General features: G+C 31.8%; 3 protein-coding genes across 3 annotated transcripts in view; 1 reads left to right on the top strand and 2 right to left on the bottom strand.

The window, feature by feature from the left end:
- Positions 1 to 46627: 46627 nt before the first annotated feature.
- On the bottom strand, positions 46628 to 47158 carry LOC119601938 (protein ALP1-like). Its single transcript, XM_037953206.1, has 2 exons — positions 47073 to 47158; positions 46628 to 47031 (listed from the first exon to the last, which is right to left on the bottom strand). The coding sequence occupies exons 1-2, from the start codon at positions 47156 to 47158 to the stop codon at positions 46638 to 46640; spliced, it is 480 nt and encodes a 159-aa protein (XP_037809134.1). The 3' UTR covers positions 46628 to 46637.
- A 276-nt stretch (positions 47159 to 47434) lies between these two features.
- Positions 47435 to 119056, bottom strand: LOC119601935. Its single transcript, XM_037953202.1, has 2 exons — positions 118563 to 119056; positions 47435 to 47633 (listed from the first exon to the last, which is right to left on the bottom strand). The coding sequence occupies exons 1-2, from the start codon at positions 119054 to 119056 to the stop codon at positions 47435 to 47437; spliced, it is 693 nt and encodes a 230-aa protein (XP_037809130.1).
- Positions 119057 to 142902: 23846 nt separating this feature from the next.
- LOC119601933 (nicalin) overlaps positions 142903 to 144179 on the top strand; it is a 72606-nt gene continuing 71329 nt past the window's right edge. Inside the window, exon 1 of the mRNA XM_037953200.1 lies at positions 142903 to 143316. The gene's annotated coding sequence lies outside the window, so the exon portion shown is untranslated. The remainder of the gene's footprint in view (positions 143317 to 144179) is intronic.

Below are 144179 nucleotides of genomic sequence, written 5' to 3' on the forward strand. Positions count from 1 at the left end.
ACACATACAATTTTTACCATTAATATAAATGTAATTTTTGCTGTAAAAACAATTATCCATTTCTTTAAATTATTTTTTTGTTCATGAAAAAATGTTTTATTAAAAAACTGGATATTTTTCTTTGTATATTTCAAGTAAAATTTGGTACTGTGTCTGCAAATAAATTCAAATATGATTTTTTTTCATCCATATTTCATTTACCTTGCGGCAAAAAATGTGATGTTGTCTCACCAAAAACTAAATAAAAATGAATTTATGCTTCTTCTTCTTCAAGGTATGCTACATCTGCTTCAACTTCAGTTGAAAATCAAAAGTGTTTTGATTTTCATCAAACCAGTGCGTGTGAGTTTTTTTTTCACTAACACAATCAAACAAAATCCTGTGTGTGTAAATTTGTTTGATCATTGCCATCACCCTTTAGAAGCAGCAAAGGTAGACAACAACAACAAAAACAACAACGTAATCGTAACACATATAAAAATCAAACATCAAAATCAAAAAAAAGAGTAAACTACAGTGAGTTAGGTATAGAAGGTTTGTGTCTCCGATGTGGTCGTAACAATCACTTATCGACAGAGTGCACAATAAACAAAAAAAATCTAAAATGCAAATCATGTGGCAAGACAGGTCATGTCAAACAAGTATGTATCAAAAGTAAAATAAAATAGAACAAATTAAACAAAAACAACAACTCATATAACAATACATCAAATTCAATTGAAACGTATACAAGTGATGAAGATTATTTTGGCGTTAACCAAGTCGTTGATATTTACAATAAGAACGTTATTTCATCAGTAGATGCACAAAAATTTTTTATTAAAGTGAAAGTAGAATACAAGGATCAAAAATTCGAAGTTGATTCTGGTGCAGGTTTCACTTTGTTGCCGGAGACAGATTTAAAAAAATTAAATATAAAAGCAAAAATCAACAAAACAAATATTGACATTTGCAAATTAATCTTGCAGACATTGATCAACACGAGCGTGAACAAGAAAATAACCATCAAGAAAATTCAATAACACAAATTTAGCAACAATTCTCTGAAATTTTTTAGGGTGCATTCCTGAACCTATAAAAAGAATCGACGAAATTTTCAACAGTTTAAAAAACTCAAAGTACTTCTGTAGGTTGGACGTGTATAAAGCATATTTACATGTAATGGTTGACGATGAATGTAAACAAATACAAACCATTTCAACCTACCTCATGAATCGTTTGTCCTTCGGAATAAAAACTGCTCCAAGTGATTTTAACCGAATTTTAGACCAAATTTTGCAAGGGTTAGAAGGTAAAATTTCATATTTTGATGACATTGTAGTCCATGGGGAAACCATGAATCAGTGCGAAAAAAGACTTATTAAATGCCTGGAGAGGTTAAATAAGTATCAAATACATCTAAACAAAAAGAAGTGCGAATATTTTAAAAATCAAATCAAGTACCTTGGATACGTGGTAAGTCACAACAAAATTTCTAAATGCCCGGAAAAAGTACAAGCGATTATGGACCTACCAAAACCACAAAACGTAGATGACACAAGAAGGTTTCTTGGTGTGGTTACCTATTATGCTAAGTTTATTCCACATGTATCAACTCCTACATTTCCGTTACGCCAGCTGTTAGAGAAAAACGAAAAATTTGTATGGACTGTCAAGTGTGATGAATCGTTCAATAGGTTGAAAAAAGACAGACAGAGTACAAGTACCTTATGATGAAAAATTGCCTGTAACACTTGCTTGCGATGCCAGCCCAACCGGCATAGCAGCGGTATTGTCTCTCGAGATAAATGGAGAAGAACGCCCAGTAGCATTTATTTCGCGTTCGTTAACGAAAGCGGAACAAAACTATAGCCAGCTCGATAGAGAAGCTCTAGCCATTATTTTTGCTGTGGATAAGTTTTTTATGTATCTTCATGGTAGAGAATTTACCCTTATAACTGATAATCGCCAACTTTCAAGAATTTTTCATCAAAATTCAAAAACACCTGCAGTGACATCTGCAAGGCTTCTTCGGTATGCATCATTTCTTCAAGGTTTCAACTACAAAATAAAACACCGTAGAGCTGAAGACAACACCAACGATGATTGCTTATCTAGAGCACCAATTAAGCTAAAAACTAATTTTGAACATTTCCTAAATGAAGAAGTACGCATCATTCAAGAACAAAAAATCAATGAAATTTCTACATTTGCTATCACTGCTACGAACATTGCCAAAGAAACAGAATGTGATTTCGAATTGTCAAAATTAAAGCAAGATTTAGTAAATGGTGAAAACAACGATGCTGAATATTCACTTCAAGACCACGTTATATTCAAAGGTGTAGTGATTCCGTTACAATTACGGGACGAAATTTTGAAAGAACTACATCACACACACGTCGGTATTGTAAAGATGAAGCAATTAGCCAGGAAGTAGATTCTGACATTGAGCGTTTAGTTAGATGTGCCAAGATAAAAAAAAAACACCAAAAGTAGTTACACACCATTGGGAGCAGCCAAATGAAAATTTTCAACGGGTCCATATTGACTATGCCGGACCATTTCAAAACCACCATTTTTTGATACTGGTAGATGCAAAATCGAAATGGCCAGAAATTCGTATAACAAAAGATTTCCCAACGACCGAAAAAACTATTTCAATGCTACAAGATATTTTTACCACCCATACCTTCCTCAAACTATTGCCTCAGACAATGCTACCATTTTTCAAAGTTCTATGTTTAGAAATTTTTGCTTCGATAATGGAATTATACAAATGCAACAACAGCTTAGCTGAGCGTTACGTCCAGATACTTATCAGAATTAAAGGCGATTTAAGATGTCAAATTACCCTTAAATGTTAAAGTGCAACAAATTCTTTTTCGATATAGAGCAACCCCGCTAGCAAATGGAGAAAGTCCATCAAAACTATATCTGAATCGTGAATTAAGATTCAAATTAGATGCAATACGTCCAGTAAAGCAAGCAAAATCAATAATAGTAACTCCACTTGTTCGTCAAATTAGTGTGGGAGAGAGGGTACAGTTGCGATGGTATGATAAAGGTAAACCAACTTGGAAATTTGGGACCATAAAAGCCAAGTTTGGTCGTCTGCATTATCGAGTGAAGCTAGACAATGGGTACGAGATAAATCGTCGTATAAACCAGTTATACAAATCCAACCTAATCAAACCGAAAAAAGCAGTATTGTTTGCTGAAACTCCAGTGCAACAAAAAGCTAGAACTGAAGAAGTTCAAATTGAATCTACAGCTACTGGTCCAACAAATGAGCAAAATCCGGAACAGTATACTCAACCACAACGTTTAGAAGCACAAGAAGGATTAAGTCGATCCAATCGAACTAGAGGACCTCCAGCCCGTTATGAGGACTATGTTCCCCATTAAGTGTGGGAGAGTGTAATGTCATTATTGAGAACATGGCAATCCTTTCGATATTTGACATTTCATTGTATCAGCTTCTTTAATACATTTTCATACTTATTCATTCCTTCTTCTTAATTTTGTAAGCTCACATGTAAAACTTTGCCATTCCTTTTTCTTTTTGTAAAATGAAATAATTAGTCGTGTTTTCATAATAAAATAAATATATTGAATTTAAATAGTGTTAGAAAACAAAAGAGCAGCGTGTATTATTTCAACATATATAAAAAATATAATCATATGACAAAGAATTAAGAAACAAACAAATTAATTATTAATAATAAAAACAATTGTAAAATAATTTTGAAAAGAGTTGTACCGCCAAAATTTAAACCCTAACTCAAAATGCCAAAATATTAATAATGGAAGTTCATCAAAACCAAGAAAAACATTCTTTACCAAAGTCAGGTGAAGAATGTTTTGCCATAAAAATAATAGACCAATTTAAAAAATAGAAACGTGATCCCCAATCTCTAAAAAGTTGAAAGTTCAAGAACATGAGAGCCTGTTAGTCAAACGCAACCTTAGCTATACAAGATAATAGGAATGACTACCCAACATAGAAAACAAAGTCACAGAAAATGAAATATCTAAAACCAAGTTGCACATTCAAATATTGTAATCAGAAGTAAGTAGAACAACAATTGTAAAATACGACAAGAAATCAAGATAAAGAAATATTTGCAAGAAAAATAAACTTACTTCTTTCACCAATTCAATGACAACACACTATCCGCAAATTAAATACCAAAGTTGAATGTCTAAGGGCCAATCTTTTGGTGAAAGATTAGCGATTAAATTAAAATTAATCCTCGAAAGTTGTTTTTGAGTACTCAATTAGTGAATTTTGTTTGCAAGTTTAAGCGCCCAATGGAGGTGGTTTATTTTATTTTCTGTTTGAGTTGGCCAAGCTGTGTGGCACACAGTGTATGCTTATATGCCAGGGCTGTATTCATAGTAGATATTGTAGTGTTTCTTAGTAGTATGTAGCATTAAATCAGCTGTTTTGTATATAAATAGCAGGGAAATCAATGAAAATATTTTTGTTTCTGCTTAGCGGTATTTTTTAATGAGAAAAGTTAAATTTGAATGTGTGGTTCGAGTAGGAACTTGACGAGTTCTTTATATATATCAGGATCCTTGGATTTAAGAAGGTCGTGGATATTGCGGAATTTCTTAAAGAAGTCAAAATGACCTCTTATATTGTCATGAAGTACACATTTGAAAATGCAATGATTATCATCATGTATTGTATTACAGGTCGTGCATAAATTTGATGTTTCCTATCTTATAAAGGTAATGTTTGTTATATGTCGACTTTGTGAGGATTCTATATATAATTTTTATTTCGCGCGGTTGAAGACTAGAATTCTTGAACCAGTGATTCTTCGGCAAGTTTGGGAAGAGCTCTAAAAAGTCCGCGTCTTTCTCGCGAGCTAATGACATGTATTCCTCGTTCCATTGGGTTGATAATATGTTGTAAACCTTACAATAGGCATCCTTTATAGAGAAATTGGTTGTAATTTCGTCACCAGCGATCGCGGCTAGTTTCGCCCTCTTATCTGCCAGTTCATTTAGTGGTAATCCCACATGAGCAGGAGTCCATATTATATCCACTAGAGATGTCAGCGAGTATTGAATTTTTTTAATAATGTTTGGAACAAGGTAGTTATGAGAGGTATTTTGCTTCATAAGTAAACAAGCTATCTGTAAAGATGGCTGCATTGGAGAAGCCATTTAATATAATGTGGTCAACGGCCTTGTCCAAGGCGTGAAGTTCTCTGAAAGGGATGATATGTTGCCGGGGATTCTAAAAAGAAGATTGTTCCCACACGAGATGTTACAGACAGCGCAATCAGTGCTATCTGCATTAATTGAGGCATCCGTTGCAATAATTATAAATCCTTGATTTTGGTATTGTTCTATCCTTTCTCGATAAAGAGCTCTCATAACATTGCCAGGAGTGATGCTTTTCGGCTGAGACAGCACATTTGTAATGATAAAGAGTTTATCTGAGGGCATTATTGAGAAGTCGGTGGGAGTGTTGTCAACAGTGTTGCCAGAACTCCCTCAGAATAAAGTGCCAAATGACGGTCAAAAAAGTGCAAATTCGTTGAAAAAAGTGCTAAATTCAAATCAAGTTTTTAAAAGTCCATTAAGCCATGTTTACCCGTCTGTGCGGCTGGCTATCCAGGTGTAATGTACAGGTCGCAATTTTTCACATAATTCAACGAAAATGCAAAAAACTATTTCAAATTGGTTCATGATTTGACCTTGCCTATATCAATATTCCTTTACAAAATCAATAAGGGGTAATTTAAAAACATGACCCTCCCCGATTTCGATTCTTCATGTAAATACGGAATTTAAAGTTCTCCAAAATTTTCAAATTCGTTACGGTCCAGATTTTATCGATGTTTAAAGTTCATATTTTTTTTGGATTTTTTTTCAACAAGCATTAAATTTTACATCGTATACTTTCTGAACTGTTAATCCGATTTTAATCGTTTTAGTTCCCAATTAAAGCCTATGTCTTGTAGCTTGATAATATTCAAGATATTTAAAAATTTAATGTTTTATTGGATCATGAACCCAAAAAAGTTTAAGAATTTGAAACAAAAATTAAATTGTTTATGAACTATATTATTAAAATGACGAATATGAGGCCAAAGTGCCGATTTTCGTTTATTTAAATAATAATAAGAATAATAAAATAACATTATTCTGGTTGATCCTGCCAGTAGTTATATGCTTGTCTCAAAGATTAAGCCATGCATGTCTAAGTACACACGAATTAAAAGTGAAACCGCAAAAGGCTCATTATATCAGTTATGGTTCCTTAGATCGTTAACAGTTACTTGGATAACTGTGGTAATTCTGAAATTTGTATGGAAATGATGTGGATTATTTTACTAAAAGTTGATTTACTTGATCCCCCATTGTTTCATTCTGAAATTTTTATATTTTATTGAAAACACTATAAGCAATCTTATGTGAAGGAATAAAGAAAATGTAAGGTACACTTTTTGAGATATCCTTGATTAACCCTTAAGTGGATATCAGTGCCTGGCCAGACATTTTTTGGATTTAATTAAATTTTTTATATTAATAGAATTGAGATATCTTCTTGAAATTTTATGAATTCCTCATTAGTTATGTTTTGTACAGAAGAATGTAAAAAAAATTAAAATTTTTGTATTGTGGGCGTGGTTATCGCCCCTAATAAAATTTTGTTCATATTCATACCTCCAAGGCCTGGTCAGAACTAGTAATGTTTTAAATGGATATAAGTGCAATCAAAACTAAATATTTACTATTTATACAACAGTAAATGAAATCAAAACAAAATCTATGAAAATAAGAGTACAGAAAAATTCTTGGACAACATTTTATTTTTAGTGTGTAAAAAATAACAAAAGAATAATAGTCATTTTATTTTCTGTTTCAACAATTCATCAAATAGCTGCTTGTGCAAAAATTTACAAGTACTTATAGTAATTGTAATGAATAACAATGTCGATATCGTTATGGAAACTATTTCAAGATCTGATGCCTAATTTTTGAAAAAAATTTGCTGAAGGCATTGCAAAATTCGTGAAAGCTTTCGATGATAGAAAGCTTTCATGTTGAAAATATGTACAAGCGAAAACGACAAAGAAAATAAAAACGATCAAACGTTTTTTTATACGTCCAACAATAATGATTTATTTTATGGAAAAGATGGAATAGAGTGGTCCATGTCTCTTCCATATACCAGACGATTGTTCATAAGATATTGAGAGGTATAGGAGGATGTTGTTCTATTAGAATATTCAGCCTAAACAAATTATAATAAATGAGCATACAGCAGAATTATTGAAAACTACAAACATGCCTATTTACATATGTATGTATGTATATATATATGTATTTCGAATAATGTTATTGAAGAGATTTCAGCTTTTATTACGATTTATACGTTTTGGTGATTGCCGCACTGGACCTTTTCGATCTCAAACCGACAAAGCTGATAAAATCTTAAACCAAATTATAAGCCATATGAAAATATTACCGTTGACGAACAACTTTTTCGGTTTAGAGGAAGAACGAAGTTTACTCAATATATTCCTTCAATTTATAATTTATTTTGCATCTTTTACAGGAACCAATTGGACTTTTATGTCAATTGGCTCTGAGTACTTGAAAAGCAAATCAAAGTGCAAAATTTATAAAGAAACGGAAATACAAATCGTAAAAAGTTTACCTCCAGCAAAATGCATATACATTTGTTTAGAATGTGGTCAACAATAAATTACATAATATTTCAATGCATAATATTACAAATTTTATCGAAATTTTATGTTTTTTATGTATTTAATGTATTTAATGTATTTATGTATTTAATGTATTTTATTTTATTTATTTATGTATTTAAATTTTAAATAGTTAAAACTATGAAATCAGTAAAAAAAAATTATTTAAAAATTTACCAAATTAATTAATATTCACAACATAAAATAAGTTTGTGTAACCAAAAAAACATAAATTCAGTTATTTTAAATTTTAAAATAAAATAACCAAAAAAACATAAATTCAATTATTTGAAATTTTAAAATAACTGAATTTTTTGTTTTTTTGGTTACACAAACTTATTTTATGTTGTGAATATTAATAAATTTGGTTAATTTTTAAATAATTTAATTTTTTTTATTGATTTCATAGTTTTAACTATAAAATTCCATACAAAATACAAGGGGTCCCAGCCAGGCCCAAGAGTTTCGTTGTGCCACTACTGTTTGGTATCCTCTTAAGGGTTAAAGGACGTTGTTTGATGTCATCATCCTTACGTTAAAACTGAAATATTTTAAATAAAATCTTTTCAAACTGCAAGACATAAGTTTTAATTAGGAACTAAAGCGATAAATATTTTAGAAAATATACGATGTCAAATTTAATGCTTGTTGAAAAAAATCTTAAAAAATTTGAACTTTGAACCTTGATAAAATCTAAACCGTAATGAATTTGAAATCGCAAAGGGTAAGGTACAAAACCTGTTCGAAAATTTGTTTAATGCCCCTAAGAATAAGTATATACATATGTACATATATGTATTTAAATAACTAATAACACTAGGTAACAACGATTTTGTTTAGGATATAAAACCTATATGGTTTTCTTTATTTAGGACGTCTAAGACCAGAAAAAGTATGTATTTGAAAAATCTAGAACGTCAAATCTTTTAATTATTTAGTTTTAGTTTTTTATATAAACAATTTTATGGGTCTTATTCACAACACTTTAGCAAAGGTATTATTGCAAAAATATTGAAATTTCAGTTGAAATAATCTTAAATCTCGGTGAATAGATGTCAGGTTTATTACTCATACTCCCAAGAGCTTTTAGGAAACAATATAAATGTTAATATGACAAATGAATTATGAGGGTTACATTCAAATACGCAAGTTTGTAATTTCTCCTCTATATAAATCCTCTTTCAGAAAATAAATTTATTCTCAATAAATTATTAAAACATTTTAGTATTATGATACATTCGAAAAAATTATTTGTTTTAAAACATCCTTCTTAGAGCTCGGTCCGTGATCCAAACCATTAAGATCGTATTCCGAAAATAAAACCGATACACGATATAAAGTTTGAGCATAAATCTAATAAATGAGCAAATCTTGGTAAAACGTGTTGTGTTGGTGCGTATGTAATATTCGGCATTCCTGAACTTTTACCTGTTTTTACATGTTCATACATTTTTATTTTATTGTATATTTTAAATTTTAATGATTTTTTTTTTTTCAAAAAAAATGTTTTTGGAAGATATTAGCCGTTTTAGCATGTAGTTACTACATTTTTAACAAAACAACGCTCTTTTAGCTTATTTTTTCAAATATTTGTTACCATTATTGCATAATAATATTTAAAATAATTCACTTCTTAGTTTAATTTATAGTGTAAATTATAAATTACAATAAACATATACAAAAAGTTTTCGTGAGAATTTCTTAAAATTTCACATCTCAAAACTAAATTTTTGCAGTTCTCTAGAGAAATTAAACTTTAAAGTTCTTTAATTATAAAAAAATGCAAAATAGAAGAAAAAATGCCAAAAATGCACTTTTAATGCTAAAAATTTCTAGCAACAGACGAAAAAGTGTTAAAAAGCATCTATCACTTTTTTCTAAAAAATAAGTGCAGCCGACGAAAAAAAAGTGCTAGAATTGCACTTTAAATGCCGTTGTCGCAACACTGGTTGTCAAATATGTTTTGAAATGTACGATAGATTGTGCCAAGGCTGGATCTTTCTGATGGGTTGCCAACAATATGACGATATAAGGTGGAGTTGAACATCTTTAACTGTAGTAGCTCTCTGAAGGCCAAATATTGGCTTCTGTATTTGGGAGGTAGGATTAGAGAAAGAGCGTAGATTTTGAAAACATGAGATGAAGGGATTAAACCGAGACACCTGCGAAGCAAATGATTTTGAAATGTAACAATTTTATTATCCAGGTATTTTGGTGTATGAGCCATTGATGCACGTACATATTCCGTTTTCGAGAAGTCAACAGATTTAGTGATGTTGATAGCAATATCAGGGCGTAGACTACCTTTAACTGGAGTGAGCATTTTGACAGCTCTAGCCGCAAAGGATGACTCCGACATTACTTTATCAAAGTGATCCCTCATAGAGAGACTGTTCTTGATGACTCGACCCAGAAATTTTAAACATTTTACATTTCTGATGAATGTGTTATTTAAGAGAACTTCCACTTTCATGCGGGCACCCTTGGCAACATACATTGCAACAGTCTTTTCGGTATTGAGTTCACGATTCAAATCAGGGAGTTCAAAGACGTTAACTTTCGTTGAAGATTGTCAACTGCAGTTTTAAAATTCTTGTTGATAGGCATAAGGACAAAATCGTCAGCAAACTGTATCAGATGGGTGTTTTCGTCAGTGATATTATGAAGATTAGCCGTTTATAAATTGAACAAAATTGGGCTCAAACAACTTCCCTGAGGGAGTCCATTAAAAATTTCAATTTCACTTTTGCCAAGTGTGAGTCTTCGGAGTTTTAAGAACTCGAGTATCCAGAAAATCCAATGAGTGGGACATGATAGACTTTCAAGGATTGAGATAAGTTTTGTTAAGTTGACACAATCATAAGCTCTAGATAAGTCAAGTGAGACAAGAGTTACCTTGAGATTATTGTCTTTTGCTATAGTAGTCATTTATGCAGAATGATGTCTTCTATATGCATAGGATCCTTAGGGTAGAATATTCCTTTCATCTATGAATTTTGTCAGCCTCTCCTTTATCATTAGGTTTATTAGCTTGACATTTACGGATATCTGAGCTATCGGTCTGTAACTAGTCAATAAATTAGGGTCTTTGCCTCTCTTGAAGATCGGTACAATTCGTATTGAACGCCAGCTATCTCGTACCTTACGTTGTAACCACTGTGCATTCATTTCCGTTAGAAGTGACTGGGCAGATTCTGGGCCAAGTTTCCTGATCATCGAATAGGTAACGCCATCAGTGCCGGCGGCAGATTTCTTGATTTTGGCCTTGAGGATTTGTGAAAATTCGTCTAAAGTAAAAGGGTCATCAGGGGAAGACAGTGGGGGGAGTCTTAGTGAGGATGTAGAGTTGTCCACAACTTGCTCTTTTATGTGCTGTAGAAAAGGGTAATCAAAATCATTATTCCATTTGGAGCATTGGGACTGGAATCCCGATAACTTACACGCTGTGACAAAATTTAATAATTGTTTTGACTTTGGTAATTGGTTAAGCTCGCCGATTTTGTTATCAAAAGATCTCTTTTTAGATCTCTTTTTTTTAACTCCTAATTGAAAGTTACTTTATAGCAGTGTAGAGAATGTAAGCATTTTCCGGGTTTTTGTTGAAATTGAACGACTTTTGAGCGGCAGTTTTTGGTATAGTTTTTCAATTTGTTTGTCCCACCATCCTTTGGGAATTACCCTTTATCTTATATGTTGAGTCTTGTAAGATCTTTTTGACAGATTTATCGATCGAAATCTGGGGCTAGGCTAACTTCGGCAAAATGATTTAAAACTTTAATTTTTGATAAGAAGATTGTATCCCGTATAGAAGCTTCGTCATTTTCGATATGAATTGGAAAATGGTGGCTACCTCCAATTGTAGTATGTAAAACGTGCCAACAAGTATTCAGGTGTACGAGTACGAAAGGTCTAAGACGGAGCCATGACATTGAGGGTCAGTCAAAGATCTCTTAAAGGAGATATTCCCATCATTAATGCAATTGAAACAAGACGCTTCCATGATAGCCTGAAGAGCTCTACCTCGGCTACAGTTCAAAACGTCACCATAGGCAATATATTGAAATCACCGCATAACAGGATATTTCTCCTAGATTCCAGAAAATCTACTAAATTTTGTAGTTCACATCTAAAGTTGCCAATTCTTTCATTGGGAGGGAAGTACACTGAAACTATGGTAAGGTTTTTAGTTTCGTAAATCAATATTTCGGAACTTGATTGAAAAGGTACCTTTTTCACTTTAATTGACTTTTTAAAGATGCATGCAACTCCACCGTAGTTGTCAGAGCGATATTTGGTAAATACATTGTAGTTAATTAGATTACAAGAATTTTTTTGATTTTGAGTATTGAATTTTTCACTAAGTACACAGGTGTCGATATCAAACCTGTTTAGATAGTGTTCCAAATAGTTTTTATTTAGAGAGAGACTTTGGATATTGTATGGCAAAAACCTTACCATTTATGAAGTAGAAGTATAAATTTGGGAGTAATTGACATTTTCCAGGTATGTGTATACATTGTTGGTTTTATGAAACAATTTGAGTTTTGATAGAAGACGGAAAAAAATTGAGTGTATTTATATTTTGGAATGAAAAAAGATATGGAGAGATAAATTTAGGCATTTTGATTGGTTGATGAGTGAAGTGATGTTTCTTGTGATTTTGACGAATTTTGACTTTTAAAGTTGGATAGAACTAGTTTTAAATTACTCATTTCAGGGAGCATAGATAACACCTGAGATATAAAATTAGAAATGAATTTCTCAACTTCGGATGTTTTGAAGTACTTGGGATGACTGAATACTGAACCGGACGGAGTTATTGTAGTGGGCTGTAGCGCAGTAAAGTGTGGTTTAGGCCGTAACTCAACAACTTTACTATACTTGATGTATTTATTTCCTCATCACAATTTCGGACATTATCCTCATTCTTCTTCCTCAAACTTGGGAATTGCGTATTGTACTCACCATCAGATAAGATCCCATAATAATTTGTGTTGAGAGAGTAGTTCTGAACGACCTACTTCCTCGACAAATTTGAGATAGCCATTATCTCCCTGATATCCTTCTCCCTCTTCCACGATGCACACTTCCTTACATCAGTGGATACGTGATCCTTAACATTGTAATTGATGCACTTTATCTCATCACAAAATGGGGAACAGCTCAATGTCTTCAGACACGAGTCGCATCCAAAGTTTTCACATACTGAATTCTCACAGAGTAGTTTCTTGCCGCAGTTCAAGCATCCTTTCCTGGATCTACATCGCACGAAAATATGGCCCAGGCGTCCACAATTCTTGCACTGACGTAAGGGGGGTATGTAGATTTCCGCGTTAACTATCGTATTGAACATTTTCAAAACTGGGAAAAGCCACAGAACCAAAGCCCACTTTAATAGCGGATGAAGGAGACTGCTTACCAGAGTCGTCAAATCGTTTGTACCTGTAAACAGATATAACATCGAACCCATTGTTATCCTAGATTTCCTCCCTGATCTCCCCTTCAGAAAAAGAGGAAGGAACATTCTTGATAATAACATACCTTTGTATGAATTTATCAGGTAAAATAGCACAAAGGCCAATCCCTTCAAGTTTCTCGTTAAGGGTAAAGTTGTTTGCATCTTCTTCATTATTAAAAGTAAGACGAAAGGTATTGTAACCTACCTCCTTGATGACAACCTTCAATGAAAGATCGATTTTTCTTAACCTTTCATGTAGAAAGAGTTCTTCTACATGAAAGAGTTCTTCTACATGAAACTCTTTCTGGAGTTTGATAATTTTTCGTCTGATTGTATCAGAACATTCAAAGGACCAGTATGGTTGGCTGGATACCAATTTATAATATCAGCAGTTTTGTCATTAGCATTTGTGGTTTTTGGTGAGTGTTCGGCATGGTCAGATTCAGCTGCTTGTGATTGTTGAGAGCTACTATTATCCGAAGAATAGTTGGTTGTGTCATAAACAATGCAAGCATCGCAATCATTATTTTTCAACTGTTTATTTTCACTGTTTTTTTTGATGTCCTCCAGCGGACGCTTTGCACCGCCCGGAGGGCGTTCTTGATCATCCATTTGAAAACCCTTATCAGCCAAGAGAACACATAATAAGGCAATTCAAAAATTTTAAAGGCCACTGACTTAAAAGTGTCACTTTTTTCAAATTTATAAAATAAATAAATTTTTTTAATAACACAGTATAATAGAGTCACTGTCTGAAATTCAATAAGAGGGTTTCCTTTTTTTATTTATTATATATGTAATTTTCCATTTGTTAGGCACAATTTATACAATAAAGAGATGATCAAAGAAGAAACCACAAAATGAAAAAATGCAGAAACCGTTACTTTTGATGTAAGTAAGGCAATAACAAATATACAAGATCAAAAACCTGCGCACAGAGCGTTTACAATCCGATTTCAAGAGTTGAGTTGAGAGTGGAGGTGGTTTAAACTTGAGCAAATAATTAAATAGTGTAAACAGCTGATGCAAAAAAATACAATTTTTATATTAAAAAACAGTTAGTAATTAGAATAAATTATGGAGACTTCAAAATAAATTTTTTTTATTTTAAATTTAAGTTTTCGTTAATTTTCATATTAAATTTACAATTGTCTTCTTCTTTTTTATAAAACATGCATTGTTTTGATAACAAACAGTGACGTTTTCTGTTGTTTTGTATGGAAACACTGCGAAGTTAAATCTTGTATTCAAAAACATCAAATGGGATTAACATCAGATTAAATTTATTTTTAGATTAAATAATCTGATTATTAATTAGCATATGATTGCAAACTCAGAAACCCGCTCTAAGACTAACAATTCAATCAGTCACAAATATGTCAAATAAAACACCATGACAACTCATCAACTCTTCTAAGAATATACGACCATAACACAAGCAAATAACCTATAAAACCCACGATGCAAGAGAAGAAAATGAGTGACATATAAAAAAACACAAAAATATTGAAAACAAAGAATGATTTCAAATTAAATACCAATGATTACATAACACAGTGAGACAAAATAAACGAAAATTGAAATACCTGGGAAGTGATAATATTTTTCTGAAAGGTGGGTCCGAGTAGAACAAGAATATGTTTTTGAAATTTGCCAAACACCTTCAAAATCTTGAGTTACTGATAAAAACCCGGTTTTTCGTACCTTTAGGCACTTATAAGTCAGTAACTTAGTTAAATCTGGACCGATTTTTAGTTTCTCCACGGATTTAGAAAGCAGAAGCTGAGGCCTTTATAATGACAAGTTTGGAGATGTTTTTTGAAAGTATTTTATGTAGGATCCGTACTATTTATTAATTGATTAGAAACCCCTGTCTATTTATGAGAAAAACGCAACTTGACAATGTTATTGATCTTTTTCTTAATATATATATATATATATACTAGCTATACCCACTGTGCTTTGCTACCCTAAAATCAATGTATACAAAAAAACACTTCACTATTTTGAAGATTCTAAATGTAATAGTTTTCGGATATACAGTTTTACATTTTGGGGATGTCACGCAAATTATTGCAAGTTCGCCAATTTTTCCAAATGTAAATTTTGATTTTAATGTAAGCTATGAAAAAATTAAATAATATAATAGTTTCCCACATGTATATGTATTTAATTCATATGAAAGATCCCAAGTTCCCATTGATAATTCGCCCATTTTTCTCGAAATGTTTACATAAATGTCGAAGTTTTTCATGTAAAATTTTCTAGTTCTTATATTTTTTCAGATATATGAACTTTTTATTTAATTCATATGAGAGGTTCCAATTTGAAAGTCCGCCAATATATTACCCACATGTTCATATTGACTTCAAAGGATTTTTGCTCTTTTAATTGTTCCCCAAACATACGATTTCTTCTACTTATTTCATATGGGAGGTTCCAACACCCCTAATGATAGTCCGCCCATTTTTCCCAAAATGTTCAAAAAATGTTAAATTTCATCGTGCAAAATTTGGGGATTTTAGGTCTATTAGGTCTCAGACAAACGACAACGCCAATTTATTTACATGTATGTTAAAGTTGTTCTTGCAAAATTTGAGGATTTTAGCTCTAATAATTTTTCAAATATACGAATTTTTCTATTTAATTCATATGGGGGCTTCAAGCCCCCCCCCCAGATAAAAGTCCGCTTTTTTTCCTCCAAAATGTTGAGATGAATATTTAAGTTCTTCGTGCAAAATTTGAAGGATTTAGTTCCATTACTTTCCCAGATAAACGAATTTTTTTTATTTAATTTATATGGGAGGTGCCACGCCCCCTAATGCTAGTCCGCCTACTTTTGGTCCTCAATCATATTGACACTAAAGTGGCTCCGGAAAAATTGTACGACTGTAACTGTTATATCATCTCAAATATACGGATTTAATATTTTCTTAATATTTTTGTATATTTTATTCATATGGGAGGAGGAACGCCCCCCATTGGTAGTCCGGCAATTTATTACACAAAATGTTTACATGGATGCTAAAGTTCTTCGTGCAAAATTTGAAGGTTCTAACTCTAATAGTTTCCCAGATAAGAGAATTTTTGTAGTTAATTCATATGGGGGGTGCCACGCCCCCTACTGCTAGTACGCCTGCTTTTTCCTTAAATAAGGAGGACTCTATCTGTTATATTTTCGCAGATATACTGACAAACAAAGAAACCAACAAACACACATTGCCAAGTTCCCTATTGAAAATCCGCCCGTTATACTCTACCACCATCAGTGGTGATAGAGGGTATATATAAGTTTGTCATTCCGTGTGTAACACCAAGAAATATTCATCTGAGACCCAACAAAGTATATATATTCTGGATCCTTATGAAATTCTGAGTCGACTTAACTACGCTCACGTTAAAACGAAGCAATGAAAATTAACGAAATTCAGCAAAAATATTAATTATTATCCGGTACAGTTTGGTATTGAAAATGAGCAAAATCGGTTCACATAGGGAAAAGTTGTAAATCAAAATTTAAAACAACTCCGAAAAAAATAAGCATTTTTTATATATTTTGATGTAATTTTCTCGAAAACTATTCAAGATAAATTCATGAAAGTTATCATACATTCGTTTCTACACAGTATCTCGATTCCTGCTGAAAATTGCCAGAATCGGCCCATAATTTCATATACCTCCCATACAAAAGTACATATTCCCGGAAAATGAGTTTTTTGTTAATAACTTCCGTCAGAATGCTGATATCTTCACAAAATTTTACAACTTAAAATCCTATGTCAATAGAATTCATTTCTGGATGGGTCCATAATTGGACATAGCTCCCATATAAAATTTGGAATAAGTATTGCTCATATGTACAGAAATATTACTATGAATTTTTTTTTTTTCTGATCGGTCCATAATTGGTCATAGCTCCCATACAAGGACCCCTCCCGAAAATCACTTAAACGCGAATAACTCATTACTAAATTAAGATATACATATAAAATTTGGAATAAGTATTGCTCATATGCACAGAAATATTACTATGAAATTTTTTTCCGATCGGTCCATAATTGGTCATAGCTCCCATACAAGGATCCTTCCCGAAAATCACTCAAACGCACATAACTCATTACTAAATTAAGATATCCATATAAAATTTGGTACAAGTATTGCTCATATGCACAGAAATATTACTGTGGAAGTTTATTTTCGATCGGTCCATAATTGGTCATAGCTCCCATACAAGGTCCCTTCCCGAAAATCACTTAAACAAGTGTTGCTCACATATACAGAAATATTACTATGAAATTTTTTCCGATCAGTCCATAATTGGTCATAGCTCCCATACAAGGCCCCCTCCCGAAAATCACTTAAACGCACATAACTCATTACTAAATTAAAATATCCATATGAAGTTTGGTACAAGTATTGCTCTCACATACAGAAATATTACTGTGAAATTTTTTCCGATCGGTCTATAATTGATCATAGCTCCCATACAAGGTCCCTTCCCGAAAATCACTTAAACGCACATAACTCATTGCTTAATTAAGATATCTATGTTTTTTCCGATCGGTCTATCTTTGGTCATTGCTCCCATGCAAGGTTCTCTCCCGAAAATCACTTAAACGCACATAACTCATTACAAAATATTGATATCCATACATTTAGCACAAATATTGCTCTTATATACATAAATTTTAAAATTTTGTCTTTATATACATAATTGGTCATAGCTCCCATACAAGGTCCTTTTACGAAAATCTCTTAAACACTCATTACCAAATAAAGCTTTTGATACAAAATTAGTTTGCTATACAAAAATTCTATTTCAAGATTTTTTCACATCGGTCCATAACATGGGTACGGTCGGTCATATGCAAGGTTCCCTTCAGAAAATCACTTGAACACACACTACTTATTACTAAATTACGATATAGATACAAAATTTGATTGAAATATAGCTTTTATGTACAGAAATTTAGCTTAAAGATTTTTTTACGATCGGTCTATAATTGCTCATATCACCCATACTAGGTCCTGCCCTAAAAGCACTTTAACCGTATTTAACTAGTTGCATTATCAATCTGTGTAGAACAAAATTATATATATGTATTTTGAAAATCCTTAAATCTTTCACACACATGCATACATGCACATTATTAAATATCGTTAAAGCATATTTTAGGGCGCTATAAAAATATAAAAGAAAATATAATGTTCACTAAATTTTGGAATTGTAACAGATTTAAGCTATTTCAATCTTGGGGTTTTTCTATTTAAGACATGAGAAAACTTATTTCTACAAATATTTGATCAATTAAAAAAGTATTCATATAAAAGTAGCTGGTGGAGGGTATTTAAGATTCGGCTCAGCCTAAGCACCCTTGTTATGTTAAAAGTTATTTAATTCAAATATTTAATAATTTTTTTATTATTTAATAAATGACATACAATAATATAATATATTTTTTTATTTTAATCTATCAACAGATGTTCTACCGAAGGGCTTCCAATAGATCTTCAGTAGGCCACCTTCAAACATCCCTACTTTGGAATGTATTTTATCATTCCTACTTTAGGCTTACTTTTATCATCCCTTCTTTAGAGTGCCTTTTACCATCCCTACTATTGATACAAAATTTGGCACAAATATTAGTTTGCTATACAAAAATTCTATTTCAAGATCGCACAGTGGGGCAGAATGGAAATTTTTTGGAAATAAATCTGGCATTTCTAAACGGCTGATCCGATCGGGATAAAATTTGGCGTGAGCGTAGCCAAGGAGTATTCGAGTTTAAGTTTTGAAGATGAACCATGCAGATGCCCCAGGGACGGCGCTGTGGCGGCTCAAAGTAGGGTACCTACGACATGTAAAATTTTTAAACTCGTGCCATTTTTTTGGTTTTCACCCAAATACAAAGATTTTTATATTTTGTGAAAGCGCTCGACGAGATCTTGAAAAAACATGCTTGGACATACTACTTATCTCTTATAATATCCGAGTTATAGGCATTTAAAAATTTAGTGATACAAAATTTACCATACCTTGGTCCGCCTTTTTTTGAATACCGGGCGTAATTTTGGACCAAATGGACTCAATTTTTTCTTGTTAGTTAGACAACAAAATTTCCAATAATATACAAAAAATTTCAGATCAATATCGTTTACAGATCCAAAAATATACGTTTTTTAATTTAAAAATTCAAAAATTTTTAGATTTTTGGCGTTTTTTTGCCAAAAATGTGTCTTAACTCTTTTATTAATAAAATAAAATTTTTATTAAGAACATATAATAATTTTATAGTTTTCTAAAAGGTATCTTTACGCAGAAGGCTTTGGCGTAAAAAACTTGTCCTATTTTTTGAAAATGTTGCCACTGCGTCCTTCCGAATATGACCTATTTTTTATCAAAACTTCAACTTTGGGCGACATGTTCTAAAATCCCAAAGCTGGGATCAGAAAACTGAAAGCAGTTTTGGAAACCTCAATATGTTTTCTATTTACTCCAAAAGTATTTTCCCAGCCCTGAAAGAAATGTGGACCCTATGGGCAAAAAAGTAAAAAATCCCATTTTTGGGATTTTCATTCCTATTTTTGGGAATTGCGGGATGCCCTTTGACCTTTTCAATTTTTTTTTTGCATATTCTTATTTGAAATGTCAAATTTAACAAGCGTTGAAAATTTCATTGAGTTTTGTTCATAAATAAAGATTTTGTCATATATTACATATTTGTTTAATTTCTAAAACTATGATTTATATCAAAATTTTAATAGGATCGCAGATAGCTACAACAATTTAGTCCATATTTATCCCTTAATATCATTTTTTAGTTAGATATGGAAATTCTCGACCCTTTACAAAAAATTTCAAGCCAATACTCAATTACATTCAAAAATTTGTTCATTTAAACCTGTGTCCTTTAATTTCATCTTTTTCATATTTTAGTATTAAGTATGACAGCACATATTTAAATCTTATATTTACCTATTTTTCTATTTGTTATAATTGAAAGGTCCTATTATGCTTAAATTTTCAAAAATTTATAACTATTTTTTACCTAAATTTTTTCGACAGATCATTTCGTTCTGTTTCGTTTATGATCATGTAGGTAAAAATATACAGGTAATGATAATTTCGATTCATTCACTAATAAGAAATATCAATGACTGAATTACAGGTTATAGTAATATAGTCCTAAATGTTAATAGGTAGACAATTCGTAATTTTTTACTTTGGAATACCTGTATCGGAAATGACAAGAATTGGTATATAAGTAAACTTCTCAGATTTTAAGTACCATATTTAATAAATCTACAATGAAGATTACATTAAAGTACGAAGAGTTGTGTTCCGTTTTATGGAGTATATCTTCAAAAGGTCCAGAAAGAATTGAAGACATTTCAAATTATATAAAAACTACATATAGTAGAAAAGAAGACAAAACAGGCATATCAAAAATTGAAAACTTTTTAAAACTTTTTGATGTAAAAAGTAAGTCTGCGGATGGAAATCAAAAGAAATTTCGATTAAAATTTTGTAGTTGGATGGAAACTACTACGGAAATCTCAACTTACAACACATCAATAGGAGCGCCTTGCAAGTCATACGAAGACTTATGTTCAAGGTACAAAAAAAGAGGGTCACACAAAAACTTTTTTCAATCTCAAATGAGGAAATTGCTGATACATTTAACGAAATGCTGAAAAAGGAAAACCAACATATGGATGTCGTACATATTGCAACTATTCTTCCTAATGCATCACCAAAACGACTTAAGCGAATTGTGGAAAGTATACCAACTCCAACATCATAATCAAATTTTACTGAAGAGGAAGCAATAGCGCTTATGTTGGAACTGGGTCTCAGTCGAAATAAGTACCAAATATTAAGAAAAGCTCTGCATGAAAAAGGACACAATATATTACCATCATACAAGGCGATCCAGGAAAAAAAAAACAAACTATCCTACTAAATCAACAAAAAATAATGAAGAATTGAAAGAACTGAGAGCTGCGGAAAAAGGCAGAATCCAAGAAGAATTTAAAGTTCAGATGGGATTAAACATCGACAAACCACTTTCAATTTGCGGTAGTACAAATGACGGTAATACGTCGAGAAGGTTTTTTCGTGATTTTGAAATTACTTCAAAAATAACTGGAATCGACAAGGAGTTGCTTCGAAGAGTTAAAACTATTTTAATGGCACTGAATAGTAAACATAAAATTAATGAAAATCGATTTGGGGAATACACATCTGAAATTTCTAAATTACTTGTATCTCTGTATCCATAGAGGGAACTAACACCAACAGTACACAAAGTATTGTGTCATGGTCAAATAATAATTGAATCGAATATTCTTCCACTTGGAGAGTTAACAGAAGAAGCCCAGGAAGCGAGGAATCGAGATTTTAAGCATGTTCAACTATTCAGCTCAAGAAAATGCTCCAGGCAATCACAGAATGAAGATATTTTTAATAGTTTACTTCTATCTTCTGATCCTGTTCTTTCAACTATGCGAAAAAGATGGATTTGTTATGAAACTCTATCATCTCAAAACAAGGAAGATTTAAAGGACTTATATTACCTTCTGGATATGTATACCGATATGACAGATTATTTTATAGAAAATAAGTAGTGTTAGGAATTAACTATATAAGTAGGTTGTAAGAATTAATTGTATTATGTTTAAGATAAACAGTTCAGATAAAAAAAGCTATTATACTAACTGATGATATTGTATTAAATTGTGTTTTATATTTCGGTGGGCGGGAAAGGTAATTTGTGTGGGGTGATTTAGGTGTTGTTGTGCGTGGCTCATAATAAAATTATAATTTTTTTTATTTAATATACAATATTATAATAAAATAATTAACTAAATAATTTTTAAAAATTGTCCAAATATTTTATTCAACACCAAATGTATGTTCTGTCATACTTAATACTAAAATATGAAAAAGATGAAATTAAAGGACACAGGTTTAAATGAACATATTTTTGAATGTAATTGAGTATTGGCTTGAAATTTTTTGTAAAGGGTCGAGAATTTCCATATCTAACTAAAAAATTATATTAAGGGATAAATATGGACTAAATTGTTGTAGCTATCTGCGATCCTATTAAAATTTTGATATAAATCATAGTTTTAGAAATTAAACAAATATGTAATATATGACAAAATCTTTATTTATGAACAAAACTCAATGAAATTTTCAACGCTTGTTAAATTTGTCATTACAAATAAGAATATACAAAAAAAAGGTCAAAGGGCATCCCGCAATTCCCAAAAATAGGAATGAAAATCCCAAAAATGGGATTTTTTATTTTTTTGCCCATAGGGTCCACATTTCTTTCAGGGCTGGGAAAATACTTTTGGAGTAAATAGAAAACATATTGAGGTTTCCAAAACTGCTTTCAGTTTTCTGATCCCAGCTTTGGGATTTTAGAACATGTCGCCCAAAGTTGAAGTTTTGATAAAAAATAGGTCATATTCGGAAGGACGCAGTGGCAACATTTTCAAAAAATAGGACTAGTTTTTTACGCCAAAGCGTTCTGCGTAAAGATACCTTTTAGAAAACTATAAAATTGTTATATGTTCTTAATAAAAATTTTATTTTATTAATAAAAGAGTTAAGACACATTTTTGGCAAAAAAACGCCAAAAATCTAAAAATTTTTGAATTTTTAAATTAAAAAACGTATATTTTTGGATCTGTAAACGATATTGATCTGAAATTTTTTGTATATTATTGGAAATTTTGTTGTCTAACTAACAAGAAAAAATTGAGTCCATTTGGTCCAAAATTACGCCCGGTATTCAAAAAAAGGCGGACCAAGGTATGGTAAATTTTGTATCACTAAATTTTTAAATGCCTATAACTCGGATATTATAAGAGATAAGTAGTATGTCCAAGCATGTTTTTTCAAGATCTCGTCGAGCGCTTTCACAAAATATAAAAATCTTTGTATTTGGGTGAAAACCAAAAAAATGGCACGAGTTTAAAAATTTTACATGTCGTAGGTACCCTACTTTGAGCCGCCACAGCGCCGTCCCTGGGGCATCTGCAGGGTTCATCTTCAAAACTTAAACTCGAATACTCCTTGGCTACGCTCACGCCAATTTTATCCCGATCGGATCAGCCGTTTAGAAATGCCAGATTTATTTCCAAAAAATTTCCATTCTGCCCCACTGTGTATTGGTCCTAGCAAAAATTGTCCAAAGGAGTTCAGATAGCTATTTCGTCATTCTTTCCATTTTTTTATACCCACCATCAAAAAAGACCCAGAAAAGTATATATATTCTGAGTCCTTATTAAATTCTAAGACGATCTAACCATGTCCGTCCGGCTGTCTGTTGAAAGAACGATAGAGTCCGAACGGAATGAGCTAGAGGGTAAATTTTCCATAAATGTTCTCTATAGATAAGGCTTGTTTGGTATTGAAAATGGGCAATATCCGTCCTCGTTTTCGGATAGCCCCCATACAAGTGCAACCCCGAAAAACAGCTTTAACGGGCATATCTGTTCTAAAAGTACGAGTATAGCGATGAAATTCGACATAAATAAGTCTCATATGATCCAAAATCTCCCTACCAAATTTTATGAGGATCGGTTCATAATTGCCCCTACCCCCCATATAAGGTCCCCTTCGGAAAACCACTATAACGCTCATTGCTGGCTTAAAAATATGAATATAGCGATGAAATTCAACACAAATAAGTTTCATGTGAGTCAAAATCTCTCTACCAAATTTTATACAGATCGGTCCATAATTGACCGTACCCCCCATATTAGGTCCCCTTCAAAACATAACTTTAACGCTCATTACTGTCTTAAAAATACTAGTATAGCAATGAAATTTGACATAATTAAATCTCTGATGAGTCAAAACCTCTATACCAAATTTTAAGTGGATCGGTCCATAATTGATCTTACCCCCACATAAGGTCCCCTTCAAAAAACGACCTTAACGCTCATTACTTTTTAAAAATACGAGTAAAGCAATGAAATTTGACATAAGTAAGTCTCTTACGAGCAAAATCCTCTCTACCAAATTTTATGAGAATCGGTCCATAATTGACACCAATCCCCCAATTAAGTTCCATCTCAGAAAACGACTAGAATTTTAAGAGGATCCAAATTTTACCATAAGCAAATTTACAGGAAATCAAAACATTAAAAAATTATTGAATACTAGCTGCGCGTACCCGGCTATCTGTAATGACTATACTTTTTTTAATATATGTCAAAAGTTAGCTTATAACGATAAAATAGTTATTATTTTTTCTGCATTTAGTTTAATACTGAAAGTCAGTTTCTGGACCTTAAAAATTTACAAATTAAAAATGAGCTTTAATTAGAAAATTTTGACTAATGTAGAAACATTTAGGAAGCTTTTTTGAGAAATAATACTTAAATCAGCATTCTCAATCACTGGTAGGGAACTAAGGACACTTTCAAATTAGTCGTTTTATTTTTCCAATGTTCAGTAGATTTAAAGAACTGTTCAGTTTAAATTCGGTCACACTGTACTTTGAATTGTAGTGCCCCTGGTGTATAGAGGCAAAAGGCTTTGGGGCATTTTATTAACTACAAAAATACGTACTATTAACCGTACAAAATTTCAAGCGATTTTCTTTCTATTTGAAAAAGTACATGCAATTGAAGAAACTCTGAAACGATTATGAAAAATTCTGCACAAAATCATAAAAAATTTGGGCTCATTGAAAGATTTCAAATTCCCTTAAAAATAACAAAATTAATTTTTTTCTGTCCTAAAAAATATGAAGATTCCTTTAATTTTGACAGAAAAAGCAAAACAACTTTTAATTTGACAAACAATTTTGAGTAGTTCATTAAAGAGTAAAACCGCCGGTTTTGTCTCATCATTGTTTCTCAAAAATACATCCATTTATACAAAAGTATGTTTAAACATATTATTTTTATTCATTAGCTTTTATGCATCCACCCTAAAGTTTTGGCTGAATTTAGACACCACTTATTAAATCCGAAGAAATAAAAGTTTAAAGGTCAAATATCGTTAGATGTACCAAGAAGATACCCAAATAATTTTACTTATTAAAATATCCACGTCTTCCTCTAATTAAAAAAAATTTCGGAATTTGTAAATGGTAAATGGAAAATATGTGCTGGTGTTATTCAAAATCGACTTTTTTCATAGACGATAGTCGAGTTATCGACGTTTTTGGAACAAAATAGTCGACTTCGACTTTTTGACTTTATTCGACAAAAAGTCGATTGTTCGAAAGGCAATTTATAGAACCCTACTAATGAGTAGTCAAATTCATATCTTCATGGTTGTTTAGATTTGGGCTGCATTTAAAAAATGGCAACCGAATTTATGTAAAGATAATTTTTTGATGGCATATTTACTTGATCATAGATTTTTATTGTTATCTCGATTATAACAATAAATTTAAATTTTATATTTTTGATATAAAACTCGATTTGTATGGAAAATATGAGTGATTACGGATCCACAGTGGGGCAGAATGGAAATTTTTTGGAAATAAATCTGGCATTTCTAAACGGCTGATCCGATCGGGATAAAATTTGGCGTGAGCGTAGCCAAGGAGTATTCGAGTTTAAGTTTTGAAGATGAACCCTGCAGATGCCCCAGGGACGGCGCTGTGGCGGCTCAAAGTAGGGTACCTACGACATGTAAAATTTTTAAACTCGTGCCATTTTTTTGTTTTTCACCCAAATACAAAGATTTTTATATTTTGTGAAAGCGCTCGACGAGATCTTGAAAAAACATGCTTGGACATACTACTTATCTCTTATAATATCCGAGTTATAGGCATTTAAAAATTTAGTGATACAAAATTTACCATACCTTGGTCCGCCTTTTTTTGAATACCGGGCGTAATTTTTGACCAAATGGACTCAATTTTTTCTTGTTAGTTAGACAACAAAATTTCCAATAATATACAAAAAATTTCAGATCAATATCGTTTACAGATCCAAAAATATACGTTTTTTAATTTAAAAATTCAAAAAATTTTAGATTTTTGGCGTTTTTTTGCCAAAAATGTGTCTTAACTCTTTTATTAATAAAATAAAATTTTTATTAAGAACATATAATAATTTTATAGTTTTCTAAAAGGTATCTTTACGCAGAAGGCTTTGGCGTAAAAAACTTGTCCTATTTTTTGAAAATGTTGCCACTGCGTCCTTCCAAATATGACCTATTTTTTATCAAAACTTCAACTTTGGGCGACATGTTCTAAAATCCCAAAGCTGGGATCAGAAAACTGAAAGCAGTTTTGGAAACCTCAATATGTTTTCTATTTACTCCAAAAGTATTTTCCCAGCCCTGAAAGAAATGTGGACCCTATGGGCAAAAAAGTAAAAAATCCCATTTTTGGGATTTTCATTCCTATTTTTGGGAATTGCGGGATGCCCTTTGACCTTTTCAATTTTTTTTTGCATATTCTTATTTGAAATGTCAAATTTAACAAGCGTTGAAAATTTCATTGAGTTTTGTTCATAAATAAAGATTTTGTCATATATTACATATTTGTTTAATTTCTAAAACTATGATTTATATCAAAATTTTAATAGGATCGCAGATAGCTACAACAATTTAGTCAATATTTATCCCTTAATATCATTTTTTAGTTAGATATGGAAATTCTCGACCCTTTACAAAAAATTTCAAGCCAATATCTCAATTACATTCAAAAATATGTTCATTTAAACCTGTGTCCTTTAATTTCATCTTTTTCATATTTTAGTATTAAGTATGACAGAACATACATTTGGTGTTGAATAAAATATTTGGACAATTTTTAAAAATTATTTAGTTAATTATTTTATTATAATATTGTATATAAAATAAAAAAAATTATAATTTTATTATGAGCCACGCACAACAACACCTAAATCACCCCACACAAATTACCTTTCCCGCCCACCGAAATATAAAACACAATTTAATACAATATCATCAGTTAGTATAATAGCTTTTTTTATTTGAACTGTTTATCTTAAACATAATACAATTAATTCTTACAACCTACTTATATAGTTAATTCCTAACACTACTTATTTTCTATAAAATAATCTGTCATATCGGTATACATATCCAGAAGGTAATATAAGTCCTTTAAATCTTCCTTGTTTTGAGATGATAGAGTTTCATAACAAATCCATCTTTTTCGCATAGTTGAAAGAACAGGATCAGAAGATAGAAGTAAACTATTAAAAATATCTTCATTCTGTGATTGCCTGGAGCATTTTCTTGAGCTGAATAGTTGAACATGCTTAAAATCTCGATTCCTCGCTTCCTGGGCTTCTTCTGTTAACTCTCCAAGTGGAAGAATATTCGATTCAATTATTATTTGACCATGACACAATACTTTGTGTACTGTTGGTGTTAGTTTTTATTAAGAACATATAATAATTTTATAGTTTTCTAAAAGGTATCTTTACGCAGAAGGCTTTGGCGTAAAAAACTTGTCCTATTTTTTGAAAATGTTGCCACTGCGTCCTTCCAAATATGACCTATTTTTTATCAAAACTTCAACTTTGGGCGACATGTTCTAAAATCCCAAAGCTGGGATCAGAAAACTGAAAGCAGTTTTGGAAACCTCAATATGTTTTCTATTTACTCCAAAAGTATTTTCCCAGCCCTGAAAGAAATGTGGACCCTATGGGCAAAAAAGTAAAAAATCCCATTTTTGGGATTTTCATTCCTATTTTTGGGAATTGCGGGATGCCCTTTGACCTTTTCAATTTTTTTTTGCATATTCTTATTTGAAATGTCAAATTTAACAAGCGTTGAAAATTTCATTGAGTTTTGTTCATAAATAAAGATTTTGTCATATATTACATATTTGTTTAATTTCTAAAACTATGATTTATATCAAAATTTTAATAGGATCGCAGATAGCTACAACAATTTAGTCAATATTTATCCCTTAATATCATTTTTTAGTTAGATATGGAAATTCTCGACCCTTTACAAAAAATTTCAAGCCAATATCTCAATTACATTCAAAAATATGTTCATTTAAACCTGTGTCCTTTAATTTCATCTTTTTCATATTTTAGTATTAAGTATGACAGAACATACATTTGGTGTTGAATAAAATATTTGGACAATTTTTAAAAATTATTTAGTTAATTATTTTATTATAATATTGTATATAAAATAAAAAAAATTATAATTTTATTATGAGCCACGCACAACAACACCTAAATCACCCCACACAAATTACCTTTCCCGCCCACCGAAATATAAAACACAATTTAATACAATATCATCAGTTAGTATAATAGCTTTTTTTATTTGAACTGTTTATCTTAAACATAATACAATTAATTCTTACAACCTACTTATATAGTTAATTCCTAACACTACTTATTTTCTATAAAATAATCTGTCATATCGGTATACATATCCAGAAGGTAATATAAGTCCTTTAAATCTTCCTTGTTTTGAGATGATAGAGTTTCATAACAAATCCATCTTTTTCGCATAGTTGAAAGAACAGGATCAGAAGATAGAAGTAAACTATTAAAAATATCTTCATTCTGTGATTGCCTGGAGCATTTTCTTGAGCTGAATAGTTGAACATGCTTAAAATCTCGATTCCTCGCTTCCTGGGCTTCTTCTGTTAACTCTCCAAGTGGAAGAATATTCGATTCAATTATTATTTGACCATGACACAATACTTTGTGTACTGTTGGTGTTAGTTCCCTCTATGGATACAGAGATACAAGTAATTTAGAAATTTCAGATGTGTATTCCCCAAATCGATTTTCATTAATTTTATGTTTACTATTCAGTGCCATTAAAATAGTTTTAACTCTTCGAAGCAACTCCTTGTCGATTCCAGTTATTTTTGAAGTAATTTCAAAATCACGAAAAAACCTTCTCGACGTATTACCGTCATTTGTACTACCGCAAATTGAAAGTGGTTTGTCGATGTTTAATCCCATCTGAACTTTAAATTCTTCTTGGATTCTGCTTTTTTCCGCAGCTCTCAGTTCTTTCAATTCTTCATTATTTTTTGTTGATTTAGTAGGATAGTTTGTTTTTTTTTTCCTGGATCGCCTTGTATGATGGTAATATATTGTGTCCTTTTTCATGCAGAGCTTTCCTTAATATTTGGTACTTATTTCGACTGAGACCCAGTTCCAACATAAGCGCTATTGCTTCCTCTTCAGTAAAATTTGATTATGATGTTGGAGTTGGTATACTTTCCACAATTCGCTTAAGTCGTTTTGGTGATGCATTAGGAAGAATAGTTGCAATATGTACGACATCCATATGTTGGTTTTCCTTTTTCAGCATTTCGTTAAATGTATCAGCAATTTCCTCATTTGAGATTGAAAAAAGTTTTTGTGTGACCCTCTTTTTTTTTACCTTGAACATAAGTCTTCGTATGACTTGCAAGGCGCTCCTATTGATGTGTTGTAAGTTGAGATTTCCGTAGTAGTTTCCATCCAACTACAAAATTTTAATCGAAATTTCTTTTGATTTCCATCCACAGACTTACTTTTTACATCAAAAAGTTTTCAATTTTTGATATGCCTGTTTTGTCTACTTTTCTACTATATGTAGTTTTTATATAATTTGAAATGTCTTCAATTCTTTCTGGACCTTTTGAAGATATACTCCATAAAACGGAACACAACTCTTCGTACTTTAATGTAATCTTCATTGTAGATTTATTAAATATGGTACTTAAAATCTGAGAAGTTTACTTATATACCAATTCTTGTCATTTCCGATACAGGTATTCCAAAGTAAAAAATTACGAATTGTCTACCTATTAACATTTAGGACTATATTACTATAACCTGTAATTCAGTCATTGATATTTCTTATTAGTGAATGAATCGAAATTATCATTACCTGTATATTTTTACCTACATGATCATAAACGAAACAGAACGAAATGATCTGTCGAAAAAATTTAGGTAAAAAATAGTTATAAATTTTTGAAAATTTAAGCATAATAGGACCTTTCAATTATAACAAATAGAAAAATAGGTAAATATAAGATTTAAATATGTGCTGTCATACTTAATACTAAAATATGAAAAAGATGAAATTAAAGGACACAGGTTTAAATGAACAAATTTTTGAATGTAATTGAGTATTGGCTTGAAATTTTTTGTAAAGGGTCGAGAATTTCCATATCTAACTAAAAAATGATATTAAGGGATAAATATGGACTAAATTGTTGTAGCTATCTGCGATCCTATTAAAATTTTGATATAAATCATAGTTTTAGAAATTAAACAAATATGTAATATATGACAAAATCTTTATTTATGAACAAAACTCAATGAAATTTTCAACGCTTGTTAAATTTGACATTTCAAATAAGAATATGCAAAAAAAAAATTGAAAAGGTCAAAGGGCATCCCGCAATTCCCAAAAATAGGAATGAAAATCCCAAAAATGGGATTTTTTACTTTTTTGCCCATAGGGTCCACATTTCTTTCAGGGCTGGGAAAATACTTTTGGAGTAAATAGAAAACATATTGAGGTTTCCAAAACTGCTTTCAGTTTTCTGATCCCAGCTTTGGGATTTTAGAACATGTCGCCCAAAGTTGAAGTTTTGATAAAAAATAGGTCATATTCGGAAGGACGCAGTGGCAACATTTTCAAAAAATAGGACAAGTTTTTTACGCCAAAGCCTTCTGCGTAAAGATACCTTTTAGAAAACTATAAAATTATTATATGTTCTTAATAAAAATTTTATTTTATTAATAAAAGAGTTAAGACACATTTTTGGCAAAAAAACGCCAAAAATCTAAAATTTTTTGAATTTTTAAATTAAAAAACGTATATTTTATATAACTCGGATATTATAAGAGATAAGTAGTATGTCCAAGCATGTTTTTTCAAGATCTCGTCGAGCGCTTTCACAAAATATAAAAATCTTTGTATTTGGGTGAAAAACAAAAAAATGGCACGAGTTTAAAAATTTTACATGTCGTAGGTACCCTACTTTGAGCCGCCACAGCGCCGTCCCTGGGGCATCTGCAGGGTTCATCTTCAAAACTTAAACTCGAATACTCCTTGGCTACGCTCACGCCAAATTTTATTTCGATCGGATCAGCCGTTTAGAAATGCCAGATTTATTTCCAAAAAATTTCCATTCTGCCCCACTGTGGATCGGTCCATAACATGTGTGCGGTCGGTCATATGAAAGGTTCCCTTCAGAAAATCACTTGAACACACACTATTTATTACTAAATTACGATATAGATACAAAATTTGACTGAAATATAGCTTTTATGTACAGAAATTTTGCTTAAAGTCCTCCCATACTAGGTCCTGCCCCTAAAAGCACTTTAACCGTATTTAACTAGTTGCATTATCAATTTGTGTAGAACCAAATTATATATATGTATTTAGAAAATCCTTAAATCTTTCACACACATGCACATTATTAAATATCATTAAAGCATATGTTAGGGCGCTATAAAAATATAAAAGAAAATGTAATGTTCAATAAATTTTGGAAATGTAACGGGTTTAAGCTGTTTAAATCTTGGGGTTTTTCTATTTAATACATGAGAAAACTTATTTCTACAAATATTTGATCAATTAAAAAAGTATTAATATAAAATTTGCTGGTGGAGGGTATTTAAGATTCGGCTCAGCCGAATATAGCACTTTAACTTGTTTTTCTTGTTTACATTTTTTTGTATTTTATGTCAGCTGTCTACTTTAGGCGAACTGGCCAAAAACGGTTATAGGACACGTCATCAATGTATACTGGACACATTGGAAGGTTATACACATTCATCGGACGTGCCTGATCGCATACCAGACACAGAATATGTCGGAAACTTTGAAACGCTAATCTCAGATAGAATGTCTTGGTCAAGCGGAACATTGGAGCAAATACCAGTAGGAATCCGTTGCTACACGGATGGCTCTAAATTAGGGGACAAAGTGGGCCTGGGGTTCTATATTGAAGACCCAGAAACAGAAATATACCACCGTTTACCTAATCATAACACAAGCTTCCAGGCAGAAGTACGAGCAATAACGGAATGTGTAAATTGTATTAGAATAAATATGGCGCCCACAGGGCTTAATATATTTACCGACAGCCAGAAGGCAATTAGGGCGATATCAGGTGATAGAATTAAATCTAAGACCGTATTGGATTGTCAGAAAGCCATTCGGGAGTAGTCGGCAACGAAAGGGCGAATGTAATAGCTTTAAAGGGAAGGGAGCTCGATGTAGTTAACCTGACAAACGCAAAACCATTCGACGCAACAAAAGCTGAATTAAAAATATGGATGAGAGAATCTCATAAGGCCTCTTGGAATAATGAAACGGTGGGTAGAACCACAAAGATTCTATGGAGTGACCCTGATGAGAGCAAGTCGAGAAATCTCCTCAAAATGAGCAAGTCTGAAGTTAGTATGATGGTACGTATACTGAGTGGACACACAGGATTACGTGCACATCTATACAAAATTGGACGTGCGGATTCAGACGAATGTAGAGCATGTGGAGAGGACAGTGAAACTCTGGAGCACTTTCTTTGCCACTGTCAGGCATTCGTCGAAGTTAGATCCAAGTATATTGGAAGTGATGTTATTCCGGAAATAACATTCTTAACCAACACCGATTGGAAGATTCTTAGGAATTACGTCCAGGAAACTGAGTTTCTGAACATGGACAAATAATACATTCAGTGAAATTTTTTTTATGAATTGGAGCGCACAACAGGCCTGATAGTGGCCTAGGTGTATTCTTCGGATTTGATTAGTATACATTCTCCTATCAACCTAACCTAACCTTTGTCAGCTGTTTGTAGCTGTCACTTAACGTTGCGGATTGAAGTCTATTTTCTACAGGTTCGTCCGCAACGTAACTTCAACGTTACGGCAAAACTAACCACTTACACAGCTGATTCATCACGGAACGGAACGTAGAGACTAACTGAGCCTTAACCCATTAAACGCCAAGGCAATTAAAAATAAAAAAAATTGAAATTCATTTATTTATTTGTAGTTAAATAGAGTTAAAGATTACAGAAAAAAACAAAAAAGTAAAAAAAAATTTTTGGAAATGTGTTTTTGGGGCTGTACTCGGACGGGTACAGTGGCGTCATGAGTATGCAATTTTTTCAAGTATGAAAATTTTTGAAGCATACTTTTTCAACACATAGAGCGACATCGCATTGCTCACATAACCATCTTATTCTGTTATGACATTCACGACATCGTAACGGATTTTTTATCCTTTTCGGAAAGTGGCTTCCGCCACTATTTGCAACACCAGGAGCCAGCGATCGTTTGGAAATATTTACTTTCTGGGTATAGTTTCGCAAATAAAATCTAACAATGTTGCGTTGAAACTCTAGCAAGTCCATTTCAGATTTGTTTGCAGTTCTAAACAATTTCCAGGCATTTACCACAGTGGAACTCAACATTGCGGTAAAAAGCGGCCACCACCATTTCTTTCCTCGGAACTTTATCCTGTAGTTATTTACAGCTTGATCATGGAGGTCAACACCGCCCATTCCTGCATTATATTCTGCGATCAAGCTCGGTTGGCTTACACTAATTTTAGCTTTTTCAGTTGAACACCATCTGTTTACCATATGCATTGGCTCAACACATTCAAAATTCGACCCCACAGTTACTGCACTATTGTCGTTCCATTTAACAAATATTATTTGGTTGTTAGTGTCAAATTTGCAATCAAAATATCCTCTCTTTTTCTTCTTGAAAATTGCATTTGATTCTAGTGGACATTTTTTTGTTCTCGATTCACGAACAGTGCCGATAGCTCGAAATCCTCTTTTTTTTAATTCTACTAGAAGATCATATGACGTAAAGAAATTGTCAAAAAATACTACATGATCTGTAGGATTAGGAACGTTGTCTAAAAACTCAAGCACGACCCGGGATCCAAGCGGGAGTTTTGATCTTTCTGCACTTACACCTTTGGCTCCACAGTACGTATCGAACTGGTATAAATAACCGGAGCTGCTTGTTAGCATCCAATTCTTAAAACCAAATCTCACTGGTTTACCTCTGATGAATTGTTTAGAAGAATGACTACCAAAGTATCGCACCATGGATTCATCAACTGACAGCTTTTCATGCATATAACCATACTGGCAAAAATTCTTTGAAAGAAGTTTTGACAAGGGTCTCACTTTGGCCATTTTGTCAGTAGCGTCTAATTTGGTGTTATCAGATAAATGAATAAAACGTTTTATTTCTCTAAATCTATTTCGCGACATATTTTGGGAAACAAGCGGGGTGTGCGTGTCTTCGCAAAGCTGCCAATACATATCCTCTCTAGGCATTGAGTGATAACCACTGTACAGCAAAATTCCGATGAATACTTTCAAGTCGTCTGCGTTGAAGAAGAAATTGTGCTCATTAGCTTGTGACGCATAAATGCACGTTTGCTCAACGATTAAATTAACGACTTTTTCATCAAATAAGACTTCAAAAACCTCAACTGACGATTTTCCATCCAATTTTGCGATCATATTGAGCTCATTTTCCGAAAAAGTATTGGTTCGATGCATTTCCATATCACAAGGTCTTCTTGTCCATTTAGGAACTATTTTATTTGATTTTGAAGACATCATTGTCTGTCGCAACTGCTCAAGTGGTATATCATCTTCGCTATCACTGCCGAAAAATACTTCGACTTCACCTGGTATATCATTTGGCATGCGATCAAAAAGAATATCATCAGCATTCCCTTCCTCTTCATCTGTGTTATAGTCTGGATCTGGTGGAATAATCGCTATATCGAAATGTTCGTGATCATAATTTTCCACAAAATCAAGAGCGCTGTTTAAATTTTTAAAAGCTTTGCCATAAAAACTTGACGGTTTGATGGCTTGAAATTCCATTTTTATCCAAGGAAAACTCTAAAAAAAAATTATACATATCAAGCCATTGTACTCAATTGGGTACAGCGATTTTACTACTCACATAACTTTGTGCAAAAAAACTATTTTTCTTGTAACTATTTATTAAATATACACACGATCACTTTTCTTCAGAAAACTATAAAAAACACTCATTTGAACAAAGCAGTACTTACTCTACGCAGCTCGATTGTTACTGACCTAGCTAAAAATCACAAAAATGAAAAAGTGTTACAAAAACATAACAAAATACACAATAACGGTATATTTTTCTTTACATTTTTTTATGTGTGTCTTTAAACTACAATGTGTTGAATGCAAAACCACAAGACACGTTGCATAATTTCATGTATTAAAAAATTTACGCGTTCTTAAATATTGCCTTTTTTCTGTACTCAAGCGAGTACAATGGCTGGGAATGGGTTAAGTGACATCTATAAACAGCTGACATAAAATACACAAAAATATAAACCCGAAAAAACAGCGATGTTAATGTTTTAAAAATAATGTACATCAGAAAATTTTAATTATTACAATTAATTGAAATGCTTTAAAAATACACATTAAAATTAATGTACTTCTTTTATTTGTAAAAATTTATTAACAAAAATTATCATACTAAATGTTATTGAAAAAAATTTTAAATTAATTTACATTTTATATTAATTATATAATATAATTAATTATATTATAATACTAATTAATCTAGCTTAAAACGCAAAGAAAAGAAAACCAACTCTGATTTTTGACACAACAAATCAAAGTTGCTTTTTTGCTTATTCTTAAAAACAGCTGCTTACATAGAAACTAACTACACATAAACAGTCAACGGAACGTCACAGAACGGAACTTTCAAACTAACTGAGCCTTTAAAAAACATTAAAAGAAAGATCAATATGACGCAGCTTGTAAAGCGTGAAAAGTTTGAAAAGCGTAAAACGCGTTGCCGCCTCAACGTGTGTTGTGTACTTCTACCTTAATATTTATTTCATAGACTGGAATCAGCTGATTTTAGCAATATGGCGGAGGCAAACAAAAAAAAAATTGCAAAAAACCAACAAAAGAAAACGTATAATGAACCACGGGAGATTTAAAAGAGGGACAAATACATCAAGATATATTTCCATCTCTTTTCACCTTATACTCAATGTTTTTCATATGTAAAAAACAAATTGAAAAACCCCTTTATAACTATTTCTTGCTATTTACGAACTCATCTTAATTACCAGAATTTTGATAACTATATTGATACAAAAACATATTTTATAAAGAATTCTTGGTTAAAACGAATTACTAATTAGTTACATGAATAAAATTTCATACAATTATCCATTTTCATATCGAACTTCAAAAAATATGTGTTGATAACCAATAAACGGGTTTTACTGTACATGCAAAGTCAAAAAAATTTGTTTGTGGTGTTGATGGTGTAACGAATTATTAAAAAACAAATACAATATACCTAATTAAAAGTATATCCAAGCAAATATTTAATAAAATAATGTGTTTTCTTTTTAATCTTAATTTTTTTGCAATTCTTCTTCACATACAATTTCTTCAATGTTTACATTTTTTCCGTTTTTATACCCTCCACCACCATCAGTGGTGATAGAGGGTATATATAAGTTTGTCATTCTGTGTGTAACACCAAGAAATATTCATCTGAGACCCAACAAAGTATATATATTCTGGGTCCTTATGAAATTCTGAGTCGATTTAGCTATATCCGTCTGTCCGTCCGTCTGTCGGTCTGTGTAAAACACGCTCACGTTAAAACGAAGCAATGGAAACTACAGTAATTCAGCAAAAATATTCATTATTATCCGGTACAGTTTGCTATTGAAAATCAGCAAAATCGGTTCACATAGGGAAAAGTTGTGAATCAAAATTTCAAACAACTCCGAAAAAAATAAGCATTTTTTGTACATTCTGATGTAATTTTCTCGAAAACTATGCAAGATAATTTCATGAAAGTCATCATACAATCGTTTCTACACAGTATCTCGATTCCTGCTAAAAATTGCCAGAATCGGTCCATAATTTCATATACCTCCCATACAAAGGTACATATTCCCGGAAAATGAGTTTTTTGTTAACAACTTCCGTCAGAATGCTGATATCTTCCCAAAATTTTACTATTTTTTTTGTCAATAGTATTCATTGAGAGAAAAAAATTTCTGGATGGGTCCATAATTGGACATAGCTCCCATACAAGGTCCCCTCCCGAAAATCACTTAAACGCACATAACTCATTACTAAATTAAGATATCCACATAAAATTTGGAATAAGTATTGCTCATATGCACAGAAATATTACTATGAAATTTTTTGACGATCGGTCCATAATTTGTCATAGCTCCCATACAAGGACCCTTCCCGAAAATCACTCAAACGGGCATAACCCATTACTAAATTAAGATATACATATAAAATTTGGTACAAGTATTGCTCACATATACAGAAATATTACTATGAAATTTTTTCCGATCAGTCCATAATTGGTCATAGCTCCCATACAAGGTCCCCTCCCAAAAATCACTTAAACGCACATAACTCATTACTAAATTAAGATATCCATATAAAATTTGGTACAAGTATTGCTCACATATACAGAAATATTACTATGAAATTTTTTCCGATCAGTCCATAATTGGTCATAGCTCCCATACAAGGTCCCCTCCCGAAAATCACTTAAACGCACATAACTCATTACTAAATTAAAATATCCATATAAAGTTTGGTACAAGTTTTGCTCTCACATACAGAAATATTACTGAATATATTATTATATTATACATAATTATGAGCTCAAAAGCCCTTTTCGGGGGGTTCAGTTGTATGGGGGCTAGGTGAAATAATGGACCGATTTTAATCATATTCAACAGGCTTCGTCCTTGGGTCAAAACAAACGTGTATTCCAAATTTCATCAAATTATCTTGCAAATTTCGACCTGTACAACGTTTACATGGACACACGGACGGTCGGACGGTCGGACGGACGGACATCGTTAAATCGACTCAGAAAGTGATTCTGAGTCGATCGGTATACATTAAGGTGGGTATAGTACTAATATTTTAATGAATGAAAAAAAAAACAAAATGGCGATGAACTTTAGCGGCAACGTAGCTTAGCGATAACGGTTGGTCACAATATCGATATTAATATACGATTTTTTTTTTTGCTGTGGATCCTTATGAGTTGTTTGATTAAATATGGACTCAACTCTACAGAATTTGTTAGAGCCCTTATGTTCTTAAATAATTTATCTTGAATTTTATCTGAAATATATTTGTATTACAAATAAATAAATAAAGAAACATATCTGGGTAAACTAGAAAAAGAACAGCAAATATTTTTAAGGGTAGAAAATGTAATTTAAACAAAAATTAAGAGATACAAAATTGGCGGCGACCCGTCTTTTATAAGTTACGGGTTTATAAATATTTTTTATATGGAATTTATATGAGAGCTTACTGATATTTTCATTAATATAATATTATCTGTATAGCCGGCCTTCAGTCGTGCGCAAAGATTGCATTCTCTTGGGTATATTCAATATCGTCTTCGCTAAAAGTATCATTAGTTAACATTTTTTTTCTGTATAAACGACCTTCGGCAGGGCGTAAGGATTATATCCTATGGTGTATTTCCAACACCGGCTCCGCTAAAAACAGTTTTTCTGTACATCAAGATTCCTGGGGCTACCGTTTTGTATGAACTTTTCCAATATTTGGAATGCCATAACCAACCGCCGACAAAAAGATTGGGACACGAACTCAGATCACAATGTTCTATCAGCCCTAGCATTTTGAAATCTATACCTTAAACTCGTATAAACTAGATTTAAGCCTAAATAAATAAATGTATTATGAACATTAAGAAATCATCTGAAGCCGACTTTATATGGTTCGTAGGGCAAAATGTTGTCTGATTGGTAGGTTTCATGGTATATTAATTATAAACCCATGTCTAATTAGACAAATATTTATTATGCTAAACGCAGGGTAGGTAAAAATATCGCTCGCGATCGTTATTTTATTTATATCGCTCGTTTTAAAATTCAAAATCATGCTAAACGCAGGGTAGGTAAAAATATCGCTCGCGATCGCTATTTTATTTATATCGCTCGTTTTAAAATTGAAAACGCGAGCACAATTTTAATTGGAGTTTTATGTTTTTTTTTCAACTCGCATACGAGCGTGTGAAAAACGAGTTGAATTCGAGTTATATTCGAACTGAAAATTAGCAAAATGTGTGTGCAAGAAAAAGGCTCCCAGTGGTAAATGGAAGGAGTAAAGATGCTTTCTAAAAGGCCTTTTTTAGCAGACACAAGAGCTACGCCCCCAATTCCTTACTTAGGAATTTTTTACACGCAATGTCATTGCGAGCGATGCCTTACCCGCTCGCTTCTACTTACAGGGCTTCTACAGGGTTTTTAATTATAGCCCTATTGAAAGGCTTTCTGATAAAGAACTTCTAAAAGGTTTTTAAATATAGTCCTATTAAAAGGACTTCTAAAAGGTCTTTAATTATAGCCCTATTAAAAGGCTCTCTGATAAAGGCCTCCTAAATGGCATATTAAAGTAGGGATGGTAAAAGGCACTCTAAAGAAGGGATGATAAAAGTAAGCCTAAAGCAGGAATGATAAAATACATTCCAAAGTAGGGATGTTTGAAGGTGGCCTACTGAAGATCTATTGGAAGCCCTTCTGTTGATATATCTTCTAAAGATAGATTAAAATAAAAAAAATATTATATTCTTGTATGTCATTTATTAAATAATAAAAAAAAATTATTAAATATTTGAATTAAATAACTTTTAACATAACAAGGGTGCTATATTAGGCTGAGCCGAATCTTAAATACCCTCCACCAGCTACTTTTATATGAATACTTTTTTAATTGTTACAATTTTAATCTGTTACAATTCCAAAATTTATTGAACATTACATTTTCTTTTTTTTTATAGCGCCCTAAAATATGCTTTAACGATATTTAATAATGTGCATGTATGCATGTGTGTGAAAGATTTAAGCATATATAATTTTGTTATACACAAATTGATAATGCTACTAGTTAAATACGGTTAAAGTGCTTTTAGGGGCAGGACCTAGTATGGGAGATATGACCAATTATGGACCGATCGTAAAAAATTCTTTAAGCTAAATTTATGTACATAAAAGCTATATTTCAATCAAATTTTGTATCTATATCGTAATATAGTAATAAGTAATGTGTGTTCAAGTGATTTTCTGAAGGGAACCAACCGCACCCATGTTATGGGCCGATCGTGAAAAAATCTTGAAATATAATTTTTGTATACCAAACTAATATTTGTGCCAAATTTTGTATTAATAGCTTTATTTGGTAATGAGTAATGGGAGTTTAAGAGATTTTCGTAAAAGGACCTTGTATAGGAGCTACGACGAATTATGTATATAAAGACAAAATTTCAAAATTCTGTAACTATATCACTATTTAGTAATGAATATTGTGCATTTAAGTGATTTTCTGGAGGGAACCTAGTATGAGAGCTATGACCAAATATGGACCGAACGTAAAACAATTTTATAGTGTAATTTATGTATATAAGAGCAATATTTGTGCTAAATGTATGGATATCAATATTTTGTAATGAGTTATGTGCGTTTAAGTGATTTTCGGGAGGGAACCTTGCATGGGAGCTATGACCAAGGATGGACCGATCGGAAAAAAATTTCACAGTAATATTTCTGTGCATATGAGCAGTACTTGTGACAAATTTTATATGTATATCTTAATTTTGTAATGAGTTATGCGCGTTTAAGTGATTTTCGGGAAGGGACCTTGTATGGTAGCTATGACCAATTATGGACCGATCGGAAAAAACATTCACAGTAATATTTCTGTGCATATGAGCAATACTTGTGACAAATTTTATATGTATATCTTAATTTAGTAATGAGTTATGTGCGTTTAAGTGATTTTCGGGAGGGAACCTTGTATGGGAGCTATGTCCAAGTATGGACCCATCCAGAACATTTTTCTCTCAAAGAATTCTATTGACATAAGATTTTTTTTTGTGAAGATATCAGCATTCTGACGGAAGTTATTAACAAAAAACTCATTTTCCGGGTATATGTACTTTTGTATGGGAGGTATATGAAATTATGGACCGATTCTGAATTTTTTATAATTTGTGTGAGAAGATTTAATTTTGAGTTTTTTATTTTTTGTAAATTGTGTGGTTACCCAGCGGTAAATGAAACAAAGTACTTAGATAATATTCGATGACATCAGTATGACGTTCTAAGCGAGCAATCTAAGTACTTAGAGTGCAATGTATGCGTAATCCAACATATCATGCACTTTAATTATAACATAGATTACGATTAAAGCAGAGAGTTAGCTGCCTTTTTCATTTTGTTTTTTGTTTTTATTTCTTAAAAAAAACCTAAAGTACCGTTTTATTTTTCTTTTGTATACTACATAAAAAGAAGAATCTTTTTGTATCAGTTTAAAGTTGATCTTTTGTAAGTGAAGTTGTGTTTTGTTAAAAAAGTTATTTTATTGTAAAAATTTAAAATAATTGTGGTGATCTAAACGGCAGAAATGGATTTAAAAATTGGGGTAAATTTATTTCATACATTCTAGTTTTAATACTGATAATTTCCTCCTGATTGTTTACAGGATCTGTAAAGGAAGATGGCCGAAAGTTTCAAAAGAAAATTAAGATTAATTTCATTTATCTTCGTTAAAATTGTTTAATTATATTTTTATTGAATTAACTATAATACATGTTTATTATTTGATAATCATTTTTAAATAAACTTACATAATTTTAAAATAAATATAAAAAAATATATATTTTTTCTTTAACAAAAAGGGAAGACAAATGCAAATAGGATTGTAATCTACATACATTACATTCTTATTTGCAAGCGTTTATAGGCGTCCATTAACTTCGCTTAGAACTCCACACATTATGTAAGTGAAATTTTAATTTGTCCTAATGATATTGTGGCTTACATTCTAAGCGAGAGCACATCGATGTGGCAGCCTAGGACACTTTTATGTTAAATCTAAGTAGAAGAATAAGTGAAAGCATCACCACTGACTGCCACGAAATATCACTTAGATAAGCGAGTACATAATGTATATTTTTACCGCTGGGTTGTTTTGTTTCCTCTCTTTGAGTGTAAGTTGTTAGTATTAGTGTTAATAGAGAAACATCTTATTGAGTTTTTTTTATACCCTACACCACCATCATCAAAGTGGTATAGGAAAAAAAAGAGGGAAATAATTCGGTAACTTCTAAACGGTTAATCCGATGTTAATGAAATTTGGTATGCACAAAGAGGAGGTGTTGTCGAGTTTAGGTTTTGAATTTGGACCTTATAGGCCAACCAGGGGCCCGGCGGGGGGTCCTCAAATTAGGACACCTCGGCTATGTTAAATTTTTAAAACGATCCTATTTCTTCATTTGAGTTCCGATTTAAAAAAAATTCCTTTTTTTAATTTTTTAAATTAAAATGCCTATAACTTTGGACTCAGTCATGATTTTTACATAATTCTTTCACTGCTTGATATATAAACTTGTTGTTCAGCGAATTAAAAAAAGAATTGCGAAAATCGGGAATATTTGGACCCGTTATTATCAAAAAACTAAAGTAAGGACGGTAAAAATTTTTAAATTTTAATTTTCAAATGCTAATATCTCCTAAACTATAAGAGATAATTAACTGCTACGACATTTTTTATAGTGCTCGATGAGGAGATTCTATATACGAAATTTTTTTTAAATCGGAACTCAAATGAAGAAATAGGATCGTTTTAAAAATTTAACATAGCCGAGGTGTCCTAATTTGAGGACCCCCCGCCGGGCCCCTGGTTAGCCTATAAGGTCCAAAACCTAAACTCGACAACACCTCCTCTTTGTGCATACCAAATTTCATTAAAATCGGATTAACCGTTTAGAAGTTACCGAATTATTTCCCTTTTTTTTCCCTATACCACTGTGCATCAGTGGTGATAGAGGGTATATATAAGTTTGTCATTCCGTGTGTAACACCAAGAAATATTCATCTGAGACCCAACAAAGTGTATATATTCTGGGTCCTTATGAAATTCTGAGTCGATTTAGCTATGTCCGTCTGTCCGTCCGTCCGTCCGAAGCAATGGAAATTAACGAAGTTCAGCAAAAATATTCATTATATACAGTTTGGTATTGAAAATGAGCAAAATCGGTTCACATAAAAATAAAAAGAAAAATGGGGTTTGTAATGTTCAATAAATCTTGGAATTGTAACAGATTTAAGCTGTTTAAATCTTGGGGTTTTTCTATTTAAGACATGAGAAAACTTATTTCTACAAATATTTGATCAATTAAAAAATATTAATATAAAAGTAGCTGGTGGAGGGTATTTAAGATTCGGCTCAGTCGAATATAGCAATCTAACTTGTTTTAAATTAAATATATTTGGATGAAATGGGAAGGCTATAGTTGTTTTTGTTTTCAATGAAGAAGAAAATGAAATGGAATGGCAATAGTTATTTTTGTTTTCAGTGAAGAAGAAAATTAAATGGGAAGGCAATAGTTGTTTTTGTTTTCAATGAAGAAGAAAATGAAATGGGAAAGCAATAGTTGTTTTTGTTTTCAATGAAGAAGAAAATGAAATGGGAAAGCAATAGTTGTTTTTGTTTTCAATGAAGAAGAAAATATTTTTATGAAATTTGAGGATGTAAATAATTTTTTATAAAATTGTGAACTTGCAGAAGGGAAGAAATTATTTTTTAATGAAAATTGAGAATGTATAATAATACATACATATGTATGTAATTATGTTAAAAACCCATACAAAAATACGTTTTAGCATGGAGACAATTTTTTTATTTTTAGCACTTTTAATTGTGACGAAATTAGAAACTGATGACTTGCATAAATAGCGTATTGGTAGTTTTTGTTTATATGAGTAATGTAGAATAATTATTGGTGTGTTAATAAAAAAACGGAACATTAATTCCCGTTGAATTTAACCTTGAATTTAAATAAGTAAACAGTTCCATGGAGTTGGGTTGTTGACCCAAATTAATTGCATATTCAAAATATTTGTAATTACCCTAAAACTCTTTTAAACAAAATTAATCAAGAAAAAATTGATTTATACAAAAACTAAAAAATGTGGAGTAAGCTAAATTTATTAACTTTTACAGACATACATATAAGTATGACAATTTGACAATTTCAATCATGTTATATTGAAATGAAGTGAACGTTTAAGTGTGAATCGATTCAGTTTACTTTAGCTATGTTTGTATGTATGTCTATCTAAAAGAAGTAAGTTTATTATGAATCCATACTCCAATGTGCACATTTCAATATTCGCTTCATGTGAAATTGTAATAATTATTTTAAATAGTGACTGTTTGAAAATACCTTACAATTTAAAGAAAACAGATATTGAACTATATGCACCCATATGATTTAATATAACTTGAAAAATATTTGAAAGATTCAAATTAAATTAATGCTCAATATAGTTAAAATTTAAACATTTAAATATATAATATTTAAAATAAACAATTACAAATATAAACAAAATAATTAAAAAAGTGTTTTATTAAAAACTTTTGTCATCGCCAATAATCAAAAATGCATAAAATAAGTCATGCACCCACTCCAAGCAGTGCTGCTGCAGAACAATCAACATTTAATGGTTTTATTAAAAGGGAGAAGAGTGCATTCAAAAACAGAATTATCACATTGTCATACAATACCAATAACGAAGAATGCCTCATACCAGAAATATTGTTAAAAGAAGCTGGGAGAGAATTTATGGAGGAAGTCTATAAATTTTTAAAACTTAACATTGGTTTGAAGTTTAATGTAGAACTCCATGCGCTTTATGCTAAGCCCAACTTAGATGATTTAGAAAACACGCCATTAGATGTAAAAGTCTTCAATTCATTATAATTTTTTTGTGATCTTATAAAGCTACAAATGAAATTTCATTAAAATTGAACAATATTTATAAAAGGTACCAACACAGTTCCAAAAATACTACCCATACCCTTTTTCTCCATTGAATTACCCAAATTTATGTATTTTGTTTAATAAATTGTGTATCATTTCAGAAATTAATGTTGAAAATATGAGTCCTGTAGAACATTTATTAAAAAAATCATGTATCTCCCCTTTCTTCCTCCCTTTTCCTCTTTAATGATGTTTTTCAAAAACTCATTACTTACTATCAAAAGTACTTATTTTGCCGGTTTTCACCCATTTTCCCCCTTTTTGTCTATAATGTCCGCCAAGTATAGATCTAACTTTGTTACAAATTTTTATAAAATCGGTCCAGCCGTTTAGGCGTGATTGACGAATAAACAAACAAATTAACAAACAAACGAACAGACTTACAAAGAGATTTATATTATATATTAGGAATTAGGTTTTAAGGATTAGGATTTCATACAGCGATATTTAAAATTAAAGTCAGATAGGACATTTATTAAAAGAAAGTAAAAAATTCCCTTTTTTACCCACTGGATAGATGCTTTGCAAAAACATAATTTTTTAAATCATTGTGTATTTAAGAAATTTCATAAAAGTGCCAAAATAACAAATAATTATACTTTTTAATTAGTTAAATTTAAATAACCCAAAAATATGATATTTGTTAGTCCCTTGCTCCATTAAAATATTAATATTTAAAATTTGATGTCTTTTGGAAATTTTATACAGCAAACATCGATCTAGCCGTTTAGACGTGATTGACGAACAAATAAACAAACGAACAGACTTACCAAGAGATTTATAATATATATTAGGATTTGATAGACATCATTTTATACAGCAAACATAGAATTCCTTTCTTTACCCGTTTTTGCCCCCATTGGGTGGACTTCCAAAATATGCACATTTCCGATACTATAAAAAGCGCAGTTGATATAGAACAGATAAAAATTAGTCTCAAAGCACAAAAGTACTAATTTTGCCCGTTTTTTCCCCTTTTGTCAAATTTTTGATACTTTAAAACGCTTAATGGAATATATTTTGGCTTAAGCAAAGACAATAATTGGTATTTATGCTTAAAGGTACTAATTTTGACCGCTTTTCACCCATTTACCCCCCTTTTTGCGCCCTCCTAGTGCAAGTTTTGAAAAACGATATAGCCTATAACACCCTCCAATGATAGATCTACCTATGTTCCAAATTTCAAGAAAATCGCTCTAGCCGTTTAGGCGTGATAGACGAACAAACAAACGAACAGACTTACAAAGAGATATATAATATATATTATTATATACCTAATATTAATAATAGTACAAAGAAATGGAACCTCATGTAGTAGTTTTCAGATTTTATGGACCTGAATTTTATTAGTTTGGTAGCATTACGCAATCCAAGAATGTGATTTTTTTATTTTAATTTTTTCTGTTATTTTTATATAAACCTTGTTATCCTATAAACTGAAGACTGAATTAATTTGTTATTTTACTTTTTATTTCTTTTCCTATAATATTTAAAAAAAATAGATATTAAATGAATTGTTATAAACAAATAAGAAAAGCTTTTTAAATTATAAGTATGTTAGTTTATTCATTTAAAGATCGCATAATTCTATTTCTTATGTCTTTTGCTAAAATATCTTCATTTTCACCCATGTTCACTATTGCCTCTTCCATAAGTACTTCCGTTGGTTCCTCCTCCCAATCAGCTTTGTAATGCTTTCCAATGTTATACAATGCACAACACGCATTTACAATTGAAACTGCTTTATCGGAATTATAGTGCAGACCACGTTCGGCAGAAAGGCATCTAAGTAATGACTTTAGAACACCGTTCGTTCGCTCAATAATATTCCGGGCCTTTGCATGGATAGTATTATATTTCCCTTCTGGCGAATGCGGTTCTGCTGAACGGTAGGGTGTCAAAAGTTGCTGTTCCAAAGGAAAACCACCATCACCTAAAGAATTAAATAAATTTGAATATAACCTAGTAGTCATGTGTTCTGTCCAAAATCTGCGACAATCATTTGCTTCAAAGCGCTATTGTTCCATATATAGGCATCGTGAGTAGAACCGGGGTGCCTGGCGTCTACATACCGTATACGCATTTTATAATCACACATCTATAAAGAAGTTATCACAATTAAAACAAGTACATAAATGGTAAACATGTATTAAATAACTTACCAGTAAGACAACCTTTTCTGTTTAAGTATAAATGTCGAACATCTTCCTTAGAACCCATGATGTGTACGTGTGTACCATCTATACAGCCTACAACTCCGGAAAACTTTGTTTTTGAATAGAAATAGTTTTGGTTTTTTCCTCTTCCGTCATTTTAGAAACTATCCAAATTTTTTCTTCTAATAATTGTACAACTTCCTTCAATACCACAGACAACCTAGGCTTAGCCATTCCCAAATTAAAATCGTTGCAGTGTGATTTTTGGAAACTTCCTTCCTTCTTTTAACTTTTAACAGCGGAGGTATTGCTGTTGTCCGATGAATTTTTATATCGTCCTTATAGAGAGTATCCACTAAATAGATCACAGCATCCTTGGAAAGACGAAAATATGCCTTAAAACTAGAAAATTTGTTTATTAAAGTAATTATACTTAAAAACAGATGCATTTATATGCATGCATATGTACAGTGAATCAACTAAGTTTTTTGCCTACCTATTTTTAAGAGAATTTTGTTTTTTGTTCAAAAATAAAATTCGAAAAAACAGGTAAAAAGTGAATTTATGTTTTCCAATTAAAAATAGAGATTGTGTAAAATGGGAAAACCAAGAAAAAAATATTAAAATACAAATTTTGGTGCATTTGTTGTTGCATTTTATTATTTTTCATCAGAATTTGCAAGTCAATAAAGTATTTTGCATTTTTTATACCCTTCACCTTCGTGAGAAGGGTATATTTAAGTTTGTCATTCCGTTTGTAATTTCTATAATATAATTTTCCGACCCCATAAAGTATATATATTCTGGATCCTTATAGATAGCGGAGTTGATTAAGCTATGTCCGTCTGTCTGTCCGTCTGTGTGTTTGTTGAAATCAGTTTTTAGAGGCCCCAGATATCGGCTTGATCCGAATCTTCAATAATTCTGTTAGACATGCTTTTGAGAAGATCGCTATTTAAGATCAGCAAAATCGGTCCATAAATACCGGAGATATGAGCAAAAATCCGAGACTACCTCTGAAAATTTCATAAAAAAGACAATTTTTTTTATGCTTTGATATAAGCAACAACAACACTGCATATTCATTGAGTATTTCATTTCATATGTTTGGATGGCTGTGTGTTTCATTGCCTTGTGTATATTGTTTTTGTTTCTTGGTGCATTCAGTTTCGTATGTTTGGATGTCTGTTGGTTTCATTGCGTTGTTTATTTTGTTTTTGCTTTTTTTATACCCACCATCAAAAAAGATGGGGGGTATATTGTTTTTGTCATTCCGTTTGTAACACATTGAAATATTCATCTAAGACCCATAATAGTATATATATTCTGGGTCCTTATTAGATTCTAAGACGATCTAGCCATGTCCGTCCGTCTGTCTGTTGAAAACACGATAGAGTCCAAACGGAAGTAGCTAGCGAGCTGAAATTTTGCATAGATACTTTTAGCTGATGCAGTTTGTTTGGTATTGAAAATGGGCGATATCGGTCCACGATTTCGCCTAGCCCCCATATAAGAAAATTACTTTATTGCTCATAACTGGTTAAAAGAAGCATCAATATCGGTAAAATTCGGCACCAACACGTTTTATATGAACATAAATCTCTTTGTAAAATTTTAGAAGAATAGGCCCATAATTGACCCTACCCCCCCCCCCCCCCCCCCATATAAAGTCCCCTTCACAAAATGACTTTAACGCTTGTAACTGTCTAAAATTAACATCTATAGCGGTGAAATTCGACAGGAACATATTTTATATGAACGTAAATCTCTTCGTAAAATTTTATAAGGATCGGTCCATAATTGACCCTACCCTCCATATAAGGTCCCCTTCAGAAAATGACTTTAGTGCTCATATCTGACCTTAAGAAGCATATATAGGTCCCTTTCAGAAAATGAGTTTATTTATAAGGAAGCATTCCTTTTCGGCAATATTTTGATGGTGGGTATACAAAAATCGGCACAGCCGAATATAACACTCTTCCTTGTTTTTTGAGTATTTCGTTTCGTATGTTTCATTGCCTTGTGTATATTGTTTTTGTTTTTTAGTGTATTCAGTTTCGTATGTTTGGATGTCTGTTGGTTTCATTGCGTTGTGTATTTTGTTTTTGTTTCTTTGTGTATTTCGTTTCGTATGTTTGGATGTCTGTTGGTTTTACTGCCATGTGTATTTTGTTTTTTTTTTGTGTGTTTATTTCGTTTAGCGTTGTTTTTGTTCGTTTTGTTATTGCTATAAACGGGAAAATGAAATAAATTAAAATTTTATAGAATTGATATTTTTTAAATACACAAATTATTTTTTAATTAGTTTTTGCAATTTATTGTTTTATTGTTAAAAAGACACGTGTTAAGTATTTTTCAATTGCAATTTGCAAAAATCATATCCTCATTGTGTGAAACTGTGATGTTATTTGCCGTAAAAATGTTTAAAGGAAAATAATGAGGCAATTTCAATATAAAAAATTAGTTTAGATTTTTAGAACAAGTGTAAATCAATGAAATATAATTATGAGATGTTTAATCAATAACATTAAAAACAAGTAAGAAATTATAGTCGGGCGTGGCCGACCATATGATACCCTACACCAGTTATGAATATTAAATGTGATTTATTTTTCATAATAAAGCATTTATCTTCAATATTCCCTTGTTCCGATACATTTAAGCAATTTATGGATGAAAGACTAATTTTCTGAAAGAGGCTTTATATGGGGGCTAGGGGCAAATATGGACCAAGCCCGATAAAATTTTGTGAATATATTTATATTTACATAATATTTTATTGTGCTGAATTTCATCGCGATATTTGTGTTTATAAGCTAATTTGGGACATTCAAGTAATTTTCTGAAGGGGACTTTGAATGGGAGCTAGGGTCAAATGTGGCCCGATCTTTATGAAATTTGGCAGGGTCATCAAGACTTCTATAAAACTTAGTTGTGCCGTATTTTATCGATATATCTGTATATATAACATAATTATGAGCTCAGAAGCCCTTTTCGGGGGGTTCTGTTGTATGGAGGCTAGGTGAAATAATGGACCGATTTTAACCATTTTCAATAGGCTTCGTCCTTAGGTCAAATAAAACGTGCGTGCCAAATTTCATCCAATTATCTTGAAAATTGCGACCTGTACCTTGCGCACAAGGTTTACATGGACAGCCAGCCAGCCAGCCAGCCAGACGGACGGACGGACGGACATAGCTTAATCGACTCAGAAAACGATTCTAAGCCGATTGGTATACTTTTAGGACGAATATTTTTGTATGTTACAAACATCAGCACAAATCCAATATACCCTCCCCACTAAAGTGGTGTAGGGTATAAATATATAATAGAGTAATTGATGAAATGATACAAAGAATTATTAGAAAAAACGCACTAAGTGGTCTTTCAAAATCTTTAACTGCCAAAGGGATGCGACTTGTATCCAAGGAAAACCATTGGACTCCTGATTTATCTTCTCCAAAATCCATATACGAACTGGGAGGAACACTATGTTTAAATATAGACCTCTAAACAGACCTTAGCTTGCTTGGAACCAATGTAAAGTGAACTGTCGTGTGGTACAGGAAAAATACCTAATTTAGATATTTTAAAATAGGGGTGGTTATCATCACCTAAGGTCAACAAAGGCAATATTTTTCAGCTAATACAAACACTTATATGTATTTAGAACCCAAATCAAGAATAACTATCCAGATCCAAATACGCCTACTGTATCTTATTCATAAAATAAAGCATTTAAAATATGATGTTGATCATCAAGATTTTAGCATGTAATAGTTCCATAGTGGTATGTGGTGATGTCCCCATACTTAGAGTGGCTAGGATGGTACTTAGTGTTAGATTTATTGAATAAGAATCAATATTCTACAATTCTAAATAAAATTCCGTAATGTAGTTTTTGTTTATCAATACGAAATGACCAAAAACCCAGATTATTTTTATACCTTCCACCACCATCGGTGGTGATAGAGGGTATATATAAGTTTGTCATTCCGTGTGTAACACCAAGAAATATTCATCTGAGACCCAACAAAGTATATATATTTTGGGTCGTTATGAAATTCTGAGTCGATTTAGCTATGTCCGTCAGTCCGTCCGTATGTCTGTCTGTCTGTGTAAAACACGCTCACGTTAAAACGAAGCAATGGAAATTAACGAAATTCAGCAGAAATATTTATTACTAGCTGAGCGTACCCGGCGTTGCCCGGGTTTCTTCTAAAATGAAGAAAATATTATTCTATCTGTTATGTATATACTTTTTTTAATAGATGTCAAAATTTAGCTTATAACGATAAAATAGTTTATAATTTTCTGCATTTTGTTTAATACTTAAAGTCAGTTTCTGGACAAAAATGTCCCTTAAAAATTTACAAATTGAAAATGAGCTTTAATTATGAAATTTTGACTTATTTTGTAGAAACATTTAGAAAAGTTTTTTTGAGAAATTATACTGAAATCAGCATTCTCAATCACTGGTAGGGAATTAAGGACACTTTCAAATTAGTTGTTTTATTTTTCCCATGTGCAGTTGATTTAAAGAACTGTTCAGTTTAAATTCGGTCACACTGTACTTTGAATTGTAGTGCCCCTGGTGTATAAAGACAAAAGGTTTCCGGGTATTTTATTAACTACAAAAATACGTACCATTAACCGTACAAAATTTCAATCGATTTTCTTTCTATTTGAAAAAGTACAGGCAATTGAAGAAACTCTGAAACGATTATGAAACATTCTGCACAAAATTATGAAAAATTAGGAGGATTTCAAATTCCTTTAAAAATAACAAAATTAAGTTTTTTTCTGTTCTAAAAAATATGAAGTATCCTTGAATCTTTACAGAGAAAACAAAACAAATTTTAATTTGACAAACAATTTTGAGTAGTTCATTAAATACCGTTTTTGTCTCATCATTGTTTCTCAAAAATACATCCATTTATACAAAAGTTTGTTTAAACATATTGGCCCACAATCATAGTCAAACTCTAAAGTCGGTTCTTTTCAAAAACAACTTTAATATTTAAACCTGTTACTAACTGTTTCTTAACTATAGTGCAAATTAATAATAGTTTTAAGTTGAGCCAGCTTTAAATGGGTGCTTAGTAAAGTGTTTGAAATTTTGCATACAATCTCTGCACAGCTGTACCGCAATTCTGTAATTTTTTAATTTTAACTACCGATATCATAAAGTAACGATAAATATCGGTTGCATTAACGAATTTTCAATTCTGTAACTTTTTAACGACCTTAGAATATTTTAACGACAAAGATCGGAAAAATATGAGAATGTCAAAAGTTTTGTATTGAAATATTTTTAAAATATAAAATTATTAACGTGAACTTTTTATTTGTCGTTACATTGCCGATACTTTTCGTTATGTTTAACGAAAAAAATCGGTAAAATATAATTCAGAATACCACATAACGATAATTATTGTTAACTTACGAATTTTTACTATTTAACGACAAAATTTTGTAGTTAAAAAGTTACTGAATTGCGGTACTGATGCAATAAAAGAACCAGAAAATAAACAAAATATAAATTGTTATTTTAACATTTTAAAGAAAAATAAACTTATAAAAAATGGCGTTGCTGTTTTATCAAGCCTATATTGAAAAAAAAACTCATCAGCGTCCAGCTCAAATGGGCAAACCGTTCCTTATACATACAATTTAGGCTTTCTTTCTTCACACAAATATTCGATAAAACCAAAATAATTTTCATTGTACTCAATTCTACACATCTCTTCAATTATTTTTCAACACTTTTTCCATAATTTATAAAAAAATAACATAATTCATACATCGTTTGTTTTTGGTTTGTTTTGATTTTGTAACTTTTGATAAATGACAAACAGCCAGTGTGACCATTTTGGCGTTTTTGCAGCTAGATTTAGCATTTTTTATTTTGATTTAGCTGTAAAATTTTAATTTAGCATTTGGCATTTTATTTAGCATTTTTATAAAATATTTTTAGCATTTTTAGCTTTTTTTGCAATTTTAGTATATAAACAAAAAAAGACAAATTTTTGCAAAAAAGATTTATATTGGAAATAGGTTTAACCGGAAAAAATCAGAATTAAATGTCTACCCAAACACAAGCAACAAGAAATATGAGAAATGTAATAATTTACACTGTAAATTAAAATAATACAAAAAGATTCATAAAGATAAATAACTTAAAATTATGCCAATACAAGTGAATACTTTAAAATGTTGTATTCTAAAATATTTTTCTGGAACCCAATGCTTTTTTAAATTCGAGGTGATAGAAATAATTCAAGAGATTTCATATATTTTTACAAATACGTTCAGTACGCTATTTTACAAACTAATACTTTTGTTTACTCACGGAATGAAACATATAATTTTGGAAAAGGCTATGTAAGACGGTTAATTAACAAATTTTATTTTTTCCTATACGAAATAAAGAGGTTTTAATTTTTATCATCCTTCAGGTGTTCTTGTTAGTTTATTGAAAATAAGTATTGAAAAAAATCATTAATATATAATTAAGACTTTATCATCCTACTTTCTGTTCTTTTTATTTTTACCAAATTTTTAGTAATTTTGTTGTCACGTTTTTTTTTAATTAAAAAAAAATACATAAATTTCGAAAATATTATTGACAATTTATTCCAGAATTACAAACTTACGGATTTGAATATAAATATCTCTCAATTCATTTAATACATTCTCATATATATTTTTCCGAAAAAATCTTGGAAGTATGAGTTATAAACCTAACATCTATTCACCAAGATTTAAAATTATTTCAACGGAATTTTCAATATTTTTGTGACATGAAAACCATTTTTAAAGTGTTTTGAGGAAGACAAATAAAATTCTTTATATAAAAAAAAGTAAAACTAGAAATATTATACTTTTCCTTCCGAAAACACATATAGGTTTTATACCATGAGCAACTAGTGTAATTAATAGAGTTTTAATGTAATTTTTGTATTCAGAAATATTTTAAATTTAGAGTCATTACATATTGCTAAATTTACAAAAATTTTGAAAAAAATTTTAGCATTTCTGTTTATCTTAATACCACGGAACTTAATTTTTTACCCTACTCCACTATACTACGTTTGAGTATACTAATCGGTTAAGAATCATTTTCTGAATCGATTAAGCCATGTAAGTCTGACCGTCTGGTAGAGGTTGAAATCATCAAAACAATAATCACGTATGCTTTTTTAACCAATGACAAAACCTTTTAAAAATGGTTAAAGTCCGTCCTTTATTTTACCTAGCGCCCATACATATACAAAAGTATAAAGCCTTTCTCAGAGAATTAGTTTAAATATATCGGAACCAAGGTTCAATTCAACATAAATGCTTTATTACGAAAAATAAATCAAATTTTATACTCATATGGTCAGCCACGGCAGAATATACTTTCTTACTTGTTATAAATTACAATGAATTTCAGTTACAAATTAATATAAATTGTTCATAAAAACACTTAAAAAATTATAGCATTTTTTTTTGGCATTTTAAAATCAATTTAGCATTTTTTCTAGCATTATTTTGGATGGGATTTAGCCGCAACATTTTTTGAGACCTGGTCACACTGCAAACAGCTGATAGAGTTAAGTGATGTTAACTTTATTAAAAACAACTTCAGCTTGTTTTAAGTATAAAACTGACTTTAGCCGAAAAAGTAAGCTTTTTCTCGTCTATAGTAGCTGAAAAGTTGTGACGGCTGCTCACCAATATTTTTCCTCTTCTCATTTTGATTTCCATTAAGTTGATTAATTTGTTTATACAATTTCTTTTCCACAATTTCCACTTTTAACTTTTAATCTATATATATAAAATTCTAACGTTACTGACTGACTGACTGACTGATTGACTGATTCATCATCGCACAGCCTAAACGGTTAAAGCTAAAGAGCTGAAATTTGGACAGGGGGTTGGTCTCCCACCAAATAGATCCACTAAGACGGGATTTTTGGAAATTCGAATGTTTAGGGGGTAAAAAAGGGTAAAAACGGGTAAAATCGGTAACCTCATATCTCCTAAACTAGAAAAGAAACAAAAATAGTTTAAAGCTTATCGTCGTTCATTTAAAAAATAAGCGGACAGGTGTCTGGTACTTTTTTCAATTTCGGCCCCTTTAGGGAATAAACGGGTAAAAACTGTATTTTGGTACTTTTTTTGCACCCCATGTATCTTTTAAACCAGTGAACATTCAAACAATATTTTTGACTCCTTCATAACTTGACGAAAAAATAAAAATATAAATTTAGTACTTTTTGGATATTCGGATGTTTAAGGGGTGAAAATTGTACCTATTTTTGGTATTTTTTTTCATAAAACATTGATTTTGGCTTATTAACTTATACATATAAATACATAATAACGGGCTCCCAATACGATGCTGCAACATTTTGGAATAGAATTTTTATTTCGTTAATGGGTAGAAAAAAAGTACCAAAAGGGGTAAAAACGGGAAATTTGATTTTATTCAAACACAATGATCCAGTTTAGATAAAATTTTTAGATTTAGAAACATGAAATTAAGCATGAAATTAAGCATGTAGAGCCCGGAGTAAATGAGAATCTATAAAAGGGGACTTTTTGGTACTTTTTCGTTCTTCAAAAGGTACTTTTTGAATTTCCTATAATATTGAACCTAGAAACATGAAATTAAGTATGTAGAGGGTGGATTAAGTGATAACCTATAAAAGGGGACCTTTTGGTACATTTTCGTTCTTCAAAAGGTACTTTTTGGATTTTTGTATAATATGGAACCTAGAAACGTGAAATTAAGCATGTAGAGCCCGGAGCAAATGAGAATCTATAAAAGGGTACTTTTTCGTCCTTCGACTGGTACTTTTTGAGTTTTCCATAAAATTTAACCTAGAAACATGAAATTAAGCATGTAGAGCCCGGAGTAAATGAGAATCTATAAAAGCGGACTTTTTGGTACTTTTTCGTTCTTCAAAAGGTACTTTTTGAATTTCCTATAATATTGAACCTAGAAACATGAAATTAAGTATGTAGAGGATGGATTAAGTGAGAACCTATAAAAGGGGACTTTTGGTACTTTTTCGTTCTTCAAAAGGTACTTTTTGGATTTTTGTATAATATTGAACCTAGAAACATGAAATTAAGTATGTAGAGCCCGGAGTAAATGAGAATCTATAAAAGGAGACTTTTTGGTACTGTTTCGTTCTACAAAAGGTACATTTTGAGTTTTCTATAGAATTTAACCTAGAAACATGAAATTAAGCATGTAGAGCCCGGAGTAAATGAGAATCTATAAAAGGGGACTTTTTGGTACTTTTTCGTCCTTCGAATGGTACTTTTTGAGTTTTCTATCAAATTTAACCTAGAAACATGAAATTAAGCATGTGGAGCCGGAGTTAATTAGAATCTATAAAAGCAATCAGGGACTTGAGTGAATGAAAATTTAAACTGGAATATTTTCTGGTACTTTTTGAATTTTCTATAATATTGAACTTAGGAACATGAAATTAAATAAAATAGGTTTTTTGGTACTTTTTCATACTTCACTGGTAGTGGTACTTTTAGAGCTTTCTAAAATATTTAATTTATAAACATAAAATTAAACACGCAGTATCCCAATTGAACGAAAATTTAAAAAGGATACTCTGGTACTTTTTTATTCTTTTACTAATACTTTTCGAATTTTGAACCTAAAAGCATAAAATTGGACATGTAGCTTCCTGATTGTATAAAAATCTTTATGCGATTTTTTTGGTTTCTGGTTGAAAATTAAACATGCGTCATCCTGATTTAATGAAAATATATAAAAAGGCACTGTCTGGTACTTTTTCGTTCTTCAACTGTTTTTTTTAATTTTCTGTAATATTGAGACTAGAATCATAAAATCAAACTTAAAGAGTTCTCTAAAAGGGGAATTTTTGATATTGCAGATATATATACATTTACAATAATGATATTTATTTTATTCCATTACGATGAGGGTAGCGAAGCACACTGGGTATAGCTAGTGTTATTATATTCTTCTTATAATGACAGTTGAAGTGAACTGTTAACATTCAGTTGCCAGAAAAAAATAAAGGGAAAATCTTAGCATATGATGTCAGGTGGACTGTGACATATAGGTGGTGGTGACGTCAGTAAAGTCGAGATACACTGTAAGGTTGCATTCAAATTTCACCAACAGATCAAATGACCTTACAGTATACTTGAACGTTACCGAAGAACGATGACAGTGACGTCACCGTTAGGACCATGGGCTCACATGTAACGATTATAATTGCTTATTACATGTTGAGAAGTCAGAACAATCAAAAGCATAAAGAGAAGTTACCTTGTAACAGTGTTCAATATAAAATCTTAAAAAAACTGAAAGTGATATTTGAATTTAAATTGTAATATTGATCTGTTTAAATAATTCCATAATTTTCACCACTACAAGGTAAGAATCTCGCAAGTAATTTAAAATATATCAATGGTAACCAAAAGTAAATTTAATTTAATTATTTTCAATCATTTATTTTATAAGTCAAAGGGTACTAAATAAATACAAATTAATGATATGCGTTAATGTAAATTGATTGAGATTCACCACTTTGATTTATAGAATAAAGATGTGCAATGTTAAATTTAATATACTTTTGTTTAATTTGTGTTAACTTTGTCAATTACAAGCCAATTTGTATAAAAAGAGTTTTTTTGATGTTTTCAACATCAAGCGCTGTGAGTCTTTTTGTTAATAAAACAATCCAAATTACATTTAGATTTACAACGGAGCCATCTATGTCCCAGATCCCTTAACTGGAAAATAAGTAGCGTGGTCATGCACCTATTCGCAAGCAGAGCTCAGTTTCATCACTACGTTATATAATTATAGCAGCAAGGCCCCGTACCTTGGTTAAAGAATAATTATATTCCACAACTCTACAAACTGACATAATATTATATCATATTCAACCACCGGTGGATGCTAATTCTAAATTAGGGTAAGCCAGCAATAGAGATTTTCATTCAGGGAAAGGACAATAGATAAGTACCTTTAATATCCAAAAATGTGTTTTAATACTATTCCGAAAATACCGTTATACTCTAATTACCGTTACACGTCACACACGTGATCTCGTGTGACATTCACAGGAGGTCAATAGTTTGACCTTGATGTGAATTACCTTATTACATCGTAGAAACCAATAATCTAGTCTTGTACAAAAATTTTTATATTTCATTATTATATTAGTCACAGGTGTATATATGTATATGTTTCAATAGTCCCTAAATTAAAGGAAAAGGTAGAAATCATTAAAATTAGAAAAAAAAACAAGGAGGAGAACAAACGAAAAAAAAAGAAAACTAACATTTAAAGTTAAATATACATAAATTTATACTAATTGATAAAAAAAAACATAATCCTTAATATCTATTATTCAGTATTTTTTTTTTGTTATGGTATAAACCACACTAAATTAAGATATTAATAATAAGAATACAAAATATTTAACACTACTCTAATTATATTTTTATTTTTGAAATTAACAAAACTAAAATCTAATAAATTGTAACTGGAAATAATACATAAGACTTATCGAAAGTAGAAAAAAAAGAAATAGTAGAATTAAATGAAAACGACATGTAATAATCGTACGTGCGTAGTACGAACATTTAATTCAATATTACTGACATCTATGATAATTTGATTTAATCAATCAAACGATCTAATTGGAATTAAATGTTACTAGATAAATAAAATAAATAATAAAACAAGTAATACAATTGTTAATAAGTAACATAATTGTTACTAAATAAATAAAATAAATGATAAAATAGATAATAAATACAATTGTTGATACTTAATAAATAATAAAATAAATGACATTAATAAATGAAACAAATAATATAAATAAATAAAGGAATAATATAAAATAAATAAATAAATAAAATAAATAAAGAAATAAATAAAATAAATCAATAAATAAATAAAATAAAATGAATAAATAAATACATACATAAATAAAGAAAACTAATGACATAAATTTTGCTAAATAAATAAAATAAATGATTAAATAAATAACACAAATAGATTATATATAATATAAATAATTATATAAATAAATGAATAAATTAATTAATTAAATAATCAATTAATTAAAAAAAATAAACGAATAAATAGACATAAGATAAACAATATTTTCTTTTAGTTACATAGAATAGAAATAATAATAATATATACTACTTTGAGAATTTTAACAAATATTCTATAGCAAATTTGTTATGATTCTAAAAAAGTATTCATAAACTGTTATTATAATAAAAGTGCTCATAGTTATTATTGTTTTGTTTAGCTATCATATTCAAGTATTTAATAACCTTATAATTAACACAAAGTTTAGTTAGAATTAATACTTTTATTTTATATTCAAAAATTGTTAATTATATAAAATAAGATAATAAAATAAGATAATAAAATTTATAAACATGTGTCATGTCGAAACCATAATGTGCTAATCATTTGCAACATAAGGGTTGAAATGTAGCGTGAGTGTGGAAGGAAGTCGGTGAGTGTATATATAGGGACGTTACTCAGATACGACAAACTATTTCTGGCCTTCAGTAACGTCATGGATGACTGGAAACGTCATAGGGGGAGGGCGGCCGATCCAGGAAAAATCCAACTAGTCCTGAAGGCTCACATCCTTTCGTGTTGTTGATGGTGAAGAATATTATCCCCAAATGTCTGTCCGTGTTAAAATTGGTTAATCGCTTCGAGGTACTTCGTCCAATGTTCAGTGTTTCCATGGTCTTCGACCAACATATTTTGGCACGATTATTAAATTGTGAGAACCTGATGGAAAGAATCCCCCCATATCCGGCGAGCTACAGCCGCAGCCAACAGCCAGCGTGCCAGTTCCATCGTACACCAACACAAGGGTTCTTCACAAATTGGCGCCCAACGTTAAGCTTTTTTTTTTTTGAAAAGAAAAGAATAGCTTATACCCAATATTTAGTCGCTTTAGAAGATGATGTATGTTCTGGAAGGTAAAATATTACCATGACTGAGTTGCGACGCCATCTGAAAAAGAAATTGAATATTGGGGAGCCAGTAACATCAAATCGAATCCAAACAAAAAGCATGACACAAGATCCTTGAAGGTCAAGAGGTCATTTGTTTTTGTCTTGGAGGAGAAGAGATTTTACAAGGTTCAATTTCGATGTCGTGAATGTTTTGTGTCCTGTCTTAAGTCAATTTGGTAATAATATTTCATTAAGTTAATATATTTCACACATTTTATATGAAAGTTCATCCGACATGAAGTAAATTTTTACATTTTTAAGAAGGAAAATGTTAATAAATTTATAGCAAGATAATCTTACATGACGAATTCTAATTTCTAAACTTATTTAGAACTGCTAGAGTGACAGTTGTTTTAAAAGATTTTCGGGTAACAGGATAGAATGAGCAACACCACTTCCTTTTTCCTCACGATGCTACAATAAATTTTAACCCATATTCAACTTTAAAGAGATGTAAAGAAATTAACATAAATAGTTATTGAAAATACTAATAATTTAGAAAGTAAATTGTTTATTTGTGTACTATTTCTATTCTGTATTGGTTTTTGTTTTAGCTATAAGGGAATATCTTGTCAACATAAGGCAGCAAATACTTAGTGACAATATACATACATTAATTTTTTTTGATTTGTGAAAAAGAAGAAAAGAAACCACTACACAGGGAATGCCCTTTCTTAGACTAGATTTAAGATCTAGTTTTTCATCGTTTAGTATTCAAAATATTTTTGGTCGTATAGTTTTTTGTTTGTTTCATTAGTAATTTTTGAGAATTTTAAATTCCAAATTAGTGTTTGGTATTACGGTTTTTCTTAATTTTATTTGTCACGATTTCGATTTTACACATCGAATTAGTCATCAGGTCGGAGAAGTTACACGATCGTGGTTAGTCCGTTTTTTATTTCTTTCTAAAATGAGTACCCGTAGACTTCGGTCATCAAGTCGGAATCCACCAAATAGCAACGAAAACCTACCCCAAGCTACGATTACATTGGCGACTACATTAACCACGCAAACTACGAATCCTATTGTGTCCACTAACGCAGTAACACCTCTGATGTCCATAAGGTTCCTACAAGGACTTGGACCACAAACCCATTCGTCGCCTGAAAGCAACAACAACACATTAACCACTCCGACGTACAGCAGTCTGACAGCCAGAGAAATAAGTGGCCAAAGAAGTGACACAGTGAGAAGAAACATCATGGCTCAACAAAATCTAGATTCAGCTTCTGTAAATGAAGAAGCAAATATTAATACTGTTGTTAATGAAGAGGGTATAACCCTTAGACAATACGTCAGTGCCTCTGTGGAAGTCGCACAAGCCTCAATAATGAGAGAAGTGCAAAACATGCAAATAATGTTACCACAGTTAATCAGGGAGTCATTGCGATCGGAACGTGTAAATGTGGTTCAAGATCAAAATAACCAGGACAATAGATCGTACGCTCCTAATAACACTTATCCACATTATGTAGGACCACATCATGCATATTTACCACCGAATCAACCGCTAGGGTTCCCGCAACAGAGCCAAAATCCCCCAAATCGGCTTAACTAAATGTTTGGTAACAGCCAACCCAACCATTCTCAGCAATATCCAGATTTTGACTCTCCACCACAGTACTCAGGCTATAAACCAATGACTCCAAACCAGCTGGAAAAATGGGGAATACAATTTGATGGTACCAGCAAGTCCTTAACCGTTGAAGATTTTGTTTTTAGGGTGGAGGCGTTGAAAACTGACTATAACTGTCCATGGGACGTACTTATGAAAGGTTTTCATCATCTAGTTACTGGAGCTGCTAGCATTTGGTTCTGGTCTTTCCGAATGAAGCACCCTATATGTGACTGGTATACTTTTAAGCATCACATTATAAAAAGATTTAGAAATTTTGAAAGTGACTTCGAGATTCAGAGAAGGATTATGGAACGGAGACAAGCACCTAACGAGTCTGCAGATGCATTTATCACCGACATCGTAAGACTTAAAAATCAGATGCGGATTCACGTTTTAGAAAGTGAACTGGTCAAAATAGTGAAAGATAATTTAAAAGATGGTTTAGCACAACTAATTTTTCCCATAAGGATTGAGAACTTGGACCAAATCCTAGAAGAGTGTAAACGAGCGGAGAGAAACATTGCTAAGCGGTCATCTCATAGAATGTCGATTAGTAATCATCGTAAACTTTACGAAGTGGATTTTTATGAAAGCCAGGAGGTTGATGAACAAGTCCGACAAGTGGAAGCATTACAAAAGAAAACGTTGCCGGCGAAACAACTTACTTGTTGGAACTGTAAAACACCGGGACATTCATTCATTGAATGTCCAGTAGTCCAACGAAGTGTGTTTTGCTATAGGTGTGGGTTCGCCGACGTTACCAGCCCAACTTGTCCGAGATGTGTGGGAAACACCAAGACGAACACGCGGAAAACTGGGCCCTCGTGTTCAAACCAAACCACCCCCCAGTAAAAGACAATTTTTTAAATTTTATGTTAGCTGAACAAGACCAGACTAACGAAATAACAAACGCGGATCAAATCACAAATGTAATCGAAAATCCCAATAAGGAAACGGAAATTAATTCTGAAAATGATCGTCCAAAAACATCTAAGGACAAAAATCTCCACGGTCTTAATCCTAATCTAACATACACTCAACGACTAGATAATTACAACAAAGTACGTACAGCAATTTTTAAAGATTATGTACCCATAATAAGCAAAAAAATCAAGAAAGCAAGGAATAGATACCAATCTAGAAAAGTGGAGAGAAAAGTAATAGCATCTACAATTATAGGTAATGAAGACGATATTAGACCATATATGTCAGTCGAAATCAACGGGTCTAAATATCAGGGCCTTTTAGATAGTGGAGCCTCGGTGAGCTGTCTAGGCAAAAACTGTATAGAAAACGTGAAACAAATGGATGCGAAAATACTCGATTTTAAATCGTCAGTGCGAACGGCTGATGGGAAACAACACGTAATAATAGGAAAAATCTGGGCAAAGATCAAATACGGAAACAGGTATGTAGAAATGGTGTTATATCTGGTACCAAAGTTAACTCAGGAATTGATATTAGGATATGACTTCTGGAACAAGATTGGTCTTAAGGTCTCGTTTGAAAATAGGATAATTGATGAAATTTCCCTTACGGAATCGGAAGAGTCAAAGATGCACCAGCTAACAACAAATCAGCGAAGAATTTTAGAAAACGTTAAGTTGTCGTTTCGGTGCTATTCACAATACGGTTTAGGAAAAACGAATGTTGAAAAACATACGATAGACACCGGAGATGCCTTGGCCAAAAAGATGAGACACTACCCCGTGAGCCCAGCTATGCAAAAACTAATATATGCTGAACTCGACAGGATGATCGAGCTGGACGTGATCGAAGTAGCTACTGGAGCAGAGTGGAATAACCGGATGACCTTGGTTATTAAGCCCAACAAGAACAGGCTTTGCCTCGATGCTAGGGAGCTCAACAAGGTGACAAAGAAGGATGCATATCCTCTCCCTAACATCGATGGTTTATTGGCCAGGCTAGGTGACACACACTTTATCTCATCAATCGACCTCAAGGATGCCTTCTGGCAGATCCCTTTGGATGAGACAAGCAGACCAAAGACAGCGTTCACAGTTCCGGGGAGGCCACAGTATCAATTCAAAGTGATGCCCTTCGGACTGTGCAACGCTGCCCAAAGGCTCTGTCGATTGATGGATAAAGTGGTGCCATCTGAGCAGAAGGACAGGGTTTTCATCTACCTCGATGACTTACTGGTAGTGTCTTCAAATTTTGAAGATCACATGGACATGATACGCATTGTTGGAGAAAAGCTGTCAAACGCTGGGTTAACAATAAATATGGATAAATCAAAATTTTGATACCGCGAATTAAAGTACTTGGCATACATAGTTGGCGGCGGAAAACTTAAACCGGACGAGGAAAAAGTAAAAGCAATATTAGATATAATGCCCCCGAAAAACCAGAAGGATGTACGGAAGTTCTTAGGTACCGTGGGATGGTATCGCCGGTTCATCCATGATTTCTCCACCTTAACGGCACCTCTTACCGATACTCTTAAAAAAACACCGAAATTTCAGTTGACGCCAGAAGCCTTACAATCATTTATGGAGTTAAAACACAGACTAGTCACCAGTCCTATATTGAAAAGCCCAGACTTTGATAGACCATTTTTCGTGCAGTGTGATGCCTCGAATGTGGGAGTAGGAGCTGTACTCTTTCAAAAGGATGATGACGAAGGAGAGCACCCAATAGAATATTTTTCGAAAAAATTAAACAATGCCCAAAAAAACTATTCAACTACTGAGAAAGAGTGTCTAGCGGTAGTTCTCGCGATAGAAAAGTTTCGCCAATATATTGAGTTAATGGAGTTCACAGTCATTACCGATCATTCCAGCCTGAAATGGTTGATGCGGCAGCAAGACCTAAACGGGAGGTTGGCTCGATGGAGTTTAAAACTCCAAGGATTTAAATTTAACATCGAGCATAGGAAAGGAACACAAAATGTTGTCCCGGACATGCTGTCGAGATGGGACATGAAAGAAGTTTCAGCAGACAATCAGAACATAATTGATTTTAATTCAGATGCCTTTAAAAGTGAAGAATATTTATTCCTTGTCGATACAATCGAGCAAAACAAAGATAGACTACCAGATTTGAGAATAGATGAAGGTGTAGTGTGTAAGAGGGTAAAGTTCAATAGAAATGATTTGGATAGTGAAGAAGAGTGTTGGAAGATTTGGGTACCTAGTGAATTGTCGAGTAACATAATTGAAAGATCGCATGTAGATAATACGTCTCATAGTGGAATCGCGAAAACCCTATATAATATACGCGAATACTGGTATTGGCCGTCGATGGTAAAGCAAGTCCGAGAACAGGTTAGAAACTGTGACACCTGTAAGGAGATTAAACACCCTAAACAAACGCAACGTCCGCCTATGGGGCAAGAAGTAAAGACTCAAAGACCTTTCCAGAAAATCTACATAGATTTCCTAGGACCATATACAAGAACGAAATCGGGAAATACGTTTATATTTATTGTACTGGACCACAAAACCAAATTCGTTCTCCTGAAGGCACTGGCGAAAGCTACCACCAAAGCCACAATAAGATTTCTAAGGGACGAGGTGTTCTATAAATTTGGAGTCCCAGAAATCATCCACTCTGATAATGGCAGACAGTTCACCTCAGAGGCATTTAAAGATCTCCTCATACAATTCGGTATAAAACATATGCGTACGCCGATTTACTCACCTCAATCTAATGCCAGTGAGAGAGTGAACCAATCTATACTCAGTTCTATAAGAAGCTATCTAGATGAGGACCAATCAAGATGGGATGAAAACCTGTCCAAAATCGATTACTCACTAAGGTCTACAGTTCACTCATCTACTGGTGTTACACCATATTTCTCATTAACCGGATACAACATGATCACTCACGCTGACGCCTACGAAATATTGAGGAAATTAAAAGCAAGGATGGAGAAATTTTAATACTACCGAAATCTGTGCGAATGCAGATGATACATCAGAACGTGAACGAAAAATTACACAATGCCTATTTGAAAAATGCGAGATCATACAATTTAAAAAGCAGGAACGTAAAATATAGACCTGGACAGGAGGTATACAGGAAAAACTTTATCCAAAGCAATTTCACCAAAGGTACTAATGCGAAGTTGTGCAGACCGTGGCTGAAATGTCGCATTCGAAAGATTGTCGGAAATAATCAGTACGAGGTTGAAACACTTAAAGGCCAATTAATAGGTGTGTTGCATGCGCAACACTTGAAGCAGTGAATTGACCAAAAAGAGTTGAGATAAAAAATGAAAGAAATTATGCTTTTGTTGAATGGATCCATTTTCAATAGTTCCAATCAAATGCTAATCTCCGGCAACACATTGATTCTTATTGCTTTAATTTAACACCCGAATCTACCTGAAACTTATGACAAACCTAATCATTTTTTTTATTCTTTATATTCAAACGGCCTTAGGGAAAGAATTCACTTAAAACAAAGGCGAAATCTCTTGACCGCATCACTATAGAAAGTTCATTTCAGGCAGTAATTCGCTAATCGATTTCAACTCTACATAAACTATATTAAAAGCTTTTGTAATAGCTATATAAACTTACTTATATTTAATTGATGATAGCCGGCAGAGAGAACTTTCCACCAGAAGATCCAACCTGATTTGATACCTTTGGACCGTGGTCCAAGTATTGGGATGTAAACAAAACACACGTTCTGGTATCTGACAAATGAGTATCTGTGAGTATAAATCGTTTACATATTTTTGTGAAGGTCGCGGCCTTGTTCTTTTTTTTTACTGATATATATGTACTTACTTTTGGATAATGATTTCTCCCAAATCTTTTCGCTTCACAGGCTTCGCGAAAAGAATTGGCTTTGTGACGGCTGCTCACCAATATTTTTCCTCTTCTCATTTTGATTTCCTTTAAGTTGATTAATTTGTTTATACAATTTCTTTTCCACAATTTCCACTTTTAACTTTTAATTTTATTATATTCTTCTTATAATGACAGTTGAAGTGAACTGTTAACATTCAGTTGCCAGAAAAAAATAAAGGGAAAATCTTAGCATATGATGTCAGGTGGACCGTGACATATAGGTGGCGGTGACGTCAGTAAAGTCGAGATACATTGTAAGGTTGCATTCAAATTTCACCAACAGATCAAATGACCTTACAGTGTATTTGAACGTTACCGAAGAACGATGACAGTGACGTCACCGTTAGGACCATGGGCTCACATGTAACGATTATAATTGCTTATTACATGTTGAGAAGTCAGAACAATCAAAAGCATAACAAGTAAGAAAGTATAGTCGGGCGTGGCCGACCATATGATACCCTACACCAGTTATGAATATTAAATGTGATTTATTTTTCATAATATCGCATTTATCTTCAATATTCCCTTGTTCCTATACATTTAAGCAATTTATGGATGAAAAACTAATTTTCTGAAAGAGGCTTTATATGGGGGCTAGAGGCAAATATGGACCAAGCCCGATAAAATTTTGTGAATATATTTATATTTACATAATATTTTATTGTGCTGAATTTCATCGCAATATTTGTGTTTATAAGTTAATTTGGTACATTCAAGTAATTTTCTGAAGGGGACTTTGTATGGGAGCTAGGGTCAAATGAGGCCCGATCTTTATGAAATTTGGCAGGGTTATCAAGACTTCTATAAAACTTAGTTGTGCCGTATTTTATCGATATATCTGTATATTTAACATAATTATGAGCTCAGAAGCCCTTTTCGGGGGGTTCTGTTCTATGGGGGCTAGGTGAAATAATGGACCGATTTTAACCATTTTCAATAGGCTTCGTCCTTGGGTCAAATAAAACGTGCGTGCCTTGAAAATTGCGACCTGTAGCTTGCGCACAAGGTTTACATGGACAGCCAGCCAGCCAGACGGACAGACGGACGGACATAGCTTAATCGACTCAGAAAACGATTCTAAGCCGATTGGTATACTTTAAGGTGGGTCTAGGACGAATATTTTTATATGTTACAAACATCAGCACAAATCCAATAAACCCTCCCCACTAAAGTGGTGTAGGGTATAAAAAGAAGTTACCTTGTAACAGTGTTCAATATAAAATCTTAAAAAAACTGAAAGTGATATTTGAATTTAAATAATATTGATCTGTTTAAATAATTTCATAATTTTCACCACTACAAGGTAAGAATCTCGCAAGTAATTTAAAATATATTAATGGTAACCAAAAGTAAATTTAATTTAATTTAATTATTTTTAATCATTTATTTCATAAGTCAAAGGGTACTAAATAAATACAAATTAATGATATGCGTAAATGTAAATTGATTGAGATTCACCACTTTGATTTATAGAATAAAGATGTGCAATGTTAAATTTAATATACTTTCAAATCAAATCATTAAACGAGCTCGAGGTCAAAGTTTTAAGTTGCACAGTGCAATATTATATGTAAAAGCATTGTGACGTGTTTTTATTGTTTGTTTATTGTTACTCATTTTATTCCTGAAGGTGCTATCCAGTGGATGGCGAAATATTGAAGAAAATAAATAAATAAATTGAAAAACTTAAAACTTTGACCTCGAGCTCGTTTAATGATTTGATTTGAAGAAATTGAAAGGTCGAATAAAATATTAATATTAAAAAATTTAATATACTTTTGTTTAATTTTTGTTAACTTTGTCAATTACAAGCCAATTTGTATAAAAAGAGTTTTTTTGATGTTTTCAACATCAAGTGCTGTGAGTCTTTTTGTTAATAAAACAATCCAAATTACATTTAGATTTACAACGGAGCCATCTATGTCCCAGATCCCTTAACTGGAAAATAAGTAGCGTGGTCACGCACCTATTCGCAAGCAGAGCTCAGTTTCATCACTACGTTATATAATTATAGCAGCAAGACCCCGTACCTTGGTTGAAGAATAATTATATTCCACAACTCTACAAACTGACATAATATTATATCATATTCAACCACCGGTGGATGCTAATTATAAACTAGGGTAAGCCAGCAATAGAGATTTTCATTCAGGGCAAGGACAATAGATAAGTACCTTTAATATCCAAAAATGTGTTTTAATATTATTCCGAAAATACCGTTATACTCTAATTACCGTTACACGTCACACACGTGATCTCGTGTGACATTCACAGGAGGTCAATAGTTTGACCTTGATGTGAATTACCTTATTACATCGTAGAAACCAATAATCTAGTCTTGTACAAAAATTTTTATATTTCATTATTATATGAGTCACAGGTGTATATATGTATATGTTTCAATAGTCCCTAAATTAAAGGAAAAGGTAGAAATCATTAAAATTAGAAAAAAAAAACAAGGAGGAGAACAAACGAAAAAAAAGAAAACTAACATTTAAAGTTAAATATACATAAATTTATACTAATTGATAAAAAAAAACTTAATCCTTAATATCTATTATTCAGTATTTTTTTTTTGTTATGGTATAAACCACACTAAATTAAGATATTAATAATAAGAATACAAAATATTTAACACTACTCTAATTATATTTTTATTTTTGAAATTAACAAAACTAAAATCTAATAAATTGTAACTGGAAATAATACGTAAGACTTATCGAAAGTAGAAAAAAAAAAGAAATAGTAGAATTAAATGAAAACGACATTTAATAATCGTACGTGCGTAGTATAGGCTTGCCAGACGTACTGTTTTCAGCAGTACGCTTACTTCTTTTTAGTAATTGTACTTTTAACTGCATAACCCCTAAAGAAGTACGCAAATGTACTTCTTTTTAGTATTTGTACTTCTTTTTGTACTTCTTTTTTGAATTTAACCATAATTTTATAGATGTAATCATGACCATATACAAATATTCTATAGAAATGCTATTTAAGGACTTCAGAGATACATAGTTTGAAAGTGGATTTACTAAGCTCAGAAAGGCAAATTCAACTATAAGAGGTTCGTGCATTTGTCATGCATAAAATAGAGCGTTTATTCAAAATACTTTAAAGTTGTTAAATTTTGATTAAGATATCACTGTAATGAAAGTTTTTAATGAATTTTCGGCATAAAAAAGACTGCAAATGTGAAGGACATGTTTGAATGTTAAAATGTAATGCATAATGCTCCGTCGTGTAGTTACCTATTCGAACGATTTTTAAAAAACTATACTGCCATTCTTATTTTTCGTAGCAGGGTGGCTAATTTTTCGAAAATTAGGTATCTGAGGATGTTTGAAGAATGAGAAATTTAAATAACAGAGTAAAAGTTGTAACGCTTTTGTAACAGTTAGAGATAGAGAATATTTATATTTTACTGGACATTTTTTCTCCATAAAAACATATGTTCACAACAAATGGTTAATATTTAAAAATGTAAACAAACCAAACGAAACTAAAATTTAGGGAATTTTACACTTTTTAAAGGAAATATATAAATTAATAGCACACTAATATTAAAAAAATGATTTGTAATTGGATTAATTTTATTGTCATAAATTAGTTTTATATAAGTTTTTTTGTGAAAAATCACAGCAACCAATGTCAATATAGCGTTTTTAGAACAATTTAATTTAATTTTTTTGAAAATAATCAATTGTACTTTTTTTATTCAATTGTACTGCTCTTTTAACTACGATGTACGTTTTTCGTTGATTTCAAATCTGACAAGCCTAGCGTAGTACGAACATTTAATTCCCTATTACTGACATCTATGATAATTTGATTTAATCAATCAAACGATCTAATTGGAATTAAATGTTACTAGATAAATAAAATAAATAATAAAACAAGTAATACAATTGTTAATAAGTAACATAATTGTTACTAAATAAATAAAATAAATGATAAAATAGATAATAAATACAATTGTTGATACTTAACATAATTGTCTCTAAATAAATAATAAAATAAATGACATAAATAAATGAAACAAATAATATAAATAAATAAAGGAATAATATAAAATAAAGAAATAAATAAAATAAATCAATAAATAAATAAAATAAAATAAATAATATAAATCAATGAATAAATAAATACATAAATAAATAAAGAAAACTAATGACATAAAATTTGCTAAATAAATAAAATAAATGATTAAATAAATAACACAAATAGATTATACATATAATATAAATAATTACATAAATAAATGAATAAATTAATTAATTAAATAATCAATTAATTAAAAAAAATAAATAAACGAATAAATAGACTTAAGATAAACAATATTTTCTTTTAGTTACATAGAATAGAAGTAATAATAATATATACTACTTTGAGAATTTTAACAAATATTCTATAGCAAATTTGTTATGATTCTAAAAAAGTATTCATAAACTGTTATTATAATAAAAGTGCTCATAGTTATTATTGTTTTGTTTAGCTATCATATTCAAGTATTTAATAACCTTATAATTAACACAAAGTTTAGTTAGAATTAATGCTTTTATTTTATATTCAAAAATTGTTAATTATATAAAATAAGATAATAAAATTTATAAACATGTGTCATGTCGAAACCATAATGTGCTAATCATTTGCAACATAAGGGTTGAAATGTAGCGTGAGTGTGGAAGGAAGTCGGTGAGTGTATATATAGGGACGTTACTCAGATACGACAAACTATTTCTGGCCTTCAGTAACGTCATGGATGACTGGAATCGTCATAAGGGGAGGGCGGCCGATCCAGGACAAATCCAACTAGTCCTGAAGGCTCACATCCTTTCGTGTTGTTGATGGTGAAGAATATTATCCCCAAATGTCTGTCCGTGTTAAAATTGGTTAATCGCTTCGAGGTGCTTCGTCCAATGTTCAGTGTTTCCATGGTCTTCGACCAACATATTTTGGCACGATTATTAAATTGTGAGAACCTGATGGAAAGAATCCCCCCATATCCGGCGAGCCGCAGCCAACAGCCAGCGTGCCAGTTCCATCGTACACCAACACAAGGGTTCTTCACAAAGTATACATTTTAATAAATGATACTTAAAGTATACTTTTTTGATGACTATGATTATGGCCCATTATTTTTATTTATTAGCTTTTATACATCCACACTAAAGTATTGACTGAATTTAGACACCACTTATTAAATCCTAAGAAATAAAGGTCAAATATCGTTAGATGTACAAAGCAGATACCCAAATAATTTTACTTATTAAAATATCCACGTTAAAAAAATGTCTGAATTTGTAAATGGTAAATGGAAAATGTGTGCTGCAGTTATTCAAAATTATTATTTAATTTGAAAAGCTTAGAATATATACGGCGCTACATATAAAAAAACGTTTTGCAGAATTTTTGGTTCATAATTTTCTAAAAGTATAAAAAGATATCGAAATATCAATTTATTCAAATTTTTTTATCGTTTGAGAGGTCTACCTATAGAAGATTTGCAAAAGTGCTGTCTTTCGGGACACTCTAATGAGTAGTCAAATACATATCTTCATGGTTTTTTAGATTTGAGCTGCATTTGAAAAATGGAAACCGAATTTATATCAAGATAATTTTTTGATGGCATATTTACCTGATCATAGATTTTTATTGTTATCTCGATTAACAATAAATTTTAAATTTTTTATTTTTGATATACAACTCGATTTGTATAGAAAATATGAGTGATTACGGATCTTTATTGTTTTCTCAAATTGACAGTTATTTAAAGTAATTTTTTAAAGAGTTATATAAATAGAAATTTTAAGGGGAGATATGAATGATTTTCTAGATAGATTTAGGTGTTAAAGGAAGGAACCACAGCCGATTTAAAATTCGAATTTAAGTGAACATGTAATATGAATATATTATTTTCCCTATTTTAGAAGCGGGTTTTGTTCAGTAGTTTTTATTCTGCATACAAATGTGGCATCGTAGACATTCATTTAAGATCTAATAAAGATTCTGTTTTAAAATAGTTATTTTCTGAGAATATACAGCAGACTACAGGTTTTTAAATAAAAACAGTTTTCCGGTGGAAAACGCTTTAGATGAAAATCGATTTTTGATAATAAATTAAATTGAATACAGATTTTTACTTTACCTAATCGTAAAGTTAGTTAAGGATCTACAAACATTTTAGAGTTTTCATATAAAAATAAATGTTTGATTAAAAATTTAACTACATAATAATTCTCATATACTATGAGAATTATATATCATGTTCTTTAGCATTATAAATGTAACAAAAAGTGGACGGAAAAAGGACATTGCATTTCATTATAGATGTATTTATTCAGATTTGGTGTATTAAACGTTCTCTTCCTCAAACACTGTATGTTGCCAAATTTCTTGAAAATCGGTTCATGTTTTTTTATATTTAGCCTAGAAATTTGGTGTTATAGCAGTTATTCAAAAAGTGAACATAAAAATGTGCGTATCATCCAATCAATATCATATAGAGTTTTTTTATATCCTCCACCACCATCAGTGGTGATAGATGGTATATATAATTTTGTCATTCCGTGTGTAACACCAAGAAATATTATTCTTGATCCTTATCAAATTCTGAGTCGATTTAGCTTTGTCCGTCTGTCCGTCCGTCTGTCTGTCAGCCTGTCTGTGTAACATAGATGGGCACTTTGCAGTACCAGTAAAATTGCAGTAAAAATAAGTTTTTACTGTTTACTGAAAAAATTTTCAGTATTTAGTAAAGTTTTACTGATTACTGAAAAAAAAATCAGTATTCAGTAAGTTTTTACCGGTTACTGAAAATATTTTCAGTATTCAGTAAATTTTACTGAATACTGCAAAAAATTGCAATAAATTTACTGGTTACTGCAAAAAAATGCAGTATTTTACTGATTACTGAAAATGTGTTTACAGTATTCCGTACAATCTAATAATTTACTGAAAATTCTATTTTCAACATATTTTTGAATATAAGACATATTTATCATCACAAGTAGCTATAGTGCGATAAATTTTACTTTTTGGGATTGTAAATCTTTTCAGAAGAACTTAGCTATGTACAAATTTATATAATAGCCTAAATCTTATATTATTTTGTCGGCCAATAAAAAGTTGTTGGAAGCATTTATTATATTTTATAATATTAGATTATTAATAGAAAAGAAAGTAAAAGAGATCAATATGATAATAATTGTATGAACATTTTAGTTATATATAATATTTTTTTACTAATAATGCATTTTAGTTGAAAATTTTAGTGATTACTGAAAAAATTTCAGTATTCAGTAAGATTTGCATTACCAGTATTTTTTACTGTTTACTGAAATTTTTTTCACTATTCAGTAAAATTTTACTGAATACTGCAATTTTTTTCAGTAATCAGTACTAAATACTGAAAATTTTTTCAGTAACCACTGAATACTGAAATTTTTTTCAGTAACCAGTAAAAATTTACTGATTACTGAAATGTGTAATGCAGTAAAATTATACTGCAGTGTGCCCATGTATGCTGTGTAAAACACGCTCACGTTAAAACTAAGCAATAAAAATTCACGAAATTCACCCAAAACATTCCTTATTATCCGGTCCAGTTTGATATTAAAATTCAGTAAAACCGGTTCACGACGTAAAAAGTTATGATTAAAAATTTCAGACTACCTCATAACAATTGATCCAATATTTCCCATAGCCCCCATACAAAGGTGTATATTCCCGGATAAAAGTTTATCGTTAATAACTCCCTCAACAATATCGGTATCAACACAAAATTTTGTACATACAAATATAATATGAATAGAAATCATACTACCAACGTAGATCTCAGTCGGTCCACAATTGGTCATAGCTCCCATGTAAGGTCCACTTCCAAAAATCACCTAAACACACATATTTCATTGACAAATAAGGCTTTTGTGATAAAATTCGAGCTGAATATGTTTTGTATACATACAAATCATTCTACCAAATTTCTTTTCGGATCGGTCCATTATTAGTCATAGCTCCCATATAAGGCCCACTTCCGGAAATCACTTAAACGCACATAAAATTCGACACAAATATGTTTCGTCTATATAGGAATCACTCCACGAAATTTTTTCGGATAAGACCATAATTGGTCATAGCTTCCATATAGGGTCCACTTCTGAAAATCATTTAAATGCATATGTTTCATATCGGTATAAAATTCAACTTGAATATGTTTTGTATACGTATAAATCATTCTAACAATTTTTCCCCGGATCGGTCCATTATTGGTCATAGCTCCCATATAAGGCTCTCTTCCGAAAATCATTTAAACTCACATATTTCATTGTTAAATAAAGCTATCTTGATATAATTCGACACAAATATGTTTTGTGTACATACATATGAATCATTCTACGAAATTTTTCTGGAGAGGCCCGTAATTGGTCGTAGCTCCTATATGAAGTCGAGTTATCTAAAAATTAGATAGTTAAATGGATTTTAATAAAAAGTCATAGCCGAATATAGCACTCTAACTTGTTAACTTCTGAGGTTAGACCTATTAAATGACAAATTGTATGTAAATAAGTTCATTAGTTATGTAGTGAAAGAGTAAAAAAAGATTTTCATATATATTTATTATTATATATTATAGGTTTTGACGATGTAATGTGTCGTACTGTTCATTCCACAACATTCACTATAACAGATTTCATGAAAATCGGATCAGTAGTTTTGTGTATGCCTGAACGTAAATTAGGTTTAACAATTGTTTTACAAAAAGTTACACCAACAAAGGAGCGTGGCGTCCGATCCTAATCTTGAGATCAAACCTATCGGTTCAGTAGTTTTCTGTAAGTCTCGAATGAAAATTTTCTATAACAATTATATAGAAAAAAGTGAGCATAAGAAGAACCGTGACGTCAAATCATTATTTTATTTAGCCTATTGTTCTACTTTAGTATAGAACTATTTGTGTTCTAAATTTCATGCAAATCGGTGCAGTAGTTTGTACGTGAAAGCGTAACAAACAGACATTCTTTTTAATATAATAATAGGATAAGATATAGGTATGGATAGTTTTATAAAAAGTGGGCGTAGAAAGGGGCGTGGCATCGGATCCAGTTCTTATATATAGCCTGTAGTTCTTTCCAAGCTTATACCTATCCGTATACAAAATTTCAGATTAATCGGTTTAGTAGTTTTTGCATATTGTGATTGCAAAATTGGTGTAATAATAGTTTTACTTTATAGATCTTATATAGCCTATTGTTCCTCTCGGAGTTAGACTTATTAGCGGCCAAAATTTCATGTAAATCGGTTCGGTAGTTTTGCCGTGAAAGCGTAACAAACAAACACACAAACAAACAAACAGTCTGTTTTATATATATACTAGCTATACCCTGTGTGCTTTGCTACCCTAAAAGGAATATGTATAAATAAATACCAGATTTATTATATGTTACATATGAAAGATGTCAAGCAAATTATTGCAAGTTCGCCAGTTTCTATCTATCGCCAATTTCTATCTATCTATAAAAAATTTTAATAATATAAGAGTTTCCAAGATGCACGAAATTTTGTATTTAATTCATATATGTTGTGCCAAGCCACCCATTGAAAGTCCGCCCGTTATGCTGTAAATGTTCACATGAATTTCAAAGTTCTCCATGTAAAATTTGAAGATTCTAGCTCTAATAGTTTCTCAGATATACGAATTTTTCTATTTGATTCATGTGGGGGCTTCAAGACCCCTCAGATGAAAGTCCGCTTTTTTTCCTCCAAAATGTTCAGATGAATATTTAAGTTCATCGTGCAAAATTTGAAGAATTTAGTTCCATTAGTTTTCCAGATAAACGAATTTTTGTCTTTAATTAATATACGAGGTGCCGCTCCCCTCATGGGTAGTCCGCCAATTTATTACCCAAAATGTTTAGATGGAGGTTAAAGTTTTTCTTGCAAAATTTGAAGATTCTAACTGTAATAGTTTCCAAGATAAACGTATTTTTGTATTTAATTTATATGGGAGGTGCCACGCCCCCTAATGATAGTCCGCCTACTTTTTGTCCTAAATAATTATATTGACACTAAAGTTCCTCCGACAAAATTTGAGGACTCTAACGTTCAAACATACAAACAAACACACATTCATTTTTATATACATATATAGATAAGAATATACAATTTTTTGTAATTACTTCACGTGAGAGGCACCAAAATTAGGACTCTAGCTGTTATAGTTTTCTAGATATACATATTTTAATAATTAGATTTTAGTATTTACTTCATATGGGAGGTGCCACGCCCGCTTTTGCTGAACTCCCTATTTTTGTTCAAAATATTTGTATTTAAACAAAAGTTACTTGTACAAAATTTGGGGACTCTATACGTGGGACCTAGCTCATTTGAAATTTCAACATAAAAAGCAGTTATAACCCCTTCCAGACATACAGGAAGATATTGTGAAAATTTCAAGAAAATCAGTTTAGCCGTTTAAACTGATTAAATAAAAAACCCACTTAACGATTTTGAAAATTCTAACTACAATAGTTTTCCATATTAACAATATGTAACATATGAGAGATGCCAAGCAAATTATTGCAAGTTCGCCAATTTCTATCTATCTATGAAAAATTTGTATTTAATTCATATATGTGGTGCCAAGCGCCCCATTGAAAGTCCGCCCGTTATTCTCTAAATGTTCACATGAATGTCAAAGTTCTTCATGTAAAATTTGAAGATTCTAGCTCTAATAGTTTCTCAGATATACGAATTTAATTCATGTGGGGGCTTCATGCTCCCCGCATGAAAGTCCGCCCTTTTTCCTCCAAAATATTTAGATGAATATTAAAATAATTTGTGCAAAATTTGAAGAATCTAGTTATAATAGTTTCCCAGTTAAACGAAATTTTGTATTTAATTCATATGGGAGGTACCAAGTACCCCATTGGAAGTCCGCCCGTTATACTCTAAATGTTCAGATGAATGCCAAAGCTCTAATAGTTTATTAGAAACTAGCTCTAATAGTTTCTCAGATATACGAATTTTTCTATTTTATTCATATGGGTACTCTAAGCCCCCCAGATGAAGGTCCGCTCTTTTTTCCTTAAAAATGTTCAGATGAATATTAAAGTTCTTCGTGCAAAGTTTTAAGAATTTAGCTCTATTAGTTTCCCAGATAAACGAATTTTTGTTTTTAATTAATACGGGAGGTGCCGCTCCCCTCATGGGTAGTCCGCCAATTTATTACCCAAAATGTTTACATGGATGTTAAAGTTTTTCGTGCAAAATTTTAAGAATTTAGTTCTATTAGTTTTTCAGATAAACGAATTTTTGTATTTAATTTATATGGGAGGTACCACGCCCCCTAATGCTAGTCCGCCTACTTTTTGTCCTAAATGATCATATTGACTCTAAAGTGGCTCCGAAAAAATTTGAGGACTCTAACTGTTATATTATCTCAAATATACGGATTTTATATTTTATTAATGTGGGCGTGGCTCATCGCCCACTTGAAATTTCGAAATAAAAAGTAGCCTATTACCTATTCCAGACACGCAGGAATACGCAGTGAAAATCGGTTCAGCCGTTCAAACGTTCAAACATACAAACAAACACACATTAATTTTTATATATATATGTAGATAGGATTATATATTATAGGTTTTAAGGTTGTAATGTGTCGTACTGTTCATTCCACAACATTCATTATAACAGATTTCATGAAAATCGGCTCAGTAGTTTTTTGTATGCCTGAACGTAAAGTTGGTTTATTTTACAAAAAGTTGGTGTAAAAAGGGGCGTGGCGTCCGATCCAGATCCTGAGATCAGACCTATCGGTATAGCAAATTTCATGTAAATCGGTTCAGTAGTTTTCTGTAAGTCTCGAATGAAAATTTGCTATAACAATTATATAGATAAAAGTTAGCATAAGAAGAATCGTGACGTTAAATCATACATAGCCTATTGTTCCACTTTAGAATAGAATTATTAGTGTTCTAATTTCATGAAAATCTGTTCAGCAGTTTGTCCGTGAAAGCGTAACAAACAGACTTTTTCTTTCATATAATTATAGGATAAGATATAGGTAAGGATAGTTTTATAAAAAGTCGGTGTAGAAAGAGGCGTGGCATCGGATCCAGTTCTTATATATAGCCTATAGTTCTTTCCAAGCTTATACCTATCCGTATGCAAAATTTCAGGATAATCGGTTTGGTAGTTTTTGCATAGTGTAATTGCAAAATTGGTGTAATGATAGTTTTAAAAAAGTTGGTGTAAAAAGGGGCGTGGCATCCGATCAAGACCCTATATATAGTCTATTGTTCCTCTTGGGGTTAAACCTATGTGCTGCCCAAATTTCATGTAAATCGGTTCAGTAATTTTGTCGTGAAAGCGTAACAAACAAACAGTCTATTTTATATATATAGGATAATATATAGGTAAGGGTAGTTTTATAAAAAGTGGGCGTGGCATCGGATCAAGTTCTTGTATATAGCCTATAATTCTTTCCAAGCTTTTACCTATCGGTATGCAAAATTTCAAGTTAATCGGTTTAGTAGTTTTTGCATATTGTGATTGCAAATTTGGTGTAATAATAGTTTCACAAAAAGTGGGCCCAAAAAGGGGCGTGGCATCCGATCAAGATCTTATATAGCCTATTGTTCCTTTTGGGGTTGGACCTATTAGCGATCCAAATTTCATGTAAATCGGTTCAGTAGTTTTCCCGTGAAAGCGTAACAAACACACAAACAAACAGTCTGTTATATATATGTATAGGATTATCCGGTGCAGTTTGGTATTGAAAATGAGCAAAATCGGTTCACATAGGGAAAAGTTGTGAATCAAAATTTAAAACAACTCCGAAAAAAATAAGCATTCTTTATACATTCTGATGTAATTTTCTCGAAAACTATGCAAGATAATTTTATGAAAGTCATCATACATTCGTTTCTACACAGTATTTCAATTCCTGCTGAAAATTGCCAGAATCGGTCCATAATTTCATATACCTCCCATACAAATGTACATATTCCCGGAAAATTAGTTTTTTGTTAATAACTTCCGTCAGAATGCTGATATCTTCACAAAATGAAATCTTATGTCAATAGAATTCATTAAGAGAAAAAATTTTCTGGATGGGTCCATAATTGGACATAGCTCCCATACAAGGTCCCCTCCCGAAAATCACTTAAACGCACATAACTCATTACTTAATATATCCATATAAAATTTGGAATAAGTATTGCTCATATACAGAAATATTACTATGAAATTTTTTCCCGATCGGTTCATAATTGGTCATAGCTTCCATACAAGGTCCCTTCCCGAAAATCACTTAAACGCGCATAACTCATTACTAAATTAAGATATACATATAAAATTTGGTACAAGTATTGCTCACATATACAGAAATATTACTATGAAATTTTTTCCGATCAGTCCATAATTGGTCATAGCTCCCATACAAGGTCCCCTCCCGAAAATCAATTAAACGCACATAACTCATTACTAAATTAAAATAGTTTGGTACAAGTATTGCTCTCACATACAGAAATACTACTTAGAAATTTGTTTCCGATCGGTTCATAATTAGTCATAGCTCCCATACAAGGCCCCTTCCCGAAAATCACTTAAACGCACATAACTCATTACTAAATAAAGATATCCATATAAAATTTGGTACAAGTATTGCTCATATGTCCATAATTGGACATAGCTCCCATACAAGGTCCCCTCCCGAAAATTACTTAAACGCACATAACTCATTACTTAATATATCCATATAAAATTTGGAATAAGTATTGCTCATATACAGAAATATTACTGTGAAATTTTTTTCCGATCGGTCCATCCTTGGTCATAGCTCCCATGCAAGGTTCCCTCCCGAAAATCACTTAAACGCACATAACTCATTACAAAATATTGATATCCATACATTTAGCACAAATATTGCTCTTATATACATAAATTAAACTATAAAATTGTTTTACGATCGGTCCATATATGGTCATAGCTCTCATACTAGGTCCCCTCCAGAAAATCACTTAAATGCACAATATTCATTACTAAATAATGATATAGATACAGAATTTTGAAATTTTGTCTTTATATACATAATTGGTTATAGCTCCCATACAAAGTCCTTTTACGAAAATCTCTTAAACGTCCATTACTCATTACCAAATAAAGCTATTGATACAAAATTTGGCACAAATATTAGTTTGGTATACAAAAATTCTATTTCAAGATTTTTTCACGATCGCTCCATAACATGGGTGCGGTCGGTCCTATGCAAGGTTCCCTTCAGAAAATCACTTGAACACACATTACTTATTACTAAATTACGATATAGATACAAAATTTGACTGAAATATATCAGAAATTTTGCCCAAAAAAGCACTATAACCGCATTATCAATTTGGGTAGACCAAAATATATATATATATATATATACATATATATATATGCATGTGTGTGAAAGATTTAAGAATTTTCAAAATATATATATATATATATATATATATATATATATATATATATATATATATATATACATACATATATATATATATATTTTGAAAATTCTTAAATCTTTCACACTCATGCATACATGCAAATTATTAAATATCGCTCAAGCATATCTTAGGGCGCTATAAAAATATAAAAGAAAATGGCGTTTGTAATGTTAAATAAATCTTGGAATTGTAACAGATTTAAGCTCAAATATTTGTAGAAAACTTATTTCAAATATAAGTTTTGTATACAAAAATTCTATTTCAAGATTTTTTCACGATCGTTTCATAACAGAAAATTACTTAAACACACATTACTTATTACTAAATTACGATATAGATACAAAGTTTGACTGAAATATAGCTTTTATGTACAGAAATTTAGATTAAAGAATTTTTTATGATCGGCCTATAATTGGCCTTATCTCCCACACTAGGTCCTGCCCATAAAAGCACTATAACCGCATTATCAATTTGTGTAGAACAAAATTATATATATGTATTTTGAAAATCCTTAAATCTTTCACACACATGCATACATGCAAATTATTAAATATCGCTCAAGCATATCTTAGGGCGCTATAAAAATATAAAAGAAAATGGCGTTTGTAATGTTAAATAAATCTTGGAATTGTAACAGATTTAAGCTCAAATATTTGTAGAAAACTTATTTCTACAAATATTTGATCAATTAAAAAAGTATTAATATAAAAGTAGCTGGTGGAGGGTATTTAAGATTCGCCTCAGCCGATTATAGCACTCTAACTTGTTATACCCTCCACCACCATCAGTGGTGATAGAGTTTGTCATTCCGTGTGTAACACCGAGAAATATTCATTTGAGACCCAACAAAGTATATATATTCTTGGTCCTTATAAAATTCTGAGTCGATTTAGATATGTCCGTCTGTCTGTCTGTATGAAACACGGTCACGTTAAAACGAAGCAACGGAACTTTATGAAATTCACCCAAATATTCATTGATATTCTAAGCAGTTTGGTTTGAAAATCAGCAAGATAGGTTCAGAGTTATGAGTAAAAACAATTGTGCTTTTTCACATATATATTTGTATTTTTTACAAAAACTACTGCAGATAAATTGATGAATTTTGTCAGAGATATAACTTTTGGTGCCAGGATCAACATTGTTAAAAATCGGTTCACAATTACATATACCTCCCATACAAATGTACATATTCCCCGAAATTAATTTATTGTTAATAACTTTTGAAATAATGCCGATATTTTACAAATTGGTCAAAGCTCCCATATAAGGTTACCTTCCGAAAAACTTTTAAACGCACATAACTCATTACCCAATAACGATAACTTTGGCACAAATATTGCTTTTATCTACAGAAATCTTACTGTACATTTTTTCACGATCGGTCCACAATTGGTCATAGCTACCATACAAGGTCTCCTTCTCAAAATCACTTAAACGCATATTTCTCATTACCAAATAAAGGTGTCCATACAAAATTTAGCACAAACATTACTTTTATATACAGAAAGGATACTGTAAAATTTGTTTACGATCGGTCCGTAATTGGTCGTAGCTCCCATACAAGGTCTCCTTTCGAGAATCACTTAAACGCATAAAACTCTTTACGAAATAAAGATATCCATACAAAATTTGGCACAAATATTGCTTTTATCTACAGAAATCTTATTATAATTTTTTTACGGTCGATCCATAATTAGTCATAGCTCCCATTTAAGGTCCTCTTTCAAGAATAACTTAAACGCATATTACTAATTACCAAATACATAATGATATCCATAAAAAACTTGGCACAAATATTTATTTTTGAATTTTGTCATACATATAGTTTGGGAATCTACTGAGTTGAAAATCCACCATACCACCCATAGGGATTAAAAAATTTATTGTCCAAAACGAACAGGATTCGAACTTAAAATCTCCCAGTTGCTAGTTTTACGCCATTCCGACTACACTATTAACTAGCTTCGTAATTGTTTTCAACTAATATTCACATAGAAATTCTCTTTCCTGTTTGTGTAAAAAACTTTTGTTAACCCAAAATCAAATAAAATGTGCAAATTGAGAAAGTGTAACTGTTAATTTCTTATGCTATTCGGCAACATCATTAAATTTTTTTTAAAAATCAAATTAAGTGTCGATTTTTTTTTTTTTTTTCATAGGATCAACAACGTTGAACATCTATTGCACCTCCCGTACAAAATTATATAAGTTTTATAACTATAACTATTACCATACATTTCTCTCACGCATTGAAATTATTTTAAATACAGAACATAGGTTAAATTTAGTACGTTCTGTAACAGTCTGTTAAGTGGTAGTTTTGTTTTTAATTGCATATTGTAAGGCGTAATAATTTTTTATTACCACCGAAAAACACAACCGACACTTTCGAAGCTTAAAAACAACTGATGAACACTTGTTGTTTTGTTTTCTCGATTTTGCTTTTTTTTTTATTTTTTTTTTTCAAAATGTTAAAATAAAAATACATTGCTTCCCTTCTCAAAGAATTGAATTTGGAAAGAGTATTGAATCTTTTAGAAAGGAGCGAGTAGGTCTGCTAGAAGGTCCTTTAAGAATGGCTGCCTGGCATGAGAAAAACAAAATGCCAAAAATTTCATATTGTTGCTTCCCTTCTCAAATCAGGGAATTTGGAAAGAGTATTGGATCTTTTAGAAGGGAGCGCATAGGTCTGCTAGAAGGTCTTTTAAATATGGCTGCTTAGCATGAGTAACTCAAAATGTAAAAAAAGAACATGTTGTTGCTTCCCTCCTCATAGAATGGAACTTGTAATGTGTATCGGATCTTTTAGAAGGGAGCACAGAGACCTAATGAAAGGTCATTTCAGTAAGGCTGCCTAGCATGAGAAACAAAATCCAGAAGAAGGGCTAAAGAGACCTTATAAAAGACCTTACCACTGGGATGGGAAATAATTATGTATGTGCGATTGTGTAGCCGTAGGTTTTATGGCGGTCAGACAAAGCAAAAGTGGGAAAGTATAAGACATATATTGTCCACCTTTTTATTTAAATGTGTGTGTTTTTTACATGTAGTTATGTATGTACATTGTACATATGTATATTGATGGACATGCAAGTGATCTTTAAAAAATTGTTGATTTATTAGATTAATGATTGTGAGACAAATGGTTTGGAAAATTTTATTATGAAGATAATAAAGCACGTGTTGAATGATTATACATATATACAAGCTATACGCAGTGTGATTTGCTACCTTAAAAGCAATATAAATAAAAAATCACTTAACGATTTTGAAGATCCTAACTACAATAGTTTTCCACTTATACAATTTATTACATATGAGAGAAGCCACGCAAATTATTGCAAGTTCCTCCAATTTTCCCGAACGTTAATTAAGATTTTAATGTAATCTAAGTTAATAAAAATTTTAATAATCTAATAGTTTACCAGATATACGAAATTTTATATTTAATTCATATGGGAGGTGCCAAGCCCGCCATTTAAAGTCAGCCCGTTATTCTCTAATTGTTCACATGAATGACAAAGTTCTTTATGTAAAATTTTAAGATTATAGCTCTTATAGTTTCCGCTTTTTTTCTCAAAAATATTCAGATGAATATTAAATTTCTCTTGCAAAATTTGAAGAATCTAGTTCTATGAGTTTCCCAGATAAACCAAATTTTGTATTTATATGGTAGGTGGCAAGCACGCCATTGAAAGTCCGCCCGTTATTATCTAAATGTTTAGATGAATGTCAAAATTCTTCATGTAAAATTTGAAGATTATAGTCCTAATAGTTTCTCAGATATACGAATTTTTCTATTTAATTCATATGGGGGGCTCCAAGCCCCTCCGCCCTTTTTTCTCCAAAATGTTCTGATGAATATTAAAGTTCTTCGTGCAAAATTTTAAGAATCTATTAGTTTCCCAGATAAACGAAATTTTGTATTTAATTCATATGGGAGGTGCCAAGCCCCCCTTTGAAAATTCTCTAAATGTTCACATTAATGTCAAAGTTCTTATTGTAAAATTTGAAGATTCTAGTCCTAACCCTTTCAGTGGTTTTGTCGAATATATTCGACATTACAATAGACTCTGTTTTTAAGCATTTTTTGGGTATAATATTTAACTTTAGTTTTAATTTTTTTCTTTTAGTTGAAAATGAAGACTTTATTATATTTATAATTGAGATTTTGAAAGATCTTCCGTATTTTAAAAGTATTTAAAAATCAGATTTTAAGAAATTGTCACTTATGACTACTTTTTAATAAGTGCTTTTTAACAACTTTTAAAAAACAGCTTTATTTAATGGCCAAAAAAAATTGTATTTTAGGAGATCGGACTATGCAGATTTAAATTGTATTGTATTGAAAGAAGTTTAAGAAGACATTTTACAAAAAAAAATCATAAAAAATATTGGTGGTACTTTTTGGAGACTGTTTTTCGAATGTTGAATATATTCGACATTTAACTTTGACCTTCTATAACTCACTAGGGAAAACTCAAATTCAAAAAATATTATTTTTCCCGGATTTAGCATACTCAAATTATCTTAAATATAAGTTTTCAAGTTTTTTTCTAGACATAAATTATTTTTGACCCTGAAAGGGCTAATAGTTTATCAGATATACGAATTTTTCTATTTAATTCATATGGGGGCTCCAAGCCCCTCCGCCCTTTTTTTCTCCAAAATGTTCTGATGAATATTAAAGTTCTTCGTGAAAAATTTGAAGAATCTATTAGTTTCCCAGATAAACGAAATTTTGTATTTAATTAATATGGGAGGTGCAAAGCCCCCATTGAAAGTCCACCCCTTATTCTCAAAATGTTCATAAGAATATCTATTTCTATTTAAATTATATGGGGGCTCCAAGCCCCCATATGAAAATCAGTACTGTTTTTTACAAAATGTTCAGATGAATATTGAAGTTCTTCGTGCAAAATTTGAAGAATCTAATTCTATTAATTTCCCAGATAAACGAAATTTTGTATTTAATTCATATGGGAAGTGCCGCTCCCCTCATTGGTAGTCCCCCAATTTATTACCCAAAATGTTTACATGTATGTTAAAGTTATTCGTGCAAAATTTTAAGATTATAACTGTAATAGTTTGCAAGATAAACGAATTTTTGTATTTAATTTATATGGGTGGTGCCACGCCCCCTGCTGCTAGTCCGCAAACTAAATAAGTCCTAAATAATCATATTGACACTAAAGTGGCTCCGACAAAATTTGAGGACTCTAACTGTTATATTATCTCAGATATACTGATTTAATATTTTCTTAATATGGGCGTGGCTTCTCGTCCACTTGAAATTTCAAAATAAAAAGAAGCCTATAACCTCTTCCAGACATACAGGAATACACTGCGAAAATTTCAAGAAAATCGGTTCAGCCGTTTAGTAGTCTATAAACTTCAAATATACACACATACAAACTAGTGCTGTTAAAGTATTGAGTAGTGGGTATCGAGTATTGAGTATTTGCACTATTTTTTGGGTATTCAATACTAAAAAGTAGTTACTCAATACTTTCAGACTTGTGTATGGATTTAACTTATTTAAATTTAACGGCTATGATGTGAAAAAATACAGCTCTACAACTAATACAGATCATATCATTATTAGAAATGCAACTCTTAGCAATATAAAAATAATTTAAAAACTGTAATAATAGTTAAAAAGTTACAAATTGACGCAATCTAAAAAAAAAGTCTCAAAAGAGGTGTGATGTCTGGTCTAACTTTACTTAAAAAGAAGTTAGAGTGCTATATTCGGCTGAGCCGAATCTTAAATACCCTCCACCAGCTACTTTTATATTAATACCTTTTTAATTGATCACATGTTTGTAGAAATAAGTTTTCTCATATTTTAAATAGAAAAACCCCAAGATTTAAACAGCTTAAATCTGTTACAATTCCAAAATTTATTGAACATTAAATTTTCTTTTATATTTTTATAGCGCCCTAAAATATGCTTTAACGATATTTAATAATGTGCATGAATGCATGTGTGTGAAAGATTTAAGGATTTTCAAAATACATATATATAATTTTGTTCTACACAAATTGATAATGCAACTAGTTAAATATGGTTAAAGTGCTTTTAGGGGCAGGACCCAGTATGGGAGATATGACCAATTATAGACCGATCGTAAAAAAATTCTTTAAGCGAAATTTCTGTACATAAAAGCTATATTTCAATCAAATTTTGTATCTATATCGTAATTTAGTAATAAGTAATGTGTGTTCAAGTGATTATCTGAAGGGAAACTTGCATAGGTCCGACCGCACCCATGTTATGGACCGATAGTGAAAAAATCTTAAAATAGAATTTTTGTATACCAAACTAATATTTGTGCCAAATTTTGTATCAATAGCTTTATTTGGTAATGATTAATGGGCGTTTAAGAGATTTTCGTAAAAGGAACCGACCGATATGGACCGATCGTAAAACATTTTTATAGTGTAATTTATATATATAAGAGCAATATTTGTGCTTAATGTATGCATATCAATATTTTGTAATGAGTTATGTGCGTTTAAGTGATTTTCGGGAGGGAACCTTGCATGGGAGCTATGACCAAGGATGGACCGATCGGAAAAAAATTTCACAGTAATATTTCAGTGCATATGAGCAATACTTGTACCAAATTTTTCATGTATATCTTAATTTAATAATGAGTTATGCGCGTTTAAGTGATTTTCGGGAAGGGACCTTGTATGGGAGCTATGACCAATTTTGGACCGATCGGAAAAAAATTTCACAGTAACATTTCTGTATGTGAGAGCAATACTTGTACCAAACTTTGTATGGATATATTAAGTAATGAGTTATGTGCGTTTAAGTGATTTTCGGGAGGGGACCTTGTATGGGAGCTATGACCAAATATGGACTGATCGGAAAAAATTTCATAGTAATATTTCTGTATATGTGAGCAATACTTGTACCAAATTTTATATGGATTTCTTAATTTAGTAATGAGTTATGTGCGTTTAAGTGATTTTCGGGAGGGGACCTTGTATGGGAGCTATGACCAATTATGGACTGATCGGAAAAAATTTAATAGTAATATTTCTGTATATGTGAGTAATACTTGTACCAAATTTTATATGGATTTCTTAATTTAGTAATGAGTTATGTGCGTTTAAGTGATTTTCGGGAGGGGACCTTGTATGGGAGCTATGACCAATTATGGACCGATCGAGAAAAAACTTTCACAGAATTATTTCTGTATGTGAGGGCAATACTTGTACCAAACTTTATATGGATATCTTAATTTAGTAATGAGTTATGCGCGTTTGAGTGATTTTCGGGAAGGGTCCTTGTATGGGAGCTATGACCAATTATGGACCGATCGGAAAAAAATTTCATAAAAATATTTCTGTGCATATGAACAATACTTATTCCAAATTTTATATGGATATCTTAATTTAGTAATGAGTTGTGTGCGTTTAAGTGATTTTCGGGAAGGGTCCTTGTATCGGAACTATGGCCAATTATGGACCGATCTTTCACAGTAATATTTCTGTGCATATGAGCAATACTTATTCCAAATTTTATATGGATATCTTAATTTAGTAATGAGTTATGTGCGTTTAAGTGATTTTCGGGAGGGGACCTTGTATGGGAGCTATGTCCAATTATGGACCTATCCAGAAAATTTTTTCTCTCAATGAGTTCTATTGACATAAGATTTTAAGTTGTACAATTTTGTGAAGATATCAGCATTCTGACGGAAGTTATTAACAAAAAAATCATTTTCCGGGAATATGTATTTTTGTATGGGAGGTATATGAAATTATGGACCGATTCTGGCAATTTTCAGCAGGAATCGAGATACTGTGTAGAAACGAATGTGTGATGACTTTCATGAAATTATCTTGCATAGTTTTCGAGAAAATTACATCAGAATGTATGAAAAATGCTTATTTTTTTCGGAGTTGTTTTAAATTTTGATTCACATCTTTTCCCTATGTGAACCGATTTTGCTCATTTTCAATGCCAAACTGTACCGGATAATAATGAATATTTTTGCTGAATTACGTTAGTTTCCATTGCTTCATTTTAACGTGAGCGTGTTTTACATAGACAGACAGACGGACGGACAGACAGACGGACATAGCTAAATCGACTCAGAATTTCATAAGGACCCAGTATATATGTACTTTGTTGGATCTCAGATGAATATTTCTTGGTGTTACGCACGGAATGACAAACTTATATATACCCTTTATCGCCACTGATGGTGGTGGAGGGTATAAAAAGGAAAAATTCCTCGGTTTTAAATAAAACCGTTAAAAGTATCGAGTAGTATTGAGTACCCAAACGAAAAGTATTGAATAGTATTGAGTAATCAAAAGTAGTAGAATATTCTAACGGTTTTATTTTAAATTAACGTCCGTCCGTCTGTCTGTCTGTGTAAAGCACGCTCACGTTAAATCGAAGCAATGGAAATTAACGTAATTCAGCAAAAATATTCATTATTATCCGGTACAGTTTGGTATTGAAAATGAGCAAAATCGGTTCACATAGGGAAAAATTGTGAATCAAAATTTAAAACAACACCGAAAAAAATAAGCATTTTTTATACATTCTGATGTAATTTTCTCGAAAACTATGCAAGATAATTTCATGAAAGTCATCATACATTCGTTTCTACATATTATCTCGATTCCTGCTGAAAATTGCCAGAATCGGACCAAAATTTCATATACCTCCCATACAAAAATACATATTCCCGGAAAATGAGTTTTTTTGTTAATAACTTCCGTCAGAATGCTGATATCTTTTAATCTTATGTCAATAGAATTCATTGAGAGAAAAAATTTTCCGGATGGGTCCATAATTGGCCATAGCTCCCATACAAGGTCTCCTCCCGAAAATCACCTAAACGCACATAACTCATTACTTAATTAAGGTATCCATATAAAAATTGGAATAAGTATTGCTCATATGAACAGAAATATTACTATGAATTTTTTTTCCGATCGGTCCACAATTGGTCATAGCACCGATACAGGGACCCTTCCCGAAAATCACTTAAACGCGCACAACTCATTACTAAATTAAGATATCCATATAAAATTTGGTACAAGGATTGTAATCACATACAGAAATAATTCTGTGAAAGTTTTTTTCGATCGGTCCATAATTGGTCATAGCTCCCATACAAGGTCCCTTCCCGAAAACCACTTAAACGCACATAACTCATTACTAAATTAAGATATCTATATAAAATTTGGTACAAGTATTGCTCACATATACAGAAATATTACAATGAAATTGTTTCCGATCAGTCCATAATTGGTCATAGCTCCCATACAAGGTCCCCTCCCGAAAATCACTTAAACACACATAACTAATTACTAAATTAAAATATCCATATAAAGTTTGGTACAAGTATTGCTCTCACATACAGAAATATTACACATACATACAGAAAAATTACACATACATACAGAAATATTAGCACAAATATAGTTCTCATATACATAAATTACACTATAAAATTGTTTTACGATCGGTCCATATATGGTCATAGCTCTCATACTAGGTCCCCTCCAGAAAATCACTTAAATGCACAATATTCATTACTAAATAATGATATAGATACAGAATTTTGAAATTTTGTCTTTATATACATAATTGGTCATAGGTCCCATACAAGGTCCTTTTACGAAAAATCTCTTAAACGCTCATTACTCATTACCAAATAAAGCTATTGATACAAAATTTGGCACAAATATTAGTTTGGTATACAAAAATTCTATTTCAAGATTTTTTCACGATCGGTCCATATCATGAGTGCGGTCGGTCCTATGCAAGGTTCCCTTCAGAAAATCACTTGAACACACATTACTTATTACTAAATTACGATATAGATACAAAATTTGACTGAAAGATAGCTTTTATGTACAGAAATTTTGCTTATAGAATTTTTTTACGATCGGTCTGTAATTGGTCATATCTCTACTAGGTCCTGCACCTAAAGCACTTTCAATTTGTGTAGAACAAAATTATATATATGTATTTTGAAAATCCTTGAATCTTTCACACACATGCATGCATGCACATTATTAAATATCGTTAAAGCATATTTTAGGGCGCTATAAAAATATAAAAGGAAATGTAATGTTCAATAAATTTTGGAATTGTAACAGATTTTCTATTTAATACATGAGAAAACTTATTTCTACAAAGATTTGATCAATTAAAAAAGTATATATAACTTGTATCACTGTTGCCACAACAAAATTTTTTTTCTAACCAAAATTCGAATAAAAAATAACCAAATTAAGAAAAAAGTAAACAAAATTTATTTGTTTCATGTTTGCATTTGGACATTAAAATAACAAATTCATTTTCTGAAGTGGAACTTGTAACTATGTTAAATTTCGTCGCTAAACTGGTATTATGAAGACAGTTATGAGCGTTAATGTAATTTTTGTACGGGATCTTGTGAGGGTGTCTACTTTTCATTAGTTTTATTCAAAATAATATTTTATTAACTTCTACTAAATTGTGCTTTGACTGTAAAAATATTCAAATTTTTATTAGAATTTTATTTTTATGTTTTGTTTCATAGATAGCCTTGATTTTTGTTTTATGAATTATCAGAAAATAGAAAATTTTTCGTCATTTTGAAAAATAATTTTTAAAGGTGTTAGTTCAAAAGTCAGAGAAAATTTAAATTATTTTCATATTTTCAAACTTTTGGATTGGAGGTGAACTTTACATATTGGATAATTTCTGTTCATTTTGTTCGCTAAGGTAAGGACATTGTTAAAGGATTTGGTTAATGTTTAGGTGTTAAAGGCAATATGCATTTATTTTAGGATTTATCTTTCCTGAGGTATTGTTGGAAGACTGTCACCGTTTCCTACGGAATTTACTATTTTTTTCTTAACCTGTTCATCCTAATTGGTCAATTATTCATTTTATCAATATTCTGTGGATAACAACATTCAAAATTTTGGTCTCAGGATACAATCCATATTATCTTTTTTTGTGTGGTTGCCGTTGAAATCGGACTTCCCTGTAAGGGAAGTTCCAGATACATTAGTTTATACAAATAAGGTGGCTAGTTTTTATATAAAAGTGGAAAGATGAAAGGGAAATTCTAATATCGTTGGATACGATACCCTCATTTACTTGAACGATTTCTTTTTTGCTCCCGTTTCAATAAGCCGAGATTTTTTTTAAATTTGACATCAAAACATAATTACATAAATTTAGACAACATTCTTGTTAATTTCGATTTTATTTTTTTTTTTTTTAATTTTTAAATTCTAAAATCGTAAAATTTCTTTGGACTTGTTTTTTTTTATTAATCAAATATCGTATTCATTGTTTGTAATTTTAAATTGAAATTGTTTAAATTCCTTATGGTCACCTAGGATAAATAGTGTTTTATATTTAACATCCTAAAAGTATACTATACAAAATTTTGGAACTTAATATTTAACTTATAATTATATAACACAAAACATTTTCAATATAATGTGGATTCTGAATTAGATGAAAATTTATAATTTCATTTAAAACATAATCCACATTCCACATACATAAATCTACTAAACAAAAATTGAATTTTAAATAATAATTAAAGTCTACACTTAAGCTCCTGTTATATTCCAAGATGTGGATTTTATCTTTAATGGATATAAAAGTTCTTTATAATCAAATATACAATCCACACACATATATACAGTACAAACTCTGTTTGGGTACATATTTAAAATTTTTTTTTAAGTTCAACACGCAACCATCTTCTGTCATCCGGCGCCGCTGACATCGTGGGACAATAATCTAATGTAAGTGGTGTTTTATTTTTTAGCTATGTATCTAAATATAATCCACATTTTAAAAACAATTAAGAACACATTAACATCTGATATGAACAATTTTTAAATGTTACTCTAATTTAAATTGCAACAAGTGTTGCCATAGTTTTTATTTGTTTTCTTAGATACCTCCATAATATAATATGAATTGTTCATAATACCTTTTTGTTGGACACCCTACATTATACATACATACAATTTTAATATAATTTTGATATCAAAAAATATCGTTTTAAAATTTTATACATTTTTTTAATCCTTTAATATTTATAAATTTTCCGGATGGGTCCATAATTGGCCATAGCTCCCATACAAGGTCCCCTCCCGAAAATCACCTAAACTCACATAACTCATTACTTAATTAAGGTATCCATATAAAAATTGGAATAAGTATTGCTCATATGAACAGAAATATTACTATGAATTTTTTTTCCGATCGGTCCACAATTGGTCATAGCTCCGATACAGGGACCCTTCCCGAAAATCACTTAAACGCGCACAACTCATTACTAAATTAAGATATCCATATACAATTTGGTACAAGTATTGTCCTCACATACAGAAATAATTCTGTGAAAGTTTTTTTCGATCGGTCCATAATTGGTCATAGCTCCCATACAAGGTCCCTTCCCGAAAACCACTTAAACGCACATAACTCATTACTAAATTAAGATATCTATATAAAATTTGGTACAAGTATTGCTCACATATACAGAAATATTACAATGAAATTGTTTTCGATCAGTCCATAATTGGTCATAGCTCCCATACAAGGTCCCCTCCCGAAAATCACTTAAACACACATAACTAATTACTAAATTAAAATATCCATATAAAGTTTGCTACAAGTATTGCTCTCACATACAGAAATATTACACATACATACAGAAATATTAGCACAAATATAGTTCTCATATACATAAATTACACTATAAAATTGTTTTACGATCGGTCCATATTTGGTCATAGCTCTCATACTAGGTCCCCTCCAGAAAATCACTTAAATGCACAATATTCATTACTAAATAATGATATAGATACAGAATTTTGAAATTTTGTCTTTATATACATAATTGGTCATAGGTCCCATACAAGGTCCTTTTACGAAAAATCTCTTAAACGCTCATTACTCATTACCAAATAAAGCTATTGATACAAAATTTGCCACAAATATTAGTTTGGTATACAAAAATTATATTTCAAGATTTTTCCACGATCCGTCCATAACATGAGTGCGGTCGGTCCTATGCAAGGTTCCCTTCAGAAAATCACTTGAACACACATTACTTATTACTAAATTACGATATAGATACAACATTTGACTGAAAGATAGCTTTTATGTACAGAAATTTTGCTTATAGAATTTTTTTACGATCGGTCTATAATTGGTCATATCTCCCATACTGGGTCCTGCCCCTAAAGCACTTTCAATTTGTGTAGAACAAAATTATATATATGTATTTTGAAAATCCTTAAATCTTTCACACACATGCATGCATGCACATTATTAAATATCGTTAAAGCATATTTTAGGGCGCTATAAAAATATAAAAGAAAATGTAATGTTCAATAAATTTTGGAATTGTAACAGATTTTCTACTTAATACATGAGAAAACTTATTTCTACAAATATTTGATCAATTAAAAAAGTATATATAACTTGTATCAGTATTGCCACAACAAAATTTTTTTTCTAACCAAAATTCGAATAAAAAATAACCAAATTAAGAAAAAAGTAAACAAAATTATTTTTATTTGTTTCATGTTTGCATTTGGACATTAAAATAACAAATTCATTTTCTGAAGTGGAACTTGTAACTATATTAAATTTCGTCGCTAAACTGGTATTATGAAGACAGTTATGAGCGTTAATGTAATTTTTGTACGGGATCTTGTGAGGGTGTCTACTTTTCATTAGTTTTATTCAAAATAATATTTTATTAACTTCTACTAAATTGTGCTTTGACTGTAAAAATATTCAAATTTTTATTAGAATTTTATTTTTATGTTTTGTTTCATAGATATCGTTGGATACGATTTACTTGAACGATTTCTTTTTTGCTTCCGTTTCAATAAGCCGAGATTTTTTTTAAATTTGACATCAAAACATAATTACATAAATTTAGACAACATTCTTGTTAATTTCGATTTTATTTTTTTTTAATTTTTAAATTCTAAAATCGTAAAATTTCTTTGGACTTGTTTTTTTTTTATTAATCAAATATCGTATTCATTGTTTGTAATTTTAAATTGAAATTGTTTAAATTCCTTATGGTCACCTAGGATAAATAGTGTTTTATATTTGACATCCTAAAAGTATACTATATAAAATTTTGGAACTTAATATTTAATTTATAATTATATAAGACAAAACAATTTCAATATAATGTGGATTCTGAATTAGATGAAAATTTATAATTTCATTTAAAACATAATCCACATTCCACATACATAAATCTACTAAACAAAAATTGAATATTAAATAATTATTAAAGTCTACACTTAAGCTCATGTTATATTCCAATATGTGGATTGTATCTTTAATGGATATAAAAGTTCTTTATAATTAAATATACAATGCACACACATATATACAGTACAAACTCTGTTTGGGTACATATTTAAAAGTTTTTTTTTAAGTTCAACACGCAACCATCTTCTGTCATCCGCCGCTGACATCGTGGGACAATAATCTAATGTAAGTGGTGTTGTATTTTTTATCTATGTATCTAAATATAATCCACATTTTAAAAACAATTAAGAATATATCTGATATGAACAATTTTTAAATGTTACTCTAATTTAAATTGCAACAAGTGTTGCCATAGTTTTTATTTGTTTTCTTTGATACCTTCATAATATAATATGAATTGTTCATAATACCTTTTTGTTGGACACCCTACATTATACATACATACAATTTTAATATAATTTTGATATCAAAAAATGTCGTTTTAAAATTTTATAAATTTTTTTATCCTTTAATATTCGTTAATATTTTAAATATAATTCATATATTAACTTATGGTGACCTATTCTTAATATTTCACATTTTTAACCATTTAATTTCAAACACATTAATAAATTTAAAATAATATATATTATAATGAATTGAAATTTGAAATTTTGAATCTTTTAATTATGAAAGGTGAAGTTAAGAGTATGGGGTATGTAGGATAAGGTTTTGTTTTGTCATCATTTTTTTTTGTTTTGGGCTGACAACAAACTTTAATTCCGTCAGCATGGAGGGTGGGCTCAGGAAAAGTGTAGCGAACAACATCAAAAGCTACACTCTAACATTTTACCACTTCTAGTATACCTTATAGATTATATTTATGTATGGCTACCTAATTTAAAGTCTAGGTAACGCATTCTATAAACCATTTTATTATTTTTTTTATGGGAACAAACTCACCCCACCGACGAGCACGGCCGTATTACAGGGCCTCAGTTATCGTAATATTTAAGAATTTTGTGCAATTTTGATCTATATACTGAGGACTCTGAATCTTTTGTGGGTTATAATTTATGAGGTATTCTTTCGTTATCATTTTTTCTGTTTTCATTATTTGTCGCTGTGGATCTAATTGTTAATTGTTTTTTTTATGATATACAATTCCCGGTCTGTCATTTAAAGGGTCTGAAGTCTATCAGGGCTTGGGTTCGAATTTGGGAAGTGGTTCTGGTAGTTATCGGTTCAATGCTCGTTCGACTCTTTCGTCCTGTCTGTTCTATTTCTTTTTATTATTTGTCCGATTTACTCTTTGCTCTCTCACTCTTCCCTTTCCTCTCTCTCTCTCTCTTCAAAATTGAATTTTCATAGTTTGGTTTTTCCGGATTTATGGACTTATAGTAACTGAAATTATAATCGGTAACTTTCCTATAACGGATAATCAATCCCTAACATTTCTTATTTTGACTTATTATTGTTTTGGAATTATTCTCTTGATTTTGGTCGAAGGTTTCCAGCAGTTATAAGTTATTTCTTATTATTTTTTAGTAGTGGTATTTGTTAGTCCGTTTACATTGATTTTATTTATATTACTTTTATTTTGACATTATTAGTTACTTTTATTTTTTACCTGTATACCCCTACTTAATAACTTCACCGAGTAGTGATAATTTTTATCGTTGTTTTATAAATTTTTATTGAACATAGTTGCTTTTATTATAACTCTTTGTGATTTATACAAAGTTTTTTTTAACTCATTCAGTTTTCTGAATTTGACCTTAAGATTTTCTCGATTCTACTTAATATTTACCTGACGTTCATTATCTGTCAAATACAACAGATTTGATTTTCATATTTTTATTATTGTCATTGTCATTATAATATTGAAAAATGCCTCTGGTACGTAGTGCCGGAAATATACCAGCTGAGGTTGATAGAGATGCTGATAACATTTCAGTAGATCAGGGAGCTGGTGGTGACGCACAGACACCTGCTAATCCAATCAGAAGACCGGTAACTCGTATGCAAACACGTAGGTAAGCTAACCAACAGGAAACTGTCAACGAAAATATTCGTCGTATTGTTGACAATTCATTACAAGAATTTAGGACTGAAATTGCGAACATGATTGCAGACAGTTTTAGAAATTTGACGTTAACTAATCAAGGACCATTAGAACAAGATATATTAAGTCGGACTGAACGACGAGCTACGGAGCGCAATGAACGCGAAAATCGAGATGATCGTTGCGACATCTCTAGAGACCATCGGAACAACGAAAATAGGAACTTGGACAGACATTTTGATCGGAATTCTGAAAGGGTTTTGAATATAATCAGAAATTGGAGAGTGCGTTTCACTGGTAATCCTTCGGAGATTACAGTAGATGAATTCATCTATAGGATTAATACACTCACTAACGCCAATCTTAGGGGGGATTTCAATCTATTGTGTGAACATGCTCATATTCTTTTCGAAGATAAGGCCTTGAAGTGGTTTTGGCGTTGTGTGGACATGGACTGGGACGAATTGTTTTTGCAATGAAACGCCAGTATAAAGACGATAAAACTGACTTTGACATTAGGGACGACATACTTCGACGAAAACAAAGACACAACGAGACTTTTGACGAATTTTATGAGGCGATCATGGTTCTGTGTGATAAACTTCGAACACCCTTATCAGAACATGAATTATGCGAGACGATACAACGCAATTTGAAACCGGAAGTTAGACACGAAATACTACATTTGGAGATCACTCGTGTTGCTCATTTAAGACGTGCTGTGCGTAGGCACGAGAAATTTATTAAAGACATGTCATTAGCAAATTTGAATAGACGTGAACGTGGATTCTCAAAGACTCAAGTTTCAGAGGTCTTGGTGGATGAAACTATTCCTGATGGCAATATTTTAGAAGACGACAGTAGCGAAATATGTTTGGTGAAAGGGAATAATAAATGTTGGAATTGTGACAACATTGGTCATAGTTTCATAGACTGCTTAGAACCTAGAACTATATTTTGTTACGGTTGTGGGGCAAAGAATATTTTTAAACCAAAATGTCCCAATTGCCTGAAGCGGGGAAACGTTTTGAAGGATGTTCGTTCCAAAAAGGACGGACATCCGAAAACGAATTATTAGATTCTGTACCAATAAGTACTTTACCAGAAAGAGCCAACCCACCGGCTATATCAAACATACCTGACGTGACAAACCAATTTAGAGAAGACAAAATATTACCAACTGTGGAAGATCATTCAGAATCATTGATTCATCCCTTACAACGACCATATCACATACGTTTGGAGGAATACAATCGTATTAGAGCCAGAATTTTTGATGAACCTTGTATTGAACAAAAACCTAGTAGATCGTCGAAAAGGATAAGGGAATTCTATAAAAGGAAAAATTTGCTTGGAAAACATATCATTTCGTCACTGGTCAATAAGGAAAATGATAATAGACCGTATGTTAGTTTGAAGATTCGTCATAAAAATTATTTTGCTTTGCTTGATAGTGGAGCTAATGTGAACGTTATTGGAGGAGAATTGTGTTCTGAAATAGTTGAGAGTGGCAATTACAATCGTTTTATGGGCAATGTTAGAACTGCGGACGGTCAACGTAAGCGTAGTTTAGGAACTGTGATTCTTGATATTGGTTATAATGAACAGGATAAATCAGTTGAGTTTTTATTGATTCCATCAATTACTCAAAATTTTATTTGTGGAATGAATTTTTGCGAAACATTTGGTATTCAGATTGTCACCATTAATTCCGTGAATGAGATTGTTTCTGACGACGACCCGGACAAAATCCCATTGATTTTGTTACAAAAACAACAATTACAGAAAATAGTTGATTATTTTCCTAACTCTGACCGATATGGTCTAGGGTGTACCACACTGTTGGAACATAATATAGATTCCGGTGACGCAACTCCTATCAAACAACGTTATTACCCGATATCACCAGCGAGGGAAAAATTGTTATGTGGCGAGATAGATCGTATGTTGAAGTTATCGAAGAATGTCCGTCATCTCCTTGGTCATCACCTGGTGTTTTAATTGTTAAACCAGAAAAAGTACGTTTTTGCTTGGACAGTCGAAAGTAAAATTCCGTTACCAAAAAGGACGCATATCCCATTCCCAACATAGACGGACTAATTTCTAGGCTTCCTCCAATTTACTATATTTCCAAAGTGGATCTGAAAGATGCATTTTGGCAAATAAAATTGGACGAAACCTCAAGACAAAAGACAGCTTTCACAATCCCTATCGGCCATTGTATCAATTTACAAGAATGCCGTTTGGATTGTGCAATGCACCACAGACAATGTGTAGACTAATGGACCAAGTCATTCCGTATAACTTAAAGACAAACGTTTTCGTTTACCTGGACGACTTGCTGATAATATCAAAAGACTTTGACGAACACTTGGGACATTTAAAGGAGGTGGCGACACAACTTCGGAAAGCTAACTTGACAATTAACGTCAAGAAAAGTAGTTTCTGTCTTCGCCAAGTTCAGTACCTTGGTTATATTGTGGGAGAAGGGTAATTGAAGGTTGATCCAGGAAAAGTAAATGCCATTTCTCAATTTCCGGTGCCTAAAAGTGTCCGACAATTCCGCCAGTTTCTCGGTATGGCGGGTTGGTATCGTCGATTTATCGATGACTATGCCACAATAACGTTTCCTATGATGGAACTCTTGTCGAAAAGGAAAATATTTGCATGGTCGTCTGATGCCCAAAAGTCCTTCGAAACCATTAAGGAGAAGTTGACTACTGCACCCATTTTGGTACATGCGAACTTTGACAAACCATTCATCATCCAATGTGATGCCAGTACTGTTGGTGTAGGAGCAGTTTTAGCCCAACTTGACGACAAGGGAAACGAGAAGCCAATAACTTTCATGTCTCAAAAGCTTAATAAAGCTCAGAGAAATTATTCCATCACGGAACTGGAGTGTTTGGCGGTAATATTGGCTATTAGGAAATTTAGGGCGTATATTGAAGGCCACGAGTTTAAAGTTATTACCGACCATGCCAATCTAAAGTGGCTTATGAGGCAGAAAGACCTATCGGACGATTAGCCAGGTGGGCACTGAAATTACAAGGGTTCGACTTTACCATAGAGCATCGAAAGGGTAAAGATAACGTTGTTCCGGATGCCTTGTCACGTGCCTTTGATGACGATACAACTGTAGCTGAATTAGAGTTACAAACATTGCCTTCCATTGATTTAAACTCCAATGCATTTGATTCTCCTGAATACACACGGTTGAGAAACGAATTTTCAGAATCGGAATTACCCGATTTCAAAATTATCGGTAAATGTTACTCTAATTTAAATTGCAACAAGTGTTGCCATAGTTTTTATTTGTTTTCTTTGATACCTTCATAATATAATATGAATTGTTCATAATAAGTACGTAGACTATTCCCACCAAATTGCAACAAGTGTTGCCATAGTTTTTATTCCCACCAAATTCCATAAAAATCGAAATGCAATATACAGTATACTTCGTTTTTTATATAAGTACCACGAGTTCTTTACATAAAAATTTCCAATAGAAATATTAACGGAAAAACAAAATCAAATCAGTTGCTGATCAGCACTTGTCGAAGCAAGGTCTGTGCGCGACGTTTTTAAAATACACACAGAAATACAGCAACAAAATTTTGAGAAAGCCGAATTAATGTAGGAGAACATGAGGGAACAGTTGATAGTTTTTTATATAGACTTTGATATACGCTGGCTGTCAAAATCCATAATAAATAATTGACAGTTAGCATATACTTATAGTTTGTAGTCATTTTATTAGTATACCTTTATTTTAAATTGAATTCTGTTCTCTGCTGCTTTACCAACACAAATAAAACTATGGTAGTCTATGGTAGTATGTGTTTGAGCATCTCTGATTTACATAGTTGGTTTAAAGCTAGAGATAAAAGAAGTTTTTTTTTAATTTTATTTTAAGAATAAATGCAAATAGCATTTAGTTCAATTGTTTGCAAAAAATAACCAAAACGAGAAAATAATTCACATGTACACATGCAAAACAAAAATAACCAATTTTGGTTAATAATATCCAAAGTGACAACACTGCTTGTTATATATATAGATTGTCGCTGGCTGCGACCTGAGACTTTATGTTGAGGACAGCGAGTTTAACAAGTCCCAAATAAATGAACCACAAATTTTAAATTAATGATGCATATATTTGAGCAACCGTTTATTTCTATTAAAAAACAAGTTAGAGTGCTATATTCGGCTGAGCCGAATCTTAAATACCCTCCACCAGCAAATTTTGTATTAATACATTTCTAATTAATAAAATATTTGTAGAAATAAGTTTTCTCATGTTTTAAATAGAAAAATCCCAAGATTTAAACAGTTTAAATCTACTACAATTCCAAGATTTATTGAACATTAGAAACGCCACTTTCATTTAAATTTTTATAGCGCCCTAAGATATGCTTTAGCGATATATCGTATTTGCATGTATGCATGTGTGTGAAAGATTTAAGGATTTCAAAAATACATACATATATATAATTTTGTTCTACACAAATTGATAATGCAAATAGTTAAATACGGTTAAAGCGCTTTTAGGGGCAGGACCTAGTATGAGAGATATGACCAAATATAGACCGATCGTGAAAAATTTTTGAAATAGCATTAAGTGCTTTTTGCATTACAAAATAGTATTTATGAACAAAAATAATATTTATTTATATCATTATTTGGTAATGAGTTATGTGCCTTTAAGTATTTTTCTGAAAGGGACCTTGTATGGGAGCTATGATCAATTATGGATCGATAGGAAAACAATTTCACAGTAATATTTCTCTGTATATGAGCAATATTTTTGCCAAACTTTATATGGATATCTTAATTTAGTAATGAGTTATGTGCGTTTAAGTGATTTTCGGGAGGGGACCTTGTATGGGAGCTATGACCAGTTATGGACCGATCGGAAAAAAATTATCTGTAATATTTCTGTGCATATGAGTAATATTTGTACCATATGGATATCTTAATTACGTAATGAGTTATGCGCGTTTAAGTGATTTTCGGGAGGGGACCTTGTATGCGAGCTATGACCAATTATGGACCGATCGAAAAAAATTTTCATAGTAATATTTCTGTGCATATGAGTAATACTTGTGCCAAATTTTATATTGATATCTTAATTTAGTAATGAGTTATGCGCGTTTAAGTGATTTTCGGGAGGGAACCTTGTATGGGAGCTATGACCAATTATGGACCGATCGGAAAAAAATTTCACAGTAATATTTCTATGCATATGGGCAATAATTGTACCAAATTTTATATGGATATCTGAATTTAGTAATGAGTTATGAGCGTTTAAGTGATTTTCGGGAGGGGACCTTGTATGGGAGCTATGATCAACTATGGACCGATCGGAAAAAAATTTCACAACAAAATCTCTGTGCATATGAGTTATTTGTACCAATTTTTATATGGATATCTTAATTTAGTTATGAGTTAAGCGCGTTTAAGTGATTTTCGGGAGGGGACCTTGTATGGGAGCTATGACCAATTATGGACCGATCGGAAAAAAAATTTCACAGTAATATTTGTATGCATATGGGCAATACTTATACCAAATTTTATATGGAAATCTTAATTTAGTACTGAGTTATGCGCGTTTAAGTGATTTTCGGGAGGGGACCTTGTATGGGAGCTATGACCAATTATGGACCAATCGGAAAAAACTTTCACAGTAATATTTCTATGCATATGGGCAATACTTACACCAAATTTTATATGGATATCTTAATTTAGTAATGAGTTATGCGCGTTTAAGTGATTTTCGGGAGGGGACCTTGTATGGGAGCTATGATCAATTATGGACCGATCGGAAAAAAATTTCACAACAATATTTCTGTGCATATGAGTAATATTTGTACCAAATTTTATATGGATATCTTAATTTAGTTATGAGTTAAGCGCGTTTAAGTGATTTTCGGGAGGGGTCCTTGTATGGGAGCTATGACCAATTATGGACCGATCGGAAAAAAATTTCACAGTAATATTTCTTGCATATGGGCAATACTTATACCAAATTTTATTTGGATATCTTAATTTAGTAATGCGTTATGCACGTTTAAGTGATTTTCGGGAGGGGACCTTGTATGGGAGCTATGTCCAATTATGGACCGATCCAGAAAATTTTTCCTCTGAACGAATTATATTGACATAAGATTGTAATTTGTAAAATTTTGTGAAGATATCGACATTGTGGCGGAAGTTATTAACAAAAAACCCATTTTCCGGGAATATGTACTTTTGTATGGGAGGTATATGAAATTGTGGACCGATTCTGGCAATTTTCAGCAGGGATCAAGATCTTGTGCAGAAACGAATGTATGGTGATTTTCATGGAATTATCTTGCATAGTTTTCGAGAAAACTACATCAGAATATGTAAAAAATGCTTATTTTTTTCCGAGGTTGTTTTAAATTTTGATTCATAACTTTTCCCGGTGTGAACCGATTTTGCCCATTTGCAATACCAAACAACTTAGGAAAATGAAGAAAATTTTGGATGAATTTAGTTAAGCTCTATTGCTTCGTTTTATCGTGAGCGTGTTTTACACAGACAGACGGACATAGCTAAATCGACTCAGAATTTGATAAGGACCCAGAATATATATACTTTGTTGGGTCTCAGATGAATATTTCTTGGTGTTACACACGGAATGACAAAGTTATATATACCCTCTATCACCACTGATGGTGGTGGAGGGTATAATAAAATTATTACAAAACGTAACTTATAAATAAATTAAGCGACTTACCGCAGTCTTTATCCCCAACAAACTAAACTTTATAATTAGAGCCAGTAGTTACTGAGCCCAAAACGTATTTTTGTTTATGTACTTTTACAACAGTTTATTTCCAAATAAATAAACTGAACGAAACTACTGCAGTAGAATATAGGGACAAAGAATGCGTTTATTTCGAAACAAATAAGTACAAAAAAGTATACAAAATAATATAAAAAAAATCCTAACGGACAAATGAACTAAACAACAACAATGATCATACAATTGGTAAATAAGACAATTTAAGTAAACATTAAGGTAGCTCACAAACAATAAATATAACTAAAATAAATTAAATTGAATACTAATAAAATAAATGACAAATTTAATAAATTATTAGCCATTGGGTGACATTCCCACCCCCGTGGATCGGCAACGATTCACTACTCCATATCAAGAACTGCTAGTTTGGAAACTGGACGCTTAAGTATTCCACTACTTGTGTGGACATCATCTCTCCGTATTACTCCATCACTGCCAGGGAACACATTTACGGCACGACCTCTCTTCCAATCTCGACGGGATACATCTGGATCACAAATAAGTACAAGATCACCAGGAGCCAAGGGCTTCGTATATTCACACCATTTGGACCGTCTTGTAAGTGTGGGTAAATATTCAACAATCCATCTTTTCCAGATATGATCTCGTAGCTGTCTAGCAATTCGCCACTGCCTTTTTAGTACTACGGGCTTTGTAATTTCAATACCTTCTGGAGTTTGAGACGTATTTGCAGAACCCAACAAGAACTGATTTGGCGTCAATGGTTCTTCGTCTTCAGGGCTGACAGGCAAGTGAGTCAATGGGCGAGAGTTTACGATGTTTTCGGCTTCAATTAAAATACTTCTCTGAGAGTTACTCTTAAAACTTTTTTAACACATTGAACCATTCGCTCCCATATACCACCTTCTGCAGGATTATGTGGACAATTAAACTGCCATTCAATGACCTTTGTGGACAACTCATCTTCAATTCGTATATTCACACCATTTGGACCGTCTTGTAAGTGTGGGTAAATATTCAACAATCCATCTTTTCCAGATATGATCTCGTAGCTGTCTAGCAATTCGCCACTGCCTTTTTAGTACTACGGGCTTTGTAATTTCAATACCTTCTGGAGTTTGAGACGTATTTGCAGAACCCAACAAGAACTGATTTGGCGTCAATGGTTCTTCGTCTTCAGGGCTGACAGGCAAGTGAGTCAATGGGCGAGAGTTTACGATGTTTTCGGCTTCAATTAAAATACTTCTCTGAGAGTTACTCTTAAAACTTTTTTAACACATTGAACCATTCGCTCCCATATACCACCTTCTGCAGGATTATGTGGACAATTAAACTGCCATTCAATGACCTTTGTGGACAACTCATCTTCAATTTTAACCAGATCAAAAACTTCATCAAATCGCTGGGCTTCCTGGTTAACTCCAACAAAATTCTTTCCGTTGTCGCTCCGAATCTTCAACGGGGTGCCACGACGATTTATAAAATTTCGTATACACAAAATACATGCATCAGTCGAAAGATCATAAGCCACTTCTAAATGTACTGCTCTAATTGTGAGACACGTAAACAGGGCTACCGAACGTTTTTCATGACGTCTACCAATAGCCACGTTTATTGGGCCAAAATAGTCCACATCAGTATAAGTAAATGGACGGACGTATGGAGTTAGTCTATCACTTGGCAATAATCCACAAATGTTGCAATTTGATGTGGTCTTACTTAACAGCTTTCTTAGTCGTGGAATCCAGAACCTTTTCCTTATTTCGCCTATGGTAGCCTCAAAATTTTGATGCCTCATTTCGTTATGCACATGGCCAACAAATAGTTGTGCAAAGCGGTGACAGGGCGACAAATAATGGGGTGCCTCGCATCTAAAGGCAACCAACTCGCAGCATCAATACGACCGCTCACGCGAAGCAAATTATTTTCATCAAAATAAGGCGAAAGAGAAAATAACTCATTTTCCTTTTTTAAAGAACCACCAGATTTTAAAACGTTTATTTCAAAGGCGAAACTCTCTCCTTGGGACAGACGGCACAAAATAGTTTCAGCAACCCTTAACTCTTCGGCACACAGGCATCTCGAACCACTATTATACCCTCCACCACCATCAGTGGTGATAGAGGGTATATATAAGTTTGTCATTCCGTGTGTAACACCAAGAAATATTCATCTGAGACCCAACAAAGTATATATATTCTGGGTCCTTATGAAATTCTGAGTCGATTTAGCTATGTCCGTCTGTCCGTTTGGTATTGAAAATGAGCAAAATCGGTTCACATAGGGAAAAGTTGTGAATCAAAATTTAAAACAACTCCGAAAAAATAAGCATTTTTTATACATTCTGATGTAATTTTCTCGAAAACTATGCAAGATAATTTCAGGAAAGTCATCATACATTCGCTTCTACACAGTATCTCGATTCCTGCTGAAAATTGCCAGAATCGATCCATAATTTCATATACCTCCCATACATACTTAAAATCTTATGTCAATAGAATTCATTGAGAGAAAAACTTTCTGGATGGGTCCACAATTGGTAATAGCTCCCATACAAGGACGCTTCCCGAAAATCACTTAAACGCGCACAACTCATTACTAAATTTAGATATCCATATAAAATTTGAAATAAGTATTGCTCATATGCACAGAAATATTACTATGAAATTTTTTTCCGATCGGTCCATAATTGGTCATAGCTCCCATACAAGGTCCCCTCCCGAAAATAACTTAAACGCACATAACTCATAACTTAATTAAGATATCCATATAAAGTTTGGTACAAGTATTGCTCTCACATACAGAAATATTACTGTGAAATTTTTCACAGTCCATAATTGGTCATAACTCCCATACAAGGTCCCTTCCCGAAAATCACTTAAACGCTCATAACTTATTAATAAATTAAGATATACATATAAAATTTTGTCTTTATATACATAATTGGCTCCCATACAAGGTCCTTTTACGAAAAATCTCTTAAACGCCCATTACTCATTACCAAATAAAGCTATTGATACAAAATTTGGCACAAATATTAGTTTGGTATACAAAAATTCTATTTCAAGATTTTTTCACGATCGGTCCATAACATGGGTGCGGTCGGTCCTATGCAAGTTTCCCTTCAGAAAATCACTTGAACACACATTACTTATTACTAAATTACGATATAGATACAAAATTTGACGATCGGTCCATAATTGGTCATAGCTCCCATACAAGGTCCCCTCCCGAAAATAACTTAAACGCACATAACTCATAACTCAATTAAGATATCCATATAAAGTTTGGTACAAGTACTGCTCTCACATACAGAAATATTACTGTGAAATTTTTCACAGTCCATAATTGGTCATAGCTCCCATACAAGGTCCCTTCCCGAAAATCACTTAAACGCTCATAACTTATTAATAAATTAAGATATACATCTAAAATTTTGTCTTTATATACATAATTGGCTCCCATACAAGGTCCTTTTACGAAAAATCTCTTAAACGCTCCACAGTGGTATAGGAAAAAAAAAAGAGGGAAATAATTCGGTAACTTCTAAACGGTTAATCCGATTTTAATGAAATTTGGTATGCACAAAAAGGAGGTGTTGTCGAGTTTAGGTTTTGAATTTGGACCTTATAGGCCAACCAGGGGCCCGGCGGGGGGTCCTCAAATTAGGACACCTCGGCTATGTTAAATTTTTAAAACGATCTTATTTCTTCATTTGAGTTCCGATTTAAAAAAAATTTCGTATATAGAATCTTCTCATCGAGCACTATAAAAAATGTCATCGTAGCAGTAAATTATCTCTTATAGTTTAGGAGATATTCGCATTTGAAAATTAAAATTTTAAAATTTTTACCGTTCTTACTTTAGTTTTTTGATAATAGCGGGTCCAAATATTCCCGATTTTCGCCATTTCTTTTTTTATTCGCTTAACAACAAGTTTATATATCAAGCAGTGAAAGAATTATGTAAAAATCATGACTGAGTCCAAAGTTATAGGCATTTTAATTTAAAAAATTAAAAAAAGGCGATTTTTTGCCATTTTTTTGGGAAAAAAGTATCTTTTTCTTTTTAAGTTATCTAAAAAGTTTCTAAGAAGTTGTATATAGAATTTATACTTTTTGAAAAGCTGACTTTACATAAAATACGATAAATGAAACAAAACCTAAAAATTTTTGATACCGAGGGGACCAGGTCCATCCAAAAAACCCTATTTTTTTATAGAAAATTCAATTTTGAGCATAAATTCTCAAATCGCATAGTCGATATCAAATTATAGTGACCTGTTTTATATGACCCAATATGTTCTTAATCATTTTGTAACGGGTTTCGATAACCCCGCCCCTGGTATGGATATAATAGGCAAAAAACCAAAAAATCCCATTTTTGGGATTTTTTAAAACTTTTTTGGGAATTCCGGGATTTCTAATAAGAAAATTCGAAATTTTTATTTAATTTTGGATTTTGAGTAAAAAAATCTACCTAACTGTAAAATTTCATCAAAAAATATTCATAAATAAAATTTTTATTGCAATTTGAAAAATTTGTATCTTCGCAAAAACTGAATAAAAAACATTTTTTAATTTTTTTTAAAAAAGTATTCCGCGAATTTTTTAATTTTCAAAAATTATATACAGTTTTGAAAAATAGACAAAATTACCTTTCCATTGATATATAACATGCCTACCTAATGTTTTTTAAGTGACAAATTAATTAGGGAAAACTCAACATCTTTTAGAGAATTTACCTAGTACTATTATTTTCATCCATACATTTGTTAGGCATGTTTTACTACCTAAATTTTTATGAATTTTTACAGCCACTTTTTACGATTAATCTTTTATTCTTTATCCCTAAAAAAAATTAACAAGTATTTATTTTATATAAAAATAGTCTTTATTTATTTTTTTTTTTATAAATTAATATAATTTTGTAAAATAATCGGTATCACAGTAGTCCATATCTAAAAGATAAAGTAAATCTTTAAATTCATGAATATTTTCAAATGCTAACGTTTTGTAGCAAATCCAACGTTTCCTTATAGTAGATAAAACAGGATCAGAAGATAGAATCAGATTATTAAAAATATCTTCATTTTGAGACTGCCTAGAACACTTCCTTGAGCTAAACTGATGAATATGCTTAAAGTCTCTATTCCTCGATTCTTGGGGTTCTTCTGTAAGCTCTCCTAAAGGCAGAATATTATGTTCTATGATGACCTTTCCATTACATAATATCTTGTGAACTGTAGGTGTCATTTCTTTCCAGGGATATAATTCCAAAAGTAATTTAGAAACTTTTGTAGAATACTCTCCAAATTTTGTTGCGTTCACTTTATGCTTGCTATTTATCGCCATTAGAATAATATTGACCTTTTGCAGTAAATCCATACTAATTCCGGTTATTTCGGAAGTAGTTTCAAAATGTTTAAAAAAACGTCTAGCGGTATTACCATCGTTTGTGCTTCCATATCCTGTGAGTGGTTTATCAATATTTAATCCCATCCGCTTTTTAAATTCCTCTTGAATTCTTCGTTTCTCACTGGCTCTCATTTCCATTAACTCCTTATTGTTATTTGCACTTTTGTTTGCATTTTCCGGTATGCTTCTGTACTTTAAATCATATGCTAAATGTAGAAAATGTTCCAGAAATCGTATGCGAGCATGTAGGGGGGATATTCCAAATTGTAATGTTTCCTCATTTATTGATCTTTGCTTGGAAATATTCGAAAATTCTGATTTTTTATCACCACATATGTAGCAGTACCAAGTAGATGATGTTCCTGTAATGGCATTTCCAACTTTCCCATCAATCATTGTAAGTTTTAAATCATAGGACATGTTAAACGAATAATTTTCTATTTCGATTGTTATAGGTTCCAAGTTTTTAATTTCTGCTTCAATACGATTTATCAAATCTTGCGTTGTTGTTTTGGATTCCTTTATATACTCAAAGCTTATTGGCCTACAAAAAGCTTTGGATCCTGGAGTCGAATTCTTCCAAATATCATCGAAACTGGTTGATGGAGAATCGCTGTCAGCATACTTTCGAATTCTTAATGGAACTAGCGATGCCATAAATACACTTTTATACTCGGAAGATGATTCACTTGTGTTGATTTGTTTATATTCCGAGAGTGCTGATAATCCATCACATCCCCACTTACAAATGAGTTGAAGATCACAAGAATTTATTTTTTTTAGTTGGTCTGAAGAAAAGTCAGAAGCAATCCTTAAAGCAGTATTTTCGAGTAGAGCGCCGAGTCCAATAACAGCCTTCCGATCAGTTATTTCAATAGGAGGTGGTATAATGCTTTTCTTCTTTTCATTTATTTTGTCATATGATGGTAAAACATCCACTCCTTTTTCAGATAGCGCCTTTCTTAACGTTATGTAGTTATCACGACTTAATCCCAGCTGCAACATAAGCGCAATAGCTTCTTCCTCAGTGAACGTTGTATCAGATGATGGTGTGGGTATACTCTTTACAATTCTTTTCAGTCGTCTTGGTGATGCGGTTGGAAGAATATTTGCAATTTTTATGGCATCCAAAGGCTGTTTTTCTTTTCTTAACATTGCTTTAAAAGTGTCCGAAACTTCTTCGTTAGATAAGGTTTCTAGTGAAGTTGATAACCTTTTCCTCTTAGATTTTGAGCTCAAATCCTCATACTGCTTACAGGGAGCACCAACAGTTGATACGCAAATAGCAACTTCTACACATTCATCCAGCCAATCAGAAAATTTCGATCGAAATTTAGCAATGGAATACCGAACACTCTTCAGTTTTATATCAACTGATTTTATAAAATTTTCAATTTTACATATATCAGTTTTATCCACTTTATTTTTATGTGCAGTTTCAATATATTTCAATAAGAAGTTCACTTTATCTTGAAAAGGAGCTGAAGAGTGTTCAAATAAAATGGAGCACAAATCATTTTTTTTAGTACGATCGCCATGGTTAGAAAATTACAAATAATTACAAACAGATATAAACCTGTCTTATATATTAATTACAGGTACTTAAATTAAATTATTTTTTAAAGGGTTATGATATTCTACCTAATGTCTAACGTATCCTTATGTAATGAATTTTTCCTCAATAGGTCACTTTAATAAGCTACCTATTAAAGTGACCTATAGGGGTAAAATCATTACAGTTTAAAAAATAATACCTGAAAATTTTTTAATATATGTAACAAATTTAAGAGTTAACGTTACACAGTGGTATAGGAAAAAAAAAGAGGGAAATAATTCGGTAACTTCTAAACGGTTAATCCGATTTTAATGAAATTTGGTATGCACAAAAAGGAGGTGTTGTCGAGTTTAGGTTTTGAATTTGGACCTTATAGGCCAACCAGGGGCCCGGCGGGGGGTCCTCAAATTAGGACACCTCGGCTATGTTAAATTTTTAAAACGATCTTATTTCTTCATTTGAGTTCCGATTTAAAAAAAATTTCGTATATAGAATCTTCTCATCGAGCACTATAAAAATGTCGTCGTAGCAGTAAATTATATCTTATAGTTTAGGAGATATTCGCATTTGAAAATTAAAATTTTAAAATTTTTACCGTTCTTACTTTAGTTTTTTGATAATAGCGGGTCCAAATATTCCCGATTTTCGCCATTTCTTTTTTTATTCGCTTAACAACAAGTTTATATATCAAGCAGTGAAAGAATTATGTAAAAATCATGACTGAGTCCAAAGTTATAGGCATTTTAATTTAAAAAATTAAAAAAAGGCGATTTTTTGCCATTTTTTTGGGAAAAAAGTATCTTTTTCTTTTTAAGTTATCTAAAAAGTTTCTAAGAAGATGTATATAGAATTTATACTTTTTGAAAAGCTGACTTTACATAAAATACGATAAATGAAACAAAACCTAAAAATTTTTGATACCGAGGGGACCAGGTCCATCCAAAAAACCCTATTTTTTTATAGAAAATTCAATTTTGAGCATAAATTCTCAAATCGCATAGTCGATATCAAATTATAGTGACCTGTTTTATATGACCCAATATGTTCTTAATCATTTTGTAACGGGTTTCGATAACCCCGCCCCTGGTATGGATATAATAGGCAAAAAACCAAAAAATCCCATTTTTGGGATTTTTTAAAACTTTTTTGGGAATTCCGGGATTTCTAATAAGAAAATTCGAAATTTTTATTTAATTTTGGATTTTGAGTAAAAAAATCTACCTAACTGTAAAATTTCATCAAAAAATATTCATAAATAAAATTTTTATTGCAATTTGAAAAATTTGTATCTTCGCAAAAACTGAATAAAAAACATTTTTTAATTTTTTTTAAAAAAGTATTCCGCGAATTTTTTAATTTTCAAAAATTATATACAGTTTTGAAAAATAGACAAAATTACCTTTCCATTGATATATAACATGCCTACCTAATGTTTTTTAAGTGACAAATTAATTAGGGAAAACTCAACATCTTTTAGAAAATTTACCTAGCACTATTATTTTCATCCATAACGCACAGTGGTATAGGAAAAAAAAAAGAGGGAAATAATTCGGTAACTTCTAAACGGTTAATCCGATTTTAATGAAATTTGGTATGCACAAAAAGGAGGTGTTGTCGAGTTTAGGTTTTGAATTTGGACCTTATAGGCCAACCAGGGGCCCGGCGGGGGGTCCTCAAATTAGGACACCTCGGCTATGTTAAATTTTTAAAACGATCTTATTTCTTCATTTGAGTTCCGATTTAAAAAAAATTTCGTATATAGAATCTTCTCATCGAGCACTATAAAAATGTCATCGTAGCAGTAAATTATCTCTTATAGTTTAGGAGATATTCGCATTTGAAAATTAAAATTTTAAAATTTTTACCGTTCTTACTTTAGTTTTTTGATAATAGCGGGTCCAAATATTCCCGATTTTCGCCATTTCTTTTTTTATTCGCTTAACAACAAGTTTATATATCAAGCAGTGAAAGAATTATGTAAAAATCATGACTGAGTCCAAAGTTATAGGCATTTTAATTTAAAAAATTAAAAAAAGGCGATTTTTTGCCATTTTTTTGGGAAAAAAGTATCTTTTTCTTTTTAAGTTATCTAAAAAGTTTCTAAGAAGTTGTATATAGAATTTATACTTTTTGAAAAGCTGACTTTACATAAAATACGATAAATGAAACAAAACCTAAAAATTTTTGATACCGAGGGGACCAGGTCCATCCAAAAAACCCTATTTTTTTATAGAAAATTCAATTTTGAGCATAAATTCTCAAATCGCATAGTCGATATCAAATTATAGTGACCTGTTTTATATGACCCAATATGTTCTTAATCATTTTGTAACGGGTTTCGATAACCCCGCCCCTGGTATGGATATAATAGGCAAAAAACCAAAAAATCCCATTTTTGGGATTTTTTAAAACTTTTTTGGGAATTCCGGGATTTCTAATAAGAAAATTCGAAATTTTTATTTAATTTTGGATTTTGAGTAAAAAAATCTACCTAACTGTAAAATTTCATCAAAAAATATTCATAAATAAAATTTTTATTGCAATTTGAAAAATTTGTATCTTCGCAAAAACTGAATAAAAAACATTTTTTAATTTTTTTTAAAAAAGTATTCCGCGAATTTTTTAATTTTCAAAAATTATATACAGTTTTGAAAAATAGACAAAATTACCTTTCCATTGATATATAACATGCCTACCTAATGTTTTTTAAGTGACAAATTAATTAGGGAAAACTCAACATCTTTTAGAGAATTTACCTAGTACTATTATTTTCATCCATACATTTGTTAGGCATGTTTTACTACCTAAATTTTTATGAATTTTTACAGCCACTTTTTACGATTAATCTTTTATTCTTTATCCCTAAAAAAAATTAACAAGTATTTATTTTATATAAAAATAGTCTTTATTTATTTTTTTTTTTATAAATTAATATAATTTTGTAAAATAATCGGTATCACAGTAGTCCATATCTAAAAGATAAAGTAAATCTTTAAATTCATGAATATTTTCAAATGCTAACGTTTTGTAGCAAATCCAACGTTTCCTTATAGTAGATAAAACAGGATCAGAAGATAGAATCAGATTATTAAAAATATCTTCATTTTGAGACTGCCTAGAACACTTCCTTGAGCTAAACTGATGAATATGCTTAAAGTCTCTATTCCTCGATTCTTGGGGTTCTTCTGTAAGCTCTCCTAAAGGCAGAATATTATGTTCTATGATGACCTTTCCATTACATAATATCTTGTGAACTGTAGGTGTCATTTCTTTCCAGGGATATAATTCCAAAAGTAATTTAGAAACTTTTGTAGAATACTCTCCAAATTTTGTTGCGTTCACTTTATGCTTGCTATTTATCGCCATTAGAATAATATTGACCTTTTGCAGTAAATCCATACTAATTCCGGTTATTTCGGAAGTAGTTTCAAAATGTTTAAAAAAACGTCTAGCGGTATTACCATCGTTTGTGCTTCCATATCCTGTGAGTGGTTTATCAATATTTAATCCCATCCGCTTTTTAAATTCCTCTTGAATTCTTCGTTTCTCACTGGCTCTCATTTCCATTAACTCCTTATTGTTATTTGCACTTTTGTTTGCATTTTCCGGTATGCTTCTGTACTTTAAATCATATGCTAAATGTAGAAAATGTTCCAGAAATCGTATGCGAGCATGTAGGGGGGATATTCCAAATTGTAATGTTTCCTCATTTATTGATCTTTGCTTGGAAATATTCGAAAATTCTGATTTTTTATCACCACATATGTAGCAGTACCAAGTAGATGATGTTCCTGTAATGGCATTTCCAACTTTCCCATCAATCATTGTAAGTTTTAAATCATAGGACATGTTAAACGAATAATTTTCTATTTCGATTGTTATAGGTTCCAAGTTTTTAATTTCTGCTTCAATACGATTTATCAAATCTTGCGTTGTTGTTTTGGATTCCTTTATATACTCAAAGCTTATTGGCCTACAAAAAGCTTTGGATCCTGGAGTCGAATTCTTCCAAATATCATCGAAACTGGTTGATGGAGAATCGCTGTCAGCATACTTTCGAATTCTTAATGGAACTAGCGATGCCATAAATACACTTTTATACTCGGAAGATGATTCACTTGTGTTGATTTGTTTATATTCCGAGAGTGCTGATAATCCATCACATCCCCACTTACAAATGAGTTGAAGATCACAAGAATTTATTTTTTTTAGTTGGTCTGAAGAAAAGTCAGAAGCAATCCTTAAAGCAGTATTTTCGAGTAGAGCGCCGAGTCCAATAACAGCCTTCCGATCAGTTATTTCAATAGGAGGTGGTATAATGCTTTTCTTCTTTTCATTTATTTTGTCATATGATGGTAAAACATCCACTCCTTTTTCAGATAGCGCCTTTCTTAACGTTATGTAGTTATCACGACTTAATCCCAGCTGCAACATAAGCGCAATAGCTTCTTCCTCAGTGAACGTTGTATCAGATGATGGTGTGGGTATACTCTTTACAATTCTTTTCAGTCGTCTTGGTGATGCGGTTGGAAGAATATTTGCAATTTTTATGGCATCCAAAGGCTGTTTTTCTTTTCTTAACATTGCTTTAAAAGTGTCCGAAACTTCTTCGTTAGATAAGGTTTCTAGTGAAGTTGATAACCTTTTCCTCTTAGATTTTGAGCTCAAATCCTCATACTGCTTACAGGGAGCACCAACAGTTGATACGCAAATAGCAACTTCTACACATTCATCCAGCCAATCAGAAAATTTCGATCGAAATTTAGCAATGGAATACCGAACACTCTTCAGTTTTATATCAACTGATTTTATAAAATTTTCAATTTTACATATATCAGTTTTATCCACTTTATTTTTATGTGCAGTTTCAATATATTTCAATAAGAAGTTCACTTTATCTTGAAAAGGAGCTGAAGAGTGTTCAAATAAAATGGAGCACAAATCATTTTTTTTAGTACGATCGCCATGGTTAGAAAATTACAAATAATTACAAACAGATATAAACCTGTCTTATATATTAATTACAGGTACTTAAATTAAATTATTTTTTAAAGGGTTATGATATTCTACCTAATGTCTAACGTATCCTTATGTAATGAATTTTTCCTCAATAGGTCACTTTAATAAGCTACCTATTAAAGTGACCTATAGGGGTAAAAATCATTACAGTTTAAAAAATAATACCTGAAAATTTTTTAATATATGTAACAAATTTAAGAGTTAACGTTATGGATGAAAATAATAGTGCTAGGTAAATTTTCTAAAAGATGTTGAGTTTTCCCTAATTAATTTGTCACTTAAAAAACATTAGGTAGGCATGTTATATATCAATGGAAAGGTAATTTTGTCTATTTTTCAAAACTGTATATAATTTTTGAAAATTAAAAAATTCGCGGAATACTTTTTTAAAAAAAATTAAAAAATGTTTTTTATTCAGTTTTTGCGAAGATACAAATTTTTCAAATTGCAATAAAAATTTTATTTATGAATATTTTTTGATGAAATTTTACAGTTAGGTAGATTTTTTTACTCAAAATCCAAAATTAAATAAAATTTCGAATTTTCTTATTAGAAATCCCGGAATTCCCAAAAAAGTTTTAAAAAATCCCAAAAATGGGATTTTTTGGTTTTTTGCCTATTATATCCATACCAGGGGCGGGGTTATCGAAACCCGTTACAAAATGATTAAGAACATATTGGGTCATATAAAACAGGTCACTATAATTTGATATCGACTATGCGATTTGAGAATTTATGCTCAAAATTGAATTTTCTATAAAAAAATAGGGTTTTTTGGATGGACCTGGTCCCCTCGGTATCAAAAATTTTTAGGTTTTGTTTCATTTATCGTATTTTATGTAAAGTCAGCTTTTCAAAAAGTATAAATTCTATATACATCTTCTTAGAAACTTTTTAGATAACTTAAAAAGAAAAAGATACTTTTTTCCCAAAAAAATGGCAAAAAATCGCCTTTTTTTAATTTTTTAAATTAAAATGCCTATAACTTTGGACTCAGTCATGATTTTTACATAATTCTTTCACTGCTTGATATATAAACTTGTTGTTAAGCGAATAAAAAAAGAAATGGCGAAAATCGGGAATATTTGGACCCGCTATTATCAAAAAACTAAAGTAAGAACGGTAAAAATTTTAAAATTTTAATTTTCAAATGCGAATATCTCCTAAACTATAAGATATAATTTACTGCTACGACGACATTTTTTATAGTGCTCGATGAGAAGATTCTATATACGAAATTTTTTTTAAATCGGAACTCAAATGAAGAAATAAGATCGTTTTAAAAATTTAACATAGCCGAGGTGTCCTAATTTGAGGACCCCCCGCCGGGCCCCTGGTTGGCCTATAAGGTCCAAATTCAAAACCTAAACTCGACAACACCTCCTTTTTGTGCATACCAAATTTCATTAAAATCGGATTAACCGTTTAGAAGTTACCGAATTATTTCCCTCTTTTTTTTTTCCTATACCACTGTGCGCTCATTACTCATTACCAAATAAAGCTATTGATACAAAATTTGGCACAAATATTAGTTTGGTATACAAAAATTCTATTTCAAGATTTTTTCACGATCGGTCCATAACATGGGTGCGGTCGGCAAGTTTCCCTTCAGAAAATCACTTGAACACACATTACTTATTACTAAATTACGATATAGATACAAAATTTGACTGAAATATAGCTTTTATGTACAGAAATTTTGCTTAAAGAATTTTTTTACGATCGGTCTATAATTGGTCATATCTTCCATACTAGGTCCTGCCCCTAAAAGCACTTTAACCATATTTAACTAGTTGCATTATCAATTTGTGTAGAACAAAATTTTATATATGTATTTTGAAAATCTTTCACACACATGCATACATGCACATTATTAAATATCGTTAAAGCATATTTTGGGGCGCTATAAAAATATAAAAGAAAATGTAATGTTCAATAAATTTTGGAATTGTAACAGATTTAAGCTGTTTAAATCTTGGGGTTTTCTATTTAATACATAAGAAAACTCATTTCTACAAATATTCGATCAATTAAAAAAGTATTTATATAAAAGTAGCTGGTGGAGGGTATTTAAGATTCGGCTCAGCCGAATATAGCACTCTAACTTGTTTTTATCATCTTTTCGGCAACAATTAATAAATAACAGAACCCAAGCCATAGTACGTTTAAGCATGAGAAATGAAGAAAAACTATTAAAATCTATAACTAAATTTGTACTAACCAGCATGACAAATTTGGGGCGTAGTTCTTCCTCACACAAATCATCAGATTTCTCAGAATTCTTATTCGGCCAATCAACTTCGTTTTCATACAAAAATTGTGGCCCTTGGAACCAACGTGTTCAAAATCTACTTTATTTTTAGCTCTTGTAATGTCATCGGCAACATTTAGATTCGTAGGCAACCATCTAAAATCCGTTGGGCGTGTGGAGTCAAGTATTTCGGTAATTCGGTGGGCAACAAATGGTTTATATCTCAGGCTCTCAGAACTAATCCAACTAATGACGGTTGTAGAGTCACTCCAACAGATTCGGCGAGAAACATTGAGATCGTGTTCCTTCATTATAGTGTCAATCAATCGGGTGCCCAAAACGGCGGCTTGTAGTTCTAATCTGGGAATGGTCATACATTTCAATGGGGCACATTTCGATTTGGCAGATATAAACGACACTCCTATTTCTCCATCACTGGCATCAACTGGCATCAACAAAAACATGCAGCTCTAACCTCAAGGGCAAACCATTCCCAAAATAAAATCGTGGAACCTTAACATGGACAATATTTCGTAGCTCTTGGCGCCAATTATTCCACTTGTAATGACGCGGGCAACATATCGTCCCAAAACACACTATGTCTCCAGACTTTTCTCATCAAAAGTTTTGCTGTTATCATAAAATGGCACAAAAAACCGATTGGATCAAAAATGAACCTTTTACCGCTGATGACGTCAGAATTCACACGATGAAATTTCAGAACAAATTTGAATGCGTCATCCTTTGGATCCCAAAACATACCAAGTACCTTTTCAGTTGAGCCGTCCATCTCATTTAAGCCACCTGAGAAACTGACCTCATGATTTAAACTGCCTTCTAGAGCCAAAACCACCTCTGATGAATTCGATGTAAAATTACGCATTTCAAACCCTACAAAGTCATCTACATAATGATGATCCAGAATTGACTTCACGGCTCTAGGGAAACGATCTCGATACTCAGTTTGTTTCCTTCATACATGGCGAACAGGTAGCTTCAAACGTCATCATTTGATTATATACTTCCGGTGGACCACTTTCATTATCACGCCACAAAAGCCTCTGCGAACCAGACCTGGGATAAATGCATTAAATGTGTTAATGCATTAACAATTTTTTCTACATTAAAAAAAATTAATGTTAATGCAAGTTTATTGCATTAACATTAACATGGGTACATTTAATGCATTAAATTTGCATTAACATTAAATATTTTTAAATTTAATGCATTAATTTTACATTAACATTAAATATTTGTGGAATTAATGCATTAATTTTGCATTAACATTAAATATTTTTGAATTTAATGCATTAATTTTTCATTAACATTAAATAATAAATAATAAAATTAATGCATTAATTTTCCATTAACATTAATGTATAAAATAATTTATAAAAATAAGAATACAGCGCTAAAGACCTCGGTCTAACTAAATTCAAGTAAAATTGAATGTGTTAAAGTCCTTTCTAATAAGTCCTATACTCGATAATACATATTAGAAGAATAGTATCACTTCCCAGATATTCCTTTTTTAGTTTATTTTGTTAAAGTCCTTTCGAATAAGTCCTATACACGATAATACTTATTAGAAGAATAGTATCACTTCCCAGATATTCCTTTTTTAGTTTATTTTGTCTGTGGAATCTTATATAAATATCATATTTAAAACACACAAGTTTTAATGGAATATAGGAGTTATTAGAAAGGTCTTTAACCTATTTAATTTTAGTTGTATTTAGTTAGATCGAGGTCTTTTGTGCTGTATTTTTATTTACGTTTATCAATTTTTATATATATTAATGTTAATGGAATACTAATGCATTAATTTTATTGCTTATTTAATGTTAATGTAAAATTAATGCACTAAATTCAGATATATTTAATGTTAATGCAAAATTAATGCATTAATTTCAAAAATATTTAATGTTAATGTAAAATTAATGCATTAAATTCAAAAATATTTAATGTTAATGGAAATTTAATGCATTCAATTTTACAAATTTAATGTTAATGCAATATTTTTTACATTAAATCATTTTTTTTTTAATTTAATGTTAATGCAAAATTAATGGAAATCGCCCAGGTCTGCTGCGAACACCTGTCTTCTTCAGCAACAACAACTTGATGAAACATTTCCTTTATACATAAAAAATTAAAATAAATGCATTAAAATGCATTAAAATTAATGCATTAAATTCAAAAATATTTAATGTTAATGGAAATTTAATGCATTAAATTTTACAAATTTAATGTTAATGCAATATTTTTTACATTAAATCATTTTTTTTTTTAATTTAATGTTAATGCAAAATTAATGGAAATCGCCCAGGTCTGCTGCGAACACCTGTCTTCTTCAGCAACAACAACTTGATGAAACATTTCCTTTATACATACAGCTACGGAACCGACTCTAAAATTAAACAAAACGGATGTCAACGGTTTGTACTGCTGAGGGCCTTTCAATAACTTTGAATTCAATGAGACACTTTCCACCTTTGCAGCTGCATCAAACACCAAACGAATTTTCCCTGGTTTATTAGGGTTAACGACACCAAAGTGGGGCAAGTACCACGTTCTCGGATGAAATGTATCAACTTCACTCCAGAGACCTGCGCCGATCGGCTCACAGCCGGCAAAGCCAAGCCGCCGAATAAATTTAGAAGCCGCCGCCGCCGAAAATTTGTTAGGCTTATATCGGCTTAAATTGAGCCGCCGATTCCTATATGCATATTAATACTATATGTATTAAAATTAAACAAATTAAAAACAAACTAACTAACTAATTAACTAACTAACTAAAAAGATACATTTCTATTTATTATTTATTGGCAATTTCATTTGATTAGTTTCACATTTTTTGGCCACTGTAGCTAGTCTTGAACTACGTTATATATATTTTGCAAAAAAAGTATTGAAAGAAATATTTCTCTGCTCATGTTTAACAATCTTCCCAGGCCATACGCGTTGTGTTTACTCATTTATGTGGAAATTGTGGTTTTTACCTTCAAACGTACAAACGTAACTACAATTAATCATACGTACAGATGGCTTATGGTAGGAGGCAGCAATAGCAGTAAGGGCCATTACATAGATAGGAGGTAGGGGTTATGAAATGAAAAATCAATTTATTAGGAATTAGCAGCAACAAAAAAAACAAACTTATTGAATATCAATATGAAACGAAATACTCAATGAATAAGCAGTGTTGTTGTTGTTGCTTATATCAAAGCATGAAAAGAAATTGTCTTTTTTATGAAATTTTCAGAGGTTGTCTCGGATTTTTGCTCATATCTCCGGTATTTATGGACCGATTTTGCTGATTTTAAATAGCGATCTTCTCGAAAGCATGTCTAACAGACCCCGATATCTGGGCTCCTCTAAAAACTGATTTCAACAAACACACAGACGGACATACAGACAGACAGACGGACATAGCTTAATCAACTCCGCTACCTATAAGGATCCAGAATATATATACTTTATGGGGTCGGAAAATTATATTATAGAAATTACAAACGGAATGACAAACTTATACATATATACCCTTCTCACGAAGGTGAAGGGTATAATTATTACCTTTTTATATTGTTTACTGAAAATTTAAAATATGTGTTTTTGGAAATTCGTGTTTTTAAACTGAGTACTACAAATTATGCATTCCAATTCTTTATATAAATATATATAACTGTTTTCAAAAATAGCTAAAAAATTCTAAAAAATAAAACTGATGCTTTTAGACATTGTATTCGATAAGTAAAAATTTAGTTTAAATTCAAATGAGAAAATTTGATATATTTAAAATTTGTTAAAAGGGTAAAATATCATGAAACATTTAAAAAGTTTTAAAACATTCTTTCATTTTTCTCGAAAAGACGTTTTTTGAATTATGTTAGTATTATGAGCATTATTGTTGATTGGCCTGATGTTTTCCTTTCTATATCACAAAACTAAAAGAACTTCAATAATATTTGTTTTTTAATCGGATACGTAAATACTAAAAACGTTTACTTTTAAATTTTATGAATTTTGCAATATAGCAAATTTATTCGGCTCACAGCCGACTTAAAGCCGCCGCTGAAACTTTTCTACATAGGCCGCCGCCGCCGTCAGATTTGATCGGCGCAGGTCTCTGCTTCACTCAGTGACAATTTGCGTACATAGTTCTTTTTCAAATATTCATTAATTATTTTCTTATAAGCCACACCAAAATTCGCATTATTTTTCATTTTGCTTTCCAATCCAAAAAATCGATTAAGGGCCATGGAATAGCTATCCGGCTATGGACTACGTCATCATTGCACCATAGAAGTCTGGACTCAAATCTTTCGGCAACCCTCTTCGTCCAATTTCTCAATATCTCCCGTGCACGCAAATCATCTCTTGACTCAATCACTGGTAGAGCCTTAACATCAAAATTTTCTGTTTCAAAATAACTTGCCACCAAGTTATTCAAATTATCCAACTGTGTTGTCAGCAAACAAGTTTGTGTTCCAGGGCGACCTCCTTTCACGTTTCCAAAAACAACCCATCCAAGAGGCGTATTGGCAGCATATGGACCAGCATCTTCCAAGGGGACTATTTCATCAGGCAATCCTAAATGGCAATGATCTAAACCAATTAGTACCTTTGGAGCCACACATTCATAGGAGCATAAAGGAACACCACAATTCTTTACTAAATCCATATTAAAGCTCTGACTAGGCAACTTCAAATTCGAGACACCATACACATTTTTCAAAGCATATTTCCTCTTCTTATTAACACCGCTCACATGAAGATCGACCACCATGACAGCTTCTTGTGACGATTTACCACCATACCAACTCAAATTCTATTGACTTTGTCGACCATGCAGTTCAAGCTGTCTCACTAAATAGCTATCCATCATCGCGACCGAAGAACCTTCATCTAGGAGTACATAAGTTTCAATACCAGAATTTGGTCCATAAAGAACCACTAGGAGCACTCTGAACAACAAATCACTTTTTTCACTAGCACTGGAAACACAACTAAGCACTGGCTCGACTGTTGAACCTTTTTCAGTAGGGGACATATTTTCAGGTCTTTGACTTGGTACACTAGGTTTAGTTTCATGCAAAAATTTATTGTGATTTCTTTGGCACTTTTCCATGGGACACTGCTTACGTCGACGACAATCTTTACTTGAATGGCAACCACTGAGACACGAAAAACACAACTTCAATCTCTTCGCTTCACTCCATCTATTACGCACACTATATTCTAAAAATTTCTTACAATCAAATATTTTATGTGGGCCAACACAATAAAAACATTTTAACTGCCGCTCTGGGCCATCAGAAGCATATAAAACCACATTCGTTTTTGATCACTGCTAGATCTACTGCTAAAATCCAAAAATTGTCGGCAACTGAGGTAAAGTTGAAGCAAACTGGGCCCAATCCAAACGTTTACTCATTGGAAGCTTCTGGACTAACTCCTCCATCAAAGTTGGATTCGACAAATGTTGCTGACCATTAGCAGATTCCAATTAATGGAATATGGCACCAATTTATCGTTCGCGTTTTTTGCTATGGGCTGAACTTTCTTCATATGTTGCAATTGGCATCGAATAAGCAACTCTGGGCGACCATATTGTAGCTTTAATTGTTCTATAACTGTTGGCACATTATTTGGGTGGATGAGTAACGACTTCACGCATTCTCTGGCTTCACCTTTCAAAGCCTTCTGCAATCTTAAACAATTTTCAAAATTAGTGTACGAATATGCGGATGTTGAATGTTCAAAGGCAGACAAAAACATTGGCCAGTACTCGGGAGTACCATAAAATTCGGGCAGATCATAAATAAAACATACCAAGTACCTTTTCAGTTGAGCCGTCCATCTCATTTAAGCCACCTGAGAAACTGACCTGATGATTTAAACTGCCTTCTAGAGCCAAAACCACCTCTGATGAATTCGATGTAAAATTACGCATTTCAAACCCTACAAAGTCATCTACATAATGATGATCCAGAATTGACTTCACGGCTCTAGAGAAACGATCTCGATACTCAGTTTGTTTCCTTCATACATGGCGAACAGGTAGCTTCAAACGTCATCACAAGCATTTCATATACTTCCGGTGGACCACTTTCATTATCACGCCACAAAAGCCTCTGCGAACCAGACCTGGGATAAATGCATTAAATGTGTTAATGCATTAACAATTTTTTCTACATTAAAAAAAATTAATGTTAATGCAAGTTTATTGCATTAACATTAACATGGGTACATTTAATGCATTAAATTTGCATTAACATTAAATATTTTTAAATTTAATGCATTAATTTTACATTAACATTAAATATTTGTGGAATTAATGCATTAATTTTGCATTAACATTAAATATTTTTGAATTTAATGCATTAATTTTTCATTAACATTAAATAATAAATAATAAAATGAATGCATTAATTTTCCATTAACATTAATGTATAAAATAATTTATAAAAATAAGAATACAGCGCTAAAGACCTCGGTCTAACTAAATTCAAGTAAAATTGAATGTGTTAAAGTCCTTTCTAATAAGTCCTATACTCGATAATACATATTAGAAGAATAGTATCACTTCCCAGATATTCCTTTTTTAGTTTATTTTGTTAAAGTCCTTTCGAATAAGTCCTATACACGATAATACTTATTAGAAGAATAGTATCACTTCCCAGATATTCCTTTTTTAGTTTATTTTGTCTGTGGAATCTTATATAAATATCATATTTAAAACACACAAGTTTTAATGGAATATAGGAGTTATTAGAAAGGTCTTTAACCTATTTAATTTTAGTTGTATTTAGTTAGATCGAGGTCTTTTGTGCTGTATTTTTATTTACGTTTATCAATTTTTATATATATTAATGTTAATGGAATATTAATGCATTAATTTTATTGCTTTTTTAATGTTAATGTAAAATTAATGCACTAAATTCAGATATATTTAATGTTAATGCAAAATTAATGCATTAATTTCAAAAATATTTAATGTTAATGTAAAATTAATGCATTAAATTCAAAAATATTTAATGTTAATGGAAATTTAATGCATTAAATTTTACAAATTTAATGTTAATGCAATATTTTTTACATTAAATCATTTTTTTTTTAATTTAATGTTAATGCAAAATTAATGGAAATCGCCCAGGTCTGCTGCGAACACCTGTCTTCTTCAGCAACAACAACTTGATGAAACATTTCCTTTATACATACAGCTACGGAACCGACTCTAAAATTAAACAAAACGGATGTCAACGGTTTGTACTGCTGAGGGCCTTTCAATAACTTTGAATTCAATGAGACACTTTCCACCTTTGCAGCTGCATCAAACACCAAACGAATTTTCCCTGGTTTATTAGGGTTAACGACACCAAAGTGGGGCAAGTACCACGTTCTCGGATGAAATGTATCAACTTCACTCAGTGACAATTTGCGTACATAGTTCTTTTTCAAATATTCATTAATTATTTTCTTATAAGCCACACCAAAATTCGCATTATTTTTCATTTTGCTTTCCAATCCAAAAAATCGATTAAGGGCCATGGAATAGCTATCCGGCTACGGACTACGTCATCATTGCACCATAGAAGTCTGGACTCAAATCTTTCGGCAACCCTCTTCGTCCAATTTCTCAATATCTCCCGTGCACGCAAATCATCTCTTGACTCAATCACTGGTAGAGCCTTAACATCAAAATTTTCTGTTTCAAAATAACTTGCCACCAAGTTATTCAAATTATCCAACTGTGTTGTCAGCAAACAAGTTTGTGTTCCAGGGCGACCTCCTTTCACGTTTCCAAAAACAACCCATCCAAGAGGCGTATTGGCAGCATATGGACCAGCATCTTCCAAGGGGACTATTTCATCAGGCAATCCTAAATGGCAATGATCTAAACCAATTAGTACCTTTGGAGCCACACATTCATAGGAGCATAAAGGAACACCACAATTCTTTACTAAATCCATATTAAAGCTCTGACTAGGCAACTTCAAATTCGAGACACCATACACATTTTTCAAAGCATATTTCCTCTTCTTATTAACACCGCTCACATGAAGATCGACCACCATGACAGCTTCTTGTGACGATTTACCACCATACCAACTCAAATTCTATTGACTTTGTCGACCATGCAGTTCAAGCTGTCTCACTAAATAGCTATCCATCATCGCGACCGAAGAACCTTCATCTAGGAGTACATAAGTTTCAATACCAGAATTTGGTCCATAAAGAACCACTAGGAGCACTCTGAACAACAAATCACTTTTTTCACTAGCACTGGAAACACAACTAAGCACTGGCTCGACTGTTGAACCTTTTTCAGTAGGGGACACATTTTCAGGTCTTTGACTTGGTACACTAGGTTTAGTTTCATGCAAAAATTTATTGTGATTTCTTTGGCACTTTTCCATGGGACACTGCTTACGTCGACGACAATCTTTACTTGAATGGCAACCACTGAGACACGAAAAACACAACTTCAATCTCTTCGCTTCACTCCATCTATTACGCACACTATATTCTAAAAATTTCTTACAATCAAATATTTTATGTGGGCCAACACAATAAAAACATTTTAACTGCCGCTCTGGGCCATCAGAAGCATATAAACCACATTCGTTTTTGATCACTGCTAGATCTACTGCCACTTGAACTACTCATTTGCACACTTCTTACCAAATTTGCAACACGCTGGAGCCAGGTACTAAAATCCAAAATTGTCGGCAACTGAGGTAAAGTTGAAGCAAACTGGGCCCAATCCAAACGTTTACTCATTGGAAGCTTCTGGACTAACTCCTCCATCAAAGTTGGATTCGACAAATGTTGCTGACCATTAGCAGATTCCAATTAATGGAATATGGCACCAATTTATCGTTCGCGTTTTTTGCTATGGGCATAAGCAACTCTGTGCGACCATATTGTAGCTTTAATTGTTCTATAACTGTTGGCACATTATTTGGGTGGATGAGTAACGACTTCACGCATTCTCTGGCTTCACCTTTCAAAGCCTTCTGCAATCTTAAACAATTTTCAAAATTAGTGTACGAATATGCGGATGTTGAATGTTCAAAGGCAGACAAAAACATTGGCCAGTACTCGGGAGTACCATAAAATTCGGGCAGATCATAAATTTTGCGTTGTTCTGGCATGGGCACTGTAGCAGGGGAAACAAAAAGAGGCTGAGATGTCATCAACTGGTCTGACTGACTACCATAGGAATATGGCGTTGGATTCCGGCGATCAATCATGTCTTCAGGGCCACTGCTAATATTTTGGATGACTGGCGCATTTTGTCCAATAACACTCGGCATGTTTAAATTTTGATTTGCTCTTAAAGCACGTTGAGCGTTTGCCAACTGGGCTTGCAGGATATCAATCTGTCGTTGCAGGTTCTCATGATCGGATGTAGCTTGTGGTGGCTGGGTTCTCACATTAGGACGGGGCACTAATGGCGATAGACTTAAGGGCTCTTCAATTGATGAACTAAAAATGTTATGCGTTGATACGGCAGGTGTCGGTTCTCTAGGGGTACTTATGGAGGCACTAGTTGCTGTTGTTGTTGTTCCGGGGGCAACAGAACTGACATTTTGTACCGACGGCATTGGAGAAACATTTGCTAAACTATCTGTTCCGGCAGGCGTGGAATTTTTCTGGCTGGCGACTTTTGCATTATGAATCTCAAATGATTTCAAAGGGCACACAAAATCACAAATATTATTCAATTTGTTCCGGCAGCTTGAAACCACAAATCGAATAAAGGCTTATCTTTGTTCAGGCACCTTGGAACACATTCGCTCAAGATTTCAAATAAATTTCGTTGTTCCGGCAGACATGGAACACAACCGCACTACAGAATGCGAAATAAAATTTCGTTGTTCCGGCAGGCATGGAACACAACCGCACCAAAGAATGCAAAATAAAATTTGTCGCTGGCTGCGACCTGAGCCTTTATGTTGAGGACAGCGAGTTTAACAAGTCCAAAATAAATGAACCACAAATTTAAAATTAATGATGCATATATTTGAGCAACCGTTTATTTCTATTAAAAAATAAAACAAGTAGGAAAGTATAGTCGGGCATGGCTGACCATATAATATATTTATTGATAAAAAACAAATTTTCTAAATGACGCTTTATATAGGAGTATAGGTCAAACATGGCCCGATCCTCATTAAATTTGGGAAAAGTATATATTTTTAAATAATAGTTAGTTATGTTGAGTTTCATTGCGATACAAATGGTTACAAATCAATTTTAGACGTTTAAGACATTTTTTGAAGGGGGGTTTGTATGGGGGCTAGGGTCAAATAAGGGCCGATCATTACGAAAATCTGCAATGTCATTTATATTTATATAAAACTTATTTGTGCCAATTTTTTGCCAATTTTTGGCATAAAAAGCCCAAATCGGGAGGTACGGTTGTATGGGGGCTAGGTAAAATATTGGACCGATTTCAACTATTTTCAATAGGCTTCGTCCTTGTGCCAAAAAACATGCTTGCTCCAAATTTCATCAAATTATCTTCAAAATTGTGGCCTGTACCTTGCGCACAAGGTTTGCATGGACTGCCAGCCAGCCAGCCGGACATGTCTTAATCGACTCAAAAAGTGATTCTGAGTCGATCAGTATACTTTAAGGTGGGTGTAGGACCAATATTTTTGTGTGTTACAAATATCAGCACAAACGTATAATACCCTACCCACTATAGTGGTGTTTTTAATTATTACAAAACGTAACTTATAAATAAATTAAGCGACTTACCGCAGTCTTTATCCCCAACAAACTAAACTTTATAATTAGAGACATTAGTTATTGAGTCCACAATTTCTTTTTGTTTATGTACTTTTACAAAAGTTTATTTCCAAATAAATAAACTGAACGAAACTACTGCAGTAGAATATAGGGACAAAGAATGCGTTTAGTTCGTAAACAAATAAGTACAAAAAGGAATACAAAATAATAAAAAAAAATCCTAACGGACAAATGAACTAAACAACAACAATGATCATACAATCGGTAAATAAGACAATTTAAGTAAACATTAAGGCAGCTCACAAACAATAAATATAAATAAAACAAGTTAGAGTGCTATATTCGGCTGAGCCGAATCTTAAATACCCTCCACCAGCTACTTTTATATAATACTTTTTTAATTGATCAAATATTTGTAGAAATAAGTTTTCTCATGTATTAAATAGAAAACCCCAAGATTTAAACAGCTTAAATCTGTTACAATTCCAAAATTTATTGAACATTACATTTTTATAGCGCCCTAAAATATGCTTTAACGATATTTAATAATGTGCATGTATGCATGTGTGTGAAAGATTTAAGCATATATAATTTTGTTCTACACAAATTGATAATGCAACTAGTTAAATACGGTTAAAGTGCTTTTAGGGGCAGGACCTAGTATGGGAGATATGACCACTTATGGACCGATCGTAAAAAATTCTTTAAGCTAAATTTATGTACATAAAAGCTATATTTCAGTCAAATTTTGTATCTATATCGTAACATAGTAATAAGTAATGTGTGTTCAAGTGATTTTCTGAAGGGAACCTTGCATAGGACCAACCGCACCCATGTTATAGGCCGATCGTGAAAAAATCTTGAAATATAATTTTTGTATACCAAACTAATATTTGTGCCAAATTTTGTATCAATAGCTTTATTTGGTAATGAGTAATGGGCGTTTAAGAGATTTTCGTAAAAGAACCTTGTATGGTAGCTATGACCAATTATGTATATAAAGACAAAATATCAAAATTCTGTATCTATATCATTATTTAGTAATGAATATTGTGCATTTAAGTGATTTTCTGGAGGGGACCTAGTATGAGAGCTATGACCAAATATGGACCGATCGTAAATCAATTTTATAGTGTAATTTATGTATATAAGAGCAATCATATTTTGCATAAGAGATATCAATATTTTGTAATGAGTTATGTGCGTTTAAGTGATTTTCGGGAGCGGACCTTGTATGGGAGCTATGACCAATTACGGTCTGATCGGAAAAAATTTCATAGTAATATTTCTGTATATGTGAGCAATACTTGTACCAAATTTTATATGGATATCTTAATTTAGTAATGAGTTATGTGCGTTTAAGTGATTTTCGGGAGGGGACCTTGTATGGGAGCTATGTCCAATTATGGACCGATCGGAAAAAAAATTTCACAGTAATATTTCTGTGCATATGATACAATACCTGTGACAAATTTTATGTGTATATGTTAATTTAGTAATGAGTTATGAACTTATGTTTTCTCCTCTCAACTGGATTATCAACATCGGATGCAACGGTGCTGAAGCAAGGTCGTGGCAACATATTCCTTGCATCTATTTACCTGCCTTTCGATTCTCCGACACTACCACCAACGTCGGATCTGATGAAACTGGTTGAAGAGGCACAAAGAAAAAATAAGAAAATTGTAATAGGTTGTGATGCCAACTCGCACCATGTAGCTTGGGGTAGTACAAACACCAATCGCAGGGGACAAGCCCTCATGGATTTCCTTAATACTAAAGACTTGATAACATTGAACTTAGGTAATAAAGCTACCTTCGTCAATAGAATCAGAGAAGAAGTATTAGATATAACTATATGTTCAGAAGAGCTTATAAACGAAATTCAGGATTGGAGAGTTTCGGACGAGCACTCCTTTTCTAAACATCGGTACATAATATTCAAAATACTAAGGCTACCACCAAAGCCGATAAAGTTTCGGAATAAGTCTAAAACTAATTGGACAATGTTCGGGATCTTACTAAAGAACCGTTTAGGTCAGGACACTTTTCAATGTCGAAATAAAGAGGATATAGATGCCAAAGTGGAAACGTTCACAAGTGCCCTGGTTGAATCGTTCGAGGACAGCTGCCCTCTGCGAGAGCGGAGATCTGCCCAGGAACAACCCTGGGTAACTGGGGAGATCCGGAACCTTGGGAAGACTCTTCGCAAACTATTTAACCGGGCACGGCGTAAAAAGACCGCAGTATACTGGGATGAGTATCGTAATAAACTTGGTGAATATATGAAAATCATTCGAAAAGCCAAACGAGACTCCTGGAAACTTTTCTGTGAACAGGTAGATAGCGTAAATGACGTATCGAAGATAAAAAAATTCCTATCCAAAACTCATGTCCAACCGGAATCTATGATCGATGACACGGGCAGGAGGCTTGAGGATATGGAGGAGACAATGAAACTCCTAATGGATTCTCATTTCCCACCCGGTATATCGAATAACATAGATGAACCGATATTGGAGGAAGGGGAGGGTAACACGGAAATAGTTATTACAACTGACATGGTTAAAGGGGCAATCAAGAGCTTTGCTCCCTATAAAGCTGCAGGGCCGGATGGAATTTTCCCAGCACTTTTGCAGATGGAGGCGGGACTGGTTTCCGTACATCTATCACAGATATTCACTGCATGCTTAAAAATGGCAGGATGCAAGGGTAATATTTATACCCAAACCAGGGAAACCTAGCTATGCGACACCTAAGTCCTATCGACCGATAAGTCTTACGTCCTTCCTACTTAAAACCTTGGATCGGATAGTCGATAGCATGGTTAAAAGCAGCATACCATACAAAGACCTTAAATATAAGCAGCATGCTTATGTAAAGGGACGATCGATGGAAACCGCTTTAAATGAAGTTGTCCACTACATAGGTGAATCTTTCGATAGCAAACTGTATACACTGGCGGTATGCATTGCGGTATCGAAGGCGCTTTCAATAACGTGCACACTGATACCCTTATCCAATCCCTAGACCAGTTTTATGTTGACCGGGTGCTCCGTAACTCTATCAACTACATGCTAAGGAACAGATGGATAAGCTGCGAGATGTACGATATAACTATCAGGAAAAAGGTATTTCGCGGTATACCACAGGGTGGCATTTTGTCACCTTTACTCTGGGTTACCACGATTAATAGCCTCCTAAGGACCCTAACCGAGAAAGGACTTAGACCTGTCTGCTATGCAGACGATGTCGTAATACTTTTAAAGGGAAAGGATCCAAATTACTTGTGTAGAAGAGCTGAGGAGGCTCTGAATACGGCCTTGAGCTGGGCTCAACCGAGAGGCCTCAATGTTAACCCGGCGAAGACGGAAATATGTCTTTTCACAAGAAAGACAAAAATTTCTACGTATACTGAACCTTGCTTCCTGGGCAAGAAGATACCGGTGACAGACAAAGTTAAGTACTTAGGTGTAATACTTGACCAGAAATTAAAATGGAGACACCACATAGAGGATAGGATCAACAAGGCACATCGGTGCTGGGCGATATGTAGGAGAACCATAGGCATGAAATGGGGTCTTAGTCCTACTATGACAAATTGGCTTTATAAAAGTGTAATTAGACCAATTCTAGCTTATGCTTCAATAATCTGGTGGACTGCTTTGGACAAAAAGTGTAATATCAAACTACTACAGGGAGTTCAGCGTACATGCTGCTTGGGTATAAGTGGTGCCATGTGTACTACTTCAACCAAGGCTCTGGAAACGTTGCTAGATATTCCACCCATTGAAACATATATAAGATATGAGGCGGCGCTTACAGCCGAACGGCTCTTTACTTTAGGCGAACTGGCCAAAAACGGTTATAGGACACGTCATCAATGTATACTGGACACATTGGAAGGTTATACACATTCATCGGACGTGCCAGATCGCATACCAGACACTGAATTTATCGGAAACTTTGAAACGCTAATCCCAGATAGAATATCTTGGTCAAGCGGAACATTAGAGCAAATACCAGTAGGAATCCGTTGCTAAACGGATGGCTCTAAATTAGGGGACAAAGTGGGCCTGGTATTCTATATTGAAGACCCAGAAACAGAAATATACCACCGTTTACCTACTCATAACACAAGCTTCCAGGCAGAAGTACGAGCTATAACGGAATGTGTAAATTGGATTAGAATAAATATGGCGCCCACAGGGCTTAATATATTTACCGACAGCCAGAAGGCAATTTGTGCGATATCAGGTGATAGAGTTAAATCTAAGACCGTATTGGATTGTAAGAAAGCTTTAACTGAATACTCTCCCAGAGGTAAGGTTCACATCATATGGGTACCAGGCCACTCGGGAGTAGTCGGCAACGAAAGGGCGAATGTAATCGCTTTAAAGGGAAGGGAGCTCGATGTAGTTAACTGACAAACGCAAAACTATTCGACGCAACAAAAGCTGAATTAAAAATATGGATGAGAGAATCCCATAAGGCCTCTTGGAATAATGAAACGGTGGGTAGAACCACAAAGATTCTATGGGGTGACCCTGATGAGAGCAAGACGAGAAATCTTCTCAAAATGAGCAAGTCTGAGGTTAGTGTGATGGTACGTATTCTGAGTGGACAAACAAGATTACGAGCACATCTATACAAAATTGGACGTGCCGATTCAGACGAATGTAGAGCATGTGGAGAGGACAGTGAAAGTCTGGAGCACTTTCTTTGCCATTGTCAGGCATTCGTCGAAGTTAGATCCAAGTATCTTGGAAGTGATGTTATTCCGGAAATATCATTCTTAACCAACACCGATTGGAAGATTCTTAGGAATTTCGTCCAGGAAACTGAGTTTCTGAACATGGAAAAATAATACATTCAGTGAACATTTTTTTATTTTTTTGAATTGGAGCGCACAACAGGCCCGATAGTGGCCTAGGTGTATTTCTTCGGATTTGATGTAGTATACATCCTCCTATCAACCTAATCTAACCTAAACCTAACCTTAAGTGATTTTCGGGAAGGGACCGACCATTCACAGTAATATTTCTCTATGTGAGAGCAATACTTGTACCAAACTTTATATGGATATCTTAATTTAGTAATGAGTTGTGCGCCTTTAAGTGATTTTCGGGAAGGGTCCTTGTATGGGAGCTATGACAGTTTTCGAGAAAATTACATCAGTATGTATAAAAAATTATTATGTTTTTCGGAGTTGTTTTAAATTTTGATTCACAACTTTTCCCTATGTGAACGGGTTTTGCTCATTTTCAATACCAAACTGTACCGGATAATAATGAATATTTCTGCTGAATTTCGTTAATTTCCATTGCTTCGTTTTAACGTGAGCGTGTTTTATATAGACAGACAGACGGACGGACATAGCTAAATCGACCTCAGAATTTTATAAGGACCCAGAATATAACTTTGTTGGGTCTCAGATGAATTTTTCTTGGTGTAACACACAGAATGTCAAACTTATATATACCCACTATCACCACTGATGGTGGTGGAGGGTATAAAAAACAATAATCGCTTACTACAAACGCTTATCATTTTTGAATAAAATATTTAGTTTTTATTACAGATTTCAAAACATTTGACTTCATAAAGTATTCAAATAATATTTTAATGAATTTACCATGAGATTTTTAATTTTTCTTTTCGCAATATTTTCATAATTTTAAAGAAATTTGAACACATTTAATTTTCGTCAATTCTAACATTTTCTTTCAGGATTAAATGAAATAATTAAATGAAATAATTGTGAACTGTACTTAAAATTGCTTTAAATCATTTCAATATAATATTTTTAATATCTCTGTAATATTTGTAATATTTACAACGAATATTGGAAATTAATCTAACTTAGGTCACAGAATATGTACACCGTACACCAATTTTTGTATGTATGTATGTATTGTATGTAGTTATGTATGTATGAATGTTATGTATGTATGTCTGTATGTATTGTATGTATGTATGTATGTATGTATGTATGTATGTATGTATGTATGTATGTATGTATTGTATGTATGTATGTATGTATGTATGTATGTATGTATGTATGTATGTATGTATGTATGGTATGTATGTATGGATGTATGTATGTATAGTATGTATGATGTATGTATGTATGTCTTGTAATGTATGTATGTATTGATGTAGTATGTAATGTATGTATGTATGTATGTATGTCTGTATGTATGTATGTATGTATGTATGTATGTATGTATGTATGTATGTATGTAGGTATGTATGTATGTAGTATGTATGTATGTATGTATGTATGTATGTATGTATGTATTGTATGTATGTATGTATGTATGTATGTATGTATGTATGTATGTATGTATGTATGTATGTAGTATGTATGTATGTATGTATGTATGTATGTATGTATGTATGTATGTATGTATGTATGTATGTATGTATGTATGTATGTATGTATGTATGTATGTATGTATGTATGTATGTATGTATGTATGTATGTATGTATGTATGTATGTATGTATGTATGTATTGTATGTATGTATGTATGTATGTATGTATGTATGTATGTATGTATGTATGTATGTATGTATGTATGTATGTATGTATGTATGTATGTATGTATGTATGTATGTATGTATGTATGTATGTATGTATGTATGTATGTATGTATGTATGTATGTAGTATGTATGTATGTATGTATGTATGTATGTATGTATGTATGTATGTATGTATGTATGTATGTATGTATGTATGTATGTATGTATGTATGTATTATGTATGTATGTATGTATGTATGTATGTATGTATGTATGTATGTATGTATGTATGTATGTATGTATGTATGTATGTATGTATGTATGTATGTATGTATGTATGTATGTATGTATGTATGTATGCTTGCGTGATCGACTCGGTTTACAACCGGTTTCGAATACTTTTATTTGCTTTGTATTCAAAGATTACTTAAATTAAATTTTGAAGGAAATAATATTACATCTAGGTTAGGTTTGGTTGATAGGAGGATGTATACTACATCAAATCCGAAGAAATACACCTAGGCCGCTATCGGGCCTGTTGTGCGCTCCAAGTCATGAAAAAAAATAAAATTTTCACTGAATGTATTATTTTTCAATGTTCAGAAACTCAGTTTCCTTAAAGTAATTCCTAAGAATTTTCCAATCAGTGTTAGTTAGGAATGCTATTTCCGGAATAACATAACTTCCAAGACACTTGGATCTAAAATTTGTGGTTCTACCCACCGTTTCATTATTCCAAGAGGCCTTATGGGATTCTCTCAACCATATTTTTAATTCAGCTTTTGTTGCGTCGAATGGTTTTGCGTTTGTCAGGTTAACTACATCGAGCTCCCTTCCTGGCCTGGTACCCATATGATGTAAACCTTACCTCTGGGAGAGTATTCAGTTAAAGCTTTCTTACAATCCAATACGGTCTTAGATTTAATACTATCACCTGATATCGCCCTAATTGCCTTCTGGCTGTCGGTAAATATATTAAGACCTGTGGGCGCCATATTTATTCTAATCCAATTTACACATTCCGTTATTGCTCGTACTTCTGCCTGGAAGCTTGTGTTATGATTAGGTAAACGGTGGTATATTTCTGTTTCTGGGTCTTCAATATAGAACCCCAGGCCCACTTTGTCCCCTAAGTTAGAGCCATCCGTGTAGTAACGGATTCCTACTGGTATTTGCTCTAATGTTCCGCTTGACTAAGACATTGTATCTGGGATTAACGTTTCAAAGTTTCCGACATATTCTGTGTCTGGTATGCGATCAGGCACGTCCGATGAATGTGTATAACCTTCCAATGTGTCCAGTATACATTGATGACGTGTCCTATAACCGTTTTTGGCCAGTTCGCCTAAAGTAAAGAGCCGTTCGGCTGTAAGCGCCGCCTCATATCTTATATATGTTGCAATGGGTGGAATATCTAGCAACGTTTCGAGAGCCTTGGTTGAAGAAGTACACATGGCACCACTTATACCCAAGCAGCATGTACGCTAAACTCCCTGTAGTAGTTTGATATTACACTTTTTGTCCAAAGCAGTCCACCAGATTATTGAAGCATAAGCTAGAATTGAGGGCCTCTCGGTTGAGCCCAGCTCAAGGCCGTATTCAGAGCCTCCTCAGCTCTTCTACACAAGTAATTTGGATCCTTTCCCTTTAAAAGTATTACGACATCGTCTGCATAGCAGACAGGTCTAAGTCCTTTCTCGGTTAGGGTCCTTAGGAGGCTATTAATCGTGGTAACCCAGAGTAAAGGTGACAAAATGCCACCCTGTGGTATACCGCGAAATACCTTTTTCCTGATAGTTATATCGTACATCTCGCAGCTTATCCATCTGTTCCTTAGCATGTAGTTGATAGAGTTACGGAGCACCCGGTCAACATAAAACTGGTCTAGGGATTGGATAAGGGTATCAGTGTGCACGTTATTGAAAGCGCCTTCGATACCGCAATGCATACCGCCAGTGTATACAGTTTGCTATCGAAAGATTCACCTATGTAGTGGACAACTTCGTTTAAAGCGGTTTCCACCGATCGTCCCTTTACATAAGCATGCTGCTTATATTTAAGGTCTTTGTATGGTATGCTGCTTTTAACCATGCTATCGACTATCCGTTCCAAGGTTTTAAGTAGGAAGGACGTAAGACTTATCGGTCGATAGGACTTAGGTGTCGCATAGCTAGGTTTCCCTGGTTTGGGTATAAATATTACCCTTGCATTCTGCCATTTAACTAGGGTATATGCCAATTTTAAGCATGCAGTGAATATCTGTGACAGATGTACGGGAACCAGTCCCGCCTCCATCTGCAAAAGTGCCGAGAAAATTCCATCCGGCCCTGCAGCTTTATAGGGAGCAACGCTCTTGATGGCCCTTTTAATAACTATTATGTGTTACCTTCCCCTTCCTCCAATATCGGTTCATCCATGTTATTCGATATACCGGGTGGGAAATGATACATCTAAATTTTAAAAATATTGGAGTCCTGGAACTAGAGTATATTTTTCTAATGCATCCTTGGTTAAACTTTTTTGATTTTCCCGTTTAATTAAAAAATTTAGTTTGTGAAATTTATTGGATAAAATTGTATCAATCTTAAGATTATATTCCAATTACAATTATTAATTTGTGGCTAAAATATTATGGAAGTGTTTTAATGCCTATGGAAATTGTCTAAACAGGGATTTTAGAATAAGCTAGGATTACATAGTTCCTTATGTTTAACAGAAGTGTTCTACTTTTTTCAATTTTTTTTACATTAAAGAAATATTGTAAATTTGACGACTAGATATACACAGAAAAAGGTTTCAGCATAAATATTATGAACTGCTTCCATTGACTAAAGTTAATAATATTTAAGAATAAGTTCCTAAATTGTATGAATTTTTTTCATTTTTATATTTTTAAATATAATCTAGAAGCTTTGACATAAAATATTAAATTTTTTTTTATATTGTTCTTTTTGTTAAAAAATGTTCTTCTTTGGAAAATTCTATCTAATCTATCCCCCTAAGCATGCGCTTGCATACGATGTCTTCTTCCTTCTAAAATTTTGTATTATAACTTAAAAACACCAAAATGTCTACTACTTTACAGCAAATAATGTGCGTAAATAATTTTAATGCGAAACATATTTGGTTATGTCATATTTATATATAAATTGATTATGTCTTATAAATTTAAATTTTTTCATTTACAAAATTATAAAACTCGCGATTAATTCGTTTTGACTCGAATCGCGAGCGAGTTAAAAAATTAAAAATGTATTCGCGTGAAAATGAATTATTTAAATCGCTCGAATTAAACTCGCTCGCTATCTGTACCCTGGCTAAACGTCAAATTGTTATCATGATAAAAAAATTAGCAGGTACAGACAGCATTTATTAGCGTTATAACGCCGTTATGACAGTGTTGTCTAAATAATAAACGCCTTGAAAATAAACGTAATTTTATTCTAAAATTTGTTTAGAATTTTGTTTTTGTGCAATTTAAATTGATTTTTAACATAAGTTTTAGTGAAGTTAGTGTTTATTTACAAAATTTGCATTTAATTTTAATTGTTTTTATAAAATATAGCATTAGTTCAATAAAATTATCTGTAAGTTGTCGTGATAAAATCAGCATTTTGTTACCCCTATGTATTACCATAAACAAAAAAACTGACAATTTTTCTGCTGACGTTTTGTCAAGTGCCGTGATAAATATTTGTCTAATATAGACAGGGGCTAATTAATATATATAATTAATATATCTTGGTAGCAAAGTATATTAATAAAGCAGCATCACTTGAACAGCTGATTATTTTTTTTAAACTAGATAAATGCAGAAGTTGTCAAAGTTTAATTTGAAAATTATCAACATTGTTTATGTCACCATTTTTAAGTTGTGTTTTGCTATTTGAAAGTTGAAAAAGTGAATGAAAAGAGGTTTAAAAGTGTTATAAATTATATAATATATAAAATTATAACTATATCCTTAATATTTCTGCAATAGTTCTGCAACAACAACATTTTACATGTATTTTGTTTTTGCATTTGGTTTACGTAGATGTCAAAAACCATAAGTACGGTGAATTCATTTGATGAAAAATTTTTGTAAAATGTTTATATTTTATTAAAAAATAAAGATAAAGATGTTAAAATTTGTGAGGAAAATATATTCTGAATTGAATAATGTTTGTTTCAAACGAAAAATTCTATTCCGGCAGATTAATTTGCAAAATTTAAGTGAGTGCCTGAAGTTAAGTAAAACTTAATTTTTATGTGAAAAATATACATAAAAAAGTACATATTAACGAAAAAATATATATAACGAATGAATGAATATTTGTTGCGAATGGATAATTCTACTCCGGCGGAGTAATTTTCAATATTTGGCCATAATGTAGCAGACGACGGCCGGGTAAATACCTCATATGGGTTTTGTTATATAAAGCGTTCCGGAACAGACTTTTGTTAGTTAATCACTTTATCAACATTGTGTATATATGAAACAATATTGTTTAATTTGTTAACATTTAATAGATTTTAAAATTAAGCCATATGTAAAAGTAAGCTGCCGATGTTCGGCTAAATTCTTCATATGTGTTTCTTTATATAAAATGTTCCGGAAGAGATTTTTTTTAGTTAATCACGTTATCTACCCAATGTTAATATAAAATATATAACAATATTGTTTAATAGAAAAAATATTTTTCCTAAATAACATATTTGTATATATACCAATTATGCCATTATTTAAATAAAATGATATTTGTTTACGAGATGCTTGATATTTTTAGATTTTTTACATAAATAATTCAAAATATTAACAAAGTTTTTCTCCGTTTAACGGAAATGTTTATATATAAAAATGTAAACAATAACAAACTTTGACAGCTACGTAAACCAGGCGAATCGAGGCGAATTCATATAAGGTGGTGTTATTCAATCAGCTGATAATTTTTTTCTTAATTTGCCTGGTTTATAAGGCGAATAGACTATAAGGTGAAGTCATTTCATTTTGCGGCGAATTCATGAAATTTTTTATATATGTAGTTTGATAGCGTCGGATTTGAGAGAGAATTTTTTTTTATATTGAGTTAGACAACTTCGGGCTAAATTTCCATGGACAAAAAAACAATCAGCTGTTGAAGTGACTTCACCTTATTAGTTTCGCCATGCTGGTTTACGTAGATGTCAAAGTTTGTTATTGTTTACATTTTTATATTTAAAAATGTCCGTTAAACGGAGAAAAACTTCGTTAATATTTTGAATTATTTATGTCAAAAATTTGAAAATACCAAGCATCTCGTAAACAAATATCATTTTATTTAAATAATGGCATAATTGGTATGTATACAAATATGTTATTTAAGAAAAATATTTTTTTCTATTAAATGTTAACATATTAAAAATATTGTTTTATATTTTATATTAAAATTGTGTAGATAACGTGATTAACTAAAAAAATCTCTTCCGGAACACTTAATATTAAGAAACGCATATGACGTATTTACCCGGCTGGCGGCAGCTGACTTCTACGTTATGGCTTAATTTTGAAATCTATTAAATGTTAACAAATTAAACAATATTGTTTTATATATACACTATGTAGATAAAGAGATTAACTAAAAAAAGTCTGTTCCGGAACGCTTTATATAACAAAACCCATATAAAATATTTACCCGTCCGGCGGCTGCTACATTATGGCCAAATATTGAAAATTACTCCGCTGGAGTAGAATTATCCATTCGAAACAAATATTCATTCATTCGTAATATAATATTTTCATGAATATGTACTTTTTTATGTTTATTTTTCACAAAAAATTAAGTTTTACTTAACTTCAGGCACTCACTTAAATTTTGCAAATTAATCTGCCGGAATAGAATTTTTCGTTTGAAACAAACATTATTCAATTCAGAATATATTTTCCTCACAAATTTTAACATCTTTATCTCTATTTTTTAATAAAATATAAACATTTTACAAAAATTTTTCATCAAATGAATTCGCCCGTACTTATGGTTTTTGACATCTACGTAAACCAAATGGAAAAACAAAATACATGTAAAATGTTGTTGTTGCAGAACTGCCACCACCAAAGTAAATTAATAAAGTAGCATCACTTGAACATCTGACTATTTTTTTTAAACTAGATAAATGAAACAAATTGTCAAAGTTTGTTTTGAAAATTGTTAACATTGTTTACGTCGCCATTTTTAAATTGTGTTTTGCTATTTGTTAAAATTTGTGAAAAGTTGAAAAAGTGAATTAAAAGTGGTTTTAGAGTAGTTTAAAAGTGTAATAAATTGTATAATATATAATAATATAATTAAATCGTTAATATCTTTAGCTTAAAAGTAATATTTTTTATTTATGTTTTGTTCACATTGTTTTTCAAGGAAATTTTATTTTGACACAATCTTAAATTTTCCAAAAACAAAATACATGTGGTTGTTGTAGATGTTGTTGTACAAAGTATATTAATAAAGTAGCGACATCTCTTGCTGTACAACAACATCTACAACAACCACATGTATTTTGTTTTTGGAATAATTTAAGATTGTGTCAAAATAAAATTTCCTTGAACAACAATGTGAACAAAACATAAATAAAAAATATTACTTTTAAGTTAAAAATATTAACGATTTAATTATATTATTATATATTATACAATTTATTACACTTTTTAAACTACTTTAAAACCACTTTTAATTCACTTTTTCAACTTTTCACAAATTTTAACAAATAACAAACACAATTTTAAAAATGGCGACGTAAACAATGTTAACAATTTTCAAACAAACTTTGACAATTTGCTTCATTTATCTAGTTTAAAAAAAATAGTCAGCTGTTTAAGTGATGCTACTTTATTTATTACTTTGGCTACTTTATTAATATACTTTGGCCACCACCTTATCTGAATTCGCCATGCAGGCGAATTAAGAAAAAAATTATCAGCTGATTGAATAACACCACCTTATCTGAATTCGCCTTGTTTTGGTAGTTTTTTGACAAAAACTTGGCAGCAATATAATTTATTCAGTGGCAACGCTGCTCTTAGCTGTCAGGCCAAAGTCTGCTCAATACTTTTACCACAAAGTATACTTTTACTTCACAAAACAGCGGAAGAAGTAGAGTTTGTTGTTCATTGGAAAAATTATTTAATTTAATTAGCTTTATTGAATGAATTCGAATAGAAAAGTGTATATTAATTATTGTTTAGTGGAAGTTTTAGTTTTTACTACGTGAAATAGGTTAACCTCCAGTTAAGTCTAAAATTTGTGCATAGTCATGTTTGAAGATGCCGACAATATTGCTGACATATTTCGTGGTAATTTACCATATTATATGCTTTTGGCCTTGCCAATATTGATAATATGCTCCTCGAATCCTGTGCTAGCATCTAGTGAATTCTCTGTCCAGCGTATGTCCCAATACGATGTCAATGGTGTTTATTTTGGTAAGTAAAAGAAATGCCACAAGTCTCACATAATTTGCCGGCGAAAAAAATTGAGCCGCATGACCACTATTACAATATCTAGTTCACGCGCCATGTGTACATACATTCATATGTACATATGTACAGTGTCTCTCATAAGTATTCGAATTTAATGTATTATGAAGACAGACATTATTTTATAGTAGATTTTGTGGAAAAAATAAGTAAAGATAGTTTAAATTTTATATCATATTTAAAAAAATGTAAAAAAAAAAATAATTTACTTAAACTAATTTAGCTTTTTTTTTTTAAGTGTTAAAAATAGCTTCACAAAAGTATTCGAATTTTTTTGTATACATCATATTTAGATTAGCATTATGAAGTAAAATAAATGATTAAAATGTAATTAATATTTTGTATAGTAGCCTTTGTTTTTTAAAAACAACGTCCAATCGACGTGGAACCGTTTCTACCAATTTATGGAATAGTTCTGGCGTTATTATGTCCCATTCTTTATGCAAAGCAACCGTATAGTGGTTTTGGAGGATAATGAGTGATTTAAAAGTTGTTGTAAATATAACCACAAATTTTCAATGGAGTTTAAGTCCAGACATTAACTCCATTGTAAATTTGGTGAAGGAAGATACTTATTGTTGTAAATAATTAAAATATTCACGTACCAGGTCGTGTATTTTGGAACGTTTTTCTGTTGAAAAATAAATTGAATGTGTTGTAGTCCCATTTTGGTGGTACTAGCATGCAAATTCTGCTCTAAAATTGACAAGTGGAGCAGAATTTGCATGCTAGTACCACCAAAATGGGGCTACAACACATTCAATTTATTTTTCAACAGAAAAACGTTCCAAAATACACGACCTGGTACG

The sequence above is a fragment of the Lucilia sericata genome, unplaced genomic scaffold (genome assembly GCF_015586225.1).
Source record: "Lucilia sericata isolate MDLA Ls3-8-SP2 unplaced genomic scaffold, ASM1558622v1 Contig000200F_arrow, whole genome shotgun sequence".
NCBI classification, from domain to species: Eukaryota; Metazoa; Arthropoda; class Insecta; order Diptera; family Calliphoridae; genus Lucilia; species Lucilia sericata.

Bases quoted from the DNA above. Each gene is read 5' to 3' on its own strand.
- LOC119601938 (XM_037953206.1), bottom strand. From the start codon at position 47,158: ATGCGTATACGGTATGTAGACGCCAGGCACCCCGGTTCTACTCACGAT. The intron at 47,032-47,072 runs TGTCGCAGATTT...TACTAGGTTATA, and splicing joins AGCGCTTTGAAGCAAATGAT to TTCAAATTTATTTAATTCTT.
- LOC119601935 (XM_037953202.1), bottom strand. From the start codon at position 119,056: ATGTTTTTGTTGATGCCAGTTGATGCCAGTGATGGAGAAATAGGAGTG. The intron at 47,634-118,562 runs GTTAGTACAAAT...CAAATTTTCTAG, and splicing joins GCCCCAAATTTGTCATGCTG to TTTTAAGGCATATTTTCGTC.